At 35.7% G+C, this 144,179-nt stretch overlaps 10 protein-coding genes across 25 annotated transcripts; 5 read left to right on the top strand and 5 right to left on the bottom strand.

Moving 5' to 3' along the window:
• The first annotated feature begins 4,641 nt into the window (after positions 1 to 4,641).
• On the top strand, positions 4,642 to 7,768 carry LOC136233291 (glycerophosphodiester phosphodiesterase GDPD6). Its single transcript, XM_066022914.1, has 8 exons — positions 4,642 to 4,839; positions 5,073 to 5,251; positions 5,546 to 5,729; positions 5,885 to 5,959; positions 6,404 to 6,513; positions 6,796 to 7,014; positions 7,099 to 7,254; positions 7,340 to 7,768. Exons 1-8 carry the CDS (start codon positions 4,827 to 4,829, stop codon positions 7,577 to 7,579), a joined length of 1,176 nt encoding a protein of 391 aa, XP_065878986.1. The 5' UTR covers positions 4,642 to 4,826; the 3' UTR covers positions 7,580 to 7,768.
• A 1,321-nt stretch (positions 7,769 to 9,089) lies between these two features.
• LOC136233282 (replication protein A 70 kDa DNA-binding subunit B) lies at positions 9,090 to 12,634 on the bottom strand. The gene is made up of 12 exons (XM_066022903.1): positions 12,303 to 12,634; positions 11,798 to 11,944; positions 11,504 to 11,692; positions 11,214 to 11,391; positions 10,854 to 11,124; positions 10,665 to 10,767; positions 10,457 to 10,581; positions 10,277 to 10,355; positions 10,043 to 10,187; positions 9,796 to 9,956; positions 9,593 to 9,713; positions 9,090 to 9,515 (listed from the first exon to the last, which is right to left on the bottom strand). The coding sequence occupies exons 1-12, from the start codon at positions 12,437 to 12,439 to the stop codon at positions 9,321 to 9,323; spliced, it is 1,851 nt and encodes a 616-aa protein (XP_065878975.1). The 5' UTR covers positions 12,440 to 12,634; the 3' UTR covers positions 9,090 to 9,320.
• Positions 12,635 to 19,840: 7,206 nt separating this feature from the next.
• On the top strand, positions 19,841 to 22,877 carry LOC136233274 (exocyst complex component EXO70E2). Its single transcript, XM_066022892.1, has one exon. The coding sequence runs from the start codon at positions 20,806 to 20,808 to the stop codon at positions 22,693 to 22,695; it is 1,890 nt and encodes a 629-aa protein (XP_065878964.1). The 5' UTR covers positions 19,841 to 20,805; the 3' UTR covers positions 22,696 to 22,877.
• A 1,318-nt stretch (positions 22,878 to 24,195) lies between these two features.
• Positions 24,196 to 25,732, bottom strand: LOC136233267 (presenilin-like protein At2g29900). Its single transcript, XM_066022881.1, has one exon. It carries the CDS (start codon positions 25,646 to 25,648, stop codon positions 24,377 to 24,379), a length of 1,272 nt encoding a protein of 423 aa, XP_065878953.1. The 5' UTR covers positions 25,649 to 25,732; the 3' UTR covers positions 24,196 to 24,376.
• Positions 25,733 to 36,153: 10,421 nt separating this feature from the next.
• On the top strand, positions 36,154 to 39,949 carry LOC136233258 (glycine-rich RNA-binding protein 2, mitochondrial-like). The gene is made up of 5 exons (XM_066022873.1): positions 36,154 to 36,272; positions 37,295 to 37,439; positions 37,534 to 37,602; positions 37,736 to 37,842; positions 39,194 to 39,949. Exons 2-5 carry the CDS (start codon positions 37,304 to 37,306, stop codon positions 39,680 to 39,682), a joined length of 801 nt encoding a protein of 266 aa, XP_065878945.1. The 5' UTR covers positions 36,154 to 36,272; positions 37,295 to 37,303; the 3' UTR covers positions 39,683 to 39,949.
• Positions 39,950 to 41,293: 1,344 nt separating this feature from the next.
• On the bottom strand, positions 41,294 to 46,166 carry LOC136233247 (uncharacterized). The gene is made up of 3 exons (XM_066022864.1): positions 44,480 to 46,166; positions 43,300 to 43,685; positions 41,294 to 42,152 (listed from the first exon to the last, which is right to left on the bottom strand). The coding sequence occupies exons 1-3, from the start codon at positions 45,324 to 45,326 to the stop codon at positions 41,457 to 41,459; spliced, it is 1,929 nt and encodes a 642-aa protein (XP_065878936.1). The 5' UTR covers positions 45,327 to 46,166; the 3' UTR covers positions 41,294 to 41,456.
• A 21,402-nt stretch (positions 46,167 to 67,568) lies between these two features.
• On the top strand, positions 67,569 to 71,515 carry LOC136233204 (uncharacterized). 8 transcript variants are annotated; one of them, XM_066022837.1, is made up of 9 exons: positions 67,569 to 67,785; positions 68,088 to 68,279; positions 68,387 to 68,709; positions 68,780 to 68,864; positions 68,943 to 69,066; positions 69,237 to 69,532; positions 69,683 to 69,737; positions 69,887 to 69,994; positions 70,710 to 71,514. In XM_066022837.1, the coding sequence occupies exons 6-9, from the start codon at positions 69,510 to 69,512 to the stop codon at positions 70,893 to 70,895; spliced, it is 372 nt and encodes a 123-aa protein (XP_065878909.1). In that variant the 5' UTR covers positions 67,569 to 67,785; positions 68,088 to 68,279; positions 68,387 to 68,709; positions 68,780 to 68,864; positions 68,943 to 69,066; positions 69,237 to 69,509; the 3' UTR covers positions 70,896 to 71,514. The 8 variants fall into 8 exon arrangements, 6 of the variants coding, with proteins under 6 accessions (XP_065878909.1, XP_065878903.1, XP_065878924.1 ...); XM_066022831.1 differs by having other exon boundaries at positions 68,088 to 68,321; XR_010690738.1 differs by having other exon boundaries at positions 68,088 to 68,709; positions 70,653 to 70,767.
• A 9,020-nt stretch (positions 71,516 to 80,535) lies between these two features.
• LOC136233162 (phosphoserine phosphatase, chloroplastic) lies at positions 80,536 to 90,439 on the bottom strand. 7 transcript variants are annotated; one of them, XM_066022799.1, is made up of 9 exons: positions 90,200 to 90,439; positions 88,930 to 89,040; positions 84,874 to 85,106; positions 83,903 to 84,038; positions 83,659 to 83,766; positions 82,452 to 82,545; positions 81,755 to 81,904; positions 81,627 to 81,680; positions 80,536 to 80,897 (listed from the first exon to the last, which is right to left on the bottom strand). In XM_066022799.1, exons 3-9 carry the CDS (start codon positions 85,094 to 85,096, stop codon positions 80,772 to 80,774), a joined length of 891 nt encoding a protein of 296 aa, XP_065878871.1. In that variant the 5' UTR covers positions 85,097 to 85,106; positions 88,930 to 89,040; positions 90,200 to 90,439; the 3' UTR covers positions 80,536 to 80,771. The 7 variants fall into 7 exon arrangements, with proteins under 7 accessions (XP_065878871.1, XP_065878877.1, XP_065878838.1 ...); XM_066022805.1 differs by having other exon boundaries at positions 84,874 to 85,103; XM_066022766.1 differs by lacking the exon at positions 90,200 to 90,439 and adding an exon at positions 89,132 to 89,193.
• Positions 90,440 to 95,519: 5,080 nt separating this feature from the next.
• Positions 95,520 to 99,185, top strand: LOC136233152 (DNAJ protein JJJ1 homolog). The gene is made up of 3 exons (XM_066022754.1): positions 95,520 to 97,399; positions 98,631 to 98,689; positions 98,767 to 99,185. Exons 1-3 carry the CDS (start codon positions 95,726 to 95,728, stop codon positions 98,822 to 98,824), a joined length of 1,791 nt encoding a protein of 596 aa, XP_065878826.1. The 5' UTR covers positions 95,520 to 95,725; the 3' UTR covers positions 98,825 to 99,185.
• Positions 99,186 to 112,511: 13,326 nt separating this feature from the next.
• LOC136233138 (histone deacetylase 5) lies at positions 112,512 to 139,993 on the bottom strand. 3 transcript variants are annotated; one of them, XM_066022733.1, is made up of 16 exons: positions 139,755 to 139,993; positions 139,196 to 139,549; positions 138,353 to 138,551; positions 137,666 to 137,812; positions 137,345 to 137,457; positions 125,227 to 125,438; positions 125,074 to 125,138; positions 124,604 to 124,780; positions 124,371 to 124,445; positions 124,100 to 124,174; positions 116,255 to 116,387; positions 116,062 to 116,183; positions 113,475 to 113,668; positions 113,213 to 113,342; positions 113,066 to 113,130; positions 112,512 to 112,974 (listed from the first exon to the last, which is right to left on the bottom strand). In XM_066022733.1, exons 2-16 carry the CDS (start codon positions 139,357 to 139,359, stop codon positions 112,809 to 112,811), a joined length of 2,037 nt encoding a protein of 678 aa, XP_065878805.1. In that variant the 5' UTR covers positions 139,360 to 139,549; positions 139,755 to 139,993; the 3' UTR covers positions 112,512 to 112,808. The 3 variants fall into 3 exon arrangements, with proteins under 3 accessions (XP_065878805.1, XP_065878797.1, XP_065878815.1); XM_066022725.1 differs by having other exon boundaries at positions 139,196 to 139,478; XM_066022743.1 differs by lacking the exon at positions 124,371 to 124,445 and having other exon boundaries at positions 139,196 to 139,478.
• Between the last annotated feature and the right edge of the window lie 4,186 nt (positions 139,994 to 144,179).

Below are 144,179 nucleotides of genomic sequence, written 5' to 3'. Positions count from 1 at the left end.
AGAAAGTATAATTTCATTGGAAGGTAGTGCTCGGTTGGGAATAAAATCACTCCATGTGCAAACACATACTTTTTATTTAGATTTTAACAAGTTTTATCCCCCCTCCAGCACATAAAATGTTTTTAAATATATTAAATCCGCTGCAATTCGACTGTGCGTTACATGTGCTTTACAGGCCGCACTCCATCTTTCTTCCCAAGGAGCCCATTTTTTCTTTTTGAGTAATAGTAATTTATAATATAAATAATTTTACTGTAATAATTCATAATAAATTGTTAAAACAAATTGAATTTGAGTAAGATTATTTATTTTGTTTTGGGATAAACTGTAAAAATACTTTTAACTTTTATATATAGGAGCAACCCTTAACATTTAAAATTATGTAATTTTACCCTTAGTATTGGCAACCAATAGCAACTTTACCTCTAGCATTGGCTACATCCGGTAAAGCGAAACACGACCCGATGACACGATACGAACACGACATGCTTTTTTAGTGTTAGGGTTTAGGGTTTTATGACACGACACGAAAGTTGACACGTTAATTTTCGTGTCATTTTCATGTCAATCTGAAAACACGAAACTGGCCCGAAATTTAATTAAAGAAATTAAAAAAATTAAAAATTATAATAAACTAGGTTAACAATAGACATGACTTTTCTTATTTATTAGAGTATAAATATAAAGAGTATAAAAAAAAACAGGTCAGGTCGTGTTGTGTTAGCATGTTAGGTCGTGTTAGCAGGTCAGGTCGTGTCAATTTAATTGGTTGTGTAAAAAATTTGTGTCGTGTCGTGTTTACCGTGTCAAGAGCAGGTCGTGTTCGTGTTCTGATTTTGTGATACGAAAAGTTTTCGTGTCGTGTTCGTGTTACAGGTTTTGACACGAACCCGAAACCTGATACGACACGAATACAGAAATTGCCAGGTCTAGCATTGGCACCTTGAATCAATTTCAGAAATTATTATAAAATACAGATATTTTATTCATTGTTTTTCACCAATTGCGCGTAAATTGATTCTAAAAAAATATTTTATATTTTTTGTGATTTAATAATAGAAATGGAGTTTTATATTTTTAAATTTAGTCAAATATTTGAATTTTTTTGTTCAACTTGTATAAAATACAATATCTTTTTTTAAAAAAATCACGTTTAATCATATATTTGAACTTCAGTGGCCAAAGAATGTTGCATTTATCGCGTTATATCATAATGTGACAAATTTTAGTAGCCAAAGGTTGTCGCGTTTGTCGCGTTATATCATAATGCGACAAACTCCAGTAACCAAAGGCTGTTGCATCAAATCAAACAAGACACAGAGTCTTACTTTTTCCTTTTCTTCATTTAATGTTCCCTCTTGCTTCAGTTCTTTCAAGCACCTTTCTACCAAAGATTTTGATGGATCCTCACTTTCATCCTGTAAATAACAAACAAATAACAACCAATGGCAACCAATGACAAACTAAAACCAACTACATACTGAAACAATAATGTTATCTTCCTCGTGCTTCTTCTTATTATTATCTTCCTTCTCCTCTTTTTCATCATCATGTTTCTTCTCTCTTTTTATCCTCTTCTTCCTTATGATTTTTCTCTTCCTTTTCCCCTTCTACTTCATGCTTCCTCTCTTCATCATCTTCTTTACTCTCCTCATTAACTTCGTCATGCTTATTCTCATCCTCATCTTTTTTATTTTCCTCATCATCTCCTTTCTTCTTCACATCTTCTTCATCTTCCTTCTCCTCCTTATCCTTTTTCTTCTCATCCTCATCATCTTCCTTCTCCTCATTATCCTCTTTCTTCTCATCCTCATCATCTTCCTTCTTATCCTCCTCATACTCTTCCTTCTCATCATGCTCCTCATCTTCCTTCTCTTTCTTCTCATCATCTTCCCCGCCCTTCTCCACTCCATCAACATTCTCACCTTTATCATCTCCCATCACAACATTCACAAAATCAAGTCTCTCCACATATCGGATTTGACCCTTTAAGCTCTTAACATAAACCTCTACCGAGGATAGCCAGTTCCCAAAAACATTCAGTTAGTCATTCATGCTTGAAAATTGCTCATTGCGCCACTCTTGGTGGGAGGTGAACATATTATTCACCTGAACCATGATTTCATCCACAATTCCTCTTCTCGCATCCACTCTTGGGTGGATTACAAACTCATTCACTTCATCTTCGTCTTCCTTTCCATCCTCTCACTCAACTTCTTCTTCCTATACATCTTCTTCTTTTTCTTCCTTTTCATCATCATCTTCTTCTTCCTCTTCATCGTCTTCTGCTTCCTCTTCCAGATGGTCCATTAGACCTTGATACCAAGCACATTCCTTCTCCTGATCTTCGGGTTCAATGGTTGTATTTTCTGAGGACTATCTCCCTACAAAATAATTTTTGAATGTAATAAGTGAAAAAAAGTCTTCCAAATAATGCAACTTATATAAATTGCCCATTTACCTTAAACAATGATTGGATTTCATATAGCGGCATGATACTTAATTGTTTCCATCGAAGCACGTTGGGAATGATAGGGTTATCACTTCTGATTCTTGTATAAAAGGTATTAGTTGCTTCCATACCTCCAAAATCCAAACCTGTCAAGCAAGCACGATCAGATATAGCGAATTTCAAATTCATTTTATAAGCAACAAGTATAGATAGATAGATAGATAGATAGATAGATAGATAGATGGATAGATAGATAGATAGATATACAAAAATTTCATACCTAGAATGCATGAGTAAAACCATATAGTTGATATGGAATGTGTTTCTTCCTTTTCCCCTTAGCCATCTCCTTGAAACTATTAGCTCTCTTACCTAAAGCACCCTTCAAAGTCCTCAAACTCTCATCAAATGCAACCACACCCCATGGAAACTTGTGGAACAACTCTGGAAAATCAATAAGCTCCATGATGTACTTACTCACATTTCGTTTAGGCTCATATTCCATAATATTGCCATATATGAAATACATCATGGCCATCAACACATCATCATCACCATCTTGCTTGGCCCAATCAATACCGGTGAACTTCGCTTCTATATCGTGTATTGGAGTGCTGGTACCAAAATACTTCTGCCTAAATCCTCCCTTATTCTTCATCTTTTTCATCCCTTTCAAAATTGTTTTTGTGTTTCCAAATGGTAACCCCGTAATTAACCCGAACTCCTTTTGAGTTTATCTCAACTCCACTCCCCTAACATTGAAACACATCTCCTTATCACTTAATTCAACCAGACTAATCTGCCTAGTTAACAATGTGTGGACAAACAAACCGGACAGAACAAGAAATGATTTATCTAAATAAGCTCTGAAACATGATTGCCTAAACATTTTGCTTTGTTTGGGGGTCAATTTGTCAATGATAACCTTATGTGGGATCATATTAAACATGTTAGATACTTGAGCGGTTGAATTTATGGCATATGGGTACTTGAAGTTTATATCAGTCTTTCTCCTTTTGTTCTTTTCTGATACCTTTTGATCATGTTACAGATATAATTGTCGTCACGTTTGTCGTGTTAACAATCAACAAGACAAAAAAAATAAGGAATAAAATCTGTCGCATTTTCAAATAACGCGATAGATAATATAAATTATACCATGTCGCATTTGTCGCGTTTTCAAATAACGCCATAGCAAACAGAAACTATACTACGTCTTGTTTGTCGTGTTTTCAAATAACGCGACAGAGAACAAAAACTATACTCTGCGATAGAGAAGTGAAACTATACTACATCGTGTTTGTCGCATTTTCAAATAACGCGACATAGTATAGAAAATAAAATTTGTCGTGTCGTTTTCAAACTACAGACGCCATTGTTGTTGCAGCAGCAGTAAACGCGACAAACGCTACATAGTATAGTTTACAGTAACAGCAAACACAACAATGTACTATATGAACGCAAATAGAAACAGCATACGCAACAATGTACTATATGAACATTGAAACGAAATGAGATTATTTACCTTTCGTTTGCTTCGGCCTTCGCTTTTCGCCTTATCCATGACAGCGACATTGTAATTTACTTGTTTCTGGTAGAACGAGGTTGACGAAAGTTCTAATCGCCTGCAAATCTCTTTTCTCCTCTCCGTGAACCTTCTGCTCTGTCGCGTTTTCAAAGATGATGAGGAATGGAAAATGTTAGGGTATTTTTGTTTAAATGAAGTGAAAATGTCTAGATTGATGAGAAGTGGAAAAACTAGTTTTAATATGTAAATGGACTTCCGAAAAGATCCAAATTTATAATTAACCCTATCTTAAAACTGGAACTCGTGTTTAATTTTAAAACAATTCAAACACTTAATCACTCACATCCATTCTAAATACTAGTAATATTTAATTGGATAACATATAGAAATTAAATTTGCATATATTGACATTGACTCATCTTTCGGCCGCGGCCCACATCAACTTTTTCCCATAAAAATCTGCCGTGAACCAAGTAACGGTGAACTGTCAGTTCTTCTTTTTTCTAAAATAGCAGCAGCAAAGTTGACCCAAATTAGATAATTAATCCAATTATATCCATCCACATCACCAATATTATTATTAATCACAATTACGCAGACCAATGTCATTAATTAGAGCAGAAACTATATCTACCAAATATAGTACAGTAATATGAATATCTTGAAACTTAGTCAGTATTATCCTAAAGGAATATTCTGGTTTTACTGTTTGATCCACGGCGAGAATTTCGTTTAAAGTTCAAACCATTAATAAGTCTAGAAGAAGACCTATAGCTTGGATACCTGAAAGTGGTGAAGAGCTAGCGGAGAAGGTCGGAGCTTTGAATCAGAAACAGTGCCCTTCCCATGGCTATATCATGTAAATTTCTGGATTTTCTTACTTTTTTTACAAGATCATCTTCTGTGTGGTTTATGATGCTTTTATTTATTGATTGGATGCTATTGCATTGAGGTGCTTATCTTAGCCTTCATATTGAATCAGAAATCTCTGCTTGCTATTAGGTTCAATTTTTAGTGGATTAGAGTGAAATGTAAACCTAAAAATGTCTTTAGGTCTTGGATCAATTACTAATTTAGTACAATTGAATGCAGGTTTGATTCCAATCCTATTTTTGTCACTCATATCTGTCTGCGTTGCGAGGCCATTATATCCTCTCCCTAGTAAAATAAGCCATGGAAATAGACAGCCTCTACAGACTTCTCGTCCATATAACCTTGCACATCGAGGATCAAATGGGGAGATTCCTGAGGAAACAGCTGCTTCTTACATGGTAATAATTATGCTTATTGTAAATAAATCATTTGTTTATGTTCACGTATTTGATTTTTGACTGCTCATACCCTTTCAGAAAAGGTTCTTCAAGCTTCAAAACTTTCAATTTTTCAAATTATTGAGTTTTCTAATGCCTACTGGTTACCCTTTAGTTTGCAGTACTAAGTGATGCATCTAGCAATAGCATCGAATACTAGATTGTTTTTAAGTTTCGCTTTGTTGAGTCTTCTTACTGGCATAGGATTGTAATTCTACTTCCTATGTATGTTTCTGATACAGTTGCTTTTTGTAGAGAGCCATTGAGGAAGGAGCAGACTTTATAGAAACAGATATCTTAGCCTCCAAAGATGGTTTTCTAATTTGCTTCCATGATGTTACCCTTGATGACACAACTGATGTTGCAGACCACAAGGAGTTTGCTGATCGTAAAAGGACCTATGACGTTCAAGGCATCAATACAACTGGTTTTTTCTCTGGTACTAAATCCTTGTTGATTTCCTGATGGATGACTTTTGTTGTGCATTGTACATAGGACTTAGCTTGATATGGACTTTCAATTTTTTAATGCATCTTCAAGAGTTTAGCTTTTACCTGGGAATCACAGTCTAAACTTATTTCCATTTACATACAGTTGATTTTACTCTCAAGGAACTTAAGACATTGAGAACGAAACAGCGATACCCATTCCGGGATCAACAATATAACGGTAAGTTACTAGTCAAATTAAATGCGTTCACTTATAGATTTACAATCCAACTTTTGCAAACTCTAGATTAGCTCTAAGCAGTCATACTTGCAACTGAAACTATTATTACACCACCTAAATGAACAAGATGCTTGTTATAACAATGAGAACTTTATCTATAATTATGTCTTGATTTCATGTGTAATTGATTTGGTTCCCTTCTGTAATATATATAGTTGTCTACTTGTGTTGCAGATGAAATTAAATAAGTAATGAATTGAATACGTTCATGTTCAAGTATGAGCTTTGCTCAGATCCTTTAACACAACAATATAATTTAATCCGCGGTGCTTACAATTTTATACACATGCTTAATTCTATAAGATAATTGTTGAAGGTATTGCAATTAGGCGCATCGACAATGATAGTTAACTTAACTGGAATTACCTGTTATGTATTTCTCAGGAAAATATCCTATTATAACATTTGAAGAGTTCATATCAATTGCATTGGATGCACCAAGAGTTGTTGGAATATACCCAGAGATGAAAAACCCTGTACTTATCAACCAGCATGTAAGAACTTCTTTTCCACAGAAAATTATTGCTCTAGGATGAATCAAATTGGAAGTATTTACCTTTTTCAAACAAACTACTTAACTTCCTGTCGTGATATTTTTCACTATAAAATTTATTGCTATTAAAGAATGATGATATGTTTTTGCCTTACTTTTTTCTGTTTACTGCCCTTGTCACAGGGGATATCAATTATCAAGTTCGGTTCAATTTGTATTTGTTGCAGAGTCTTGTATTCATTATTTATAAGTAATCTAATAATTGAAGTGTTACCAATTATAGGTAAAGTGGCCTGGCGGTAAACGATACGAGGACATTTTTGTTGAGACTCTTAAGAAATATGGATACAAAGGTTCATACCTGTCAAAAGATTGGCTGAAACAACCTGTATTTATCCAATCCTTTGCTCCGACTTCACTTGTGTATATATCAAATATGACCGAGTTACCCAAAATCTTCTTGATAGATGATATTACCATTCCTACTCAAGACACTAATCAGGTATGTGCATTTGGTTCTCTTTCATGCAGCTGGTTTATGCATAAAGAGAATAACAAGTAAGTTGTAATGACATTTTGCTTGCAGTCATATTGGGAAATCACTTCGGATAGCTATCTCGACTACATTAAGGATTACGTGGTAGGGATCGGACCCTGGAAAGACACAATAGTACCTGTAGTAAACAATTATTCGCAACAACCTACAGATCTTGTTGCCAGAGCACATTCTCATGATCTGCAGGTAACTTTGATTCAAGTTTCGGAATTCGACTTCCTTAAACATGTTGTATTAAGAAAGCATCTGAAAATTGTAATGATGAATTCAGGTGCATCCGTACACATACCGGAACGAGGCAAGTTTCCTACACTTCAACTTTCATCAAGATCCATATGAAGAATATGATTACTGGATAAACAAGATAGGAGTAGATGGATTGTTTACAGACTTTACAGGCAGCCTGCACAAATATCAGGAAATGAGTTCACCTCTTAACAAATATAGGGATGATGGAAGTGCATCCAAATTGTTGCAAGAAATATCATCTTTGATCTCTTCACATACATAATAATCATTGACATTTTCTTAGTTATTTATAGGCAAAATCGTATATTTCTAGATAGTTTCAGGCTTAGATGTAGTGAATTTTCTTTGTTATAATTTATTCAGTACCTCAGAGCTTCATGGAGGTCATTTTTTATATACTCACTTGGATTGTGTTCTACATGGTTAGTTTATTAGTTTTTGTGTTTTTGCATATTATCCAAGTCACTCCCCGTAATATTTTAATTTAAATAATAATGAATATGTATTCATATTGTAGTACTTGTAATTTATGTAATATTGAATTTTTAATATATTAATTGATGATCATTAAATAAAATAAAAGCTAACTAATTATAATGAATTGTTCCTTTAAGATATCGTAATACATGAATAGTTGCCTGTAAATGAACGAATTGATGTTGATGCATATATTGACTCAATTGTTGAGCAGTATATGTAATTTCTGGACATGCGAAACTTAAGTAAAGTAAAAGGTTCAACAAATCTTTTATAACTGTCCCGAGCTACTAAAATTGTTTCCAGTTTAGAAGAGTCAATTGATGTTAAATCTAAACCTAAACCATGAGATAACATGATCATTTATACAAACAGTAACAGTTTTAGCAACAGGACTAAAATTTTCATGATAATCAATTCCATATAATTGATTGTATCCTTTTACTACAAGACGTGCCTTGAACCTATCAACCTTACCATTGGGTTTAAATGTTATTCTGAAAATCAACAGAGCAACATTTTGGCAAAAAAAGGTTTGATTAGCTTCCAATGCCTGCAACTTCTACATTCGTAGCTTCAATACATCTTGGATCTTGACATGCTTCATTATAATTTTGGGCGACTTTAGAAGAGAAACTTTGGTAAGACTAGCAGCATGATGGGTAGAATGCATTTATCCGGTAATGAAATATGTATTGAAAGAAATATATTAAAGTATGATGTATTATTAGTGATATAATAAAACAAAAGTGTAATTTTCAAGTAATGTTTTTTTATATATGATTTTCTATCTTTATATTTTATTTGTATTTATTTATTAAGGTCATCATTTATTACTTCCTCACTAAACTTCTAAAATCTCAAGAGGTGTGAATGGACTAAGTTGTTGTTTAGCTAAGCAACAAATAGAACAATCAACAAAAGAAATTTCAAGTTTTATTAAAGGAATATGACATACTTGGGTCAGGTCAGGTAGATGTCCCAACATGTTTTGCCAAAGACTAGACTAAAAAGACATGTAGCAGTTGAGAAAGAAAATTGTAAAACTATCTTGTGAAGAATATCGTAATTAAAAGACTTCGGTGTTAACATAGATTGACAGAAATGCAGTTATTAAGCCAAAATAAGGCACTCTTTTAGACAGAAAATTCTTGAAAAGAGTATTTGGTTCTCTTTCATTAATTTTTTTTTTAATGTGCCAAAGAATTTTAGAATTCCTCAACTTATAAGAGCCATATTTAATTATATTCGCCTGAGATGGTAAACAGATTGATATTATAGTTACTCAATACATATATCTGCATAACAAATTCATTATTTTCCTGCATTTGCAATCGTTGAAATAGTTTGTTAGCATCTAACACTGGAAGCTGTAAAAATCATATCTGAACCATAAATAACACATGCTGCTGTTAACAACCTAAAACCATATACTACAAGCAGCTGTTTGCAAAATCAACGATCCTGTATTCCATTTACTCTACCCTTCTAAGAAAAAGCAAAAACCATTCTAGAAACAAGCTACCCTACGCAGAACCTTTCATCTTGGATATCTCTTCTAGTAAATATTTTGATTCAGTAGCAAAATCAACTGGAGCGGCAACCCTCGCTGTTATTCTTTGCCTCTTCTCATTATTGTACTCACTTTGAGCAACACTCACCCTAAAAACATGAGGTTTCCATGTGGCCTCTTTTAATTTCTCTTGGTAACTTACTTCTTCCTGAAAAATGTCAATATCAAAGTAAATTAGAAATTGATTTTGAAGTTGTAATTTCACTTTTCCTTCCAAAAATTTACCTCTGATCTCAGTTTATCTAGTTCATCTGCAGAACAACCTATGATTCTCTCCGCTTCATCATTAAATGCAGAAATCCAACCTTCACCGCTTGCATCAGAGGCTTTGACCACCATAATGTACCTACAAAATGGAGGTAAACTATATAAATCTACTCTCAATACACCTACTCTCCATACATCTTTCATGTTCAATTTTCTCTTACCTTAAGTTAGACTCAGAATCAGTCTTCTGGCATCCTTCACACCAATATCCACCTCCGATAGCTTCAGTCACTTTCTTATTGCAAGTCTTGCATGCCCGGTACCACATAGTCTGATCAGGCTTGATGAAACTTATATATGTCCTGATGCTGAAAAATACAGGCTGCACACCACACAAAATTTAACTCATTTCCCTATACAATAGCATCAAAAGATCCAACTTATCATGAAAATCAATCAAGTCTGTACCTTTTCACTGCCCAAATCTGGATTGCCTATTATGTGAGAGATTGAGACACGGTCAGAGTACAAAGACCTTCCTCCACTCTTAGTTGAAGGGCTTAAACCAGAACCAATAGAGGCCATTGACGTCTCTTTACCTTCAGAATCATACCTTATAAAGATAGAAACACATTTAATTAGAAGAACAAGAAAAAAATCTGCAATGGAAGCCTCAGCTGAGAAGTGAGGACAAAAACTTACCAGCTTCTCAGCTTCTTTGATTCAGGAGTATCCGGATTGATTTGTACAACGCTTCTACCCAAAGTGGACAAAGACACGCCTGAAGGACATTGAAAGTAACCATCACAAATTGGGACTAATTATCTCCTATTGAACACAGGGGAAAACAGCAATTTCTATGCTAATTTAATAGAGGGTTACCTTGAAAATCCCCAACCTTGAGAGATTTGATTGCAACTACAGGCGATTTATCAGCACAATCAAGTAATTCCTGCCCCAGATTAGTTGCAAGGTCATTCCACAGTGATACTACAACAGTCTTGTTCCTGTACCATATATGGGCAGGCTTCAGTTCTCAAAAGACCAAAGATTAATGAACATGATAAAACTGAAATTATACAATTCTTACGTATTATCTGCAATAGTTATGTCTCGCTTTGGTACCATCTCATTGTTGATCTTTCTCCGGATGCTCATTGTAGGAGAAACACTTTGAACAACACCAATAACATCTAAAATAAATTTCAAATGCACTAGTAAGCATATGGGATAAAGAATATATACGCATCTAAAAGGACTTCCAAAAAATTGTTCTTACCAACTAGCTCATTCGTAGAAACATATGGTCCCAGTTGATCAATTGGGACAAAGTTGAACTTCGTTTCAGGTATAAAAGCTGCTTCCTCAGTAGCCTCATCCACTACAGAGTTCTCATTTAAGTTCATTTCATAATCATTCTGCACAGTTCTGAACTGCTTGTTAGCAACTTTAAGACTTCCTTTAGATATGTAATAAACTTTCCCTAACTGAAACTTGTCAAAGAATTTCTTTGCAGCCTCATTGAACATTGTTGCTTGTATTTGTGTTCCCTGAAAATAGAAAACTACGTTATCACCCAAAAGATCCAATTAAATATAAACCATGAACTTGCCAATCAGGGAAAAAAATGCAAACTCACATCGTCATCTGTCAACTCAACATTGAAAACACATCCCTCTCCTCTTGCATTTTTGTAAGTGCGCATATTTCCTTTGCTTGTAACCCTGACCTTGATGGTCCAATTACCTTGATAAGGATTCAAGGAAACCAGAGGGTGAACCCTTCTAGTCATGGCCATTCGTGCAGGAGGAGCCATGCTGAAATTTGGCAAGATATAGGGTATAAATGCACAAGGCGCTTACCAAATGGAGAAGTTGAAGGATAAACAAACAACAATGGAAAACTTGGTAAAAGCTGAAGAAAACTTACTTTCTGTGCTGTTCCAGCACTATTTGAGCAGCTGATTTTGTAAAGGTTTCTTGTTTTGGCTTCAAAACAATGCCACTTACTTCTTGCTTTGGTTTCAGTATGATTCCTGCTTCTGCATTTACTGACTCATCCTTAATTTCCATTCCAAGAGCAGGAGAAACCATCTCACATTTTGTTATGATTAAATAACTGAAAAACGAAACAAGCATCAATTTAATAACAGATTCCAGAAAAACAATGGCGGCTGCTAAAAGGAAAAAAATATCTAATTACGCTGAAAGGTTTGATTAGTACTTCTCTGATTTGCTGGGAATCTCATTGATTGTATAATCAAGGATTCGAATGAGACCAAGGTTCTGAATATTTCCGGAAATTATCTCCGAAGTCAGACGTGAGTTGAAGATCGCTTTAATCTTCTTCCTTCCATCATTAGCATCAAACCTGGAAGCAAAAGTAAAAACGAAAATTAGATAATCATTAAAACTAATTACTTCTTTAGCTATAATATTTTGCGACAAAGAGCGTTAAGAAAGCTAGAAAAGAAAAAACTAAAACGCCATTCAACCTAAGCTTTTAATTAGCTCAGATAAAAGGCCAAAAAAATAAGTTGAAAATAATTTACATAGTAGATCAGAAAAATCAGAGTTATACTCAGACCTCCTCCGAAACGACTACCAAATTGAAAAAAGAAAAACAAGTAATCAGACACCCACAATATCCCAACGGAAATAGTTGGACGAGCATACAGAGAAATTCAACACAAGCCCAAATAACAAACGCCAAGTGATAGAAAACGTACCCATAAGATTTGCCTTTAGGCTCCAGATTGGTGATCTGGACTACGATCTCAGGAATATCTTTGATTGAATCTGGCTTAGGGTTTGAAAGCAGAGTAGAAATTGCATCTGGGGTCACACTTTTCCTCATCTCTCCCATAATCACAAAGACTCTGTCGCTTTCTTTCTCTCTCTGAATGTGGGTTTGGAAGATAGAAAAAGTAGAGGAACGGATCGGGTGTATGTATTGAAGGATTTAGGCGCGATAAGAGAGTATTTGGGCAAATTCATTTTTTAAATTTTGCGCGGTAAAGAGAGGCAAAGGAGCGCTCGCTGTGAATTGAAAAATGGAGGCTTTTTCGCGGGAACTTTGTAATGTTATGGATTTGGGTACCCCCCATTTTCTCGACCTGGCCGTAAAATAGATACAGATACAATTTTGCCCTCTTATTTTGGTGAATCTACCAATTCTCTAATATTCATTTTAATTATTATTATAATTACTTTTGAAGATATGAAATTATGGATTCCTTTTTATTTGGGATAAGGTGCAAATTTGCCCCCTAACGTTTTTAGGGAAGATCATATTTACCCCTTAAGTATAAAATAGTAAAATTTTAGATCTATTGTTTTCTTAAAGGTGCAATTTTAGATCTATTGGATGGAAAACTTAAACAGTGTCGGCTAACTTCTAATTCTCTCCATCCATTCATGTTTTTTTTTTCATCTTCACCATTAATCAGGAACAAATCCTTCCTTTAATTCATCAGCATAGCATGTTCAAATTGTAGCTTTTTCCTCCAAAACACTAGTCTCAATCCATATTCTTTTATCCCCAAAAGTGATAGTTTCATGATGCAATAGGAAAAAATTCCCAATAAGTCACTTCAATCACATGTAAAAGAAAGAAATCAAATTTTATAAACCCTTCTTCTTCTCAAGAACCAGAAGGTTCATTCTTCAAACAGAGGCTACAAATGTATTCTTGAAAAATTAAAATGTTTTTACCTTAATTTGAGTTGGGGGACACCCAGCTGAAGAAATAGAAATGAATGGTGGGAAGAAATATGAGTTGGAAGTGAAAATGATTTCAGGGTTGAAATTGCAGGAAATGATGCATATTTGCGATAAAGGAGAAGGATATAAGGGTCATGATTGAAGGAAGGAGAAGGAGAGCAGAATCAAAATTGCAATTCAAGGGAAGAAGAAGGTGAGCAGAATCGTAATTGAAGGGAAGGAGATGAATGAGAGCAAAATCAAAATCGCAATTGAAGAAGAATGATACTATAATCAAAATCTGCAGAATCGTGTGATTTGGGGGAAGAAGATGAAAATGTTGACACCGTTAAGTTTTCCATCCAATAAGTCCAAAATTGCACCTGTAGGAAAACCATAGACCTAAAATTTTGCTATTTCATACTTAAAGGGTAAATGTGATCTTCCCTAAAAACGTTAGGGGCAAATTTGCACTTTATCCCTTTTTATTTGAATAACTTGTACATTATTTTGTTGAGAGTAATTTAGGAAAATATTACCGAATTTAATATACATTGTAACCGCATCATTATCAAATCCAATAAAAATGGACAAGTTTTAGCGGATGGTGCCGCTACCGTTGGTGGCGAACTTGTCTTGAGGGAAAATGTATTAGTAGCTTACATGCTAGATAGTGTAAAATATCGTTTCCGAAGTTAGATCGCTGATTTGCAATCTGATCTTGATCTTGCCGATCGGTCTTTCGTCATATTCCATAGAATATTATAATTTTGAGGATGCAGTATTCATTAGCGAATGTCTGGCATATGAAGATATTTAGTCTTCTTTTCACATCACGTATGGAAATATGAAATTCAGACTCATGTGACAAATCAATGACCTAAAAGGATCACTAACAAAATATCTCATCTAAGAGCGTCGAAGATGAACGAGGCTAAACGATCTGTCGAACCCATAAAATAATATCAAATTTTAAATCCCCCCATAGAGTAACATAATGGATGATTAGCAGTGATAATAAATGGGTCTGGTTTTTAAGTCGATTTGGAGGCTCTTCATTCAATGTCGCACTCTTTGATTTGATAGAGAGCTTTTGTTGGTTATCTCCCGACGCAGGATGCCCTCCGCTCGTGGTCTGCCGATTGTATCCAATTGCGCATTTTGTCTGCTCTAGTATGAGACTTTGGATCACCGAATGGTTCGCTGTCCTTTCGTTCGTCAAGCCTGGTATAGTGTTTCTTCTTTATTCGACATACGTCTGCACATTGCTTTATCTCTGGCTGAAATGTTGTGCCACGCTTTTACACACTATTTTCGCTCTCAGATATCGTTGCTTTGGTGCAGCACGGTGGTCGACGCTATCTGGGTTATTTAGTTCTCATAGAATGATTGCATCTTCATAAACGTCACTCATAACATCCATGGCTCACTCTGATTGTTATAGGCTCGCATTTGGGACGCGGATTCCCTGCAATTTGGTACTATTTGGAATTATTCAATCGAGCTGCAGATCATTCAAACACTTTGACTTCACTCGTGACATTGTACAGCTCCTTGATTGCTTGATGTCCGCTGGAGTCTTCCATCTGAGGGGTGGATTAAAGCTAACACGGATGCTTCTGTAGCTTCGGAAGGTGTTGGTTGTGGAGTCATTTTTTGGGATCATGAGGGTCACACCTTGGGCTCGTTTGCCTTTCCACTGGATTGCTCCTTAGTCCATATGGCAGAATTTAAAGCAGTCATGTTTACGATTTCGGTGGCTTCTTCTCGGGGATGGCTTCGCCTTTGGATTGAAAGTGACTCGTCCTACGTCATTCACCTCATCCGCTCCCGGATAATGCTCGTTTATTGGAATTTTCAGGTTGATTGGCATGATTGCTTGAACTCCATGACCTCTATGCAGATTGTGTCCTCTCACATATTTCACGAGGGTAATCGAGTTGATGCTCTCGCCATTTTTGGATGCCTCGGCTCTGGCCTGCAATGGTTGCACTCCAATCCGAGCTCTTGTTTTATCTTTATTCGAGGCAATGCTATAGGACGTGATTTGTATCATTTTTCTTAATCCGTTGGTTGCACTTTTTGTTATATTTTTTAATTCTTTTTTAATAATATTTGGGCTTGGCTTTTGCTGCTGTCAGGGGTGCCAACCTGGTTGGGATGTCTGACTGTGGCTTATCCGTCTCCAGCTTCTAATTAAAAAAAATAAATGAGTGTTTTACTCTTGGTACACCCATAAAATAATGTTAGATCTAAAAGAGTGTATGATAAGTCTTAAAAGCTAATGAAAAAACCATAAAACATTAACACTTAATAGAGAAATTATACTATGGACCAGTACTAGTCCCTCAACTCAAATGATGCCATATTAGCAATTGAGTTACCGTGACATCATTTGAGTGATCGGTGTTGAAACACAATTTCCACACTAATTTTGATTATGACAAAAATATTTAAAAAAATTAATATTTCCATAATTAATAACACGTTGGAATTAAATGTTGATTTATTTGGACTAATGTGTTTCTTGAAGTGTGTGTTTAATTAAAGAGTACGTATGAAATAAATAATCAAAGGCCTTAAGGACTGATCAAAGGCCAAATGATCAACTTTAGCCTAATAAAAAAAGGATCCAGAAGCATAAAGTCATACCTAATTAAAGAATCATTCCGGAAGACAAATGATCAAGGCACAAGAGACCGGTTTAAATGCTGACTCTGTCTAACTGACAATGCATCACCAAATAAGGAATTAAGTAGAAGCTCCAGACGGCTTTTCCGCTGGTCAATTTGGAATCTTTGCCTCATTTGGTTAGACAATCAGACTACCTCTGTAACGATTCAGAAGTGTGCCATTTTGAAGACAAAATGGAAAAGAGAAGAACAGCCATTGGCTAAGGACACTGGCTATTGAGGATGAAAGGGACAGAAGAACCGTTTTCCTCTAATGGTTATTTTGAATTTTCAAAATAATCAGTCTCAAAGTGTCACTATAAAAGCTCCATCAATTGCTTCATTTGGACTAGATCATCAACCCTGAATTCAATAGAGAATCATTATTGAAGTTCCAAAAGCAAAGCAAACATCATATACACACTCATTGTATTCATTTGTGTGATAGTTCTAAGTTCATTCGTCGTGTTATGAGTTAGAACAAAAACTATTAATAGCTTAGAAAGTTCATAAGCTCTTCTGTTTGATTCGGTTATAAGTAGACAACAAGATAGGAAGATAGATAGCTGAGTGTTGAGTGTAAAGGAAGATACTTTACAAAGCCTCTGTGTCTATTATAAGGGTTTATGCTCTACCTGTTAGAAGGAGTTCACTAGTGGATTAAAACTCAGAGGAATGTACTCTGGAGACGGGATGTAAGCATGAGACCGAATCAGTATAAATCAATGCATAACAATTTCTCTAACCCTTTCATTCTGATATATTTATATTGATTGCTTTTGTGTTTAAACTTGTATAATTTGCGCTTTTGACTATTGTACTCAATAGTATATTTAATCAAGTCACACAGAGTCTACCCCCAGTTGTGTAGCCTAAGTGTTTAACGTTCAGAAGCAGAATCAAGCCTTGTTTCTGTTGAATACAACAAACAAAGTTGCCTCTGATTCCGAGAAGCTTTGTGCTATTGAATTAATTGTGAATTTTTTGTATAAAGGTTTAAATTTAAATATAGTTCCATTCACCCCTCTCTTTCGGAACTAGATTCTATCTCACAATGGTCCAACAATCGGGATTAGTACTAGTCCCATTCCATTATAAACAAATTCCATGTAATGATGAACATGTTTTTGTTTTTTAATTTGTATTTACTAGTCTGCGAAACTAACATGTTTATGCCCTAAGCCAAACTTATAGCAATTTCAAAAAACATTTTTCTCCAACAAAACTTATCCGAAATGAAAATAAACAATGTCGTATATTGGGTTGTTCTTTGGAAAATTTTGAAAACATTGTTTTGTCTTAAGAACGTTATAGGTGATTAAACAAAAAAATAAAAGGAATACATAAATGTGTATGAACAATAAATCCGAACTCAAAAGAACAGAGTTATATAAATCTTATGTTTGTACTAGCAGTCTCTTTAAGATATATTTCGTCGCTATTAACAATCGTCTCTCAAGATATAACATATTACGCAAAACAAACTCTTACTTGCGTAAATTCACTATCACCGAAGCAGGAAAACATGAACAATATAAATATACAGAGTATATAATTTTAGAGAGTATTTTTGTTTTTATGTCTATTAAATTTGACAGCTATATTTTATATAAATATAACTCGAATATACATATTTGTTCACGAATAAACATGATTGAGGTGTCTATTGGAATTTAAACTAATTTCATATATATATATATATATATATATATATATATATATATATATATATATATATATTCCAGCAATCATGTTAATTAAAAGAATTCTCTCCTAATTAGGTTTCTTCAAAGCGCGAAGATAGTATCACCCGATAAGGAATGTTGACTTTCTCGACATCCTTTCTTTATCGAATTACAGAGTCATGACTCATGTTTTATCTTATTCCGGCTAGGATTCCACACTCCTACATAAAGGGGTCCAACTCTATTCATAAGGTATTATTAATATCTCTCTAAAAGTAATGATTTGCTCACTTTATTACTTTATCCCTTCTTTAGATAAGAAACTGACCTGAGCGTCAAATTATCCCTCATTAGGAATCCGACCAAGCTTGGTTTATTTTACAAGATCTGGAATAAATAAGAGCTCGAATATTTGATCTCATTTAACCCTCAGTACTTTATCAGATGAAAAGGAAATGAATGAGCTAAAAGAAGGTAAGATCAAAACGATACCTTAACAAAAGAACTAACGAGTTGGATTGGGTTCTCTTAAGTAAAGGTCTACTTTAGCTTGCTCTCAGCATCTGGAAAGATGGCAAGTCTCTGGAGATTTGACAATACTTAGGGATTATGCAGACCATAAAAATCTTACTATATATCAGGCCGAATGTCGGAAGGTGTGAAATTCTTTAAAAGATACGTATTTTAAAGAATACAAAGTGTCATATATCCTAAAGTCCATACTGTGCCTCATCTTAACCATTTCATCATCAAAAGAGAGTGTCACGGTGGATATGTCAGATTTGCGATTCACATACTATGATGAGAAGTGACCTCGAACCTTAAAGCCATAAAAGAGCGCATATAGCATAATAATTCTCTAGTTTGGACATCTCGACCTCCAAATTTTCCTTGTCTTATCGACTCTAGCTTATAGTCGTATATTGCTCATACGATTCTTGCTTTATCTGAATCTACACCTCCCTACGGAGCTTCGACCTTAGTTACTTGAAGCTTCGCTTTTAAGGAGTAATTTTCCGCTATCAGAATTTGGATGTTGCTCAGACTACTCTCTATATCCTTCATTTGATTGTTCACGGAGGTCGTATATGTAAGCACGTGAAAAGGAAGGAAAGGATTAGCATGAGGCAAAAAGGGAAAATGAATGTTTGAGGTCGGAAAGTCATCACAATTCCTCTTAATCATGTAGAAACAATAGCTATTCATGAAAGCAGCTAATAATGTATTTGGATGTACATGAAAATCATGTAGTACATTATCATATAAAATTTTTTTTATCAACAATATATGAAAACAATGTACCGTTTGCATTAATGAAGTGAAAGAAAATTATATTAACTGATGCACAATAAAATATATTTCATCAAACTTCTTCTTTACTCATAATTTTATAAAAAATGGTGAAATCATTATTCAACAAATTCGATCTAAGTAACAACATAACATATTTATTCTCTAAGACATTATCTTCTACAAGTTTTAAAAAGTTCGTTTATAATATTGAAATGCGTCGTTTCAAATGTCTTGTAATACTATGAATGTTCTACTTTTCTCTTAAACAAAGAATCTATCCCATTGTATAAAATATAAATAAGTGTTACGCCATAGATATCCATCAACAACTATACATATATTAACGATGCATTAAGAGATAAATTTAGTTAAATTGATCTTCATTTTTTTTTTTTTTTTGAAGTAAAAATTGATCTTCATTTAATTAACTACTCCCTCCATTTTTATATATATGACGTTATGGAGAGTATCACACTAAACAAGGCAAATGTTTTTGAGACTAAAATGGACCAAATTGCCCATAATCAAATGGCTTAATTAGGCTGCTTTTTTTACACATAATCATGAGCTATAAATGCCTATTGGACTGCTCATTAAAGAAGGATGGCGGTATGATAACCTTCATTTTCATTTGTGGAATTTATCCTCTTTTGTAAAGAGACTCTCCATCTTCTTCCTTGGAGAATGAAACTCAAAATCATCTCTTTTGTTTTTCCCAAAATCATTCATTATTACGTTTACAGCAACAAAAAGCAAAATTGTCAAAGGCTATAAAAAAACTCCATAACGTCGTATATTTGTGACTTTTTTCCAACCTCCAAAACGTCATATATATAAAAATGGAGGGAGTATAACCATCTTGGAGAAAGTTGAAAAGTGCTAATTTCCATGGCCAAAACCCAAGCAACATCAGCTAATTCGTTATTTGTTGTTTGAATTGAAGGGTTTTGTTTTGTTTGGGTGTAGAAAGTCAAAAGCAGCGACTTTGACTTTATTGAACCTTGGAGAGAGGGAAACAAACCCCACCATTTTTCCAGCCAGAAATTGCAGGGAAGCAGCTCTCGCCTCTGCTTCCGTTTCGTTTTCTAGAAAAAAAGGGAGAAAACTTTGCCGTCCGAACATCCAATTTATTGATTTTTATTCTTCCTACTTCCGTTGCTTTCCATCTTCTGCTCCAGGAAAACTAAGTAATTTCACTTCTTTCCGATCTCTTACTTCAATTAGCAACCATCTTCTGCTGTTTATTTATCTATTCATTTATTTTTTCTTCTGCGTTGATCAACTTCTCTTGAATTCTCATATGACCTTATGGTTCTTGTCTGAGATGTTGAATTGAAAGTCAAATTTTTGTTTGTGGTCTCGTCATGTTTGTGTTCTTCAACTTTCGAGCATATTCTATTGTTACTTTTACTCTTTAGCTGGATAGTATTCAGTGATTAGTTCATGATAGATATGAGATTCAAGAAGGAAAATCTGTGAAGACCTAGAGAGATTTTTACTAGATATTTTGTAATTTTTCTTTTCAAATTTGTAAATCTGTGAAGACCTTCTTCCTTTTTTGTATGTCAGTAATCTTCATCCCTGGATCATATGTTAGATTGATCAAATTGGGTAATTGATTGTTGACTCTCTCTCTCTCTCTCTCTCTTCTTAAGATCAAATTGGGTCATAAGATTCCTCCCTCTTTCTCTCTCTCTTCCATATATATGATCTTCCTTAATTGGAAAAGATCCTTGTGCTTCTAGGGTTTTGGTTTTGGCTGTGGATTTCCATGGTTTAGGTGATTTTGCTGGATTGGTTAGTTAGAAATTCCATTTTTGGCAATCCTTTTATTGCCCTCTTCTTTGTTTTCTTGAGTGAATCTTGACAGTCAAACTATCATGCCAACCTATGAAGTAGAAGAACACATTGTTGCTGCAACTAAACATATTCTCAAGGCATTAGAGGCATGTGAGGACAGGATGAGTGATGATTTTAAAAGAGCAATTAAAGACATCGACTCTCATTTGTCAACCATGGAGATAATGACCAAAAGCAAGGGAAGAGAGTTTATGGACATTGAGGAGCAGCTGAAATGTGCAGAGCCAAAAATACTTCAGTGGAAATCTAATCCATCTCTGATATGGGACTCTGGCCCTATGGAAGCCAAAGAGTATTTGCAAGCTGTGAATCAGATTCTAATGGTGAGGGAAAGCTTGGAAGGTGTGCTCTTAAGCAAAAATGGAAAGGCCAGGGACATCAGTTTCCGAGCTCAGTGTCTGCTGCAGTTAGGAATGTCGAGGCTTGAGGAAGAGTTAGGCCACATTCTGGTTCAGCATAAGAAATACATTGACTCTGAGTATCTGCCATCTCATTCACCTTCAAGTGTTGTGATATATGATGAGTCATTTAGTTCTGTTGAAGATGCAATAGCCGAGGAAACTTTCCTGGGAGATAGAAATGACAGAGAATCAGTTGCATACACAGTAGATCTAATTGATCCACATGTAATTCCTCACATCAAGTCCATCGTTCATGTTATGTCTGCTTCTAATTACATCCGTGAATTTTGCGAGGTTTTTATCAGTAACCGGAGGGATGCATTATATGAGTACTTGTCCAATCTTGAAATAGAGAAATTCAGCATTGAGGATGTGCTGAAGCTGGAATGGGATTGCTTGAACAGTGAGATCAAGAAATGGATTTGGGCTATGAAGATCATTATCAGAGTGTATCTTACTAGCGAGAAACGACTTTGTGACCAGATATTGGGGGATTACGGTTCTGTCAATTCATTTTGCTTCGTCGAAATCTCAAAGGGTTCAATTTTGTGCCTTCTGAATTTTGGCCAAGCGGTAGCAATGGGGCCTCGGAAGCCAGAGAAGTTGGTTTGCTTGCTTAACATGTATGAGGCGGTAACAGATCTCCACTTAGAGATAGATGGTATTTTCTCAGAAGATGAAGGTTCTTTAATCAGAATCGAGTTCCATGAGCTTCTACAGAGACTGGTTGATACTTTGACGGGGACTTTCTTGAAATTCAGGAATGCAATCTCAAGTTATGCGTCGACACACCCTTTTCCTGGAGGAGGAATTCATCCCCTCACTAAGTATGTGATGAATTACATGACACTCCTCACAGAATATTGTGATACTCTCAATTTGCTTCTCAAAGATGAAGAAGTGGACGACTCGAATGCAGTTATTGAACTGGAAAACAGAGAGGAAGTTTCTTCTAGTTGTTGTCCATTGGCTCGTCATCTCCGCTCAATTACATCTACTTTAGAATCCAATCTTGTTGACAAGTCCAAATTATACAAGGATGATCCTCTGCAATACATTTTCTTGATGAACAACATGCATTACATGGTCCAGAAGGTTAAGAACTCCAAACTGAGGCTTCTCTTTGGAGATGAATGGATCCGCAGGCATAATGGGAAGTTTCAGCAGCATGCTACAAGCTATATGCGAACCACTTGGGGTTCTGTCGTGTCTACGCTTAGAGATGATGGTAGGACAAGTCTTAAAGAAAGATGCAGGAGATTCAGTAATGCTTTTGAGGAGGTATACAAAATCCAAACACGCTGGCTGATTCCTGATCAGCAGCTCCGCGAAGATCTGCAAATTTCAACCTCGCAAAAAGTAATCCCGGCTTATAGAAACTTTATTGGGAATAACAACAACAATGTCAGCGAGAGGCATGTTAAGTACACTGCAGATGATCTAGAAGAGCTGCTCTTGGATCTTTTTGTCGGATCACCTAGATCGCTGCGTAATTCCCGCAGGAGGTGAAGCCTCGAGGGCTTTGAGTTTTGTGTTTTCCCCCTTTTTCCATTACTCCGTTCTTTCAATTGTTTAATGATTGTAATAGATGTATATAAGATTATCATTGTCATATTGCCAAAATTTCTGAAGCAATAATGATTGTGATTATGTTTAAGGCACCACTTTAACTTGGTTCTGTTATTCTTCAATACCATAAATTGCAGAGTATTGTATATCTTTCTGTCTCTCTTGCACACTATACAGATGTATTACAGGGTTTTGCTTTTGAGATTAGTCTAGTACCACTGTTGAAAACTCGTTTTTAGATACCAACTTTTTATGATGTAAAGGTATGGCAGGATCAAATGGTTTGCTATATGTGCAGTTTTTTTTTTTTTTTTTGAAGAACTTTAACAAACACTCTACAACTGTTTCAGACAAATATAACAATTAGCGCGTATAATGACTGTGTATAATGACTTCTTACCGCCGTGTATTTGAGAATTGTGTTATGGTTAGAGATTAAACCAGTACTACATTAACTTCATAATAGAAATATCTCAGAGGCAGGCACCAGCTGGATGAAGGTCTCATTTAATTATGAAAAGTGAGTTAGAGGGTTAAATTCAAGTGCAGTGTCACTAATATTGGCCAAAAATAGGGACAAAACATCATCAAGAGTCTTTGCTCTTGTATTGAAGTATGTGGTTGGATATCACTTCACTTCATTTTGCCAAATGGCTGGAGCTGAGGTTTGTGATTTATAAAATAAAATGTAAAAGCAGTTGACTGAGAGAGCATGTGATTTTGATAACTTGACAAATTCAACACGCTTAAATAGATAGATTGGGTGATAATGATGTTTTTCTGTGTGTGTGTGTTTATATAATAGGAATGAATGTATACTTTTACGTTCCATTACTAACTTAATAAAGAGCATCTTTTGACTTGAACATAATTAGAAAGAGTTGGCTCCATCAATACTAGAAAGGTCATTTCTCTTAAATGCATACATCACTCAGTGACATGCACTTAATTTAATAGGGTTGCAATTCTTGTTTGCTTACTATTTTTGTCCTCAAGGATGCCTGTGATTGAGTGATTTCATTTAAGCATCTATTTTTCATCTCTTCCTTTTAGTTGATACCATTTTGTTCAAAGCTTTGACATGTTAAGGTGTTTCAGAGACTGCATTTTTAGGCATACCATAACTGTAAAAGCACAGAAAGGCTCCTCAACCACAACAAAAACCAGCATGTTCTTAAGTTACCAACATTTTTCATACCAAAAATAGATTTGTTGATAGTAAAATATACAAGTCTTCGTTCATTTTCCATTTCAGACAGAAACTTAATACACCTACTACGACATTAAGGTTGAAGAAGAAACAATTATCTTCAAGTAGCAGAAGTTAGGAGTAAGCCTCAACCAGGAGAGTAATATGAGAAATCTAATGAGCATTGACAAGAAAGAACATGATGTTGAATTCTCCAGTAAAAGCCGAAAAAGCAAATCAAAGAACACGCGAAATCTAATTTTCGTGTTTCTACAGTACTTACATAAATTCTCGCAGAAGAAAGGAAATCAAAGTACACAAATTTCATGCCAAAAGAATATAAGCTTCTTCAAGTTACAACAATATGTGCTGAATTTTGAACTCCCTATCTTATGTGACAAATTATTAAACTACATATAACTTAATACATTGCTAAAACATCAGAAGGTTCGAAGAATATTCAAGAACAAATTCTTCAAGTAAAACCCGAGTTAAGAAATAAAACAACACACCTAGTGCAATTGACACTGGAAGAGCAGGCAAAGCTTTCTGATAAAAGGCCAACAGCATCAGTGTAACTCCTAGTCCAGCTATAATAGCAAGATAGCAAGCATATACAGTCATAAAGTCGTACATTGCTGCCCTTCCAACTAACACGCTATAGAAGATGAAGTCCCCCAGCCCGAGCTTAATAGCACCAGTTGACCCCAACCCAATTCCTTCTAGCAGAAAATTTTCATTCGATGCATTATCTTGCTGTCCATGATATTGACCATTGCTTCTATGATCAATTAATGGTGCCGAAAGTTCAGCATTCCTTTCTCGAGATCGCCCCTCTTCAGCTCTCACCAATATTGGGGCTTCATGACTACTATCAACTGAATTAACTGTATTCATAGTCAAGTTTGGATCTGAAACCTCTTCAGAACCATTTCCTACATTTCTCCTCTCTCTCCATATCCTCCTCTGTGCCACAGAGTCCCGCGGGTTTGTGTCATTATTGTTAACAGGGCGAGCTTCGTAAACCAATGCAGGGATATCTTCATCCCTGGATATTGCAAGCTCAACCAAAAGCCTTAAGGGCCCAACAGGCAATAAAACAGCAGCAAGATCATACAATGCCATGGCTACCAATAGTGACCAAGTAGTCCATTCAGGCAAAAGAGTAAACCAGTAAGCAACTAAAACCCCAATTACAACCAAATACGCCTGTGTGACAAATATAGCCATTTTTGACATGAACACGGCCAATACACCCACAACCGCAAAGTTCATCAACATCAACAAAAATGTGATGCAATCAATGGGAACATCGAAATCCCTAATCAAGAACAATGCAATTTCACCACCCATGAATCCCAATACAATAAAAGAAGAGAAACCCATGTATAATTTCAGGAACTGAGTGCATCTAAGGTAAAAAAGCAGTACTAGTAGAAAAGTAACAGCAGTGACAACAACCACAAACACAAGAGAATTCAAAAGGGCACCTTCGAGTTTATCCCAGAACGAGTCAGAAGTTGTCTCCGTGTATGCGATAGTAGCTATGGAGTTTATTGTAGTTGATGCTGAAGAAGAATCAGTGTTGAGTATTGAAACCAGAATCACTACAATTAACATGCAGATTGAAACCGGTGTTATAATTCTGATTAGTTCTTCACCGAGAGAATCAATAATTGATTTGGGTCTTTGGATTTGGGTCATTGTATATCCAATTTCGTGATCAATTTGGGGTTTTTGAGGGTTCGTTCAGTTGTTTGATTGATTTTGTAATTTTATCAGGGTTACGCAGAATTTTATTAATGCGGCAGAGACTTTTAGGTCCCTTTGACCTTCGGGTGGGAGCTTCCTTACAATAGTAATAATGGACCTGAGCTATTAGCCGTGCATTCACATTCTCGTGATGTAGCCTTTTTACGATTTATTTGAGATATAATTAAACAGTTATTAAGTGACTATATAATATCTAAATTTATTAAAATCATACCGTAGAGATTTAAATTATTATAAGGTTTAAGGTGATTAATTCATTTAGTATTTCATTGAACAAGTGAAAACCACTATATAATTGAATTGATATATTTTCTTTCTTGATTAATTAGAGTATAATAGGGAGTATATAAATACAATATTCCTAACTAATTGATATACATAATATTAAAAATCAAATTTCATATATGAACTACTTAATTTGAATGAGTAATAGTTTAAAGGGACAAGTGAGATGTAATCATTTGATAAATAATTATTACTAACATCCCCCCACAAGCTGATGTCGACGTGGGAGACAGAGACGCTTGCAGAGTCGTTGAAAGTGAGACGTCGGAAGAGGCTTGGTTAAGATATCAGCCATTTTATCATCAGTGGAGATGAATCGTATGTCCAAATAACCAGATTGAACATATTAACGAACAAAGTGATAGCCAAGCTCAATGTGTTTTGTTCGAGCATGGAACACCAAATTAATCGCGAGGTAGTTGGCCCCCACATTGTCACACCAGAATGTGACTACGCGAGAAAGCGGATGTCCCAAGTCCTATAGGAGAGAGCAAAGCCATAATAATTCGACAATGGCATTTGAATGTGACTACGCGAGAAAGCGGATGTCCCAAGTCCTATAGGAGAGAGCAAAGCCATAATAATTCGACAATGGCATTTGCAACATCTTTGTATTCGCTATCAGTGGAAGAGCATGCAATAGTCGATTACTCTTTAGTATGTCGGGAGGTGATACTGCAACCGAGATAAATACAATAAGCACTAATGGAGCAACGATCATCCGGAGATCCACCCCAATCATTTGTCCGTATATTAATGCATTTTGTTAATTGGATCACGAAAGAATGTAAGGCTAGTGTCAAAGGTGCCTTAAACGTAACGTGGAACGTGTTTTAAAGCTTTCCAGTGTTCATCAATCGGACCATGAAAGAACTTACAGAGTTCTTTGACGAAGAATGAAAGATTTGGGCGAGTAACGGTGAGATACTGAAGGGCACCAACCACACTGCGGTATTCGATGGTTGAATTAAGGGGTTTTCCAAAATTGCGTGAAAGAAGCGGATCAATTTCCATAGGAGTAAGACATGGCTTATTGTCAATCATACGAACCCTTTCCAGTATATCATAAACATACTCCGCCTGACAAATATGGATGCCAATTTGAAAATAACGAATTTCAATCCCTAAAAAAATAAAAAGCGTGTCCGAGATTCCGAATTGGGAATTCAGATTCAATCTTTAAGATCGTGTCCTGAATAAGAGTTGGATGTGTTCTAATGACAAGTATGTCATCAATATAACAGAGGATGTAGATCTTCATAGCACCATCAATCTTGATAAATAAAGAGTTGTCGGATAAAGACATAACAAAGCCAATTTGAATGAGAAATTCTTTTACACGGGTAAAACCATTCATGTAGTGTCTGCTTGAAGCCGTATAAAGACTTTTTCAATCGGCACACAGAGGATGGATTATTAGTGTCGGTGAAGCCCTGTGGTTGTTCCATGAAAATCATTTTCGTTAAGTTACCATGAAGAAAGGTATTAGAGACATCAAGCTGGTTTATGAACTATCCCTTGGACGCAGCAAGAATAAGCACCGCGTGAATCCTTGTTGCCTTGACGATGGGTCTAAATTTTCCTTGTAGTCCATTCTAGACTGTTAGGAGAAACCATATGCAACCAGTCGAACCATGTAATGTTCAATGGTGCCATTAGGATGTCATTGGTTCAAAAAAGCCAACGACAAGTGACAATGTTATGATCAGTAGGGCGGGTAATAAGCTTCAATATATCATTGTCAAGCAATGCCTTGATCTCCTCGAACATGCATGATGCCATTCTAGAATTTTATTAGCGTTTGTGAAACACGTGGGATCTACCAGTCCGTGTTCATGAATCACGATTAGAGTAGCATATCGGCCTAAGGACTGATGAATGGATTGATGAAGACTCATGTTGTGAGTGCAACTAGATGGAGCAACTGGTTATGGAGCAGACACCGTGGGTGGTACAGGGAGTGGTTGCAAAACCTCTACTGCAATAATACTAGACGGGATAGTAGGTGACATAACTGATACGGGAGCTGGTGACTGAGTTAAAGTGAACACGGTCGGGGTGAAGCTGACAGGTTGGAAACTCGAGCTAATGTTGGGTTTGGAGAGTTTAGACATTTTGCCAAGGAGTCCAATGGAGCAGCGAAGGATGCAACCGATATTGATGTTATCGATCGTGAGAGGGGCGGGGGTAGACCTGAGGCAGTGATAGTGCGGGGTACGACAGGGGTAGCAGGTCGGGAGGAAGAGTTAGTAATAAAAAATATTAGAATGTGAAATGTTAGATTTCATTATCCGATCAAGAGGTCACGACGCAACAGTGTTGGAGCAAGCAGTCAGCTGTCCATATTGAGCATGAAAGTAAGGCACGAGAGGAAGAGTCACCTTTGTTGAGGTAGAAGAAGATGATGGTGTAGAGTGATTTTTAAGGTCTTGTGCCGAGAAAGATGTTTCACGAAAATCAACATGTTTGCATGTGTAAATACGTTCAAACACAGGATCCAAACATAAAGCACTCGAGTGAATAGGTGGTGGCCCTAGATAAATGCACAATTGAGAACAAAAGGCAAATTTATGTTTGCTGTAAGAACGTAAGAACGGAAAAATTGCACAACCAAAACTACGAAGTTTTGAATAATTAGGATGAACTCGAAACAAACAAAAAGACGGAGAATCATTCTTTAAATTTGGTGTAGGAAGAATGTTAATTAAACGAATATTGTGTAAAATGACATAGTTTTAAAATTTAAGCGATAAAGATGCATTAGTAAGTAAAGTGAGAGTAGTACCGACTATTTGACGAATTTTCCTTTCAACGATGTCATTTTGAGCATGTGTATGCGGGCATACAATTTTGTTATGCCTTTTTCTTTAAAGAATGATTGAAGCTTCTGAAATTCACCATTAAAGCCCGAATAGAAGTTTTTAATGCTAGCATTAAATTGATTAACAAGTATGACATAGAATTCATGGAAAACATCAAACACATCACTTTTAGATTTAAGGCAATAAACCTAAAAAAATTGGGTAAATTCATCAATTAACATAAGAAAGTAGTGATGACCAAAGAAAGATAAAACCGTGGGCCCTAAACATCAATATGAATATTTTGAAACGGAAAAGTACTATTTCTAGTAACAGATGCTAAAGGCTTTTGAGATGCCTTGCCTAAAGGATAAAAAAATACATGACTCAGGGGATCCAGAAACTGGTAATTTATTTTGACGGGCTATGCTACTAACTATGGAATTTTGACAGTGACCTAGTCCTGCATGCCAACGTGCAAATGGTACTTTACCACTAACCAGAGCATGTTTCAAAGATGGAGGTAACACATATATCTAGTCCTTACTCGGTCCACACAATTAAAGGTTGTAAAAGTACACATGACACGATTACGCGACACGAAATCGACACATAATTTTAGTATTTGAGTTTAGCTTAGTAGGTAATGTGTCATTTTTGGATGGACGCGAAATTGACACATAAATTTTTGGGTTGAGTTAGGGTTGATATGCTAACCCAAAAATGATACAAAATGACACGAATATTTAAAATTATTGTTATATCATCTCGTGTTTTTATATGTCAATTTATTAGTAAAGATAATAAAATTATAATTATTACTTGCAAATATGATTCGAACCTCGTAAATTATTGTAAATATATTACATGATTCTCTAACATGATATTATTGGACTTTTCGATGGTTAGTGTTAACATTTTTTTTTCCGAAAAGAATGCATTTAATAAGCCTCAACCGGGCAATCAATGTTAAGTACATTTAGCAAAAAAGACAGAACAACATTAAAAAAACATGGGACAATAATAAGAACGAGAGGACTTCGCTAAAGAGTGAGCCACCTCGTTTGCTTGTCACCTTGCAAAACAAATAGAATAATTGTTGTTAAGAAGAAGAGAACGACACCAGGACACTAACGAACCAAACTCCAAAACATCGTCAGCTTTGGAATTAATAGCATCGATCATATATTTCGCATCCGACTCAAAAACCACCTAGCTAAAACCCTCATCTGACACCCATTTCAACGCTGAAAGAAGTGCCAACGCCTCACACTCTTGCACCGACGGTAATCCAACCACAGTTGCGGTTTTTGCTGCAACAAACCTTCCATCCTTATCTCTTAAAACAACGCCCATTCTAACCTGCATGGTATTCCCAAAACAAGCAGCATCCACATTACATTTTAGACCCGAAGATGGCTTTCGCCACTGAACTTCAGACAGACCCCCCTACTGCCCCCAAAACACCACACCTTGCAGCAGCTCTCGCCTTTCTCCAATCCCTCAGAACCTCGGTAGCCACAGTAATAGCTTGGACTGAGCTTTCCACTACATTCTCTAACATGATATTAAGCTAAAAATGATATAAAGTATTTAAAACTAGTACCATATCCTCTTATATTTTTACAAGTTATCGTTAATATATATGCATAACAAAATTAGATGTAACCCAAAAACACGACATGAAATCGACACTAACTCGAACAGGTTAACACGATTATGACACGAAAGGTTTTGGATTGAGTTTGTGTTTACTCTTTTCAACACGAACTCGAAATGGCACGACACAGACACGACTCGAACACGGTAATTGCCAGGTCTACACGCAATAGGATTGCCCGCATGTGACGAATGAGGAAACATGAATACTAAGAATAAAATAACTAAAATAAAACTAAAAATCCTAATGACTAAATAAAATGACATTAAATGGCTAAAATACTTGAAAATATATGAAAATGGCTGAAAATGTAACTAAAATATAAGAACTCAACGCAAACTAACAAATTAAGATCAACACATCATTTCACTAAAAATACTAAGAAAAAATAGCTTCAAGTAAGCTAAAAACAACTATAAAACTATATAAAAGAATAAGAATTTAACATCCCTATCACCTCAGGCCGTATTTATTCTCCATTTCAAGCATCTTCATTATGTGGCCTTCTACACACTTCTGGCGTGTTCCTTTCTCTTCTTGGAGACCATCTAGCATGATTTCTTCTATTGAGTTTTTAACTGTTAGCGACGATGGGCTCCTCTCACCACATAGTCGCTTTTTGAGTGACACGATCAGTAACTCTACATCTTTTGTTGTTTTATCATCAAGTGCATTCCATTCATCCTCTATTATCTCTTATCATTGTTCCTTTACTCATAGGGATTTGTAGGACCAAATTCCTTATTAAAATCACTACCCCCGACTCATATAAGAACGACCTACCCTATTATGATATTGTATGTCACGAGCTTTCCCATTATAATGAATTCACAATCCCACTTCCAAGTTGCAATGTCTTATCCAAACTGACATTCCATAACTACATGGCTTTGTACTAGGGCCGAATGTCCTTTGAGGCCTACCAACAGTGCATGCATAGGCTCAATTATGCTCGAGTCTATTTGTAATCAAATGCACTATGAGTGATTATATTCATTAAGCTTCTCGTATCCACCAAGATACAACTGACTTGATATCCATTTATTACCTCCATGAGAACCAACACATTTACATGGGGTTGGATATAAGTGGTTAGTCAATGAGAAATAGTAGTTGAACACATTATTTTCTTGGTGTTAGGAGGTTCAAATATTTGAGGTTCTTTTGTGAGGAGGTTCAAAATTAGGCCTTCCCACTATGACATTGATTACTCCCTTCAACTTCCTATACTTAGGCCAATCTCTAATTCATCGAGAACCATCTATTCGGTATGTCCTCCCCACAAAGTGATCTAACTTTCTTTTATCATTCAACCTTTCAATTTCCTTATCGAGCTCTATGTAATGCTCTATATTGTGGCATTGACCCTGTGAATCAACAATAAGCCTTGGCAATTTTACTATAGTGATCTTGCTTTCTGAGCGGGGTACTTAATATCTCATTTTTTATGTTTTTCCTGATCCACAATGATACATCATGTTGGGTTTTAATTCGATGAAAAACATGGCGAGAACTTTTTCAAAACAACCCATAAACGATCCCAAAGATCCAAACATGTAATAAAGGGTAGAAAAACTTTTTACCTTTCTCCTTTAGATTGAGAACATAGAACAGAGGTGATCTATGGTGAGATGAGGAGTTGTGATACGAAATCCTTCTAATTACCACACACGCGAAATAGTGTGCGAGCACCTTCCAATTGAATCAATAATGTTTGTTTTTTGTTTGTTCAAAGTAAATTCTACGTAGCCCAAATTTAGATTCTAAAGCCTTTTTTTTATCTCATAAAACCCTAACTTCTCTCTTAAATACTAATCTTTATAAATGACATAATGCCCATACAACATTAGAGATATATAGGTGGGTTGCACAAGGTTAGGGGAGACTAAGTTTTGATTTATTTTAAAATAAAAATCTTATTTCTCAGTTGGTATTACCCATTCACTGGTACTATAGAAGAATCTGTACATTTATTATGAGTGACTTGTAATAGCAAGTTACCAACCTTACCACTTATTTCTCATTTGAATTACCGAATCTTCTTGACGAGATTAAAACCTTGAAATCTTCAGACTTCAGAAAAATGCAGATATGAACATATGTGCATCAAAGCATTTGTTGCTAAAACTAACATGTGAATTGATAATTCTAAATTTCCTAAGGCACATGAATCGAAGCTCTCTTCGTTTTTCTTCTTCAATGTTGAGTATTGAGACTGTTTTTTTTTTTTTGAATTTGATTATTTTAACTTGTGTTGAGTATTTAGATATTTTAGAGTTTTTATTTGAAAGACTCAAAACACATGCATGATATCGCATGTTGTTATTTGCAGTGTAAAAGTTAATAGTTTTTGCATTCCTTGGATTATCAATTTTTATACATTGGATTACACTGGTTTACTAATTGTTTATATTCACTAGATTTGGTATTTTTTTTAATATTTATAAATATGTCCTTATATTTATAATATTCACATGTTTTCCTCGCATTTTTGTTTCCTATGTTTTTTAGAAATTCCATATATACGTTTCCATTTCTGCATTAGCTTCAATTTTCGTACATCATAAAATACAAGTTTATGTTTCTATAAAAAAAATAAGAAATGAAATAGACATGTCAATACTAAAATGGGCACTTTAGTCATTCCATATCCTGAAATAATGTTTTAAAAATCGAACCAAATTGACAAGTAGGTCAGGAGTCAAACGGATCAACTGGTTGTTTTGAATTAGTTAAACTGGATGACGTCTTAAATAATATATATATATATATATATATATATATATAATAAAATTACATTTAATTAAACATAAAAATATATATGTAACTATAATATAATAGTATAAAATATATATTTTTAATTTAGTTTAAATTAGGAAATTACTAGAATTTTAAATTTTTGTCTGTGTATATTTAAAATTTAAATATAAATTTAAATACTAAGTAAATTTTGTTTATATTATAAAGATAAATTAACTTTTTAATAAATAATAAATAATATTTTAAAGTTTAAGTATTAGTATAATATATAAATTTATATTGTTGTTAATAGTTAGAAATGGAAAGCTAGCTTAGTGGTAAAATATGTCTAGTGATACTTAGTGATACTGAAACTCAAACTGTTTTGATCATCAGGTAGACTATCCTAAATGCCTGTAGGAGGCTCATCATAGCCCAAGGAAAGGGACCCTACATAATTCGCCAACCAGTCTACTGCTCTGTTATCTTCCCTGTAGGAATGAATGAAACAAATGCTCCAATCTGTTCCTTTAAACTCCCCACACTTATTAATCAACCACGAGAAAGAATGGGTAAGGGTAGTGTGGGTTCTCATAAACCCAACTACCACTTATGAGTCAAACTTCACAACAATCCGTATATACCCCTTATTCCAAACGAGCCTCAAATCATAAAAAAAAACCCCAAATTCTAGATAGAAGAGCTGACCAACCACATATCTTAGTCGTAAAACTGCCCTTTTAGACACCATGATGATCTATCATTAGACCCCAGCCAAAGCCACACCATTGCCTAACTTGTAGGAACCATTTGTGTTTAATTTCAGGCAACCGAAGCCCCGGAGGCTGCCACAAGATCAACGTTATAGTGGACATGCGGAGAAGAGCTGTTATTCCCTTGTTCAAGAGCCAACTGAAAATCATTTGCATTGGAACAAATATCAATACTGATGTCTTTTAGGCTGATAGACCCTTAATATGATAAATTTGGACTATAGCAAGTATACTAGGTCGTTTGTAGTTGGATAAAGCCAAATGTCATTTCCATAGGGATTGAGTTTTAAGTCTTAGAATAATTACCTTAAAAGCTAGAATCAATAACTTGAAGTGGGTTCACTGAACATGCATAAATGAACGAAAACATGGATATAAAAGGTTGAATATCAGATTTGAATAGATGCAGGTCTAGCACTACACCGAACTGGCAATTACAAGCATGACTATTCCATCAAATGAAGAATTAATAAGTTTCTTGGTTTGAGTATGTCCTTCTAGTCTCACTAAGGTCTGATGTCCCATTTCCAAAGATCCCAAGAATAGAACTTAACCAAGTATCCCTGTGCTAAGGTATTCCAGCATAAAGAACAAGGAGCATTCACAAGTGAAACCTCAATATATGGTTATATTCATGTCCGTCCATAATAACATACATTAAATGGCTATTTCCATAATTTTAGAGCACTGTCGTGTGATCCATTATTACCAATACATAGATTTGATCATTGTCTAAGCATTTAAGCACACCATTTAATAACCATTTAGAGATAAAAAAAACACTTCATTGATGAAAAAGAAATACTTACAATCACCATTTATGACTGGCTGGAACGGTAAAAAGAAAACTACTCACTCATGTCCATGAGTGAACAAACTGTTCTATCCAAAAAGTAACTAAAAACAGAAATTTTAAAGGTAATACTAAAAGGTGGCTGAAGGTAAAGAAGATCCCTCACCAACCACAAAATGAACTATTTATAGGACAAAAGGTTTAACCCTAAACAGTAAGGCTTAATAGTATTTAGGTACAAAACACTAAAACAAGTGAATCACAACCCTTCATCAACATCATGGTGGAAGAAAGCTGTCCCCCACGTTTCACTCTCTCATTGGTTCCTGCTTGAACCGCGTGTTTATCCGAAATCCATCTGTTTGACCCGTTTCTATTACTGATTTTGTTGTTCTGCACTTCTTCATGGTTGTTCGAGAGGAATCCTTCTTGAACTGTCATTTCTGGCTGTTTCTTCCAATTTTGGTAGAAAACTTGATATTTGAAGCTCTTTTCCATGAACGTTTTGCCTCGCAATCTTGTCTATCTTGCTCTTATCAACCCTTCAAAAATTAATTGATTCCTTCCCTTCCATAGAACCCAAGTGCAAGTCGCAAAAACCTTAGACCAAGGAATACACTCAATGCAAGTCGCAACATGCAGATTATCAAGTAATCAAGCACGAAAATCTATGGAAAAGAAACGAGCGTAGAGCTTTTGAGGAAGAAGTTTCAGCCACTTGTGACGAGCTCGGTTGCAATCCATGAGGAGATGAAGCTCAGTCTCTGGAAGGCTACAAACCATACAACTACCAGAGGCCGCAATATGTCGTTGTTTTCTATTAAAGTTGCACATCAACCTATCAATCCCCACAATCCATCCAGAAGAATAGGCAAATGCGCTCCGACACCTTCATATCCTAGATAAGACTCCACATCGTCACAACAGAAATCGAAGGGCATGGTGTTGGAGTCGATAGCATGAAGAGACCGTATACACACCCATATTTGATCCCATCCAGAACCAGTCTTCTTCATTCACATCATCCATAAACACACAATAAGTAGCAATTTGAAGGACCGATTCACGATTAACCCGATCGGTTTAATCCGATTTAATAAGCATATAAAAACCCAACATCAATCAAGTCGGATACCTGACTGGTTCATGATCAAACCGGTGAACCGAATGGTCGTGTTCGATCCGATTTTCAAAAGACACTCACGAAAATATTTAATTTCATTTAGTAAAAGGAAAGGTCTTACAAAATAACCTGTTATTCACATATATCAAAGACAATCCACTGAAAACATAACACGTACCAATCCTACTTAGCAGTGTAAACTGCCACAGCGCAAATCCAACGGTCAAACGCATCCCGAATCCAACGGCCCGTATTTTCTACTTTAGTCTACATATATCCCTCTTTTGCTTTACCTACATAAACCCCATTTCAATTATAGGGTTTTAGTCACTCGCAGCAGTGAAAGAGAAGAGAGAAACAGGCGTGCTTATTGATCCGCAGGCATACTTCGAATCATTCTTTGTTTGTTAATCCTACCTTTATCCGTTTTTTGGTTTTTATTTTCTTTGTTTTTGTTGAATTCTTTTTTTTTTTTTTTGTTTCCTCTGTTCAATCTGATTTTCGTATGGGATTTTTCTAGGGTTTGATTCAGGTGATGCTTGATATAGACCGAAGAATATTTTATTTGCTGGTTTTGTGTGTTTATTTTTAAGAGCTTGTTGTTGACTGCACTATTGTGTTTTGCTATATGATTCAGTCTTGCTCAGTCGACAGGAAAATGCAATAGAATAATAAATCCGGGGTTGCTTGGTATTTTCAGATTTGAATAAGGAAAAAAAAGTATCCAAACTCAAATCAGATACGCAAGTCTGAATCTTGATTTCTGATCTGCGCTAAACTTGTAGATTTTTACCCAGATGATATGTTGAGTTGGATGTCGTTATAAGAAAGAATATGGATGTCTTTAGGGTTCCTTTATCTGGAATGAACCTGAACTATTGCCTTTTACTTATTATATTCCGGTTTACATAGTTGTTTTGGTTGTTATTGAGAGTAGTTGTCAGTTTACCTGGTTAAAGTTCAAACAAGAGCTTGAAAATGATTTCTTTTTTGTTGAATTTTCTTAAGCATTGGTAGTTATTGTTAATTCTTTTTGTGGATCAACATGAAGAAAAAAGCTGCCTACTATTGTGTGGTTTTTATTTTTTGGGGAATGGCTTTCTTGAGCAAAGGTGAACATTTTCTCGTGGTCATTATATTTTGCTGGTACACAGGCTCGAAAAGGTTAAGCACTTTAATGTTGTCATTATATTTTTCTGGTACTCTCTCTAGACTTTTCCTCTTTTAACTTAAATGGCGTTGATTGCTGCTGTTGTACCTTGGTCATGAAACCTTTAAACAGCTGTAATGCAACTGTATCTGAAATTTGAATCCCTGTTCAGGATGTTTATGTTGAGCTGTTGCAGTTTTGGTCTTTGTTTGAAAGAATGATAACTCACAATATATCTTAATTTTTTTCTTAGGTTATTGCAATGGCTTTCCTTAGTAAAGTTGGAAACATCCTAAAACAGACAGCCAGCAGGCACATCAACAGTGAACTTTCTGTATCCAGGCCATCCATTTATCAAGCAATAAGATGCATGTCATCTTCAAAAGTTTTTATTGGAGGTATCCCTGAGTGTTTGTTTACTTGTCCTTATTGTACTGCTATCTTTGGCCACTTGCTCAGTGTTAATTTTTATCAAACTTATGCCTTTTGCAGGTATTTCTTATGCTACTGATGACACCAGTCTGAGAGAAGCTTTTAGCAAATACGGTGATGTCGTGGAAGGTATTTATTTATGTTTGACCATATTGTTTTTAGAAGTTCCATTAACGGGAATGGGGTTTCATTTCAAAAGTTGCAGGAGAAGTTATGTTTAGAGCATGACGTTTTGATGTTGTTTGATGCTCCCTCTTTGCAGCTAGAGTCATTGTGGATCGAGAAACTGGTCGTTCGAGAGGATTTGGATTCGTTACTTACAATTCGGGCGAGGAGGCTTCTAGTGCCATCCAGGCATTGGATGGACAGGTAATGTTGCTCTTGCTTGTCTCAGTGTCTGTGTCAGTGAGGGAGCAGGTGGTTGATGAAAGTGGAGAGCAGAAAGTAACTTAATGGAAGATGAATTGTACTTTCTCTGCAGTAGCTTTTATTGTTTCAATTTTTACCCTTTGTTTTGGTTTGAGGGTTAATAAAGTAAGGTAAGAGTGTACCAAAATGTGTTCGTTTTGAGTTGTAAATAGTAGGTATGGTTTTTGATGGTAAATTGATGGGTTACAATGTGCAAGAAGTTTTAACACTCTTAATTGGAGAGTTTCCATGGTAATGTATATTACTATGATTTACTTTACCTTAATTTAATAATACTCCATCCAAACAAAGGGTTAGTTGCAGATACTGGAAAGAAATATTGAAGTGATGCTAAAGTAATCTTTTTGTTCTTCTTTGTGATTAAATCGTTAAACATCTCTAAACCAAGAATAGACCTATCAACATAATTTGAGGGAGAAGATTTTACTTAGTTGTGTTTGTTGACTTGTTGCTTTGGTAATTGGACTGTGTGCACGTTGCAAGGGATTATTTTTTCCCTTCAGCTTGGCTTAGGAGCCTCTAGCTCTTCTCTCAGCACGTTATTCATATTCTCTTGTGCAGATTCTCTACTATCTGTATAAGCTGCCACTGCCAATCACTGATCTTGTCTCCTCTCCACTTTCCCTCTAGATTTATTGATGTGCTCCCAAATTCTTGTTTGGAGTTTCCTTAAGTAGGGCTATTTGATGGCGGAATAGGACTCTAATCTTTGAAATTCAAAGCCATAGTTGGCGTTGAGATTCCAGTTCAAGTGTATCAATCAAAATAATGGGATGATTAAACAGTATAGCTGCTTCTTGTTCATTGCTTTAGTGCTGCTGTCCATGCCTTGTATTAATGCAGCCATGTAAACATTTGTGTATGTTTCAGCTTTCCTCCAAACTCACACTAGGCTCACTATTCTTAACAAAGGTCATCAGTATTGACAACCAAAGGAGTCCAAGCCTTCTTGTGCTGTGGTTCTCTCTAATACTATAGTAAAAATCCGTTGGCATTTGCTTTTACATTACTTGATCAATGACACCTTTCCTGAGATTCGCTTTGCATATTATTAACACATTGGCTCATAATTTCTTTTTTTTTTCCTCTTAAAAAATACTCAGTTCATTAAATTCTTAAACATTAAAATTACTGTAACATCATTTAATTGGGTTTATCTTCTATGAGTAGCGCTGCGGTAATGGTATGGCACTGTTTATTACATGAACCCTAGATTTTGAGTTAAACAACCCCTCTAGCTAATGTTTTGAAGCCTTTTGTTCATGTGTTTGATTTATGCTTCTATTCACAGGATCTTCATGGTCGACGAGTAAGAGTGAACTTTGCAAATGAAAGAGCTCGTGGAGGAGGTGGTTTTGGTGGCGGCGGCGGCTATGGTGCTGGAGGCTATGGTGCTGGAGGTGGTGGCGGCTATGGTGGGGGCAGTAGCTATGGCTCTGGAGGTGGAGGCTATGGCGGGGGAAGCAACTATGGTTCTGGAGGTGGTGGTTACAGTGGAAGTGGAGGCTATGGTGGTGGTGGGAGTTATGGTGACACAGGTGGAAGTGCTGGATATGCCGGCGGTGACAGTACTAGTACTGGTGCTTATGGCAGTGGCTCTTGGAATCAAGGGAGTGGTGCTGGTAATGTTCCTGGTGGAAACATTGGCGGAGGTGGTGTTGGCAGTGATTTTGGTAGCAGTGCCAGTGGTAATGAATTTGGTGTCCCGGGAAATACCGGTTTTGATGATGTTCCTGGAAATTTCCAGGATGATGCTGATGACTTTGCCAAAAGGGCTTGAAAGAAATCCTTGATTATAGGAAGCAATGGAGGTTGCCTCCACCATATTATAAGAAGACTGCATTTTGTTTCAGCTATCTCTCTCCCTAACTTTTTCTTATCAATTCTGCAACATTTATCAATTTGGTTTTGTGAAGAGAACATTTTGTGTCGTTGCTTTTTTAGATTTTAGAAAAACAAAGGGTATCAGTAGAAATAATTTGAGTTGTAGATACTGTTTGGTATTTCCCCAGTTTCTCTCTTACGTCACATTTTTATCTTGGTCTTATTTTGCTGTGTTCCAAACGTCGCTGACTGTCATTATTGCGCTGGAAAAACATCAAGAAATTTTGTTTCAGAGATGTTTATGCCTTCAACATGGTAAGCTGAATCAGCCGTTCTTTTGTGTAGGTTGATTTGGTTAATTAGTTTGCAACTTCAGATGCCGTTAGGCAGTTCCTCTTTTTCTGAAATATTGAGGTTCTAATTTAAGATTTCTAGCTTAAAATTTTAACCATTTATTTGATTATTCAAGTCACACATCTCCTTCTATGGATTATCTCCAAATTAAAGTTTGTGTGTATACTCTAATTCGATTGGAGCCTTTATATGGATTATTATCTCCAAATTGAAGTTTTGAGGCTGAAGTTATTTGAAATTATAACCCATAATCATAAACAGCAAATCTTAATTTGTTAATCATTTAGTTGGATAACCAAATTGTACTCTTTAATTTGTAGGGGATAAGATGTTTTTGCTATGCTCTCCATTGGTGAAATCAATTGTACGTGTTTATATGATATATTTTGGGAGTTGGTAAGGACTATTTGCAAAAAGCTTGTTGATTTTGTAAGACTGGAGAGATAATTATTAAGGAGCCATAAATTATATTTTTGGTTGAATACCCTCAGATAATTATTTTTGTTAATTTTTAAATGAATAATCTTTGATTTTAACTATAATGTTACAATATTATAAATTTAATCCTAACATTTTCGATCAAAATCAATTTTAACTGTATGTTATTGAATATTATAAATTTAACACTAACATTTCTAATCAAGATCAATTTTAACCTTACGTTGTCGAAAATTTGAAAAGTTAGCTTGACTGTTATTTAACTTTTACATCAGACATTCCTAATAAGTTTATCGATAAACCGGAGCGGTTTTATACATTTTTTTGTTGGCTATTGTAACTATATTAATAAAATATTAAAGATTTTAGACACTTTGGACAAATTTTTTGTGATTTAATGTGGCAATTTTTTATGATTTCATATGTGGCAGACTTATTTATTAGCATTTTAATAGGTTTATTTTCATAACGATGTTAGTAACACATTAAATATTTTAAGTGAAATATTATAGTTAAATAATAGTTAATGTAGTTTTTTCAAATTTTCGGTAAAGTGAGACTAAAATTGATCCCTAGAAAATGGTTAAGTTTGAACTTTATCAAATCTGCACTTCACTAAGAGTGTTAGGGTCAAATTTGTTCTTTTTATTCGAAGAGAGTTTGTTTAATATGTTTCAATTCTAATGAAATGGAGAATCAAAATCACTGAATAAACGAGAAAGATATAATAATTAAAATCACGAAACAAGGAATTTAACTAACTATACATTTAACTAACTATACATTGCTACCTTTTTACAATTTCATGTGGGCTATGATAGTGATAATGAACAAGAAAGTAAGACTTGAGTTAGAAAAAGGAAAATGAGAGTGTCTGTGGGTAAAGAATCAATTGTTCTCTATTTCATGTATATGCTGCAAAACTTTCTGTTTTCAAGTTAATGTTCAATTTCATCCATGTAAAACAACATTCTCTGTGCATTTAACACTACAGGAGACCCCTTTCTGGTCTGCTCCACAATTTGCTTTATCAGTTGCTTCTCCAGCTCATCATTACCATCTTCTTCTTCACTTGTACCATCATAAACCAATTCCTCAACTCCTTCACCGTTCTCGGGATGGAACGAATCTATGTTCTGTTGGTAGTTGCTTCTATAAACCCCAGGTGGTGGTGAATCATCTTCTTCCGACTCATTTGTCTTCATTAGTTCCTCGTAAGCTTCGTTATAAGCATCAAGTGCTTTCCCTGATAAATTCATAACGAGTGGTTGGGCCATGGGATTGAAATCTTCTTCAGAAATTGGACTTTCTTCACCAGAAGAGTATCTAAGTCTAAGCTTACTGCCTGATAATTTCCTCTCAACACTCTTATGTTGAGATTCCATTTGTCGCACCTTCCTCTCGCTGTTTTGAAGGGCCTGCTCAAGCCTCTTCACATGCTCCTCAAGTCTCGATTCAATAACTTCATGCAGGCGTAGGCTCAGTTCTCGGGGCGAAACTGCATAATTCCCTTTGGGGGTTGTTGAAGTACAACTGGCATCTCGGTCCGATTCTGTTTGGGGAACAGCTACACCATTGACCATGTCAGCCCTTAGTTCACCTTGGGCGAAATCTACTACAAAGTCGGGATCAAGCTGCATCACATTCACCCTCCATCAGAAATGGAACAATCAAGTAATCATCAAAATAATGAAATGTCTGAATTCTTATTAAAAAAGAAGCCTAATAATAGCTTTAGTGACATGCGTCTAGCTAATAAATTGAATATTGTATATATCTGTAGATCGTAAGACGAGAACAATTTAATTTCAAAGGAGTCCACTATACACTAAAAAAAGGGCGGCCCGGTCGCATTACGCGTCCCCGCTGAGCGAGGGTCCGGGGAGGGGTCCCACCACAAGGGTGTATTGGGGGCAAGCCTTCCCTTGCCAATTTAATTGGCAAGAGGCCGCTCCTAAGACTCGAACCCGTGACCTCTGGTCACACGGCAACAACGTTTTTACCGTTGCGCCAAGGCTCGCCCTCTGAGTCCACTATACACTATAAGATAAAAACTAAGTGCTAGCTTAAACTGTATGATAGAGTACATTAGTTGTCAAAAAACTTGGTTTAAGAAATCAGTGCTATAAAAGGTCAATTGTTTGGCAGAAAGAATGAAAATTTATCTCATTGCCATTAGGTTGGCTAGATATACACGAATTCTTTAATGCATAATCTTAAAAAAAATGATTAAATTTCAACAATTATAATGTCCAGAGAACTTGAAGACGGTATTTTTGAACCTATAGGTCTGCAGTTGAAGACAATTATAATGCAAAATCATTTTGCCAACATTTTGTCCAAATAACATATCCTTCAATATCTTAGATTCAACACAAAAAACAAAGCAATTAAACGTTATAAATAATGGGTGCTTCTTGATAACAGGAACAGTTGAACAGTATGGGGAACTCTTGAAAAATGATAGCAGGCAGCAACTGAGCAATAGTGAGAAAAAATGAAGATTATATGGATATACCTAATGCAATTCAGAAAAAATACTTATTCAAGAAGATTATATGAAGATTGCCCATCAGATACCTAATGCAATTTTGTTAGGTAAGATTGGAATAAGAGCACTTGGATGGTGGTTGCTATATCAATGGTTTCTCAATAAACTTGTGGACAAAGAATTTCATAGTTATAAAAAAAAAGGCAGGAAGAAGGAAAGGTTAATCACAATCCAGTAAGAAATCAAATTTCTAGTTGACAAGGATCCCAAAGTAAATAAACATGCTTTACCTCAACGCGATCAGACAATCTTCCCTCCTGTCCAGATGTATTAATGCTTAGCCCCAACCTCTCAAGTTCAGCTTCAAGCTCTGCTTCAATCTTACTCATGTCTCCTGAAGTCTCTACAGCCTTTTCACATTGTGATTCTTTACCATCATAATTTGCTAAAGCATTCCTTTCCTCGCTTGTATCCTGTGATTCAGAGTTCTCATCTGCTAGCTCTTTTACTGTCAATGAATCTTTCATCTCGAGTTCTTCTTGTAGATCTTGAACCAAGTTCTCTGTCTGCTTCAACAAGTCTTTAAGTTTGTCTCTCTCTCTTCCACTAGATAGGAGAGATGATATTATTCCAACAGAGATGCCCAGGCAGAACAAAAAGGTTTGATCAGGTGATCCTGATGAGAGGACAAAGATAAGGTCAATAAGCTAATAATATATCACTGATAGATAAATAAATGAATAATAAGATACATGATCTTCACCAGTAACTGCAACAAATCCCAAGCCATGATGCACAAACTAGAGCAGAAGATTTATATACAGAAACTAACAAATTAGTGCTCAATATGGTCTTCCAGAAACCTCTTGTCATATGCAGACAGAGCTAGCAGACAGCTTTTACATAAACAAGAGCTTCACCATATTTATTATTTATCATTAACAGGAATTAAGTTGCTAATCCAAACAGAAAATAATTGCAACTAAAGTACAAAATGCTATATCAGTCTGAAATTTGGAAGGATAAAATTATATTTTTTGGGAATGCAACAAAAATCAGCGGTCCAAGGATTGTAATAGCTTATTTCACCTGTTGCTGAAACAAAGTGAATAAAGCATTTTTAGCTTAGCATTAGGTTTAGTGGTGGCAGCTAAATGAAACACAAAATCCATATAGATAGCAGAAGACATCCAGTTACAGTTTTTATTCATTTATTATCAATCTTTTAATGCTTGCATTTTTGTCCAAATTCTAATCAAAGAGTACATTTGCTAAAGTTCTATTTATTTAAAAATCAAACATGGAACTAACTTTAGTATTAAGATAATATTGAAATTAATTACTGGAATAGTGATAAAATTGCAAAAGGTGAAGAGGTTTGGATATATATTGTCATTCTATTACAATTGCCTTAACATTTTCAAACCACCTGGGCATCCTCTCTAATCCAAAAATGAAAGAGAAACATACCATGTTTAGAAACGAAGCGCTTTGCATTGCCTGCTTTATAGGAACTTCTCAATCTTTCGTTGTGTCCCTTCCGCATCTTAGATTTTATCTTATTGAGTGCATCCAATGTGCTAAGTTTTGGTAGAGGCAGAACCCCTCTAACATTTCCCTCCTTAAGCAGCTTATCATCCGCATTAATCTGTATACTAAATGAATCACGACTGCCCCTGCTAATTATCTGATTCCCATCAGTTACAAGCAGTGTCCTCGTAGTTGTGGACGGCGATGGGAAGACACTAAGCATGTATTCTTCCATTTTAGAGTGTTCCTGGTACAGCTGAGCCATTACACAACTTTCAAGGGAACTGAGAGGTTTAATGGAATGGCCATATTTGGTTCTAAGAGATCTTCTTTTCTTTGCAGAATCATGAAAAAAGTCCACTTTTCCAGAACAAATCCAACCAGAATCATCATCTACCGTGCTGGTCAATCCAATTTCATCTTCATTTTCTCCTATCATACCATTTGTTGAGAAGCCAAGTGGAAAGCTTGAGGGTATATCCGAGTGATTACAATTTCCCGACCTTTCAGGGTTCCCAACATAAACACTAGTACAAACCTCTGCTTCTGAAGCATTATCTAACTTGTATACATTTGAAATTTTCTCAACCATAGAAGTATTAGTATCTTCTGTTAGCTTCTTCTTTTTCCCACTGAATCTGCGGAGAATTGGACAGCTGGGAAGTTCATGCTTCTCATGATTAGAAGGTCCAGACTCTGATAAACTATCCCTATCCTTCTGAACATTTTGCCAATATTTAGCAATGTATCCAGCAGCAGCAGCAGCTCCAACAACCCATATATCCATATCTCCTTCAACAGAACGTAAAAAAGCACAAATAAAATTCTACAACACTAAATCCATATCTCCACTTGGTATCTATTTCCACCAAAAACAAGTCTCAAGGCAGCAAGTTCCATCAATTCAGACAAAAAAGGTGATCCTGTACAGCTGTGCTGGAGCATTCAAATCCCTGCTATGAATGAGCTTGAACTATCTTCCAGTAATGAAAACTTATATCAATCTCTTCTTCCTCTTTGTATCTATTATCAGGAAAAATTCTGATATCACCAACCAAAAATCCACACTGAATGATGTAATTCCCCTGAAGCAATCATCAATTGCTACAGGGACGCGCAAAAGAGAACAAGGAAGAGCTAAAATTATTCAAACCGAACCAATCCCAATCTGACAAACTAAAAGTCGCAGCAGAAGAAATCCACCCACTTCAGAGAAGATTACACTAATCTAAATTCTGAACTTCACTAATTGCAACCACACTCTGAACTCCTAGGACGACGCAAAACCACATTTCTCTTCGCATAAAAAAATACAGAAAAAATCCCCCAAAAGAAAAATGCAGTCGAGCTAAAGATATGAACAGAAATCCATACCCATTAGGAAACAGCCTCCGAACTGCAAAAACCACGAATGAAACGAGTATGAGCCATATCGATTTTTCACCGGAAACGGCAAAACAAATTGAAAGAAAATCAAAGGAGCAGTAGATATTGGTAAGAAGTAGCTGAATGGTTAAAAGGGGGGAAAAAGGGTGGGGTTTGGCAGTGGAATAAAAAAACCTACCAAACCCAACTTTTGAAGACGAAGGTTTTTCTTTTGGAGCTGCTTAGCTGAATAATCTGTGAACAGGGTGGATTCCCTTCGACAATAAGACCCTTTGTATTTAACGTTATCTTCACTTACATAATATTAATAATACTACCTCCATTCTTTTTTACACGTGGTTAAGGTTTTTCATCAAGACCAATACAATATTAATGAGACTATTAAAATGATTAATGTACCCTTAATACTTTTTTCCTGGATCTCTACTTTCTATGCAAATTTTTTCTCTCTTATTAATTTTTATGACTTAATTAAGATAATTTGTATTAATAATTATATCTCTCTCTTACAATAAATAGGGGCAAATTAGAGAAAGTATTGTAAAAAGTGCATTAGTAATACAAAACGACATATAAAAATGAACAAATTCAAAAGTCCAAAACGTCATATAATAAAAAACGGAGGGAGTAAGATTTATTATTATTATTATTATTATTATTAAAAGAAATTTTGTGGAACATAAACCAAAATTACACAGTATAAAAAAAACAACTAAAACCAGTAGCAAAAGCTACAAAGTATTGCAAGAATACTTATCTCTCTTCTTCAAAGCAAGACCCCTTAATCTAACATAGAAAACAATATTCTCCACTACATTATTATAATCAAAACAAACTCATTGAAAATAAGATTTACTCCTGCTAACCATATATGGTAAACAGATGCAGTAAAAGCAATTCTTCTAACTCCAGCAAGAACCGATTTTCCAGCAGCCTTTTTTCCCAACCAACTTACAATTCTTCTCCAACTTAGATTCTCAACTGACAACATACACCTATCAACAATATTTTTCCACACAGCATGAGTGACAGGACATTTGAAGAACACATTGTCAATAGTTTCAGCATTCCCCTTACACAGATCACAAGTAGAATTCTGAACTATACCCAAACAAAACAACCTAGCTTTAACATTGAGTCTCTTGTGTATAGCCAACAAAACAATAAAACTACCTGGACCCCAAAGTAGCTTAGACCAAGGAACAATTTCATTTTTAGGCCGAATAACATTCCAAGCAGAAGAGATGGAATAAAATCCATTTTTAGAATGAGGCCAAATAATATTATCTTGTAAATTAGGGATAGGCTTGAAACAGCGAACAAGGTTCCAAGCATCCTAAGTAATTTTGTTCATAGGATCAAGCAGAACCCAAGACCCTCTCCTCCAAACTTCATCAACCTTAGCACCAATAGGAATATCAGCATCAGTAATGTCTAAAGCAGGAAAAAGCTCATGCAAACTCTTACCATTTAACCAAGGATCAAACCAAAAAGAGAAGCAATGGCCATTCCCCAACTTGTACTGAAATTTTCCTTTGAAGATGTCTCTTAACTGGAGAATCTTCCTCCAACTCCAGCTGGCCTCAAGAGGTTTAGTTAAACCCCCAAAACTCAACCTTTTGAGCTTATTTTCAATTACCCAGCTGGCCCAAAGTGTCTGTTTAGCAGTGATAATCTCCCACAGTAAACGACCAATAGCAGCTTTATTCCAATGATTAAGATTCAGTATACCCAAACCACCTTCAGATTTTGGTTGACACACTGTCTTCCAAGCAACCAGAGCTCCTCTAGAGTTGGAACTAGAACCAGTCCATAAGAAGTTTTTACATTTCTGATCAATTGCACAAATAACAGAGGCAGGCAAAATAAAGATGGAGGCCCAATAAACATGGAGACTCCTAAGAACTGCACTATAATCAACTGAATTCTCCCTATATATGTTAGATGCTTTGCACCCCAAGAATCAATTCTTCTTGTAACCCTTTCCACTAACACTGAACACTCCTCCTTGCTTAGCTTTGTGGAGATTAAAGGTATCCCTAAATACCTGACAGGAAAAGTCCCTTCACTGAAACTAGTTGAGGTTAAAATACTATTTTTAACCATTGCAGGAACCCCAACACTTAAAAACACATTACTCTTATTATTGTTAACTTGCAGGCCTGAGGAGTCCTCAAAAACTTTCAAACAGTGCATTAACTCCATCATAGAAGTGAGGTCTCCTTTGTAGAAAAGGAAAAGATCATCTACAAAACACAAATGATTCAATTTAAGCCTAGCACATCCCTTGTGAAATTTGAAAGAAGAAGTAATTGAGGAAATGAACATCCTTGACAGATACTCCATACATAAGACAAATAGTAAAAGGGACATGGGGTCCCCTTGTCTAACCCCCCTTGCCCCAGGGAAAAAACCCTCAAGACCACCATTTAGAACAATAGAGTAACAAGAGCTCCTAATGCAAGTCATAATCCATCCAATAAACTGATTGGGAAAATTAAAGTGCAAGAGAACTCCTCAATAAAATCCCAGTCAATTGTGTCATAAGCCTTCCTGAGATCAATCTTCATAGCACAATTGCTTCCAGAGGCATTTCTGTGATAATTACGGATCAATTCATGTGCTAGAAGAATATTATCTGAAATCCTTCGTCTAGGGGATAAAAGAAGATTGGTTAGGCCTCACCAGCTTACCCACTACCAAATTGAGTCTTTGAGTAAGGATCTTTGTGATTGTTTTGTAAACCACTGTACAACAAGCAATTGGTCTATAATCCCCCAAACCCTGTGGCACTGAAGTTTTAGGGATCACCACCAAAGCAGTTACATTAACATGTTTCAGCATTTTTCCAGTAATGAAGAAGTCTTTGATAGATTTACAGAAGTCGGTCCCAATTATATCCCAGCAATGCTTAAAAAAGAAGCTACCATAACCATCTACCCCAGGGGCCTTAGAGTCATTAATGCTCCAGAGAGCAGCTTTGATCTCCTCATCAGAGACAGGGGCACACAAAATCTCAGCATCCAATATTTCAAGAACATGACCTTTCCTAACCACAATTGGATCAACATGTTCTCTACAAGGTCTAACAGTACCAATAAGAGCTTTGTAAAAATTCTACCATAGCACTACTGATATCATTTGGATCAGACACTGTTCTACCATCATCTAGCCTCAAATAAGAGATCTGATTAAAACTTTTCTTGGTTTTAAACTGCTTATGAAAGAAAGTAGTATTGCTATCTCCCTCTTTCATCTATGAAATCCTAGCCTTCTGCTTGTAAAAGCTTTCTTCCATTCTTAATAGTTTCATAAGGTAGGATGCCATTCCACTTTCCTCTTCCAACAACACCTGATTCAAAGGATCCTGCTAAAGATTCATTTGAAGTTGATCCACAAGGTGTCTTTGTTTTAAAACTCTATCAGAGATATCAGAAAATTCTCTCCTATTCAAAGCCTTCAATTCATGCTTTAAGCATTTCAACTTATTCCATAATTGAAACATTATGCAACCAGAGTAATGTTTGCTCCAAGAGGATTTAACAATATCCATAAAAGTTGGATGTGACACCCATATGTTATAAAATCTAAAAAGAGATTTGGACCGTTTAGGCTCCTTACTGAGGGAAACCAGAACTAGTGAGTGATCTGAGATTCCCGCAGGGAGAATAATAGCTTCTCCACCCCCAAACCCATCAAGCCAATACTCATTAACAAACACCCTATCAAGTCTGCACCAAATCCGAGCAGCACCTATCTGGTTATTTGTCCAGGTAAAGTGGACACCCAAACTTTTAAGTTGAAGCAAATCCAAGTTGATAATAGTTGCCTGTAAAGCAGAAGAAGCATCAACAGGAAGACCCCCAATCTTATCTTCTTGCCCAATTACCTCATTGAAATCCCCCTGCACAATCCAAGGAGCCCCATTAACCTTTATGCCCCCCAAACTCTTCCATAGGTCCTCTCTATCTTCTTTCTTATTCATGCCATAAGTAACTGTCCAGTAAAATGAAGTAGCCCCCCAATGAACAAGACAGTGTAAAAATTGAGAATGATAAAAAATAGTTGAGATATAAACTATAGACTCATAAAAAACAATCCAAATTCTACTGAAAGGGGAGACAATATTACAGTAGAGCTTCCAATTTGGTAACTGCAGACCTTTCCAAACCTTGTTCTTATTTTCCTCTCTAACTCTAGTTTCTAGAATGGCAATTGCAAACAACTTATTTTTATAAACCAAAGACTGAATCTCTTTCTGTTTAATGGGGTCATTTAGATCCCTAATATTCTAATATGCTAACATTTGTCAGGAGGCTCCCCATTCTTCCTTCCCCTCGACCCAGCACCAATAACCCCAAAACAATCACCAGTGTAAGAAACCCTTGCATTAGAACTACCAACATTACTGACAAGAGCCATAACTTTATCAGCTAAACTAGATTCCTAGCTTACAACATTTTTACCTTTTACTTTGGTAACCCAAACCTCTTCCTTTGGCTTAGGAGGAACAAGGATTGCAATAGGAGCATTAGTAGATTCCACTGCCTTAGCTTTCCATACTGTCTTTTTAGGGACATAAACACAATTTTTGGCATCATGCCCAATCAGAGTACAATGTGAGCATGTGATAGGTATCCAATCATATTCTACTGCTTGCTCAAGGGTAATACCAAATTCATCCACCAAAGACACAAATTGGGGGAAATCTCCTTTAACCTCCATTTCAATAAGAATTCCAGCAAAACTCAAGCGTGTTTTATTAGCAGTAAACTGATCGTAGAAAATAGGTTTGCCTAGAATACTACCAATTTTGCTCAGCATTGGTAGAGACTAAAACTCCCAAGGCAAAAGAGGAAACTTAACCCAAATAGGCATTTTAGGCATTTTATATATTATTATTATTGTTATTATTATTAGGGTAAATAATTTATTAGTCCTCTAGTTTTTACCTAACATATCGTTTAGTTTTTTTTATTTTGAAAAACACATTTTAAGGTCTCACTATGCCATTTTCCCTTTCACATGACACAAGATACATGACAGACATTTGTTTTCGTGTCGTCTGAATATTTTTTATGACAGTATTTTAACTATATGTCATCTGAAGGCGAAGTAAAAAATGCGCTCGATTCTCAGATGACGTTACGATTACAGAAGTCTGTCATCCAAAGAAAACGCGCGTTTTTGTTAAATTTCACTTACTCATCAGATGACACCTGAAATAAATGTCTGTCATTGTAAACGAAAAACAAAAAAAAAGCGGCAAACGAAATTTCACTTACGCGGCCATATACCAAATTTAGGCGCTGGATGGTTTGACTGAAATTTCAGCTCGTATAAAAAGCTTGTCTCTCACCCAAAACCCCATTTTCTAAGTTACGAAATCTTGATCCCCTCTCATCTCTCTCTATCTCCATGGTTGATTCATGCAATCAGTGAGCTCGAAAGACGGTACTGGTAAATATCTATTGATTTTCATTGTTCCTTACTCTCTCTTTTCCTCATCCGATTTACTTTTGTGTATGTCGATTTCAGCAGCTAGAATAAGGATCTATTGATTTTTAGACCTATGATTTAAAGGGTTAGATCTCTCGCTTAGATACTGATTTTATTGTATTCATTGTTAGATTCACCACTGAAAAGCTTGGGTCTTTATTTTTTTTAACCTAGGGCAATACAGTGCTGGTTGCTGAAGATGTTCTGATTTCTTTTTATTTGAACATAATATTTGCAGGGATAGTAAGAATGCTACATGCGAAGGCTGACTGAAGAGATTGTCAATCAGTTCTTGCATTTAGCATATGAGAAGACTTCTTTAACTTATTGAGTATATATTGTTGTTATGTTGGTTTGAACTGATTGGTTGCATGTATGATGTTGTTGTGGGTGGTGCTGATAAGATAGGTTTGCAATATATCTTCCACTTTGGCGTAAAGATCTCTATCTTTTGCCAATATTAACCATTCAGTCCTTTTGTCTAGTTTTTTTAGACTTGTAACCGTTATATTTTAGTATAAATAGACATATATAAAAATAACAGAGTAACATGGTTAACTTGTATTGTACTATGGTTATCGTAAAAGCTAAGATATGTTCAGTTAAAAATATAAAAAAATAGATAAAAGGACCACAGAGTTAATATTGGTAAAAGATAGGGACCTTAAAATATGTTTTTCAAAATAGGGGGACTAAACAGTGTGTTAGGTAAAAACTATGAGACTAATAAATTATTTACCCTTATTATTATTTTTTGAAACCTTATTATTATTATTATTAAAAAAACAATATGGCCAAATTATCTTAATTTAATAAAATATAGTTACCTTACAATAAAATGAAATACAGTTTTATCAAAAAAGAAAAAGAAAACTTATTAGATTTGTTTATAGTTTTGTTCCATTTTGATAGATATTTTTTTATAACATTTTAATAGATACTTATGAAATGATAAATAAATCACTTTTAATTGGATTAAGCTATGAACATTATTTTAATGAAAATAAACCGTGGCGGAGTTAGAAGTTAAAGGTTTGGAGGCTAATCTTGACTAGTGACAAACGATGGACGAAAATTAGAGAAGACAACTGTCAAGTATTGAATCTGATATAGAGAATTTAGGGTAGAGAGAAAATTAAGGGAGAGAGAAGAGAAGAGAATTAAGGAAAGGAATTCTTCATTAATTTCTAGATAAAAACTTACAAGGATAAAGATATCTCATATATAGCATTACAACTATGAGGTGGCTAATTCTGTTACACTAAAGGACAAATAATACAATACCTGTACTATAGGACAAGATAGTACCATAATTGTGATGACATCTATTTTTTTTAGGGAATAATAAAAATTACTAAATACTAGCAATAAGGCTAGTAAATAACAAACTTAAGAAGCCACATAATAAGCAAGGTAAAATAGTAATTATTCAATTCACATAGTTAATTTACGCATGTACGTAACAATGCCTCCCCCTTTAGCACATTCTTGTCCCCCAAGAATGGTAGAACTCTGGAAATTGGGCTGCAATCATTGAAGTATCTTCCCAAGTAGCATAAATGGTAGGCAGATCCAGCCATTGGATTAAAAGCTGAGGAATAGAAGTATCACCAATTATTGCATTACGAGTGTTGTGCACTTTTGCTTGCTATATGGTGAAGGTCTCATCTTGAACTGGAGGCAAGGTTGTTAAAACTGGAAGTGTGGGTGAAGGCCTCTTTTTTAGCAGAGAGATGTGGAACACAGGATGGACCCTACATGTAGGAGGCAACTTCAGCTTATAAGCCACTTTTCCAATTCTTTCCAGCACTTGAAATGACCCATAAAACTTACCTGATAGCTTAAGGGAGCTACGCGTAGCCACTGTAGATTGTCTATAAGGCTGAAGCTTTAGGAAAACCCAGTCACCAACTGAAAATCCTCTATCTGTCCTTCTTTTATCAGCTAATTGCTTCATCCTGTTCTGAGCAGCGGAGAGACATTCTTTCAGAGTTGAGTTCATTTTCCGTCTTGCTTCTAATAAGTGCCCAGTTGCAGCTACATGAGACTCTGTGGAAACTGGAATTGTACCAGTACTCTGCTAAGCTGAGCTAGGTGGACCACTTTTTGGGTGAGAGATAAGTCATACTCCTCAAGTAATTCTCTAAACACTGGTTCAATCTCTCAGATTGCCCATCTGTTTGAGGATGATATGCAGTGCTGTATAGTAAGCGAGTGTCCAAAAGCTTCATAAATTCTTTCTAAAAAATCCCAGTGAACACCCTATCTCGGTAAGAAACAATTGTCTTTTGCATGTCATGTAGTCTGAATTTATTGTCTAGGAAAGCCTTGGCCACCACAGCTGCATTGAAAGGGTGTGTTAGAGGTATAAAATGCCCTGTTTTTGTGAACCTGTCCATCACTACGAGGATAGTATTGAACCCACTAGACTTAGGCAACTTTTCTATAAAATCCATGGCAATATCTTACCATGCACCCTATGGAATTGGTAGTGGCTGCATCAACCCTGGGTAGGCACAGTGGTCTGATTTGCATCTTAGGCAAGTGTCACACGATGCGATCCAAGTGGTGACCTGAGTCAGCATCTTAGGCCAATAAAAAGCTTGTTGCAACCTCGAGAATGTTCCTCGAATGCCAGAATGGCCCCCCCAATGGGTGAATTACGACAAGCCTTTATAAGTTGAGACCTGAGTTGAGAGGAAGAACCAATATAAAGTCTATCCTTAAACTTGAGTACCCCTTGTTTGTAGGAATAATTAAGGTGTTGATGTGGGTTGACTGACATTTGTTGAATGAGTTGTAGTGCTTCTTGATCTTGTTGAAACGTAATTTCCACACTAATTTTGATATGACAAATATATAAATTAGAATTAAAATCCTTAGATAAAATTCTCAACACATTCATTTTAAAGATTTGATATTTTATATACTGATGTGTTTGTTGAGTGTTTGGATGAATTAAATGATAAGTGTAAAAGAAAGAAAAATAAATCCCAAAGCCCATGAGGTAAGTCAATGCCCAAAGAAGTAAAGAAGCAAGGCTTGTGGATTGACTCAGCCCAGCAGGAGGAAGGATCCAGAAGAGAGCCATTGCCTTCTTCACAAAGCTGTTGACTTTGAAGACCAAAGAAGGAAGCAGACAAGGCACAAGACGACTTCCTAACTTGTAGACAAAGGATAATTAATTGAGGAAAGATTCAGATGCAGCAGACGAGCTGTCGTTATGCTGTCCTGGAATCTTTGTCAAAAATGGAGAGAGAATATGAGGCGTTCTGAGTAAAGCATTGAAGCGCTACTAAACAAGACATAGAATGATAAAGAAGACATTGTTGTGATTGGCCGTGGCACTGGCTGCTAAGGACGAAAGGGACAGCAGAGCCGTTTCCCTCCAATGGTTATTTTGAAATTCGAAATGACTGATGCCTTGAAGTGTCACTATAAAAGGGAAGTCATTTGCTCCATTGGAACTTGATCTTCAACACCCGAAAGCTCTGAGCAAATTCATACTTAAAGTTCCAACTGAAAGCAAAGCAAAGCAATATTACACAAACTCTTATTCTTCTGTGTAAATAATAGATTAGATCATTCAAGTGTTCTTTTTTTAGAACAAAATATAATCAATCACTAAACTTAGTTAGGAGACTCTAAGTTGCTCGGTATTCAACAATTAGAGTTGGATAGTGCTGAGTGTAGGTATATAGAGGATGGTACTCTATAACTGCTCACTGACTATTGTAAAGGGTTTGTGCTCTACTTAAAAGAGCTCAGTAGTGGACTAAAGCTCGAAAAACGAATTCCGGGGACTGGATATAGGTAGGAGGCCGAACCGGGATAAAACTGCTGAGTAGTATTTTCTATACCTTATCTCCTATATCTGCTTGCTTTTATATTTGTTGTGAAATCATTTAACTTAAGCCTGCTGGGTTGCTAGATCTAGTGTTGTGTTCAGGAATAGACTTCTAAGAGCTATCTCCTGAATCAACATCAGAAACAACTTTAGTTGCTGACCAACTAAAGTTGTCTCTGACCTCACTCAGTATCTTTGTGATATTAATCTTTGTGAGAAAATATATTTCATAAGTAAGAACAAGTCAGCCTTAATACTTAAAATTTTAAATTGTTCCTTTAACCACCCCCCCTTAGGAACTTATTCTCATAACACAAGGGACTAATAAATCTCCCTTATAAGAATTGTGCACCTCTTCAAGCCAAGTTGGTAAAGCCATAGTAAGGGCTGCATTGTAAGAGTCAATGGCAGAAGGTTCTTTAAATCTCATTGATAAGGCATCCGCCACTTTATTCTCCATTCCCCATTTGTAGTGGATAATGTAGTTAAGCCCTAGTAACTTAGAGACCCCTTTAATTTGTAAGTAAGTGTGCAATTTTTTTTTCAAGCAAGTGCTTGATACTTTCATGATCAGTCCTGATGATAAAGGGTGCATTCTCCAAATAATGTCTCCATGTTGTGCAAGCCTGAATAATTGCTAGTAGCTCCCTTTCATAGGCCGACAAGCGCTGATTCCTTGGGCTCAGTGCTTTGGATAGATAACACAAGGGTCTGTTGTTTTGCATAAGGACAACCCCAATTCCTGTACCACTAGCATCACATTCCAGTGTGAATGGCTTGGAAAAATCAGGCATGTCTAGCACTGGTGCATTTGTCATCAGCAGCTTGAGATCTTCAAAAGCCTTGGTAGCCTCCTCAGTCTAATGAAACTGATCCTTCTTAAGAAGATCGGTAAGAGGCCTGCTGATTGTACCATAGTCCTTAATAAAACGCCTATAATATCTAGTAAGGCCTAAGAACCCCCTCAATCCTTTCAAGGAAGTTGGTTTTGGCCAATTCACCATTGCCTCTATTTTGGCTGGATCAATAAATACTCCTTCATTGGAAGTGATGTGCCCAAGATAAGACACCTGAAGTACCCCAAACTCACAATTTGAAGCCTTAACCATTAGTTGATGTTGAGTTAACAACTCAAAGATGAGCTGTAAATGGTGAAGGTGGGAAGACAGGGTAGGGCTATATATTAGGATGTCATCAAAGAAGACTAGAACAAATTTGCAGAGGTATGGCTTAAAAATGGAGTTCATGAGGGCTTGAAAGGTTGTTGGGGCATTTGTGAGCCCAAATGGCATTACCAAGAACTGAAAATGCCCTGAATAAGTTCTAAAAGTTGTCTTCTTAATATCCTGAACCATCATCCTTATCTGATGATAACCAACCCTTAAATAGTGAAGTAGGTGGCCCCTTTGAGTTCATCAATCAATTGCTGAATTACTGGAGTTAGAAACTTATCCTTAATTGTCACATTGTTCAACTCCCTATAGTCAATGCAAAACCTCCATAAGTCATCCTTCTTCTTAACTAGGAGAACATGAGAGGCCAAAGGACTAGTGCTTGGACGAATGATGCCGTTCTTAAGCATTTCCTTAATAAGTTTCTCTATTTCATCCTTTTGGAGGTGAGAGTACCTGTAAGGTCTCACTTTGACTGGCTGGGTTCCTGATTTTAGGGGTATTGAATGGTCGTGAGAACGACATGTAGGTAAGTTGTGAAGGAAATTAGGGCTAAGGTATAGCAACGGAAATATAAAATTTTTTTTAGCCTATTTCCTTTTAACCATAGGATCCGTTAATCGTTATTTCATATAAAGAGGGATAAGAAGGAATACCTTTCGATGAACAATCTACCGTTGTTAAAGAAGCGCCCACAATTCTTCTCTGAGGTTTCAACCGCAAAGTAGAATACAGCGAGGTTAAGATAAAATCAACCCTTATGAGATGCAACAAAATAGATTGCCTCTAATTAACCAACACAAGATCAAGAAGAAAGAGGGATGAATAAGATTAATCAATCGATGGAATGTCGTATGAATTCTTGTCCATGAACTTGGGGAATAGAATTCTTTTCTCTCTCTCTCTAAGAAATTTTGAAAATCACAAGTGGGGAGGCTTAGGGCTTGGTCGAAATTCACTATAGGAAGGGGTATATATATTAGCTTGTATCTAAACCCTAGTTAGATAGGAATAGGTTACTTAATAGGAATCTAATTCGGAAAAGGATTCCTAATTATTATCTCACTATATATCTAATATATTTAGGATAATAATAAATAACCTAATTGGATAATAATAGGAGAATATTAATCTAATTAAAACTCCTAATTAAATTATCTCTTAATTAATTTAATTCATAATCCTAATCAAATTAGGATTAATGGAATAAAATCAATCCCTTACTAATACATACAAATTTCGGCCCCCTCCTTGTATTTGGGCCTTACTCAATTGGGCTTCCATCTATTAATCATATCCATCTCTCTTTTGGTTCCAAGTCTTATGTGTGATCCATTAGGTCCTTACTACTTCTGGCCGTATGCAACCTATTAAATTAATTTCTTCAAGAATTATATTTAATCCCTTGCATAACGGAATGATGTACAGAGTATGTTATTGGCAAGTCTGTAATCATTCCCCCAGAGTCCGTTAAGAAGACAGGTTGATTCTGTCGTTAACCCTTCCGTATTAGTTACGGTATAATACGATCCTTTATCAACTACATCCTTGAACTGAATCTTATGACTATGGGTAATGTCAAGTCACATATAGTGAGACGTTCGTTTTACTTGTTATTGGCCGAGTCAACTCAAAAAGATAGGTTAAGTGAAATCTGTATTTATACTCTTAAGCTATCACCTTGCAAGGGTTTATAGTCAAGTCTTCCACAAGCGATCCTTGGATGTATCTCCCATTAATCGGGAGTGATGAATGCTCAATCCAATGTATAACTACCCTGAAATTACTTCCTGTGACACCCAACCTTTGCAGTTCACACCCCAGAGTCATCTCTGTTAAGGATCGTGGGACCACAGGATCAAAGTCTCACATTCAGTAATTCAGGATGACCAATTAACATTCCTTTGAGTTTGAGGATTAGTTATACCTATTAATACTAATGAGATGAACAGTTGACAAGGATGAATCTACCCATCCTGTTTTCTCAAATCGGATCCCCAATCCTAATGAACAACGTTTCATCGGATCTATGTAACTGTCCAGATATCTGTATATATGAAGCTTGTGAGATCAGCTTTCTGTCGGACAGAAGACATTGTTACATACAAGTCTCAACAGTGATATATCAATCCTAAACATATCACTCGATTTGGGGTGGTTTTAAGTTTATTAGTTTATTATAAAGTTTTGTCTCACTTCATGCTTGTATGAACACTTTATAATCACTTTAAACAAACTTACGGATTTCCTTTTATTAGACTTTATTTAGTGCTTAAAAGGGATTGCCTTTATATAGTTATAAAACATATATCTCATTAAAACAAATGATATAAAGAACAATTCATTTACAATAAGTTTGTATCCTGCAACAATTGACTATAGGACACAAAACCCTAACAAGTTGGTAGGTATTTGGAACAAATGGTTGTATTTGGTAAGTAATGGTTGTAATGGAGGGTTTGTTTGGTCATTGAGGTTTGGTGGATTGGATGTAGGTTTGTCATCAAGTTGGTTGAGGTTTGGTTCAGGTACACTGGTAAGAGACATTAGAAAAAGTCTAGCAGTGACGCCTTTCCACCCTTTAGTCACCATATTGTTGACTGATTTTAGTGTCATCAATCGCAAGGTTACCTCCTCAGTCATTCCATTAAGAGCCATATGCCTTTCATCTTTTTGTATGAGCAACTTGTTTTCTCCAAAGTCAAAAGTGACTGGTGAATGGCTTCTCATCCAGTCTACCCCCAATATCAAATGATACTCTCCCAGTTCTAACACTCTGACACTAAATCTAAACTTAGCACTCTGCATGGTCTATGTGCAATCACTGCATTTGGATGTCAAAGTCAATTGTCGTCCATCTGCAACTGAAACAGCTACAGGGTGAATTTGTTCTAAGGGTAACTTTGCCTCCTTAGCCAACCTTTGATCCACAAAACTATGGGTACTGCCACTGTCGATTAAAATCATAATGGTCTTCTTATTTTTGACTCCTTTCAACTTGAGGGTTCCATCCTTCATTCTGTAGGGCCCACGAGTTCACCAACAGCTCCACCATTAGTATGATATTGTCCACTTTGGGCCAAGCCCGCACGGATTTGTTTTTGGGCTCCTTCCCAAAAGGCCTCATACTAATGTAGTTGGTGAACTTCCTTATAAACTATGCAACTCCCTTGTATCTTTCCAATGTGGGACTTGGGATGTATACCCAACAATCCTCCCCTCAGACCAAGGACCACAAGCCTCCCCTTCAGCGATAATCTGTCTAATCATCTTGTACCGCCGCCAACCCGCGAAACACGCCGCCTGACCACCACAATATCAGGAAGACTTTCGACACAAGGCACCAAGCACAGATTTTCCGTCGCGAGGTCACACTGAGAGCCTCCCACATTTCTTTAGATCTCATGCACGTTCTCTCAGCCGAACCATCGGCTCTGATACCAATTGTAGGGCCCACGAGTTGACCAACAGCTTCACCATTAGTATGATATTGTCCGCTTTGGGCCAAGCCCGAACGGATTTGTTTTTGGGCTCCTTCCCAAAAGGCCTCATACTAATGTAGTTGGTGAACTTCCTTATAAACTATGCAACTCCCTTGTATCTCTCCTCCCAAGGCATTGAGAGAGAGCTCAATGTGCTCCACTTCCCATTGTGCAGGTTCCTCCATTATGTCCTGGTCTCCCATTTCAGGTTCCTCAATCAATTCTTGTTCCCCATCTTCCATTTGTAAGGCATTAAGAGGCCGTTTGTTTTGGGGGTTTCATGAAAGGGTAAGGGAAAGATGAGGTTTCATTCCTTTGGTTGTTGTTTGTTTTATCAATTCAATCATTCCCTTTATACTCTTTTAGTTTTGGGTTTACCCCTAACTCCGCTAATCCCGTTCCCCCAACCCCCTAAGGTTTTCTATTCCATTTTCCCATCTCTCTCACTAATTTGAACATCTACTCTCCTTATAAAATTTCATTTTAGACTCTATTTTGTTTTTAATTTAGTCCATATATTTATTTATTTATTCTCAAAAAATATTTTTGACTAATTTTTACCTTTTTATTTTTATTTTAATCCTTATATTTATTTATTTATTTATATATTTTATCCCCAGGCTAATCTAATTTTTGTTCCTTATACTTATTTATTTTTACTTTTTTATCCTCAAAAATAATTTTAACAAATATTTTTCTTTTATCATCTTATTGGGTTTTGGTATTTATTTTTAATTATTTTAAAATAATTATTTTCTTTTTAAAATATAATATTTATATATTTTCTTTGATTTATTTTATTTCAGTTTCTTCAGTTTCATCGTCTTTTGATTTTAATGGTTGAATAAATTGATTTTCATTTTACATGTGATTAATTTATTAATATAGACACATGTATGTATAGAAATTATTGTTAAAAACACAACTCTAGTTTATTACCTCATTTGAACCAAATAGCCACAAATGGAATCATGGGTATATCATTCCATTTGTGGAACTAAAACAAATAGAGAAGGGAATTCAAGGTCATTCCATTCCTTTCTCATTGTTTTTCTTTCTTGATTCAGTTTCGTTACCCCTGTGCGAACCAAACGCCCCCTAAGTTTCTTCTGGGTGCATTTGTGGCCTGGAAAATATATGCCATTGCATTTCCAGCATGCCCCAGGGGCCTTCTTAATGGGTACAGGTGTTGTGATAGGTTTGGTTTCAAAGGACTTTGGTGTCTGGGTTGTGTTTGAGAAAGGCTTTCTGTTGATAGTGGAGGATGTAGGGTTATATAGTGTATATGAAGGTTTACTGGTGTTAGGTGCATAAGTATAATAAGATTTAGTAGGTGCATGGGATCTAAAAGAGGGTTTAGGTTTCAGTAATTCTACCATGTCCTTGAGATGGATTTCAACTAACTTAGCTTGGTTAATGGCAACATATAAATTAGTGGGGTGTGAAGCTTTAATAACATATCTTATTTCGGGTTTTAACCCAGTAGTGAATGAAGATAGATAAAATGATTCAGAGTTTTCAGGATGTACCTTCTCCATTTTGAGCTTAATAGTCTCAAATTGATCCTGATAATCTACCACAGATCATGTTAGCCTTAGCATAGAGAGCTGCTCCATGACATCCACAGCCTCCGTCTCTTGGAACCTTTTTTCAACCTCTTCCACAAAGGCTTGCCAAGAAATTTGAGGGTGGTTTGGAATCCAGTTCCTGGACCATTTTTCTGCCATGTCGAGTAGATATAAGCCCACCAACTGGATCTTCCTTTCTTCTTCCACTTCGAAAAGTTGGAAGTATTTGCTGCACTTGCTCACCCATTGCTCAACATCTGTGCCATCAAAGGATGGTAAATCACATTTAGGAAGGAGTTTATTGTAAGGAACATTTTTCCGAAGGGAAATGTTTCCAACAGAAATTCTAGGGGAACTTCCTAGTATTCCCCTATTAGAATCATGTACAACGATGGCTTGAATGGGACTTGGAGATGAAGTGGAAGCTGGTGGAAGGTTTGGAGGGGTGTTTCCATGTTGCTTCTGAATCATTTGGGATAAAGAATGGATGGATTTCTCCAGGGACTGGTGTGAGTACAGTTGTGCCCTGCGCATAATATTTTGCTCAGCAAGGAGAGACTCATATCGTTGTTGTTGGGAGGCCTGTTGAGCCTTGATCCCTTCAAGTGTCTCGGCGATAGATTCTAATCGATCATGGAACTGAGTGGTAAGATCCTTGATTTGTCGTTGTAAATCGTCCATAGCTTTTTGTGGTATTTTAGTAGCTTCTCTAGTGTTTTTATAGGAGGTTTTTAACATTCATGAGGTGGCCAGAGGAAAGGCTGCTCTGATACCAATATCAGGTATTGAATCTGATATAGAGAATTTAGGGTAGAGAGATAATTGTGTGTGAGAGAGAGAGAGAGAGAGAGAAGAGAAGAGAATTAAGGAAAAGAATTCTTCATTAATTTCTGGATAAAAACTTACAATGGCAGAGATACCTCATATATAGCAGTACAACTATGAGGTGGCTAATTCTGTTACACTAAAGGACAGAAATAGTACAATAGTTGTACTAAAGGACATAATAGTACCATAGTTGTGATGACAACTATTCTTTTAGGGAATAATAGAAATTAATAAATACTAACAATAAGACTAGTAAATAACAAATTTAAGAAGCCACATAATAAGCAAGGTAAAACAATAATTATTCAATTCACATAGCTAATTTACACCTATACGTAAAAACAACGGTAGTGGAATAGACGACACTTATTTTATTTTTTATTTTTGAGAAAAGACACACTTACTTTCAGTGTATATATAAACTAGACGATATAAAATTTAAATTCTATTATGTTAGAAATTTTGCCGGGAACTGAAAAATTACTTATAAGCACGGAAACTTTTAAAAATTTGTTTCAAACATACAAAAGTCTACTAAAATTACTATTTACTTAACCACATAATAATAATAATAAAAAAAAGTAACATGTGCGTGTGTGTATATATATATATAGTAAAAAATGAATGTTTTAATATTAAGAAATTTGAAAGTATAATTGAATAGAAGAAAATTAAATAGCTAATAGAGAGAGTCTGTTAATATATACACACAATAAAAGTGAAAAAAAAGTATTAGAGAGAATTTATTTATTTATCTAAATAGTAAAAGGATTTAAGATTCAAAATCACATGTGTTTTATTAAGTATCCGACCACAATAAAATCTAATTGCACTACTTATTACTAAATAAGAAAATTAGGAATTGATAGTATGGAACATTACATCTTGCATACTTTATAGGGAAATAAATTGATAATGAATAGAGTCAAATTGAAAACTTAAATTAACAATTTCTCAAGTTATTTTTATATTCAACATAGTAATAAAAATCAGTTTTATCCTAATGAAAAAAGATTGATCATATAGAAAATTTTGATAAAATTATTTTACATGAGTATATTAGAAAACTAAAATAAATAAAATATAGTTTTTTATTCTAATTTCGTAGAAAACTAAAAAAAAGTAAATTTGTTTTACACTATCATTCTCGCATTTTTACATCGGCATATTAAAAAACTAAAAAAGTAAATTTGTTTTATATTTTTTGGTAAGAAATTTGTTTTACAATTTTTTAGGTAAGTACAGTAGAACCTCTATATAGGAATACTCTATATTAGAATAACCTTTCAATTGTTATATAAAAGTTTGGTCCCAAGTGCTGAGAGTCTTTGTTATACCAACCTCTATATAGGAATAACCTCCCAATTGTTATACAAATAGTTCGATCCCAAGTGTATTCCTATATAGAGGTTTTACTGTAGTTTGTTTTACACTATGACCCTTCCCATTTTCAAACTAAATTTGTTTTACACGGCCACTTCATATTTTCTTCATCTTTTCATAAAAAAATATTTTACCTCCCCTGTACAATCCCTTTCATTAATCCAACCATCTAAATTCTATTGTTTTACCAAATTTAAATCTACACCATTCATTCAAATACATAGACATCTTATTTTTTTTTTTATAGAACATCATCTTCTTTATCTTTCTGCATCTAAAAAAAACTCTTGCAATATCCATTTAAAGAACGCAGTCAGCTAAACCCTCATTGTTTTTCTTCTTCCTCGAAATGCTTTTGCTATGATTGGAGGGGCTCCCAACTGTAGCAGTCAAGGGACGATTACATAAGCATATTAGAACGATAAAAAAAAAGGGTAAAGTTCAAATAAAACCCTCGTGGTTTTACTAATTTTCAGATAAAAGACTGTGGTTTACTTTTTGTCAAAACGAGAACTGAAGTTTTCAAGTTTAGCAAAATAAGGACTTTTTCGATTGATTGCATTAAAACCACCCTTAACAACTTCAAAAATGACATATTTTAATAACTACTAATATTCTAAGCAACTTTAATTCTTCAACTTTTTTATTTCGAGATTATTTAGGTGATGTTTGGTAAAGAGAGAGAAAGTTAATGTTTAGAGAGATAAAGTTCCAAAAAAGATGATTTTCTAAAATCGAAAATGTAGTTCCATAGAAAATATGACATTGAACAACTTTAATTCTTGAAAATTTTCATTTTCAGGTCGTTAAAGATAGTTTTAATAGCATTATTAAAAATGTGAAACCTCAGTCCTTGTTTTGACAAAAAGTAAACCACAATCCTTTATCTGAAAATTAGTAAAACCACAAGGGTTTTATTTGAACTTTCTCCTAAAAAAAGGTAAATTCCAAAAAAATCCCCTGTGGTTTCATGTATTTCACAAAAAACTCATGTGGTTTGTTTTTACCAAAAAAAAGGAGCGTGATTTACGCCGTTATCCGAAAAACGAAAAATGACTTAACCGTGTTAAAATAGAGGGGTAAAATTGGAAATTCCTGATTTTTTTTATTTTTTTTTTTACCTTCTTCTTCTTCTTCTTCTTCTTCTTCTTCTTCTTCTTCTTCTTCTTCTTCTTCTTCTTCTTCTTCTTCTTCTTCTTCTTCTTCTTCTTCTTCTTCTTCTTCTTCTTCTTCTTCTTCTTCTTCCCCTTCCTCTCTTTCTTCTATTTTTTAAGTTCCGAAATCTGGAATTTCCATATTTCCGATTTAGGAAATCTCGAAATTTTCAGATTCCTGGAAATTTCCAGGAAGGAAATCTGGAAATTCCAGATTCCTGGAAATTTCCAGGAATCTGAAAATTTTCAGATTTCCAAATTTTCAGATTTCGAAAATCTGGAATCGAAACTAAAAAAAAAGAAGAAAAAATAGAAGAAGAGAGAGAGAGAGTGGAAGAAGAAGAAGAAGAATGAAAAAAGAAAAATAAAAAAATCGTTTTTCCAACTTTACCTCTTGTCACGTCAGCACTTTTAACGGTGTTAAGCCATTTTCCGGGTAACGGCGTAAACCACGCTCCTTTTTTTGGTAAAAACAAACCACAGGGGTTTTTTTTGTGAAATACATGAAATCACAGGGGATTTTTTTTAGAATTTACCCTAAAAAAAGTAAATACAGTTTTTGAACTCTAACTCTTAGAAAACTAAAAAAAAAAGTAAATTTGTTTTACACCGTGACTCTTCACATTTTTACATCAACACATTAGAAAACTAAAGAACGTAAATTTGTTTTACACTTTTTTTATAAGAAGTTTGTTTTACACTTTGACTCTTCACATTTTCATATTTTTACATGGGGATATTAGAAAACTAAAAAAAGTAAAGTTATTTTACACTCTTACTCTTCACATTTTCTTTCTCTTTTCACGAGAAAAATGTTTTATCTCCCCCATACAATCTCTCTCCTTAACCCAACCATCTAAATTCCAATGTTCTACTAAACATAAATCTCCACCGTCTATTAATATATATAAAAGGAGTAACAAAAAGGTACAATTGGCAAGCAATTAAAGAACTAACAATCTGATTGCCAAATCTTTGTGCGCTGATCTACAGTGGCTTAGGCTCTGTCTACTTTTTGTATGAGCACTTTTCTTCTTTCCAAATTGTTGTGCGATGATTTACAAAAGATGATGAATTCTTTTTGGCGGGGTACGAAAGGAGATGGAAAGAGGAATATCAATTAGTTTGATTAGGCGAAGTTGTGTACCAATAAAGACAAAGCTAAATAAGATGGAAGTTTATTAGTAATCCACACATCCTGGTGAGTCATTTATTCAAAGCTAAATACTATCATAACGAGTCTTTCCTTTCTTCCAAATTAGGCAATAATTGTAGTATGGTTTGGAGGAGTGTGTGGAGTTCTATTGAGGTCTTACATCAAGGTTTATGGTGGAAAATTGGAAGGGGAGGTAAGGTGTCTATTTGGAAGGATTTATGGCTTGTTAATAATGATAATCAGATGGTTACATCACATAGTACTGAGGCGAATTGTAATGATACCGTGAGTTCCCTTTTTATCCATATTACGAGATTATGGGATCAGGGCAAAGTCGATAGTTGGTTTAATCATTCGGAGGCGATTACCATTTGTAATATGGTGGTACCTTTCTAGGATAGGGATAACTGTCTCATTTGGCATTTCTCAAAGGATGGGTTATACTCATCAAAATTTGGGTATCAAATTGTGTCTGCTCGTAGCATGGTGTAAACTCGAAAGGGATGGATAAATCTATAGAGCTTAGTCCTTCCCTCTCTAAACTGAAGTTTTTCCTTTAGAGATTTGCTACTAAGATGCTGCCTACTCGAATTCACCTCATTGGGAAGCATGTTAGTATTCTGATTGGGTGCCTTCTTTGTATGAATGACATTGAACACAACTGGCATCTCTTTGTCGAATGTTTATATTGAAGCAATGGTGGGTAGCAGTTCAATTACCAGCTCTTGGAGCGGAATGAGAGCAAGTCGAAGATTGGCTTATTCATATGTGTGAAACAATGACTCCAGAATCTGTATGTGTTTCCACAGTGGTTCTCTAGTCGATCTGGACACAAAGGAATGCTCAACCTTGGTCGAAGTCGTGCTAGAATCTCAATGATGGTGTAATAATAATAAGTTCAATGACGTTTTTACATGATTGGTAGCAAGGGCAGAGGACCAATATTGAATTTGGGCTAGATGGGGACCGGAACATTGAGCAAAGGCAGAATTTCTGAAGAAAACCAGTAGAAAGAAGGATGAAATGCAATGTAGACGCATATTTTTTCCAGACCTCCTCTCGTTTTGGTATGTATATTGTTCTCCGTAATCACGAGGGCCCGTTCTAGCTTATTATATCTCAGCCTCGAATGACTTGATATCGCTAAAGCTGGCTGAAGCATTGGCATTACGAGATGATATAGCTTGGAAGTCTTCCTTCACTACAAGAAAAAACATGATCACTTACACAATGCACTGACCCAACGTTTTTGTGTCGGTATTTTTGACACACCACCGACACAAATTACGTGTCGGTAGGCACATACATAGTCACCTACACAAACACATGATATGTAGGGGATATTTGGCGGGATTTTTCCCGCCCACGTGACCTACACATTATGTAGATAAATTTTAGTGTTGGTGATGACACCAACACATATCGGTTTGGGCCGACCCAATTTTAGTGTAGGAATCTAAATAAAAAAATTAATAATAAGTAAAAGATTTTATAAAATAAATAAAAAAATTGGGCAAAATATAAATACTCATCAAATATCTCTTTAACCTAATTTCCTAATTCCTCTACTTCCTCACACAATCACCGCCGCCCTCTCCAAAACACCTCCTCACATCCACCAACACTGGTGCCGGTCTCCACTAATACTGGCACCGTTACGCCACCAGTTCCGGCGCTGTGACGCCACCACCGATCTTTGCTCCCCTATTGTGTTTTCTCCGGTCCACATTTGTTGCTCACCTTTCGTGTTCTGCTCGATCTCTCCTTTCAGGTACTTTGATTTCTTTTAATTTTGTGTTTTTCTTGTGTGTAGCAGAGTCATCCTTTGCTCTGGTTTGCTTTTTTACGTTTAGATCTTTTATTTTGCTCTTTGTATTATATAACCTTATAATTAATTTTACGTTTGGACTGAAATTGTGAACTGGTCCAATTATCAAACTAGTCATTTGTGTGTTTTGCTCGGTCTCTTCGTTTATGGTTGTTGAATTTTATGCGCCTTGATGTAGGTATTGTGATGAATCTAATGAGAGTTTGAATTTTTTAATCTAATGAGAGTTTGACTTTTTAATACAGAATTGAAGTTGTTTTGATATGTCAGACCCTGGTGATTCTGAATATGATAATCCTAATCAAGATGGCGGATAATCACGTCGTTCACGGATACCTTCTTCACGGGTTTTCATACCTCATTGGATGACTAGGCGACCAACTGCTCCATCAGTAGATTCATCAGTTCTGAATAGTCCCCAAGCAACTTCGCCTGGGGTACAAGATCCATTGTTGCCTACATCACCCATACCATATAAAGTATCGATTTTATTTCATTTTTCTTTCATTTATTAGTTGTTCTAACATTGAAAGTGGTTACATAGATTAGCTCAAATCCCATCTCCAGTTGGTGGTCAACCTTCCGTACCCGTTGGAATGTATTTTGTACCTAATGGAACTTCATCTGGACATGTTGCTGCTTTATCTAGACATGATACCCCTTCATCTAGAGTTGATGGCCCTCCATCAAGACTTTCTCCATCGTCTGTTAGACCTGCTGGCTTGTCCAGCAGACATGTTGCATCCTCTGGAAGACCCACTACATCCTCAGTTAGACCTGATTCAACACATGTCCTGACTTCTGCCATTCCTTCTATTCCATCTCTGAGGTCTACTGCTCCAACATCCGAATCTGCTTCTCTAAATGGTATACAATGCTTTTGCAATAGTTTTGTTGATAAAAACCTTTTATTCTTATACATATAACTGCGTTATAGGTACATCTACTAGATTTGGCAGCCCAAACTAGGAACAAATAGCAAGTGATGGGAGGATTTGTATAGCTCTTACTGCGAATGACAGGTAACGGTTAACAAATATTTCAAGTTTTGCTTATTTTTTCGTAATGCTGCTGAAGTAATGTATTGTTTCTAATTTCAGTTTGGATAGTCAAAAGGTTTCTGGAATATGTCGGTGTTGCTTTCAGTCACACCCTCATGGATTAGGATATACTTGGTCAAGAGTTCCTCGAGATATCCAAAATGTCTACTAGAAGGAATTTCAGGTTACATGGAATATTCATCCCTTTTGTTTGTTTTTTATGTTTTGAAATTCCAACTCTGTTATGGTATTATATTGCTGTTTCTATTCCAACACTTTTATGTCTTGAAACTCCAACACTGTTATATTCCAATAATTGTTTCTAAAATTCTTATATCTTAGTTTGTTTTTCAGAAAAAATGCTATTGGGACACCAACAAATATAGTAACAATCAAGTTTACCGTGCTTATAAGAAGAAGATATCATTACGATATTCGGACTACATGAGTGATCTTCGAAATATCGGTCAACGTCCTGGGTACGTGAGTGAGGCTATATGGAAGGAGTGGCTTGATGCTTGGAATAGTCCTGAATATAAGAGAAAACGTGAGCAAGCTAAAAACATAGACAAAAAGTGAAAGAAAGTGAACTAGCTGGAGCTACGCACACAAGTGGATCGATATCTCATGGGGAAACTTTTGAGCGACTTGTAAGTATACAACCTTTTATTCTACGTTTTTTTTGTTCATCGTAAATACTCATATATGAAACAGATTGTTGATTATGAGTTTTCTTTTGATTCACATACTATATTTAATCGCTCATTGGAATAAATTCTTTTTAAAACTTTTATTTGTAGACTGCAAACCTTGGCCGAGCACCGGATATCTCATGGGGAAACTTTTGAGCGACTTGTAAGTATACAACCTTTTATTCTACGTTTTTTTGTTCATCGTAAATACTCATATATGAAAAAGATTGTTGATTATGAGTTTTCTTTTGATTCACATACTATATTTAATCGCTCATTGGAATAAATTCTTTTTAAAACTTTTATTTGTAGACTGCAAACCTTGGCCGAGCACCGGATCCACATGAACTGTTTATGTATACGCACACACGTCAACATGATGGCAATTCTTGGATTAATCAGCATGTCCAAGATGTTGAGGTAATCAAATAATACTTGCTTTGTTATTAGACTCAAAGAGGAAACTTGAAACTCTTATGATCGTATGAATGCATTAAAACATTTCTGGTGTGATACTAAACAGTAGAATGGGAAAAGAATTTGGTAGATGTGCATGGATGTTGTATGTGCTAGGAGTAGCAAATGCTAGAGATTAATTTTTTTTTCCGCTTCAAACTAATTCAGCCAGAACAATTCAAGCTCAAATGCAGATATATGTCATCTACACTTGGTCTGTTTTGAACTCTGAACTAAGAAAAGAAGGATTCTTTATTGCAAGTCAATTTTGGCTTTTAGTCATTGTAATAACAAGTTTTTCATTATTACTTGTTGTGTCGTTAGAGATGTGCTGGACTGCATTTTATATTGCACATAGAATGATTAACTATGGCAGTAGGATGAGGGCTGTTTTGAACTCTGAACTAGGCAAAAAAGGATTCTTTTACTGGTTCTTTCCTTAACATAATGTGGCAAATGATAGACAAAAAAAAATTGCAGGTCAAGTTTTGCTTTTAGTCATTGTAATAACAAATTTTTTATTCTTGCTTGTTGGGTTTATTGTCAAGCATGCATGAAATGAAATATATGTTTACTTGTTGTTTCTTGATATGCTAATTACAAGAGGAATATGCATTCATAGTTGCTGAGATAGAAAGCCAGCAAAATCGTGTAGATGAATTGCAAGCCTTTTTTCCAGGAGGAGGTGCAAATAACACAAATAGGATTTATGGGTTGGGTGCTGCAGGAGCTTGATATTTCAATGCAGCCTCTTCATCTTCTTCAGGAACACATGGAGCATCTTCATCAACCGCATCATCTGATCCACGTTTGTATATGCAGTCTCAGCTTGATCGATTGCAATCAACAGTTGATGGCCTTATAGCTGATTTGTAGCAGCGATATGGAGGGGCATAATCATACTGATAGGCTGAATCTTAGCACCTCTGCATCTCAAGTTCATGAAGTTCAACAAAGGTTTCAAGAGTTTTAGATTCAAATGAGAGATCAGATTGGATCTTTACAAGATTTCATTGTTAGGATGCAACAACAAATTGGCAAGTTGGAACTTGGTGATACAAATGAAGGGTAATTCTACTAGTGTGTATCTATTAAATTGAGTGCTTGAAAACTCATCTTTTTTCTTACAAACTCATTAAGTGAATGAGATGTGGGAGGTTAGAATATTTTGGTGGCAAATGTAAGGTGGAAGCTGGTAGTTTATTGGTTAAATATGGCAAAGATCTTTTTGTTTATGCCCTATTAGTAGGTTGCAGTTATAGTGATGTTCTTTTTTTTTTGTATACCCTATTAGGAGATAACATTTTGTATCTAAGGGGTAGGTTGCGGTTAGGGTGATGTTCTTTTTGTGTATACCCTATTAGGAGATAGAATTTTGTATCTAAGGGGTAGGTTGCAGTTAGGGTGATGTTCTTTTTGTTTATACTTTATTAGGAGATAACTTTTTGTATTTAAGGGATCAATGACTTTAGCTTTAATATAAATTAGTTCTTATGTGTTTGTTTGATATATATATATATATATATATATAATTGTAATATAATACCAACGTCATTTCCTACATATTACTGGTCGGTATAATAAGTTATTTTATTATACGAAAATTGTAATACCGACACATTATAGTAGGTGTTTGGGTTGGTATGTCCTACACATAGTGTGTCGGTGATGGTGTAGGTATGACCTACACATTTCACCAACACAGAAAAGTGTAGGACATACCTACACTTCCCCCCGACACTTCATGTGTCGTTGATATCTCCGACACCGAAAAAATCGTGTCGCAGCGGCCTCCCTACAAGGTGTATGCCGACACATAGCTTTCTGTCGGTGTTCTGTCGGTGATGTCATATACCGACACAAATTAGTGATTTACCGACAGAAACATGTGTCTGAGATATGGTTTTTTCTTGTAGTGCTTAGTCTATAACAATATCGATTTTGAAGTTGATGTAAAAGGAGTGTTGAGTAGTTAGTGCTCGAGCCACAAGGATCTTACGGAGTATGATGGAGTAGTTCAAGACATTAATTTTTTTTCCAAAATCGCATGATTTGTTCGGTGACGTTTGTTGATGAGCGAATGAGGTTGCTCACGAGTTAACTTGTCATTCTTGTTCTAATGCTAATTTTTTTATTGCTTTTTGCATTCCTAGTTTTTTTAGAAAATGTTTTACCTAAAGACATATGTGTTTAATTTATATATTAAAGGAACTTCTCAGAAACTCAAAAAAAAAAAAAAAAACCAGTACTTAAAGATCATATTGACTTTTCAAAAAAAAAAAGATATTGAAAGAATCCAAAACGTTATCAAGGTTATCAAATTCGGACCGGACCGGCCGGTTCAGCCGGGTTGAACCGGACCCGGTAGGTATTCCGGTCCGAAAGTGGCCATTTTATTACATCTTAGAAAACCGTTAAAAAACCGGTGACCCGGCCGGTTGAACCAGCGACCCGGAAATCCGGTTACGGTTTTTACGGTCCAAACGGTTCAATGTTTGTACTGTAACTTTTTAAAAAATAAATAAAAAATTTAGAGTTCAATTAAAATTAACTAATCCAATTAAGAAAAAATTAACTTAAATTTCATTTAAAAAAATAATTTTCAAATTAGTATTAACGTAGTACTAAAATATTTGTTAATGGTTTGATATTCATGCTTTCATTTGATTATCAATAAGTCTCTGTCGATGATTGATTTTTGTTTGTTCACAAAGAATAAACCATTAAATTAAATCATGCTTGATGGATATGTAGTAAAAAAATATTAATAATATATGTACTGAAATCAAGTTATATTACTATTTAATTTTATATTATATGTCATAATATAAAATTTATAATCAATCAAGTTAAGTTTTTGTTACATTTAGAATATGCAAGTTATAATTCGTCATGATAATTAAGTTATATATTAGGATATAAAATTCAAATTAACATTTTTATTGTGTTTGAAGGTGTAAATAAAATTAAAATTATTATTTTTTAAGATTATTTGAACCTCGGTTCAACCCCGATTAAACCCTGGTTAAACCTTAAACCCTTCACCCTTTAACTCTTCCGGTTCTTTGATCGGTCCGGTTTTGATAACCATGGTTATAATTATGAGGGCATATGAAGATAAATAGGTCTAATAATTTGACATTAATTATTTTTGTAAAAAGAAAAGAAAAAGAAAAAGATAAGAAGTTAATTGATGAATATGACTTTTTATGTTTGTCATTTAAGAGGATGGGATTTGTGATTGCTTTTTATTGATTGAAACCATTGATATAATCGTCCCTTTACCTCTCATCCTATATATGTATACAATAACAAACATACAAATACTATCACAATGTTTTTGTACCATTTTTTGGTTGGGAAAAATAATATAGCAATATATTTATAAATTACAAATCAATAACAGTAAAAAAAATATAATATATAATATATTAATTTAATTATATTATTGAGATAAGGTCACAGGTTCGAGTCTTAGGAGCGGCCTCTTGCCAAATAAATTGGCAGGGGAAGGCTTGCCCCTAGTACACCCTTGTAGTGGGACCCCTCCCCGAACCCTCGCTCAGCGGGGACGCGTAGTGCGACCGGGCCGCCCTTTTTTTTTTTTTATTGAGATAAGGTATAAAAATCTACATAAGGTAACTTTGGTAGTTGGATATAATAATACCCCTAACATAAAAACAAATGATATAATTGTTAGATGTGATTAACTAAAAAACAAAACGAACACAGGAAAAATATATGAACAGTAAATATAAATCAAAAGAACAGAGTTAGACAAATCTGAAGCTTGTATTAGCAGTCTTCTTAAGACAGATTTCGCAGCTATTGACGATCGTCTCCCAGGATACAACAGATTACGCAAACTAACTCTTACCGTGTGTAGATTTATTATAATCGGAGCATGACAACAAGTACAACATGAACAGATATATAAAAATTTCAAAAGAATATTTTTTCCAACAGTCTACTAGACTTTGAATTTTAACAATTTCATTCTATATTAATAGAATTCAAAATGACACGTCTGTTCACGAATGTTGATAGATAGACACAACTATTCATGAACGAACACGATTGTTCACGATGGACACGACTGTTCACGAACAAACACGACTATTCATGAAAGGAGGTGTTTGTTGGTATTTAAATTAATTATATAATTTTATTTAATTTTATCCAACAATCTCCCACATGAATAAAATTGGAAACGAGACGATTACGACGTGGTGATAACTTTCTATAGTTGCTATCTGCGTAGGATAAGTAACTAATGTGCCTTGAACATTCCCTTATGAAAGTATATTTACTTTGTTGGCTGACTAGTAGACGCGATGCCTTTCAACTATTCTGTCGTTTGTGCAAACGATGATATACTCCACACAGATATCAACATAACACGGTATTGGTTCTCATAGTTATGTTCGTTATGGTCATGAACATTGCTTAGTTCTGCGAGATTTTTAGAGAACTAGGCCCCACTAGTCTTATTTGAAGCAGCCCCACTTCACTCTTACATATGTGATTTATTTGTGCACAATGTATCATTAAAAGCATATAGCTTAACCTTTTCTCGTTTTTAATCTAGGAATGGACTTGATTTTTACCCCCACAATGATCACACAAGATTCATGCAATTAGGTTGTCCCTTTGAACCTAGATCTTGGGATCTCCAGTCAATAAGGTAGGGTTTTCCTTCACATGACGCCTTAAATTTAATGGGATTGAGTCTCATTTCTTTCGATGTCTTTTCAATTTGATCTCGGTTTAACCTTTAGGTTAGCAGATCCGTTGTGTTATCCTTTGATTCTACAAAATCAATTAGGATGACACTCGTTGAGATCAATTGACTAACAGTGTTATCACACAGAAGCTTTTCTTCTCGAGTTCATCATTTGGAAGCTTTTTATACCGCATATTCACCAATTGATATGATATTTTTGTTTCACTCTCATAATTGTGACGTACTCGTTTTTAGGCGATTTGATTTGACTTTCACAAATTAAATCCAGCCAACTGATATTCATCTACCAACGTCTAGCTCGACTACATAACATCACTGCTCAGATTTTTCAATTTGTGGCATTTCACATTTTTAATGTAAATCAACCCCTACGCGCGAGAATGTCAAAATATGGAATTTTTTCATTTTATCATCATCATCTCTAAAGAAAAGACATTTTCTTCTATGACAAAGTCTTAAAATTCAGACTAATGAATTTTTCTAGACTTTCATTATAGCTTACATGTTGCCACTGGTACAAGTAGGCCTAAAGCCTTTGAAGTGACCGTGTTTCTTATTTCCTGCAATTCTAAATAAATAAAGTCAGAATCAGAAAATTATAGTCTATTTAAACAAAACACAACCAAAATTTGTCTCAATATAATTTTTCAATTATAATCTTTTCGTGAAGACAATTCATCAATATATTCATCTACGCATGTATCTTTGAAAGAGAAAACCAATGTAATTACAAAAATGTAAAATTACAACCTTTATGTGTTTTAAATTAAATATATGATATTGGTTTATAAGTTTTTACAAGTATAATAATATATATATATATATATATTTTTTTTTTTTTTATGAAACAAGTATAATAATTTGATCTGTGTAAAAGCACAGGTTTGAAGCTAATCAATATAAATAATCAATAAAATCGGCACTAGTAATTTCAGATAGTTTTTTTTTCTTTCTTAATACATTATTTAACAAAAAAAAAAAAAAATTGATTATTGAACTTTCAAAGTGTTTCAATAGTGTCCTTAATTTACATAAAATGTTCAGTTAGCTCTCTAAACTTGCATAAAATGTAATCAATTAATCAATTAATCACTTGGTTGCAAAAAAGTAAATTAAATGCGGAAAATGTATTTCATGCATATTAGAATGTTATTACATAATTCAAAAATAGATTAAAAAGGAAGTTATTATTTGCTCAACTATAAAACTTGTGTTCTCTAATATTAGAACCACATATCCTGATCTTGGTCGTTTTACTTTTTTTAAGAGGCATACAATATATATTCAGCATTTTTACTTTTTTTTTTGCAACCGAGTGATCAATTGATTATATTTTGTGTAAATTTATAAAACTAATTGAATATTTTTATGTAAGTTAAGGAGCTATCGGAATACTTTAAAAGTTTAGAAGACCAATAAACCTTTTTGGACAAATTCAGAACTAAAATGATGTATTAATTTTATGTTTGGTCATAAGTTTAAAAAATTATTCCCAATATAAAAAATAACAGATTTACAAAGAGTCGTTCCCTTAGAAAATTAGAAAGTTCCCAAAATATCCACCAATTTTTAGATACCTTATCAATCTTTAGATATCATACCATGACCACCATCCTCCAATTAAAGCAACCTTTGGATTTTTTTTAAATGGCTTGAATTTTTCATCTTTAATTAATAATATTATTGTACTTGTTTGTTCATTTATTAAAGTGGTAAACGTTTCTATTAAAAAAAAAAACAAATGCCTTTTGATATAGTATATATAATTATCAACAACCTAGACATGATTTTTTTTCTCAACTTTTATTTAAAAAAAAGAGTAAAAAATAAAATAAAACCATTATTTTTGAAAAACTTTAAATCTTAAATCTCATTATTTTTAGGGTAATTAATTTATTAGTCCCTATATTTTGACAAAACAAACTGTTTAGTACATGTATTTTAAAAAACATACGGTAAAGTCCCTAACTGTTAACTTATCTAGAAAATCTTTAGAATCTAACTGTTTAAGAGTTGTAAGGGTCTAATTTTTTTTTATTGTTTTATAATATCTAATTAAATTATTTTTATTATGTCAAAAATCAAGTACAATATGAATTTAGTTGATAATTTTGCTTAAAAAACGTTAGAAGAATATCATTTTTTAAGTAAAAAAATTACATTGATTTGAAATTATATTGAGATGTTATTATCAATATAATTAAAGGATACGAATATATATATATATATATATATATATATATATATATATATATTCAATAATTAATAATTCATGTTCAATAGTTGAATACGGATGGCTCCTGCCTTAGTAATGACAGAATTGCTGCTGGTGGAGTTCTTCAGGATGCTGGTGGCGCCTGGTTGGTTGGGTTTACCCATAACTTAGGTACGGGCTCCTCCTTTACTGCGGAGCTCTGGGGGATCTTGTCTGGCATTAAACTCGCCATTCGCATGGGTGTTAAAAGACTTTCGGTGGAGTCTGACAATTTGGAGGCTATCAACAGGATTTCGGATAGACAGGCTGTTTGTCTTAAGAGTCAGAATCTCATTAAAGCCATCTTGAGGCTTCGTTCTGCCTTCGATTCTCTTACCTTCTCCCATATTTATAGGGAGCAAAACCGCGTGGCGGATCGCTTGGCAGCTGCTGGGCATGGGGAGATGTTAGGTGTTTCTACCCTTTCCGTTCCTCCTTCTTTTCTGTTACCTTCTCTTCTTGAGGATAAGATTGGGGTCAGTCTTCCTAGACTGATCCCGGGTTAGGTTTTTGTTTGTTTGTTTTTTTTCTTCCCTTCTTACCAAAAAAATAATAATTAATGTTCAATTTTTTCATTTAATACAAGGTCCTAAAAATGTTTAGGATGACCAAACATATGATTTAACTATAAATTCAGATTGATGTCACGTTGGATTCTTACAAGATGGATAATAATTTGGTACAATTAAGAATTAAGAAAAAGTCATTATCCTTCTTTTGTCAACAATAATAATTTTAAGAATATATTATATTCAATATAAAGCAATGTGTTTTTTTTTCTTTCAAGTGTTATTTTTGTTTTAAAAATCAGAAAAATGAACTTTTATATGCATATTATATTATTATTATTATATAATTGTTTGGCATGAATAAGAATAAGAAAAAGAAAGAGTATCCTTTTAAAAAGAATTTCCTTTTTTCACTTTTGGTTACAAAATAAGAACTGAGAAAAAAACAGCTTAGTTTCCTGATTTATCGGAAAAAGACAAAAAAGAAAGTCCATAAATAAAGTGGGGCCCAATTTGACACTAACAATAGAGGCCCACTTGAGAAAGGCTTTTCAATTGGCACATGATCTGATCTGGTAAGATGAGGTGGAAACTTCAACTGCCTTTATTTATTATTTTTAAGGGTCAATTTTAGTTATAATTTAGCTCTTCATATTAACATTTAATTATTTTTATGAATAATGTCTAAATTAAAATCATAGTTTTTCTATTTAATATATGAAAATAATATAAATTTATTTTTAAATAAGACCTTTAAAAAAATCTATCTAGAAAGTTTGAACGCATTAGATTGACATTTATTTGACTGTTATATTAAATTTTTTAAATTAGTTTATCGATAAATAAAAGTAAAGGAAAAGACAAAAAAAAAAGAAGCTTGTGGTTTGTTTCCTTTTACAAATACAGATGTGGTTTAAAAATTTACAAATACAAATAGAGGTATGTGATATGTTTTATTTATAAATCAAAGTATTTAATTACACGGTTAAATTGCGATTACAATCAAAAGTATTTTCATCTTAAAAAAATAAATTATATTCACATATTGACAAATCACAACTCCTAAATTCAAACCATAAGTCATATGGTGTATATTTTCAATTTTTTTTACCAATTTGACAGTTTATGAACTATTGATTCATTTTACATAGCTACAATTCGATTTGAAGTATGTGTTTTGTCAATATGTAAATTTTTTTAAAAGAAAAAAATTCTTTTGAATGCCATTAGAACTTAACAGTGTAATTTAAAATATTTATTTTATTAAAAAATATGCAACATACCTCTATTTGCAAACTTTTAAATCACATGCATGTGTTTGTAAAAAGGGCAAATCACAAACATTTTTTTTTACTTTGCCCTTAAAATATTTTTGTGTATTTTGGTAGATAATTTGTAATTGTGTTAGTAACACATTAAATATTTTAGAAACTTTGATTGTTTGTTTGTGATTAACTTATATGTGACAGACTTAATTTTTAACAATTTGACAAGTTGCTTGTAACTGTGTTAATGGAAAAGTTAATATTTTAGACATAACTAATATTTGGAACATTCAATTTGACAAATAAATAACAGTTGAACTAGCCCATTCAAATATTTCGTTACTTAAATATTAAATTGATTTTGATTGAAAATATTATAGAGTTAAATTTGTACAATGGGCAAATCTATAATTTCTTAAAAATGATAAAAAAAAAGATTTAAATGTTACCCCTCATAATTGATACTTAGAATTCAATTTCATTTTTCTTAAATTTTCTCTCCTCTTTTTTACTAAAAATAGTTCTAGCCCCTCTCTATTTAAGGAGGAAGAAGAAACATTGTCTTACTTCTTCCTCCTCTTATCTATTTCTCTACCCGTACTTTTAGTGTATTGGTGATTTTATTTTAATTGGAAATCTATACATTTTTTTTGTTTAATTTGCATCTATTATTTATAATTCTTTCATCTGTATATTTTTTGAGTGTGTACGAGCGAAAACATTTTATATTATGCATAGATCACTAAATCTACATTGCAATAAAAAAGACTTGGAATCCAATTTCCAGAATAACTTAAATAATGAATATTGGATCAGCGGATTTGAGTTTATAAAGAAAAATGTGATTTATAATTTTTTTTCTTATAGATGTTTCTTTTATGATTTTAATGGACTTTTGTAGTTTTTTTTTCTTTCATTTATGGATTATAACCTAGTATATTTTTTTGATGTATCTTTTCATTTAATTGAATGATACAAGCGTCTTTTTTTTAATTAAAAATAAATAGAAAAAACCATTTATATTTTTCTTTTATTTATTTTGTATAAACTTGGGACACGTTATTCAACATACAACCCTGCATTTTTTTAGTGTAATATTATTTATTTATTATCTAAGCTGAAATTTTGATTGCGACCCTTAGGTGTCTTCAATAATGAACTAATTACATCAATGGAATAATATCCAGATTGGTCAAAATAATTGCTTGATTACATCATTATACATTACATCAAATCAAATGAAATGAAATAATTAATTTTTCCTTTATTACTTTTGGTCTATTATGGGTCCAAACAGGCAGGTAAACTTTATTAAATTAGATTGCTTGTTAAAAGCTAGAATGGCAACATGGGAGAACTAGTGGACCATGTACACTGAGCTGTTTTGGGCCCAAAATTCAACCATGTACCCTCAGTAAAAGCAAACACTAATCAAGGTATGAAATTTACAGTTTGTTCATGTAAACAAAAAGTACCCAATTACCATCGTTCAGTTGTGGGTTCAAACTCATCCTCTTAATAATATATATATATATATATATAAAAGTTTAAGTATCCAATTAATGTTCTCATTATAGAGGGTACTTCAATGGAATTTTCGGCTGACCACTTGACTACCCCCCGCCAGACCCCGATTATAATTGTAATACTGCTCTAATTTCAGGAGAAACTATTCCAGTTTATGCAGTGTAAGGTAATGTATAAGAATGAAGAATTCAGAAACAAATCTGAGATAACTCAATGCAACCCATTCATCATTTTAATCAATGAATATTCAAATTCGAAATGACAATCTTAAAAGAATCGGAAAAAACAAGCTAAGCTAGTTTACACTGATATTGTCAAATAATGCGATCACCTACTTAATAAGCCAAGAAATGTGAAAACTCATCAGAGTAAATAATAATTATTGAATGATTGAAAGAAAATAAAAGAAATGTGGCACAAGTTTTATTCAGAATACTAGTACCTATTCCAAGGAATTTATTAGATCTTTAAAATTAAAGACCAACCAATCAGCTTTTGCTGCTACAGCCTCTCGAAGTTGAACGCCTGCGTAGCAAATAAACAAGTCGGAACCTCCTGGTTTACGTGCCTGGATAAGGAAAAAAGATATATTGGATGAGACACTCTTGTATTGATGCATACCCAAAAGGACAGATAAAAGGAAGGTTATATTTCCTTTGTAAGCATTATATATTTGAGTCCCTTAGTTCGCAAAGTATTCAAGCAAACTTGACAAAAGGTGGGTACAATACATATATTACTTCTGAACTATAGCACTACTAATGTTATGGTCCATAAACTTCATTTGTGACGTAAAGTCCTCGTACTTTACATTATACTAACATTAAAGTCCAATTCAAAGAAAATCCATTTAGAAAAAATAACAAAATGATAACCTGGACAAGTTTGACTGCATCATTGACTCTTTTTATCCATGTCAATTTTCAACATAAATTATGGTTAAATAACTATTTCCACATAATCATTTCGTTAGTTTTTTAACGGAATTTCTTTGATTTGGACTTTAATGTTAGTATATTGTAAAGTTCAAGGACTTTATAATGTTTAGAGACCAAATGTTAGTAGCGCTATAGTTCAAGGGGTCATAGATGTACTTTACCCAATAAAAGGCAGTCTATATTTCTGTCATAACTTTGTGACTTGAAATTAACAAAATTTTAGCCTATGCCAATCCTTTCTTTTGCAATATATATGCAGATACATTGCCATAGGGAAAAAGAGCACAAAATTGAAGCATCAGAGTATCCCACAATTTGATAGCTTTTCACAATTTGAAAATTCAAGCGAAACAGTTTACCTCAAGATCAGTTGCACCATCCCCAATCATTACCATTGCCTTGTAGCCTTTAATCTGGTTTATCATTGGAAAATACTTAAGATGCACTCTTAGAAACCATATACAAAACACTAGCTATATGACCAAACCTTTCTTATTTGTTGTACTGCAGTTGCTTTTCCTCCACTCCTTGAAGTGGGCTCATTTGCATCAAAACCTATAAATTCTCCTGAACTTCCAAAGAGCAATTGGTTGGCAAATATATTTTCATTTGGAATCCCAAGGATTGATGCAACAGGCTGCAAAGAATTTGTTTGATTAATAATAACTACAGAAGGTCTATTTGTCAATACATAGAGAACTAAAGCAGAATCCACACTTCTGAGTTCAAAATTCAAATAATAAGGTAACAACTTCACTTGAATTACAACAAGCTTTTACCATTTGAAGGATGAATCACCAAGAGTTGTATGCTTCTTTTTTTAAATAAATAAAAATCTGTGAAGGCCGTTGAACAAAATTTTTCTTTCACTCTTCTATTATAAGCCTTAGGCAGCAAATATGAGATAATTCAGTTACAAATTTGTCTGAAAACTGTAACTACTAAATACCAAATTCTTCCTATTATACGGATCCCTAAATATTACACGATATCGTCATGTCAAGCTGAAATGATAGTATCAAACTATTTAACAAGACATGAACTAGTTTTAGATTGTCAATGTAAATCATGATTCATGTATGATCAACAAGTTACTATGAGCATTTCATTCTAAGTAAAAATGTTCCAACATGAGAAAAAAAAGAAATAGCACAGCTAAGCAATAATAAAAATGCAGAGCATACATTGATCATTTGACGAAAGCCTCCTGAGATCAAATAAACATTGGAATTCTTTGCTTTCAGCTTCTTGACTAGCTCGTCTATGCCAGGAGAAATCCTACATGATGAAAATAGAAAAAAAAGAAGACCCTTCAAACTTAGATTTAACTTAAATATGAGGTAATCAAATGCGTTCTCACATAATGTGGCCAAACAAAATGAAATAAATAACAGAATAAACTTCAATCATAGTTGGAATTAGGACATATGAACTTAGAGAGTATCTGCATACAATTAAACAAAACTTTGCAACTTCATCCAAATATGGTGCTGTATGAAGAGAATGGTTGATATCAGCAAGTATAATAACCATAACAAAGACGTGCAATGCAACAGATAGAGTATTCTAAGGTAGATATTGCATCATGAACTATTTTTTATCTTAACAAGACATCCGTAAAAAAAATATTGTATATTGCCTTTTCAATCAGACGTAACACAGAATTTTCCACAAACAAAACTAATGGAGAAGAGCACAAAATTCCCTGAAACTTGTATTCAGGAGAATTTTAGTCAAAATTGTTCTCGTCCGCTTGAACCATGAAACTGCATTTTCGGAGAATTTTCCCTAATTGGAACAGATATTGATGTCATCATGTCTTATTGGCTAAATGTGCATGTTATGCTTTGAACAACTGGAGCAAAATGTCCATAAATACAAGGTAACAGTTCAATTGGCTAGAAAAGTTAATTTTGATTAATTTGTCACCTGATACAAGTTTAGGGACAAACTGTACATGTGTCCAGAAATCTTACTGTTTATCCATGACCAGTGAAAATTCCCCAATATCAAGCCATAATTCCAAAATGACAAAGCATATTCAACTAAAAGGAAACATTTTGATTTTAACCACATGGAAATTTAAGAAGCAGAGCTCGTGTTTTTATTGATAAAAATGAGAGGGAAGCAGGGTAAAGGATTCAAGGAGTTGGTTTGTGTCAATCTGTTATTTTATTTTTTTACAGAAAAATATCCTCAATTATGAACAAGTGGTAGAAGGAAAGGACTAAGATTCTATTGTACTGTGATAATAAAAGATTTAGACAAGCAATTTTTTATCTCGAAATATAGCAAAAATGAATGTTCAAGTATTAATAAAACCCTTGCAACATTAAAACAAAAAAAATAAAGAAAGAAAAACTTAAGGCATTCTTAAAATTTTTAACGTACTTTGGAGGTCTCTTCTCAAGAAAATCTTGGACCTGAGAAAGAGAAGGTTTGAACAGAGAGAGTCTGGCTGCCAAGGCCTCTTCAAAAGGAACAGAACCACCCATTGCTCTGCGGTAAAAAAGGAAGAAAGAAAGAAAAACAACCAACAGTAAGATCAAATCTAATATGAGAAATAATGTAGGTCAAATCTAATATGAGAAATATTGCAGTCTTAACATTTTAATAAATGGCAAGGAAAACCAACTTAGCAGTCCATTCAGCAACAGCCTTTCCAGCTCCACAAAAGTCCGCAAGTTCATCAATGCCCTCATCTAGGCAGACTGTGCTATCCACATCAAAACATACAGCATCGGCACCTCTCCAAAGTTCAAGAACCTCTGCTGATTTAAAAAACCGATCAACAATTGCAGAGAATGGATATTAATTTGAGAATGTCAAGTTAAAAGTGTCTTAAGACAAAAGCTGAAAAACAATGCAGGTTGGCAAAATAGTGTCTCAAATATAGCTGTCTGCAACAAGTTTCATATGCCAATATATTTTGTAAACATTGGTCAGTTATAACTTATAAGTTATAACTAATTTTGTAATCTATAATTCCCCAGTCTTCAGTACTGTACTTGATTGCTCTATGGAAAATTTTCACTCTTTAGTCTTTAGATAATTTACATTTTACATTAATTTCAGTTACACCTAGTTTTTAGCCGCAACCTCGTTTTCTGCTTTTGTGTTCTACACTTCCAATTCCCTATGGCAGGTTTTCACCATCATAGTAGTCAAACATGATTTTCTTTGTTTATGTTTGTAGGAAAAGACCTACAGAGGATTGTCAACCTTCATTATTGCGTGCATTGGAAAAAAAAAAACAGAATTAAATTACAGAATGTAACTATACCACTTTCAGTATATAACAACAACAACAACAACAAAGCCTTAGTCCCGAAATGATTCGGGGTCGGCTAACATGAACCATATGATAATCCAGAGCTAATGTACACCGTACAGTGCTCAGAGTATGACATAATATTTCAACACTAAAGTTCACCCAATTCTTTCAGGACGGTCCAACACTTGCATTAATTCTCACATCAAGCTTTAGACCAAAAAATATTTAGCTGCACCCATTCAACACAAAAAAAGAGACCACTCTAGATTGATAATCCCTCAAGTTATGCAAAATGTTTAAGTGAAATTAGAATACCTGACAGTGAGCCTAACCTTTTGATGGAAATGTATTGTTAAAGTGACCTGATGTGGATGCTTCTAGAGGTTGTACAGAAGCAGTAACTGAGTTAAATAATCGTGGATGCTCCATGGATAGAATTGGTGATTTAGTCCAATTCCTTTTCAACGGCAGGGAAAATGCTGGAACAAAAAAAGAGCTGTATCTCCTATGAGTAGCATAAATTGGGTTAATTCGTGAATGCACCAATCCTTCCATCACAAATCTGCTGCCAATAAATGAACACAAAAAAAGTGTCAGCTTAAACTTGTAAAACAATTATCCTTCACTACTGCTGCAAATGCTTCATACAATCATTACAGTACCCCATTCTTATAGTCAGGCAATCAAGAGAATAAGCCCAGAAGAAAGGACATGAATGTCAGAAACATAGCCATTAGCTACAAAATTGAAATTATAAAAGCAGATCCTTTAAAAGCAACAGCATCCTGAACTAATTAGCAAAAACAAAGAGTAGCAGATCCAAAAGGAAAGAATTGCATAATCACTAAACAGAAACAGGTACCATCTGCTATGTAGGTGAAGCAAGACCGAAAATATTAAAAAGAAAACGAAGCCACATTACTTCAACATGGGGGTAAGCAGTTGGTCAGTTAAGTTCTTTTCAACCAAACTGATTAAGGATATGGTTTAGTTTAAATCAAACCAAATGTAGTCGGTTCGACTTGGTTCCGTTTGGGTAAAACTGGATGTACATCCCTTTGTTTTTGAAAATTGTGGTGAATTTGTAAGCAAGTGGGTTGGAGCCAAGGCTAGAGAGATAGCTCCTTGGGGTTATAAGCTTTGGTACTCAGGAAAGGATAAGGGTAGAAATGGAGTAGGTATTCTTATTGATAGGGAGTATATTGATGAGGTAGTAGCGGTGTCTAGGAAGAGCGATAGAATTATGAGTGTTAAGCTAGTGATAGGGGATGAGGTTGTGAATGTCATTAGTGCATATGCGCCACAAATAGGATTAGATGTGTCTATAAGACAAGCTTTTTGGGATGACTTAGAGGAAGTGGTGCAACAGGTTCCTAGGGATGAAAAAATGGTACTAGGGGGTGATCTCAATGGACACGTGGGTTCTAGGCGAGATGGGTTTGAGAGTGTTCATGGAGGGTATGGTTTTGGAGATAAGAATGAAGCAGGAAATGATATTTTGGATTTCGCATCAGCCTATGACTTGAGTATCATGAACACATGGTTTATGAAGAGAACATCCCACTTAGTGACTTATCGGAGTGGCGGTAATGCGAGCCAAATTGACTTCTTCTTAGTAAGGAGTGCTTGGAGAAAGAGTTATATTGATTGTAAGGTGATCCCTGGTGAGAGTACGACAACCCAACATAGAGTAGTGGTGCTAGATTTTCGAAGTAGGAAATGTATAAGAAAACAAACACCTCAAGTAGAGACTAAGATTAAGTGGTGGAAATTGCAAGGGGAGAATCAACAAAAATTTGTGGATGAGATGACCAAAAAAGATATTTGGACTTGCAATATGGATTCAGATATAGATTCAATATGGAATAAGATGGAGCATAGTATAAGGGAAGTAGCGAAGGAAGTTCTAGGGGAATCTAAAGGTAGCATGCCACCGAGTAAGGACACATCTTGGTGGACAGAAGAAGTACGACAAGCAGTAAAGAGTAAGAGAGAATCCTATAAACTATTGGGGAAATGTAGGAGTGACGAGAACTACGAAAAATACAAAGAGGCTAAAAGGGAAGTAAAGAAGGTCATACGAGATGCTAGAGCAAAGGTGAATCGGGATCTGTATACAAGATTGGATACGAAAGAAGGGGAAAGAGACATATATAGAATTGCTCGGATGAGAGATAGGAAGACGCGAGATCTCGGAAAAGTTAAATGTGTGAAGGATGTGGACCAGAAAGTCCTAGTTGGAGATAAGGATATCAAGGAACGATGGAGGTCCTATTTTGATGACTTATTTAATGGAGATCGCCAACAAGATGTTGGAGATATAAGTATCCATCACGATATGATAAATCATGAATGCCTGCGGAGAATTCAAAAGGGTGAAGTCAAAATGGCATTAAGTAAGATGAAGTTGAAGAAAGCAGTAGGACCTGATGGCATCCCTATTGAGATTTGGAGATGTTTGGGAGAAAGAGGAATCGAATGGTTGACGACGTTCTTCAACAAAATTTGGAGAAACAATAAGATGCCATCAGAATGGAGGAAAAGTACCTTAATCCCTTTGTATAAGAACAAAGGCGATGTCCAAGATTGTGCCAACTATCGGGGAATCAAATTAATGAGTCACACTATGAAACTTTGGGAGCGAGTGATTGAACAAAGGCTAAGGAGGACGGTGAAGATCTCGGAAAACCAGTTTGGCTTTATGCCGGGAAGATCAACTATGGAAGCCATCCATCTAATGAGACAATTAATGGAGCACTATCGAAATAAGAAGAAAGACTTGCATATGGTTTTCATTGACTTGGAGAAAGCATATGATAAGGTACCAAGGGAAGTACTTTGGTGGGCCTTGATAAGGAAAGGCATTTCGCGGAAATATATTGACATCATAAAGGACATGTATGAGGGAGTATGCACGAGTGTACGTACTAGTGTTGGGAAAACTGAAGAGTTTCCTATTACGATTGGAGTGCATCAAGGTTCCGCACTAAGCCCATTTCTTTTTGCCATCGTTATGGATGAACTAACAAGTTCACTTCAAGATGGTATACCATGGTGCATGCTGTTTGCAGATGATATTGTGTTGGTTGATGAGACGAAAGAAGGAGTGGAGATGAAGTTGGAACTATGGAGGCAAACTCTAGAATCTAGAGGCTTTAAGTTGAGTCGAAGTAAGACAGAATATTTGGAGTGTAAGTTTAGCGGCCGTAGGAGTAGGGAGGCAGGGACAATCACCCTAGATGGGAGAGTTGTTCAGGCCTCGGATTGCTTCCGGTATTTAGGATCTATTATCCAAACGGATGGAGAAGTAGATGGAGATGTTGCCCATAGGATTAAAGCTGGTTGGTCGAAGTGGAAGAGTGCTACGGGTTTCCTTTGTGATCCCGGCATGCCTAATAGATTGAAGGGAAAATTCTACCGGACGGCAATTAGACCAGCATTGTTATATGGTACGGAGTGTTGGGCAGTGAAACACTGCCACATCCATAAGATGTCGGTGGCGGAGATGCGTATGTTGAGATGGATGTGTGGTCACACGAGAAAGGACCGGGTGCGTAATGAAATAATTAGGACAAAAGTAGGGGTTACATCTATTGAGAATAAAATGAGAGAAAACCGACTAAGGTGGTTTGGCCATGTGAGACGTAGAGCGCTTGATGCGCCGGTTAGGAGAACCGAAGAGTGGCAAAGGGATGTAGTGGTGAGGGGTAGGGGAAGACCTAAGCAAACTTGGAGGAGGGTGATCGAGAGTGATATGAGTTTATTGGGAATTGAGGAAAATATGGTAGTGGATAGGACGGAGTGGAGGGAGCGAATCTGTGTCGCTGACACGACTTGATTTTCACGGTTTTATATGATGGTTCATGTTAGCCGACCCCGAATCATTTCGGAACTAAGGCTTTGTTGTTGTTGTTGTTGGTGAATTTGTAAGCAATCATGGTCAGATATATACCAACGTATCAGTATTTGATGGATTAACAAATTTGTAGAGTGAAGAGATTTGTCCTACAGACACCTATAAAATTGAAGCCTAGAATCAACACACTCTCATTTATGGGCACATTAGTTTGACTCACCAAAAGTGATAAAATGAAAATTGTGTTTCATACTATCAGAATTCAGAAGCTAACACTATCCACACCAAAATTTTATGAACAATGACGGTATCTCCAACCAACCACAATCTATTCTTTTCTTTTTTCAATCAAAATCTTTGCAAAATCATCAATGCATGAACCCACAGTACAGTAGTTAATTTCATGTTCATCAGTTCATGCACATCAACAAAATCACCACAAAAACTTCACAGACCAGATATAGCAGCTTAGTTCATCTACATCAACATAAATCATCATAAAAATTTCATCAATCACGACTCAGAAACTCACAAGATTGAAAGGCTCAGTAGGTCTCGATGGTGACAATGATAGGAGGAAGTTGGGGAAGGGGACGATGTAGTTTGAGGGAAAATAAATAGGCCAGAACTCAGATCTTCAAAACTGGGAACAATAGGAGATTTTACAAGGGATTAAAACGACAGTTCTACCTACATAAATGAGCAAATAAACAATCCACCGAAACACAACATACCTTGTTTTTTTCCAGAATTTCCAGTAAACCAAGCCATTATATTCCATAAAGAAATGCACCAAAGTAATTACAAAAATAATGAAAACAAGGAATGGAGGAAGCATATTTGACATATAAGAAACATGAACTCGTACACAGTGGCGGAACCAGGATCCCAGATGAACCAGGGCTCAAATATTTAATAACAAAATTTTCGTAACATCAATAAGAAAAATAACTATATCCAAAACTAATATCCAAAAGAAATAGGCATGCCGGAACTTGTACTAGCCTTGCTTGAATAACTAATATCCATAATACAATCTTAACTCAACTACATTTAGCAATTAGCATTAACATAAAAGTACTGAGTTATGGAAATGCACATCTAATTCGTTCCTTCTAGCTAGTACTAGTAATAATAATAAAAAAAAGTGAGTGATTCATTAATTTAATCAATTAGTGGAAATTATCATGAAGATTTTGATTGAGTTGAGCTGGTTTTGGAGTTTACTATCAAATCATGAGGAAAATTGCAAGTGAAAGGACGAGCTTGAAGATTATTGTACTTCGTGTGCTAGCCATGTGGGGTTTCAGCTTATGATCCTAACTTCTTTAATTGATCGCTTCTTTCTAATGCTTTTGGATTAGAGTTGTTATTGGAGCATATGAGCTGATTGTTAAATGATAAATTCATTAATCAAATGGGCCTGTAAGCAAATGGTTAAGAAAATAAAGCTGTTGTGGAAGATCTAAAAAGGCATGATGTATTCTCATAAATTCAAAGCAATGCATATGCTTCTGTTTTCTAATTTACTTTTCTGTTTCTCTTTTGTGTTCTGTATTGCATTATAGACTTATAGTTGAGTTTGGTTTAGGATTTTCTAACATTGAACAACAACCAATTAACAAATGCATTAAATTACTCCATGAAATTTAAGGAAAGTATTTAATCCCTCTTCCTCTAACTTCTATCATAAAACTATCAGAAAAATAGAGATTATATTTCATGTAATCTTCAGATCAGATCAGTCAATCAGATGATAGCATTGACGTTACCATCACCTGCAGAATTCAGAATCGCCTTACCTCAGTCGAAGGTGAGGAGCAGCGGCAGAGGTGACCGACCGACCGGTGAGGGCTGGGTCCTGGGAGCAGCGAGGAACGACAGTCTCCGATTTGAGATTTCTGAATTAGCGAAATCGAGGGAGATGGGATTGGGACCAAATTGGGTTGGTGAATATTTGTTCATCACTTGCCTTGCCGTTGGGTTGGTAGGATTTGAAAGTTGGAGCACTTGAAGTGAACCCAAGGAAGACCCGACCAAATGTTCCCGGGCGGGTTTGAATTCAGACTCGCATGCCTGTGCTTCTAATCCATCATGGTTTGGGCCTTTTGGCTTATTATTATTATTTTTTTTTGGGTAGGAAAGGAAAAGAAAAAAGAAAAAACACAACAAACGCTCAATCCGGGATCAGCCTAGGGAAACTGACTCCCACCATATCCTCCAAAATCAAAGAAGAGATGAAGCCCGGAGGAGAAGAAAAAGTAGAAAGACCCAACAACACAGAGTGCCCTTCCAACGCCAGACGATCCGCAACGCGGTTTTGCTCTCTAAAGATATGAGCAAACTCAATAAACTCAAAAGAAGACCATATCCTTATAATACTTCTAATGATGTTCAGATTATTTCGGCAAATAGCATTGCCTTCCGAAATCATTCTAACCGCTTCTTGGTTGTCCGATTCGACAAGAATCTTTTTCACCCCTAGATTCTTAGCAAGCTTTAGACCTGAAAAAATACCCCAAAGTTCTGCCGAAAAGGAAGAACCAATGCCCAAGTTCTGGGAGAAGCCAGAAACTCATCTACTACCATCATCTCTAAGGATACCTCCTGCGGCAATTCTCCCATCACTAAAACAAGACCCATCCGTGTTGAGCTTAACCACCCCTTCCCTTGGCCTACGCCAGCCTAAAAGACTAACCTCCTTCCTCTGAACAGCACTAACCAATGGGTCATCAGCAAAACTATCAACCATTTGGCTTATAATTCTAGAGGAAATTACATTAAAAATCAAGTTTGAATTTAATTCCACAGTTAACTCATCTCTCTATTTTTATTTTATCATTACTTAAAGTTTTTTAATAAATGTATCAGAAATTCATCTTTTTATTTTAATTTTGTCAAGTAGCAGTTACCGATTTTAAAACTAATGGGAAAATCGTATGGATTTATCATTTGTAATTAATACTATTTTACGCCAATAAATTGATGAATTTGATAAAGTTGGAAATTTTTTTCTATGCAAGAGACACTTGTAATACTTTCGCTAATATTTAATACTTATGTAACTAACCCATAATTCTATCCATGGGCAGAAAAATATTAAATAAAAAAAATTGTTGAAAAACATAATATTGTTTGGTATTTAATTACGATATCAAAAAAAAATTTGCGATAAATTTTAGCCAAGACGGACGGAGTTCAAGAACTATTTGGGTCTCTTTCTAATGAGAGCTTTTCTTTTTCCGAGATTTTTGAAAATCTCATGATCTTGTTTTTTGAAGGACTTCTGCAACCGCCATCCTCACTTGAAGATCATGAATCTCCAAGATTGTAGCACAGAACCTTTTTACATAATCCTTTAAGCTTTTTCTCTCCTTTTGTTTTATGGTCAAGAGATATGTTGCATCCTTCATTTTCCTAGTGTTAATAATGTAAGCATTTATGAATTTTTTTTCTAGCTGATGAAAGCTAGAGATTGAACCTTCTTTCAAACTGTTGAATCATATACAAGCATGATCTGCCAAAGTGAGTGAAAATGTTTGACACATTATGGCGTCTTCCCATCCATGTAATAACGTCGTAACTTCATAATTCTACATGTGGTCATATAAATCACCTTTCCCTGAATAAGTGGCTAGCACAGACATCTTGAACTTCTTGGGGAGAGGCTTATTCATGATTTCTTTGGTGAAAGGAACCTTTCTTACGGCTTGTTCTTCATTAGTGAAAACCAACTTTTTTTGTTCTAAGACTTCTTCAATCATTTTCTTTAAATCTACTGTCTCTATTGCATTGAACATCGATCCCTCTCCATTCATTCCCAGCTCTCGAATTTCCTTATGAGTACTTTCCATGAATTCATGGTATCTCACATTATTTATTTTCCCTTCTGCCATCCGTCGGGCTAGACATAGTTTACTATTGGCGGTTGTAAAAACTTCATATCTTTTTATGGTTTTGGCCCTTAGGACGCTCCAAATTATTACGATGAGGATATGACATTTCATTTTCCCTATCTTAGAAATTCAAACGAAACCAATGGTTAGAAAGTGCTTGTTGAATAAAGAGCATCAATTCTTCTAACTTGTTATTATTTTCGTCGAACTTCTTTTTTAAAGTTTCATATTTAGCTAGTGGAACGATAGGTAGAATAGTTCCTGATGTTCCATATTGGTTCTTAACTTGTTTTTCTTGATTCTCATGGTGTACGTTCCTTTTATCTAGATTACGAGATGCCTCAGAAGGTAGAACTTGAGATTATTTGGAGGCATTTTTTATCAAGAAAAGAAAACATGAAGAATGATGGCTTTTCGATTGCTTTTCCATAGACGACGCCAACTATTATAGCCTGAACTAAGCAATGAAATTTGTTAAAAGAAATTTGATCGTTGGAACCTTACAAATTCGGTGACGATTGAAATTCCTTAAGATTGGCGGTTGATGTTTTTGGATGTTCTTGATATATCTGTTACAGTGTGGGAAAACCCTTTGATGCTAAACTTAGTGGACGTAATAATTGCCTTACGTTTATATCTGAAAAACCAAATCTTGTAGCATTAAATGAACATCTATTTACAGAGGAGTAGGAGAAGGGTGTGCAAAGTGTGCTACAGCACAGGGCCCCCAAATTTAAAGGGGCCTAATCTTTTTATTATACAACTGTTAGCGTTATTTTGCGAATATGCTAATTTCAACCTTGTCACGTGTGGTTAGGGTGCGGGCGTGCCAGAGAAGATTACTTCTCAATTGAAATGGTTAAGTTTATGGAATTTGCGCGCCAAAACTTGAATTTTAAACGAAACGATTGGCGAGGGACGCAAGGATTGAAAAAGTCCCTCTTGGGTCTCTAGCGCCGTTATAGAAACTTTGCTAGATAAATTGTTTTATTTAAGCTAATGCGGGTAAATTGAAGACGAGCAAATAAAGGAATTTAAAGTGCGAAATTGACACGAAATTTGGTGAAAAATCGGTATTTTATTGATGTAAATCAAGGTTTGAATACATGTGTTTGAGGTAAGCATAAAATTAAAAATGAATTACAATGGAAGAACTTCTATACTAAACATATAGCTAATTCAATTGAAATGGAAGAACAAATCAAATACAATGAATTGAAATGCAATTAAAATAAATTGGAATTCAACAACAAACTCGGAGCCACAATAGCTATCTCGGATTGATGTTGAATTTTGGTGTCGGCCGGAAGTTCTTGGAGAGCTGCAACCGGTCGGGCCCGTACGGTATATGATCTTGGCAATAGCAAACGTTGGTAGGCAAATGGGGCAGATTTAAACTTTGACTTTGGGGAGCTTGGTTGGAGTGCTTAAGAACACGGAATTGGGCAAGTAAATAGTGTAAATTGAACTTCGGGAAGTCATGAACAACTTTCTATAAGGGATCGAAGGCTAAAACGAATTCTAAATGGACGGAATCTGGCCTTGAAAACAACTAGTCGAATCTGGGAAATTTTGGACAAAATGTCTAAAATGATTTGAGGTGCAAAGATCAGCTTGTAGATAGAGTTTCTGGGTACGGAATTGGGAAAGTAAATACACTAGATCGAACTTCAGAACGTTAGGAACAACTTTGTCGAAGGGATTGAAAGCAAAAAATGACTTTAAATGGACAGAATTGAGCTTTAAAAAAGGATGGACGAATCTGGAAAATTACTTTAGAAAGGAAATTCTAATTGAAAACTCGAACAGAGTAACGACTTAAAAACACTAATTTGAGTCGAGAAACTTGAAAAGAGGCTTTGGAACTTGAATTCAAGCTAAAGGAAGCTAAAAGAGGAATCGAAACTAAGAAAAACGAAGAACGAAAGGAAGAACTTTGAAGAACTTGAAAAACTAGGAGCTAAGAACTAAGAACTAAAAAGAGAGCATTGAGAGTAACCTTTTGAGAGGGGTTTGTATGTGTGTTGAGTGTGTCTTTTAGTGTAGGGGAGGGGGTCTATTTATAGTTTTTTTAAGTGGCGTTTTGGTAATTATTTAGTGGTATTAGGGTATTTTGGTCTTTTCACCATCAACTAACTCAACTAACTCCAACTAACTCTAACCAACTAACTTAACTTCCTCAACTGTCGTTGACTGCTTCCGGAAGAGACGATACGCTCCGCGTATATCCTACTACGCCCTGCGTGTTGTGGCTCCTGGGCCTTGTGCGTTTCATTGATGATTTTTACGCGTGGCGTCTCTGGTGTCACATCCCGCGTAAAGGAGTACGCCCTGCGTATCCGTGCTTCTGATCTTGGAACACTCTGCGGATGCGTCTTACGCATGACGTATTGGCAAGTACGTCCCGCGTAAGGAAGTACGCCCCACGTAAAGTGAAGGACGCGCTGCGTATTTGAGTTTCTGACGTTTGATTTCTCCGGACGCCTTGTTTACGCGCTGCGTATGGAGGACACGCCCCGCGTGGTGCCGGACTCTCTCATGGGTTGAAGATTAGTTTACACGTGTATTATTTCCTAGAAAATATAAACTATATCCTAAAAACATAACCCAAGCATCAAAATAATTATTTTATTTTTTGGGCCAACAACAACATTTAAGTAATTTTATTATTATTTATTATGTTCAAAATTAAGTGAACGTTACTTATTCAGGAAATATCTAAAGCCTAATAGTTTAAGAGTTTTAATGGGGTCTAATTATTATTATTATTATTATTATTATTATACAATATCTAATTAAATTATTTTTGTTATATTTATTATGTCAAACCATAAAGTTAAAGTATTTTTGTGTTTTATTTTGTAGAAACAGTATTGTTATGTGTGAATGTATTAATTTTTTCTAATTAATAAGGTCCAATTTTTTTCATTTAGCACAGAGCCCCGTAAATGTTTAAGACGGCCCTGTCTATTTATAACATTAGAAATATAATTAATTATCTTGATACGGGAAGTTACTAAGAATGAGGGTGGATGATTAATTACATATATAAATATTACAAGAGAATATAAATTATAGAGTTACAATGTTAAACGAATGAAGAGTTAGGATAGTTACATTTATGTAGGGTTCATTCCTGACACAATAATCTTTCTTAAAACAAACTTAATTTTCAGTGAACATTAGTAAAATTAACTGGAAAAATAAAAAGTATTTCCGTGCAAAATGTTTTGCTCAAACAAATGTACCTCAGTTTCCTAATTGCACAACTGAGGTCACCGTATAAAAGGCGCCTTGTTTAACTGACTTCGTGTTCGTTGATGTTCTGTTCTTATTCTCGTATCCAAACACGCTTTCTTCGTCCAGCTTCGTCTTCTTCAACCCTAACGATTTGAGGCATCCACCACACAAACCACCCTACCATATTCTTCAATGGCATCGGAAAAGCGATGCCACTACGAGGTGCTGGGCCTCTCTCAGGATTGTACACCTGATGAAATCCGCTCTGCTTATAAGAAATTAGCTCTCCAGCGCCATCCTGATAAGCTCATGCGATCCGGTTTAAGTCAAGCTGAAGCCACCGCTCAGTTCCAGGAACTTTCTCAAGCTTATGAGGTTCTCTCCGATTCTAAGGAGCGCGCCTGGTATGATTCTCACCGCTCGCAAATCCTCTTCTCTGATCCTAATTCTACCAATTCCGTCCCCGGCTCTGGTATTCCAAATTTGTTTTCTTTCTTCTCTAACACGGTCTATTCCGGTTATACGGATACCGGAAAGGGTTTCTATAAGGTGTTTTCTGATGTTTTTAATAAAATTTACGCCAATGAGATAAGTTTTTGTAAGAAATTAGGGTTACGGCTGGATAGCGTCAGGGAGGCTCCGGTTATGGGCAATTTGGACTGTCCATATGCCCAGGTCACGGCATTTTATAATTATTGGTTAAGTTTTTGTACGGTAATGGATTTTTGTTGGGTGGATCAGTATGATGTTATGGCTGGGCCGAATAGGAAATCCAGGAGGGTTATGGAGGATGAGAACATCAAATTGAGAAAGAAGGCTAAAAGGGAGTATAATGAAACGGTGAGGGGATTGGCAGATTTTGTGAAGAAGAGGGATAAGAGAGTGATTGATATGATGATTAAGAAGAATGCAGAGATAGAGAAGAAGAAGATAGAAGAGAGGGAGAGGAAGAAGAAGTTGGAAAGAGAGAGAATGGAGAGAGCCAGGGCTTATGAAGAGCCTGAGTGGGCAAGAGTAGATGAACAGGAAGTGGAGGAGATGGAGGAATTTGAGGAGGAAGAGAAGGACAAGAAGGAAAATGGAGGTAAAGAGTTGTATTGTGTTGTGTGTGGGAAAAAGTTTAAAAGTGAGAAGCAGTGGAAGAATCATGAGCAGTCAAAGAAGCACAAAGAGAAGGTGGCCGAGTTGAAGCAGTCCTTTGTGCACGAAGAAAAAGAGAGGAAAGAAGACACTGAGGGTGATGAAGAACAAATTGATGAAGAAATGGTCCACAATGTGAATGAGATGGAAGGGAGATTTAGAGAGGGTTGTACAATGACTGAGGAAGAGAATGATGTTGATAATCCATTAGACAATGAGGAAAATGGGTTCTTTGATGCTGAGGAAAGTGATGAGGTCAAAGAATTTGGTGTCGGAGATCAAAATGGCGATGAGGACGAAGATGGGGAAACTAGTGTGCTTGAAGCAATGTTAAGTGGGCACAAGGGTCGGAAAAGTCAGGGACCAAGGGATTCAAGTGATGACATTTCAATGGAAGCTCCTATTGAAAATGTGGAGAATGAGGTAGAAGTTATGGAATATAATAATAGGAAGAGTAGGAGGAGGAAAGGCAAGAAAGACAGGGGTAAGAATGATGGAGTCCCCACGAAGAGTGACTTTGATGAAAGGAGTCCAGATGATGAAACTAATGGGCATGATGAGCAACAAAGAGATGAGTCCCCTTCTCATCCTGTTTTAGATGGCAACGACAATGATCATTTAAGGAAGAATCAGAAGAACTCTTATCAACAAGTAGACAATAAAGGAGCTAAAAAGAAGGAATTGAATGTTAAATCAAAGAACTTGTCCAAAGGAAAGAAGGGAAAGGTATAGAACTTTATTCATTAACCTCTGCTCGCTCTTATCTACAAGTTTTTATGTGTATTAGTGAAGATATTGTCAAGATTTTAAAGTTATGACTGGATGCTGTACTAATGGTAATGATTTCTAATCCCAGCATCCCACTATTGTTTAACTTCAAACATTTGAATTCCAAATTGCTACTCGTATATGGATTTATGATTTATTTCTTTGGTTTAATTTTGGTCCAATATCTGATTCAAAGCTAATGTGCAAATGGAATTAAAATCTGGAGTAGGGTTATACTGTATTTATAGTTCTCTTAATTTCTATATGATGCATTATTATAGGGTTTTGCTTTTAGCATAAATTTGTTTGAAGTAAATATCTTGCACATCATTCTAAAGAGAGTTAGCTAGCTTTCTTCCATGTCAGCATGCTTATGAAAATGTATTTGAACAGGATGAATTTCCTTATTTTCTTTCCCCTTATTATGCGTGACACCAATCCTTAGAGTCACCCAACTGGACTAGGATATGTGGCTAGCGATGGATAATGCACTTTTATCTGGAATTTTATCCATCCAGTTTAAGTTAAAAGTGTTGAGGATGCAGCTTGAACCTAGCTAGATTAGTTGCATAAACATGACAGAGAATTGCCTTTCTGCTCAAAATAGTTATAAACTGCATTGATTGTGTTTATGTCAATGATGCCTTGTACTCTGTTGATAACTGTGGAAGGAAGAAGATAGGGGATAGGTTAGCCTGGTAAAGTTCTATTTTCTGTAGAAAATAGATAATATTGATAAGTATGACATCTTAAAAGTTGATTCAAGGAAGTAAAATGCTGTTACTCAACGTGTTTTCTGTGATTTCGAACTGTCAGCAGCTCCTCACGAGCTTTAAGAACTCTGCCTAGTTTTTGGTAGGCGCACTGAGAATGGCATGCACGTTCTTTGGCAAAGTTAGCTTTACTGATTCAGCTGGAGGAATGTTTTGTCCCTTCTTTATTGTTTGATGCTTGTAATCGGCTTTTGCCTGTTCCGTTTTAATGCAAAGTTTGTTTTCCTGAAAGAAATTAATATTGTGACCTTTGTTTAGCTTTCAAGATATCTATCACATATTGTTAATTATAGTTCCTTTTGCTTTCAAGATATTGCATATTGTTAAATTATCTTTTTCAGATGTCTATCTCCTGAACCATACTGCTAATTTTGTTCTTTTGTCTAATTACATGAGCTATCTATCTCCTGAACCAGGCAGCTTCAAAGAATTCTGGCAATCTGTGTGAGAGCTGTGGAGAAGAATTTGAATCTAGGTAATTTACAGCTTACCTCCGAATTTCATTTTCCTTCCTTTTTAAAAAATATCATCTTAGTCCTTCCATATTTGCAGGAACAAATTACATAAACATTTGAGTGACACTGGTCATGCTTCATTGAAACACAGATAAGGATATTTTTCTTGGATGAGCTATTAATACATTATTCATTATTGAAAAGCAAAATAAGAAGATTTATGGATACTGGCAGTATATACTACTGCCAATCAAGAGCAAGATACAGGTTCTGTTTCGGCACGGTGTTTGCGAGTATTAGAGGGTGAGATGGTAGAATTCTTGTTGCAAATTGCAACATTAGAAAATTTTGGAAGAGCAACTAAATTCTTTTTAGATGTTGTGGAAGTTGTGCGGGGGAGCTTATGCTATGCCTTGTAGATTATTAGATGATGTGCAGGGGCAAGCAGTTCATATTGTTAAAAGATATTTGCTTGGAAGCTTAATTATTTATATATTTACTGAGTAATTCGTCTGATTCAGTATGTATCTGTATGTAGGCAGGACTTGAGTTAGTCTGTGTTTCATCCTCTAAAAAGATTCACCATTTTCTTGTTGAGTTTGTGGGAAGAGATATAAGGTTCTAATTCTACTCAATATATTCAGAGGGAGGAGTGAGAAACTTTAACTGTGGTTACGTCTCGATCAAGATTGAAAAAAGCTTTTCCTTTTCTTGAGTATCTTCAATGAGGACTAAGGTTGGAGGTGGTAAAAGTACGCACGATCTTATTACACGATACGAAATCGAAATGCAATTTTAGTGTTGGGTTTAACTTAGTAGGTAATGTGTCATTTTTGGGATGACACGCAACTGATACACGATTTTTTGGATTGGGTTAGGGTTAATACGCTAACCCGAAAATGACACGAATATTTAAAATTATTGTTATATTCTTTCCTGTTTTTATATGTCACTTTATTAATAACAACAACAACAACAAAACCTTAGTCCCGAAATGATTCGGGGTCGGTTAACATGAACCATCATGTAAAACCGTGAAATCAAGTCGTGTCAGCGACACAAATTCGCTTCCTCCATTAATAAAAATAATAAAATTATAATTATTACTTGCAAATATGGTTCGAACCTCTTAAATTATTATAAATATGTTACATGACCCTTAACATGATATTAGTGGATTTTTTTATGGTAAGTATTGACACTTGACATAACTAATCTAAAAATGACATAATAAAATATTTAACAATTATATTTTTATCATTAATATATACGCATAATGAAATTGCATGTAACCCGAAAACACGATACGAAATCGATACTAACCTGAACAGATTAACACGATTGTGACACAAAAGGTTTTGGGTTGAGTTTGGATTTACTGTTTTTAATATGAACCCGAAATGACACGATACGAACACGACTCGAACACAATAACTAACGTTGGGTTACTTAATAAGGCCAGAGTTCTAATGACCCAATAGTTTACGAGAATTTACCTACTTAGAAATTTTAATACGAAAAAAAGTAGGAGAATTTACTCTAAAATGTCAGATTTAGAGTAGACATTTCAGTGTTTACTGCCTTTCCTTAAAACTTTCTATTTTTAAGTACTTTTTTTTCTTTCTTTTTACATCTTTATCTTACTATTAGTTTATCTCTTTTTTATCTAGTTAACCTCACATTTCTTTTCCTTATTATATTTAGATGTGACAAAAGTACACATAGCCCGATTACACGACATGAAATCGACACGAAATTTTAATGTTTGGATTTAGCTTAGTAGGTAATGTGTTATTTTTGGGTTGACACGAAATTAACACGCAAATTTTTGGGTTGAGTTAGGTTAGAGTTGATATGCTAACCCGAAAACGATACGAAATAACACGAATATTTAAAATTATTATTATATTTTCTTGTATTTTTATACGTCATTTTATTAATAAATATAATAAAATTATAGTTATTATTTGCAAATATGCTTCAAACCTTCTAAATTGTTATAAACACATTATATGACCCATTAACATGATATTAACAGACTTTTTGATAGTTAGTGTTAACATACTAATATAAAAATGACATAAAGTATTTAAAAATAGTATCATATCTTCTTATTTTTTTAAAAGTTATATTATTATATATGCATAACAAAAGTACACGTAACCTGAAAACAGGCTACTAACCTGAACAAATTAACACGACCGTGACATAAAAGTTTTTGGATTGGGTTTATGTTTACTCTTTTTAATACGAACCTGAAAATGACACAACACTTACATGATTCAAACACGAAATTGCAAGGTCTAATTATATTCATCATCATTATTGTCACATTCCTCTTCTTCATCTTCATTATCATTTTTTCTTGAAATAATTTTAAGGCCGAATACATTGTTTGTTCCTTGAATTTGTCCAAAAAACTTGATTGGCTCCGTAACTTTTAAAATGTCCTAATAGCCCTCTCAACTTGCATAAAATGTTCAGTTAGCTTATGCACTTGCATAAAATGTAGTCAATTAATTACGCAGTTGTAAAAAAAGTAAGTTAAATACGAAAAATCTATTTCACACGTTTTAAAAAATAGTAAAACGACCAGATCAAGATATGCGGTTCTAATAATAGAGAAGATAAGTTTTGCAATTGAGTAAGTAAGAACTTCATTTTTAATCTATTTTATAAATTATGTAAGAACATTTTGAGACGCGTGCAACATATTTTTTGTATGTATTTTTTTTTTTTTGCAACTATATGAATAATTGATTACATTTTGCGCAAACATATACAAATTGAAGTGAATCAAGTTTTTAGATAAATTCTGGTTAAACCTAAACTAAATTAAAAAATTATTAATTTTTTAATAAGTCAACTCTTGTATAAATTATCAATATTTTTTTTTTTGTTTTTTAAAAACCATATAAAATTATGGCAAAAAGCATCCTGAGACCCCTGATCTTTCATTGTTTGATGTATTAAGCCCTCGATCTTTCATTTAGACACATTGAGCTCATGATCTTTTATTATTTGGTACATTAAGCCCTCGATCTTTTATTTAAATACATTGAGCCCTTGATCTTTCATATATGGGTGTTTTAGGCCCTTCCATAAATCAATTCAATATGGGTATATTAAGGGTCTGTTTGGTTCAACTAGGAGTGTTCAACGATCAGTTGGGTCTAAAAATCGAACCGAACTGAAATAACCGAATACCGAATAACACTTAAAATAAAAACGAACCTAGCCGATAATTGTAACGTATTAATTGATTACTGTAAGTAATTAATTTAAAAAACATAGTGTAAGTAATTACCTTTAAATGTTTAATAATATTCATGAATTTAGTTAGTAGTACGGGTGGTTATTTAAGTTTAGGATCATGAAATTTTAATGTACATATTTTAAATATAATATAAACTAATAATTAATTAATAATTTATTTTATAAATGATGAAACCGAATACCAAACTGAACCGAACCGAAATAATATGTTCGGTTTGTTAATATAAATCGGTTAGGTTCATTTTTATTTTAGGTGTTATTCGATATTCGGTTGTTTCGGTTCGGTTCGGTTTTCAGACCGAACCGATCGTTGAACACTTCTAGTTGAACCAAACAGGCCCTTAATATACTCATATGTGAATTGATTTATGGAATGACCTAATATACCCATATATGAAAGATCAAGGGCTCAATGTGTCTAAATGAAAGATCGAGGGCTTAATGCACTAAATAATGAAAGATCAATGGCTCAATGTATCTAAATTAAAGATCGAGGGCTTAATACACCAAACAATGAAAGATCAGGGGGCTCAGAATGCTTTTTGCCTAAAATTATATATATTAAATAACAACATATAGGGTTCATGAACCATAACAATTGTATCAATCAATTCTTTTTATTCAAACCTATAGAAATAGAATTATAAATAGATATATATAGTTAAATTATTAAGAAAATTTTAATATTAAATTAATTATTCTAGTCATTATAGTGAAATTAGAAATCATTAATTATTAAATTCAATTAATATTTTAATTTAATAGAATTGACATGATGAAAGAAAAATGAAAGAGCTTGTTATTTTTTGTTTTATTCCTAGATAGAATAAAAAGACAAGACAAGTGAAGGTCGAATGGTTTGTGAATGGTTTGTAGAGGAATCCTATTTTCTCTAATCCATTTGATTCTTGCAATTTCTTTTCGGTGACGTCTTGCAATACTTGAATTCCTTTTATATCTGTCTCTTCAGATAATTCAATAGCTTTTTTCATTGTTTTATAAAAAGAAATTCTATTATTTAATTGTCCAACTACAAGTTCTGCAAGAATATTAGGATTTTCATAAGGGTTTGAATCTTTTTGTTGACTGTGATTGTATCATTAACCGATTTTTTTTAATATGAGGAACTTATCATGAATGCATTAATTTGTGTTGCTTCTATTATTGCTGTTCGGTTGGCTGTTGGACTTGCTTCTATTGGACTTGGAGTTGGTCAAGGTATTATCACGAGGCAAGTTGTAGAAGGTATCACAAGATAACCCGAGGCACAGAAGAAAATATGAGGTACTTTATTGCTTAGTCTGACTTTTATGGAAGTTTTAACAATTTATGGATTAAATGTAGCCTTAGCATTTTTATTTGTGAATCCTTGTACACACTGCTTATTTTTTTCAAACTATATCAAGGTTTCATTCCTACAATTATTTATTTATTTTTATTTGACAATAACCTACAATGGGAAAGACACATTTGAGGATGATGAGTTACTATACTAATTCATGTTAATCACTTTTGAGGATAATAAATGTTTTATGGAACTCAAATATGTAATGCTAAAATGTTTTACTAATTAATTCAAGAAAATAGTGTTATAGTCATGTACTAATTAATTCTGTTTTATTAATTTTATAGACTTATTAGAATTATAAGCAACAAGTAAAAAATAATCTCAGTTGACAATGATATTTATATATATAATGATATCTATACAGATAATATAAAACAGTAATTTTTTTAATAATAAAAAATATAATATAATATATTAATTTTAATTATATTATTATATTTATCTATAAAGGATTATTTAAATACAAAAATAAAATAATAAAATATAATTTAGATAACATATTTATGTCATTAATTTTAATTATTAATTACATTTTTTTTTAATATTTATATGTCGAGATGAATCATGCATCGCACGAGCCAAAAACTAGTTTATAGTTATATATATAATTCATTCGGATATTGAATATATATTTTTAATATTAATTGTTTAATACCTACAAAAAAAATTATTCAACAAATCGAATTTCATCCAATTTTACTTTTTTTTTTTTACTTAGACCAATTTCAACCCATTTCAGTCAATTTCTCCAGTCCATTTGACCCGGCCACCATTGTTGTCTTTTCAACTTCTTTCTTCATTTTTCTTATTTTTTCTTTCATTTAGTCATATCAAATGGCTCTATGTAGGCTTTTCCCCCTTCCAATTCTAGTAAATTTAACCTAATTCCAGTCACTTTTTTCCTTCATGTAATAATTGTATTAAGTTGCTCCTATGTTGTCTCTTTTTCTATGTTTTTTTATATATATATTTTCAGTCACGTTTACTTAATTCAGTCACTTTCATACCAAAATGGTCTCGCATTGCATACTTTTTAATCCTAACTAACTTGTGCATGAAATGTGTATTATAGAGATAATAATAATATAAATATTATTATTTGTAGCAATTTTCACTTGGTGAGTAACTAACTAAGTGAATTTGATTAGATTTGGACTTATTATAATTTTTCGGTAGAGATTAAATAATAGTATGGTTTAGATTTAAGGTAAAAACTATAATATTATTAGATATTACCTATGACTTTCAATGCATTTTTTTATATATATAATTCTATTTAATCGGTTTTGAAATTTGTGAAATACCCTACATGTGACTTTCTACTAATTAAAACATAATGTATGTACTAGGACCCAAATCCTATTAAAGTAAAATTGAAGTCTATTCCACTCAAATTGATTAATTAAGCTTAAATTGTTTGCTCAAATGGTTGATTGCACAACACCAATCTAATGATTTTATAAGAAAAAAGTTATTTTTATCATTTTGGCATTTAAATTAAAATTCGTAGTAATATTTAATGTAGTATAAAGCAACAAAATAAGTTGAAAAGACGAGGAACAAAGAAATCATATACATGTATTAATCAATTGGTGTTGCATATATGTAACGTATCCACAAATATTAGCAAGGAATTTGGGAGAGCATTAATGGAGTTATCATGAAGAGAAAAGAACGGGTGGATGTTTGATAGGAGAGAAAATAGTTTATTATTTTAGAAATATGAAAAAGTAATATTTTAAAAATGTTAGGTTTCATTTTATGTTATTTAGTATGTTATCCCATCTTTCTTCTCTAATATTAGAACCGTATACCCCGATTTTGGTCGTTTTACTTTTTTCAAGACGCGTATAATACATATTTCGCATTTAACTTTTTTTTTTTTTTTTGCAACCGAGTGATCAATTGATTACATTTATGCAAGTTCATGGGTTAAATGAACATTTTATGTAAATTCAGGAAGCTATCAGCACACTTTGAAAATTCAAAAGACTAATCAAGTTTTTTGAACAAGTTCAGACAACAAATGATGTATAAACCTTAAATTAACATCCAGTAACTTTATCCTGTGGAAGGCACAAATGATGTCTGTACTCAAGACGTGGCTTGCCCCATCACATTGATTCGTCACATATTGCTCCAATACAATTTCTCTCTAATGTCATCATTCTGATGTCTTTTCATTATTGAGATCGTCAGAATGACCTAATTAAAATAAAACTTAAAGTTTAATGATTTTATTGAGACAAATTGAAGTTGAGTAACCATTTTGAGATAACTATGTAAATTCAGTGACCCATGAGGCATTTAACCCCAATTGCATTTACATGTCATAATTTTCATGGTCTTGGTCACATTGCCGCAGATGTTCACCACCAAAATTACATAGAGAATCCTTTCACTATCCGCCATAATCTCACATTGCCACAAGCTCCTCGATCAATCAACCTTGGGTCGTCGATTCTGGTGCATCTCACCATCCCACTTCAGATTTAGGGAGCCTTAACATTCATTTTGAATATATTAGCTCAGATGAAATACAAATTGGTAACAATTCTAAACTTTCTATTGCTCGTGTTGATAACTCTAATGTCTCTTTTGGTCCTCGTTCATTTAATTCTAAACTTTCTATTTATTCCTAAATCCGCTACCAATCTTTTATCTGTATACGCTCTTACTAATTGTAACCTTTTTAAATTCTTTTCTGATTGTTTTTATATAAAGGATTTGACAACGGTAAGATCAAGTTAAGAGGCCAAAGTAATAATGGATTGTATTCCATGTATCTTTCTGCTTCAAATAATTGCTAGGTAAATTTAACTAGCTTGTTTAGCATGATCACATAGGATACACTTGTTAGAGATAATGTTCCTATTATCTCTGTAAATAGATTCTTATCTAGTTAGAGTTTCAATTTGTCTATAACCCTAGCTAGGTAGAGTTCTAATACGATTATACTTGTGTATTGTATTCCTATACAAACTACTATTGGCTCACTATAAATACAATGCCTCTGAGCCATAATCACTAAGGTGATTCAAACCATTAACTGTGCTATTACTTATCTCTCTCTATCTCCATAATCCTCTCTATATCAAACTATACATTCAACATGGTATCAGTAGTATCAACTTCGCATCTTCTGAATCCTCTGATCATCCCCAATCCCCAACCTATTCTCAATACAAAGCTTCCGTCGCCGCCACCACCGCTGCAAATGCCGCTGCGTCCGCCGCCGCCGCCGCCGCCGCCGGTGTGGCTGCCGTCACCATCGCACCGAACGCGGCTTCAGCTTCCGCGGCTGCTCAGAACACGGACGATGCCCTCGGAGGCTCGTTTGCATCGTCAGGATGGCGATTCATCTCACCATTCGTCACCGGAGAATCCGAATTCCTAGCCGCCGCCGCCAAACCTGCCGCAACAGTTCCACCGCAAGAGAAGACGGTGGGCGACTACTTTCCTTCGGACGTCCGCGCCGCACTCCACGCGTACCTGGCGGCCAGCGCCCGTGCGCCCACTACGACACCTCCGACGACTGTTGCTGCTGGTTCGTCTGTGCAGGTTGCGCAAAATCCTATCGCGACAGCCGCTGTGACCTCGCTGCCTCCGGAAGTGCAAGCTGCGCCTCTCGCATTCCAAGAGGCCAGCGCCCGCACGCCTACCACCGATGCTCCGACGACCGCAGCCGCTGCCCCATCTGCGCACATTGCGCAAAATCCAACAATGGCAGCCGGTGTGGACTCGTTGTCGCCAGAGGTCCAAGCCGCACTCCACGCGTATCAAATGGACAGCGCCCGCGCGCCGTCTGCACGCCCAACGGCAGCCGCGGCTCCTGTCCAACCCGCGAGCCATCTCCCTTCCGCGGCTCCTGTGCAAAATGCAAAGCTACCAACACCGACAACGTCCGCCGCTGACGCTGCGGTGCTAGCCGCCATTGCGACATATCAGGCGGTTGTTCCGCCTTCACGGACTCAACAATCCTCGACTCCTCCAACTCTATTTTCTCCATCAGTTCTTGCTGCCCTAGCAGCATATCAGGCGGCTGAAGCCAGTAACACACATCAGGTTATTTCTGAATCCCATACTTCACCATTTTGTTACAATACTCAATTATCCCATGATCCCTCACCATCTTTCTTCTCAAATTCGTTTCACAACACGGTTGATGCACCGTCAAACAATGTTAGACGCAATTTTATTTCCTCATCCATCCCTCATAATACAAACAATCCTGTCCATCCAGAACCTATCTCCACTCATGTTGAACAACCAAGACAACCACCCACAAATATCAACATTAACATCAAATTAACCCCGAACAACTACAAAGCATGGAGAATGTCCATGGAATCCACCCTTCAAACCTATCATCTTCTTCCTCACATTCTTAGTTCAACACAACCTCCACCCAAATTTATTCCCAGAACAGGTTTTGTGACATCAGCTGCGGATTTAATCATAAATCCATCTTTTATTCAATGGGATGATGTAGAAAATGTGGTTAGGACTTTGCTCCTAAATTCAATCACCGAAGAGGTGTTTTCTGAGATTGCATATCTCAATACTCACATGATATTTGGCTAGAATTAGAGGATGCCTACGGGCTTATTACAGGCAGCAAGCAGTTTCAGATGGGATTCGAACTGCATGAACTTGAGCAAGGGGGAATGTCTGTCACTGCGTATATGCAAAAAGTGAAGTCCATCCTTGATGATCTGGCTGCCTCAGGGAATCCTTATCCTTGACATCTACTACCGTCAGTTCTTTACAAAGGTTTAGCAGAAGAGTATCGCTCCACTGTCTAGAATCTTGTAACTCAGCGCGGTACAAACATCAACTATCAAGAGATTTTGCACAGCTTGAAGATAGTTGAGGGCATGATTCAATCAATCAGAAAGACAACTCTGCTTCAGCCCGAGGGTGTATCAGCACATCGGGAGGCCAATGTATCCACCATGGAAACAAATCAATCAAAGAAGCAGAATCCAAAGAAGAGAAGAAGTGGCAAGTGCTACAATTGTGGTGATCCAAGCCACTGGGCTGACAAGTGCAAAAGACCAAAGAACAATTCAAGAGCACAATACAATCCTGGACCACAAGCGCACATGGCATGGAAACAACCATCAAATCCATATGGGTCCTAATCAGCCGTGGTATCCAGACACAGGAGCCACCAATCACATGACGGCAAATCCGACTCAACTTCATCAAATGCAGCCATATCCAGGATATGATACAGTTCAGCTTGGCAATGGTCAAGGTTTGCAAATTTCTCACTTTGGAAATTCAAATATCAATAATTTGAAAATTAATGATGCCCTACTTGTTCCCAAGCTTACAAAATCTTTATTATCTGTTCAAAAATTTACCCGTGACAACTCATGTTTCTTTGAATTTTGGCCTAACCATTTTCTTGTGAAGGACCAAACAACTGGGGAAATCCTGTTACGGGGCCCGAGTAAAGATGGGCTTTATGTGCTTACACCCACCCTGAAGGAGGCGCTAGTTGGAGAGAAGGTGTCTTTTGAAAGGTGGCATGCATGGCTTGGACATTGTCAGAATCAGACAGTCAGCTCAGTTCTCAAAGGAAACAATCTATCCTCTTCAAAACCAGTTAGCAATTGTTATTTTTGTCCATTAGGCAAGGTTGCTAGAAGCTCTTTACCCTCTATTAGTCGCTCTAGCACATTTACTTTTGAGAACTTACATCTGGATGTTTGGGGGCCAGCTCCAGTTGTTTCTTGTCTTGGTCACCGTTATTTTTTAATAATCATTGATGAATTCACTAGATTTGGATGGGTTTTCTGTTTAAAGAATAAGAGTGATGTTTTTTCAACCTTCTGTGATTTTTATGTCATGATCTCTAATCAGTATAGTGCAAGGGTTAAGAATATTTACTCTGATCTTGGGGGAGAGTTTCAAAAACTACAACCTTTTTTCAAACGACATGGCATTATACACAAAATTTTATGCCCTCACACTCATGCACAAAACGGTATAGTTGAGAGAAAAATTAGACATGTCGTTGACACCTGCCTTACTTTACTAGCGAATGCATCTTTACCTTTAAAATTCTGGAACTATGCCATGATACACAGCATTAGGCTAATCAACTACTTACCCACCAAAATCCTAAACAACAATTCACCCTATTTCTTGTTCTACAAGAAACAGCCTGCCTCTAAGGCCTTACGCATTTTGGCAGTGGTATCTATCCTCTTCTTCGTCCATACAATCAGCACAAATTTGACTTTCGCTCCAAGTTATGTGTCTACCTTGGTCCATCAGAAAATCATTCTGGGATATATGTCTTGAATATGCCACCGGACGCATATACATCTGCAAATTTGTGCAGCATAATGAAGAAGTATTTCCTGCATCAGCAGTCACTGCATCATCACCTTCATCTAGCAACTCGGGGGTAAGCACATCGTGTCAACTACCATCTTTACTCGGCCCGTATCCAGGTAATTTCTCTAATCCCAATCCTATAGTATCTACTTCTAACTTAGTTCCTTGCTCCCAACCCATCACACCTGTCCACTCTGGACCTCATCCTGGAACCCCAATTACTCCCCCTGACTCCGAAGCCACAAACACTGCTCCTTTAGCTCCACGTCAATGTCTGTCGCCAGTGGTCACTGCTGCATCAACACCTGTTCCTCAGAATGATCCTAGCACACCAGTTGATGCTGTGAACATCACCACACCGGAAATACAGAATGCAGTACCTCATGAAGAGAACATCATGCCACAAATAGATTCTCCTCCTCCTGAAACTGCACCACATGCTCCTATTCCAGCTGAAAGGCCCAGACCTCACAATGCACCGCTGATTGGTCCACGACAACATTATATGCAACTTCGACAGTCGTCTCTTCAGTCAAGAGGAAGGTTTGAGGGACTTTTAGCCACACATGGCAACTTGTACCAAAACCACATGATCAGCATGTCATCACCTCCAGGTGGCTCTTTCGTACAAAGAAGAAGTCTGATGGAACCATTGATCGTCACAAAGCCCGCTTGGTGGCACGGGGATTCACTCAAAAAGCTGGGATTGACTACAAAGAAACATTCAGTCCAGTAATCAAAGCTACAACCATTAGGTCTGTATTTGCCATTGCAGTAGCAAACAACTGGTTCATCAATCAGTTGGATGTCTCTAATGCATTTCTTCATGGAAACTTATCAGAGACAATATATATGGAACAACCGCAGGGTTTTCGGGACAGTGACCGACCAGATCATGTTTGTCTTCTCAAAAAGAGTCTTTATGGATTAAAGCAAGCACCGCGAGAATGGTTCACTCGCCTTCGAACATTCCTCCTTTCCCTTGGGTACAAAATGTCACAGGCTGACAACTCTCTGTTCATCAGATGCACCGACACTGAAAAGACTTACATTCTGTGCTATGTTGATGATATACTCATAACAGGTAACCACCCTGCACACATCACCAACACTATTGCAGCCATCGAACATGAGTTTCCCATTCGCAATCTTGGCAAGGCAGAATACTTTCTTGGAATTGAGATCAGATATGAGAAGGATGGCATTCACATGTGTCAGGCCAAGTATGTGGCTGACATCCTAGACAGAGTGAAGATGATTGACTCCAAGCCCACACTAACGCCCATGGCCACCACGCCAACACTTTCAAAGGAGCTAGGCACCAGCTTAACCTCTGGAGATGAATACAGAAGCATTGTGGGGGCACTTCAATACTTAACATTCACTCGTCCTGACATTGCATTTGCAGTTAATAAATTATGTCAGTTTCTACACTGTCCAACTGATGAGCACTGGAAAGGAGTTAAGAGGGTCTTACGCTATATTCAGGGCACATCAGACTTTGGCATAGTCATGTCCATCAAACCAATACAGCACATCCATTGTTACTCAGATAGTGATTGGGGAGGATGTCCTGATGATCGACGATCCACGGGAGCCTTCTGTGTTTACCTTGGATCCAGCATTGTATCGTGGCAGACCCGCAAGCAACCCACAATAGCCAGATCCTCAACAGAAAGTGAATACAAGGCAGAGGCAAATGCCACAGCAGAACTCCTATGGTTCAAATCTCTTCTCTCGGATCTCGGATTTCCCTTACCCACCCCGGTTCAGCTATGGTGTGATAATGTTGGAGCAATTTATCTCACCTCAAATCCAGTGTTCCATGCCCGTACGAAGCACATTGAGCTAGATTATCATTTTGTTCGTGAACAAGTTCACAGAGGTTTTCTCAGTGTCAGATTTATTCCCACCGATGATCAGGTGGCAGACATACTCACCAAGCCGCTAGCTCCGGCTCGCTTCACGATGCTACGCTCTCGCCTCTTTGTTCGTGCCCGCCATCGGCTTGAGGGGGGTGTTAGAGATAATGTTCCTATTATCTCTGTAAATAGATTCTTATCTAGTTAGAGTTTCAATTTGTCTATAACCCTAGCTAGGTAGAGTTCTAATACGATTATACTTGTGTATTGTATTCCTATACAAACTACTATTGGCTCACTATAAATACAAGACCTCTGAGTCATAATCACTAAGGTGATTCAAACCATTAACTGTGTTATTACTTATCTCTCTCTATCTCCATAATCCTCTTTATATCAAACTATACATTCAACAACACTTCCTTTCTAATTATTAAACTTTTGCTTGATTCGAATGAATAACATTAATGTTTCAAATAATAAACATTCATTATGTTCTTGTTTGAACAAAAATCATAAATTTTCGTTTGTTCATTTGTTGCTCCCCTTGATTTGATGCGTGGATGTCTAGAGTCCTACTCATGTTGCCTCTACAGATGGTTACCCTTATTATGTTCTGTTTCTTGATCATCATACTAAATACAATTGAGTTTACTTTCTGAAGCAAAAATCATGTGTATGATATCTTTATTCAGTTTAAACCTCTTGTTTAACTTTTATTTATTTATTTTGGCACTTCTATTAAAGCCTTTCAATTTGAGAAGGGCGATGAATTTATCAAATTAATTGACTTTTTCTACTCATATGGCATTTCACATAGAATTTCCTGTCCTTGTACTCCTGAACCAAATGGTACTGCTAAAAGGCAACGCCTCCACATATATGTAAAATTTCACATATATAGGTTAACATGGTTTAGCACTTCTTACTCGTGCACAACTTCCACATATATAGTTGAACATGGTTTAGCCTTTTCAATCTGTAGGTTAAAGCAGTATTAGCACATTCACCAATTTAAATCTGTAGGTTAAATCAGTATTTGCACATTCACCTATTTAAAATGTTGACCTTTGCATCCTAACTCTGTTATTGATAACAAAAACTATTGTGGCTTTAACACTTCCTATACAGTTTGCAAACAGCTATTTGCTCATTTCCTTCTAAAGTGTACATTAAGAACAAAATAGCTTTGGAGGCTCTCTAATGAGCAAGAATGGCGTTTTGACTACAATTGAAGCTACCATTCAGAAACATATATATACATGGAAAGAGAAAAAGCAAAAGCAAGACAGTGGCCATCAATCATATTAGTCTGATAGAAGCTTCTTTTATGTAAGCAATGGCTTCATCTTCTGAGAGCTGCCCTCCTTCCACCAGGCCTTTTACCAAGACATTAGCATATTCTTTAGATGGAGCACACAGAGGAAGCTTCCCTGTTATAAAGCCTTCAACATTCGAAAGAGGGCAGCTAAATAATTACAGAAAAAACAAAACAGGTTAGGCAGAAGAAGAGCACAAGAAAAAAAGAGACGAGGAAATACAGTGTTATCGTTGCGTACGTCATTGTCAGAATTGGAATATCTTGTTCCTGTCCCAAGTAAACTACATTATGGTACCATCCCCTCTGCATCAAAACAAAATATCACATGTTCAAATGCTTGAAATGATTAGCAATAGATCAGTAGAATGGACTGGACCATTCATACCTTAAAAACCTCCAGAGAGATAGACCCTTGGCTTGAGATGGAATCCAGAGCAGCCAAGTCGAAGACTGGGGCATTCATGTCATAATTTGAAACATTTTCCTGAAGCAAAACATCATTGAACTGCTCTAGCCTGTTTAAGGGGGAGAAAGAAAAGGAAGCAAAGAGTTTGGAGAATAGTATTTGAAAAAATAATTTATAAAGTGCGATTAAATAGTGTCTCGATGTGTCCAGAAACTTCTTTTGCTAAAGTCATGGAACCTACGTGATTCTGTACAAGCACAGGTAAGTTTTCTCATGAATGCTACTTTCAGGATGAAGGAAAGCAACACCCCCAAGACCCCATGTACGTGTAAATTCTCGACCAAAAAATAATCTGTGAGGCAAAACTTTCCATAAGGTCTCCTTTGGAGGGGTTCTATCCATTGAACCAGCGCAAGGTTTCTGCATACCATCTACCTGAAATCCATTTACAAGTATCAAACATAAGTTCCAATAAGCATTGGAACATGCTATGAGAGAAACACAATATTGGCTGCATACTGCATGTATGAGGGTGAGGGCCAGGTGACAAATGATATTTGCTAAAGCAGTTCAAATTTAAATGCTAAGAGCACCTCCAAGAGACTACTTTATTAGGCTCTAAGTTAAATTTTGAGGAGTTTATGGCAAAATCCAACTTCAAAAGCCTCTTAGCTCCTCCTCAAATCACTAAAATCTTCCTTTCCTCTTTATTATTGAGGAACCTCTCTCCCCTTCCTATTACAGTAAAACCTCTATATAGGAATACTCTATATAGGAATAACCTCTACTTTGTCATAAAAAAAAACTCCGTCCCAACTTGGGCCAGTTATAAATAGGAATAACCTCCCAAACGTTATTTGTTATACACTTTTCAAGTCCCACCTTTAGAAACTATGCCTCTATATAGTAATAATTATATATATATGGCCTAATACACAAATAACCCCTGAACTTGTCCAAATGTTGCAACTGCCCCCCTCAACTTTCAATTGTAACAACTTACCCCTTAAACTTGTCCAATTGTAAAACATAACCCCAAATTGGGAATTTTTTTACCCCGTATTTGAAGCAACCGTAAAAAAAATTTCCCGGATTCGTATCACGCCAAAGATCTGATTATCATACTCCACGAGCGTTGTAGATTTTGTATTTCACGTGTTTCTTCAATTGCAGTCCATGTCAGCCATTTGGGGTTGTGTTTTACAATTGGACAAGTTTAAGGGGTAAGTTGTTACAATTAGACAAGTTTGAGGGGTAAATTGTTACAATTGAAAGTTGGAGGGGGCAGTTGCAACATTTGGACAAGTTCAGAGGGTTATTTGTGTATTAGGCCTATATATATATATATATATATATTACGAATTCAAACTAAATGATAAAATATTAAAAAAACTATTGAAATTATCTATGAGTTGGAAACACAAACTACAACTTGAAATTATAAATATTTAGTATTCTCATTGATGTTTACATTTTTTCCATAAAACTCTTTCAATTATCTATATATAGAAAACCTAAACTCTAAATTGAAATCTTAAATATTTAATTTGTTCCATTAATGTCTATTGTTATACATTATATATAAACCATGCATGCCTATGATAAAAAATTTAAAAGTTTATGTGTTGAGAAATTTTATTATACCAAACTCTATTTAGTAATAACCTCCCAATTGTTATACAAATAGGCCGGTCCCAAGTGTATTCTTATATAGAGGTTTTACTGTATTGAGGAGTCTCTTTCCTCTCACTATTGGTAAATATAACAATAGAGAATCATTTTAGCAATAAATAAATAAGAAATGAGTATTATTGGAGATGACATGTAGTTTAATGTCTTCAGTGGCTAAGAGCCAAGTTGTTTATATTATTTTTAGAGGAACTAAGGGCCTTTTAGAGATGTTCTAAGATAAAAATCAGTATCTTCTGTTAAAATTTATAAAAAGCCAAAAAAAAAAAAAAAACCTACTACCTATTAGACAGTGTAATTGGTCTCATATAATGAGATAAACGGAACCGTTTCACTAATATGATCAGAGCTGTTCACCACTATTATTATAATTTGCCTTCAATTTGTAGTGAAAGGTTTATTAATAGCCTAATACATCACCAGCTCCCTGAACTTGTCCACAATAGTAGATTAGCTCTTTAAACTTTGCAAGTGTTTCACCAGCTCCTTAAACTTGATTATTCCGTATCACCAACTCCCTGAACTTGTCCATAAAAGTATATTAGCTCCCTAAACTTTATAAATGTCTCAGCAACTCCCTAAACTTGCTTATTCGGTAACAACTAAATACAAAATCATAATGCTAACTCTCAATCCTCATTCATTTGATCTCTCAGACCTGTAACATTAACTCTTATAATAGGTTGAAAAATAGGAGAAAAGAAAAAATTACTACTCGAATAGATGAAGATGTATTTTTAGAATTTAGGTTTAATAGGTTTCTGTATTTACTTGTTATAGAATAAGCAAGTTCAGGGAGTTGGTGAGACACTTGTAAAGTTCAAGGAGCTAATCTACTTTTGTGGACAAGTTCAGGGAGTTCGTGATGCGAAATAATCAAGTTTAAGGAGCTATTGGGACACTTGTAAAGTTTAGGGAGCCAATCTACTATTATGGACAAGTTCAGGGAGCTGGTGATGTATTAGGCCTTTATTAATCGTCTTAGTAACCAGAAATAATAATAATAATAATAATAATTGAGAATAAGAAAGAAAGAGAGAGAGATCCTAGATTGGTCATACATGTTAGAATGCGATGTAATGCTGCCATTAAGCATAACATATTAGAATCTAGAAATGATATTTGATCAAGTATATTACCTGACCACCTTCAATATAGCAAAGAAATCTTGATTTCCACATATTTGACCCAAATGTAGCATACCAAATGTCCACCTTTGAAAGCTCTGATCTCCAGGTAATGGATTTTCCTTCCACTTGATCTGCGTTCACCGTGTAGTCATAAGCATGAAGCAAGATTGAAGTGTATTTGTAATTCAATCTCTTTCATTACCATTACTATCTTCAACTTTCAGCTTTGAAAGAGGTTCGATAATCCCCTCAATAACTGCCTCCAGATTTTCTGACACTGCATTTGGAGTTCTTTCATCCTCGCCTTCAGAATCAGAGCTTGAGATCAAAAGATGCTGGAATGCGAATCTTAAATCTTAGAATTGTATTTACAAAGAAAATGGCATCCGCATCATACATGAAAAACAGAAATACTGTTTTACATAGAGCAAAATGAAAGTAGCTAAGGTAAAATAAAGTTCAGAACTGGTTTCATTCAGAAACTGGATTTACTTGGTCAGCCCAAGCCCAGGACTTAGAAGAGTTCATGAGAGTTTAAGCTGACTATACAACCTATTAGGAAAACTATGAACAAATTATCTGTATAGTGCTTAATGATAAAAAAAAAAGAACAAAAAAAAAACCTTGCTTCTTTTTTCAACTATATATATATTTCATTATTTTGATTTACTTCCAACACTGAACAAATGATGTTATTACTTTTATTGATCAATCACTAGAAAAAAGCATACAAATATTTTTTGAAAAAAAAAGGCAAGTATTTCGGCTTTGTAATTGGCCGAGGAACTGATATAAGAGTTGTGAAACCAATAGGAGAGATAAAGGACCCTATTTTTGGATAAGAAATGCCTATTCATGAAGTGAAAAATCTTCAACCAAGAAAGTACTTAGGAAAATTTTAAAGCCTTTGCAAGGAAGCCGAAGATATAGGAGTCTAGCCATAAGTAGATATGCCTCTGCCTTATAATGTCATTTTGGAAAGGTCTTTGACTCTGTTAGTTTTGCAAATACTCTAAGGCTGCTGCAATAGCAAAAGGCAGCCAAAATGCAGCACATGAAACTCATCTAGCTCATTTTTTCAAAAAAAAAAAAAAGTCCATTAAACACAAAAGCCAATAACATCACCTAGGGCTGTGAGGATACAACCCGTTTAACAAGGTTATGGGCACTCATATTTACATTTCTCCTAGAAAATACAACTGAGACATTGAAAGGTTGTGACAACACAATCGAAAATCAAAGCGTGAAAAAGGGGGGAATAGCCTAAGCTATTAACCTGAAGAGCATGAAATACAATTGGACAATCAATCTCTACCGAGACACTACCCCTACCGTTGTTCAAAAGCCAAGTGAAGCCCTCTTTATGACCTAGACACTCAGGAAAGAGAGGATTAGTAATTCGACACGGAATGCTGCATGACTCGAAAGCTATGAAGCACGGACTCTTCCCCGGGGTCGCCATGGCCGTGTCGGACTCGCCGGACTCGGGGAATCGCCGGGGACACGGCGGTGACATGGGACACGGATGGGACTCGGCAGGGACACAGATGGGACTCGGCAGTGACACGGTAGGGACACGGTAGGGACTCGGCGGGACACGGCCGGGACTCGGCGGGACACGGTGGGGACTCGGCGGGGACTCGGCTAATGGTGAAAATATGTACAAGTTTAGGGTTTTTTTTAAATCTTTTAAAACCTATGGTTCAATTACAAAATTTGACAAAAAAAAACCTAAACTACATCTAATTCTCACCTGTGTATCGCGATTATAAACGCTTAGAGCTTCTTTCTCTTCCTTCTTCGATTTGTTTTGTGATTTAGCAAGTTTTTTTTATATATTTTATATCTAATATATATAGAATTAATTATATAGAATTTGCCGTGTCCCGCCGCACCCGTGTCTCATATTTTCTAAAAATGCCGTTTGTCGTGTCCGCACCCGTGTCCGCATCCGTGTCGGTGCTTCATAGCTCGAAAGCAAAGAGCCGTCGTGTTAAAACACAACCAGAAGTGGTGAAACCTTAAGCACTGAAAACCACTGCATCTATGCTACATTTAAGCTGAGAAACAGGCACCGGTGTCCAAGAGGAAACTAAAGAAGAAGTGCATGAAGGACCATCAGCATTATTAGGTAGACCAGGTGCGAAATCAATGTGGACAGCAGCAGATGAAGATTGCAAAGGAGATGAAATTCGAGATGATAACCACTGTGAAAGGAAATTGGTGGAACCATGTAAGAGCTGCACTGCATTCTTAGATAAATTGGACCAAACCTTGACATTCCTAGCAGATGACAAACTCGAAATCAAAGTCGTAGCTTCTTGTTTACAAGAATATGGGAGAGGCAAGAAGAAACCGTTCCACCATTCATGAATACTCTAATAGTAGCCCAATTGCACACAGAAAAATGGTCAAGCTCCAAACTGAAGTCGTAATTGGGCATTGAGAGAACAGGTTAACTGAATCTTCATGAGCAGGGTTAAACATTGGACAAATTCGAATGTTATCATTTGGGCTCCATGAGAAGTCTGGGCCGGATGCTCCATAACTGTATGTCTGGCTGGATCGTGGCTAGAAGACGGAGGTTGTAGTACATGCGCCTAGGAGAGTCCAGTATGGACAAATCCTTAAAAAAGGTGATGCACGTGGTAGCTTCCTATTGGGACATAGGTCCACCAATAGGAGATGAAATCCTAACCTAATTAGGACTATGAGGGGTCTATAAAAGGAAGGGTAAGAGAGCCTTTAAGGTACGTGCTAAAACCCAAGCCTCCATTACTTCCTTTTTTCTTAAGAAGGTAACTAACTTAGGCATCAAAGTGTCCCCAGTCGAACCATTGACGCATCTCTTGTTTTGTAGGAAGTAATCAGAGAAGGTATAAAATCCAAGTATCCAATCATTGGAAATATCTTCGAAACATCATTGGTGTGGTGAGCGTAGAGCTATGATTTCATCATGACTTCATCAATTCTAGTGACCACAAATATCATAGTTTAGTTTTCTAAATTACTAGGTTGTAATGAAAAAAAAATCAAGTTCAGGTTAGTTGATAACCCATCCAATGTATATCTTTTTAACTTCAATAGTTTTTTAATATAGTTTTCCAACTTCCAAAAAAAAATTGAAGTCCTACTACCGTTGCTTTGTCATGTTTGATCTCACATTATATTTTATCATTTTCATGAACACCAACATGCACAAATCACTAGAATTCAGAGACAGTTCTACAAGTTCAAACTCAACTGAAAAGATAAATTCTATCAAGACCAAATAAATGATGTTAATTTGTTTTTGGACCTTTTGAGATAGTGGATTACCACTATGAAGAACTACATATCTAAAAGATGCGGATGCTAACTGTTATATCATTGTTGGACGGGAGATGAATGTACCATTGGGTTTCCAGGCACAAACAGCTCTCAACTCCTAACACAAAAGTAAGAGCAGTCTATTATTGGAGATTTAACAAATATTCAGCTCAAGTTTTATGACCTATTTTGTAAATTGTCTGTCCATGTTCCTCAATTTTGTCTGCATCTTCATTTCTTCTTTTTGGTGGTTACACTCTAATGTTGTATTTTAGTATCCTTATAAGGAACTTATGCATCATGTTGTTGCACTGAAGTATTTGTATTCTAATTATCATATCTTTTGTTTGTATATGATAAATCTTTTAATGGTATTGGTTTGCTTTATTATTTTATTTGTCTATTCATGTGTAAAGTAAATCTAATGTATCTTTTCAGGGTTGGTTAAGTGCGTTAGGGGTGCCAACCTAGTTGGGATGTCTAACCTCTTAATCGCGTCCCAATCTTTCATTAAAAAAAAAAAATCTAATGTATCTTTTAGCATGTTCATATACCGTTAATATCTTTTACAATGTTCACATAGTCTAATACACTGCCATATATAGTAAGTGTCTAATCAGTTTTGCAAATGTTAGTTTAAATTTTAAAAATACACGGAAATTATGTTTTATAATCTAATTTTCTAAAAAATTTGCATGTTTGCAAAATTATGTCCAGTTTTACGGTTTACTAAAATTATATATACGATTGATAGAAATTGAATATGGTTTTCATCAAGCTGTCGTTATTGTAGTTAAAATCAAAATATTATGATAGGAGAACAATATTGACACAAATTATTAGATATGAAATGAGTATTGACATTCATAGATCGACATTCATCTGTATAAGGTTTTTAATGTAGTTCATTTAATTTATTACTTTTGTCTTTATATTATTAAGAACATTGATAAAATGTGGTATGGAGTTTGCAAAAAAATCAGATGTAAAAATGGCAAAAATCGGATGTGCAGTTAATAAATATTAACTGATACAACTAATTAGCTCTATTGGTCATATTTGGTTTTTGAGATAATTATCGTAGGGGAATAACAGTCATAGTTTAGTTTTCTAAATTACTAGGTTGTAATGAAAAAAAATCAAGTTCAGGTTAGTTGATAACGCATCTAATGTATATCTTTTTAACTTTAATAGTTTTTTAATATAGTTTTCCAACTTCCAAAAAAAAAAATTGAAGTCCTACTACCGTTGCTTTGTCATGTTTGATATCACATTGTATTTTATCATTTTCATGAACACCAACATGCACAAATCACTAGAATTCAGAGACAGTTCTACAAGTTCAAACTCAACTGAAAAGATAAATTCTATCAAGACCAAATAAATGATGTTAATTTGTTTTTGGATCTTTTGAGATAGTGGATTACCACTATGAAGAACTACATATCTAAAAGATGCGGATGCTAACTGTTATATCATTGTTGGACGGGAGATGAATGTACCATTGGGTTTCCAGGCACAAACAACTCTCAACTCCTAACACAAAAGTAAGAGCAGTCTATTATTGGAGATTTAACAAATATTCAGCTCAAGTTTTATGACCTATTTTGAAAATTGTCTGTCCATGTTCCTCAATTTTGTCTGTATCTTCATTTCTTCTTTTTGGTGGTTACACTCTAATGTTGTATTTTAGTATCCTTATAAGGAACTTATGCATCATGTTGTTGCACTGAAGTATTTGTATTCTAATTATCATATCTTTTGTTTGTATATGATAAATCTTTTAATGGTATTGGTTTGCTTTATTATTTTATTTGTCTATTCATGTGTAAAGTAAATCTAATGTATCTTTTAGCATGTTCATATACCGTTAATATCTTTTACAATGTTCATATAGTCTAATACACTGCCATATATAGTAAGTGTCTAATCAGTTTTGCAAATGTTAGTTTATATTTTAAAAATACAAGGAAATTATGTTTTATAATCTAATTTTCTAAAAAATTTGCATGTTTGCAAAATTATGTCCAGTTTTACGGTTTACTAAAATTATATATACGATTGATAGAAATTGAATATGGTTTTCATCAAGCTGTCGTTATTGTAGTTAAAATCAAAATATTATGATAGGAGAACAATATTGACACAAATTATTAGATATGAAATGAGTATTGACATTCATAGATCGACATTCATCTGTATAAGGTTTTTTATATAGTTCATTTAATTTATTACTTTTGTCTTTATATTATTAAGAACATTGATAAAATGTGGTATGGAGTTTGCAAAAAAATCAGATGTAAAAATGGCAAAAATCGGATGTGCAGTTAATAAATATTAACTGATACAACTAATTAGCTCTATTGATCATATTTGGTTTTTGAGATAATTATCGTAGGGGAATAACAGTCATAGTTTAGTTTTCTAAATTACTAGGTTGTAATGAAAAAAAATCAAGTTGAGGTTAGTTGATAACCCATCCAATATCTTTTTAACTTCAATAGTTTTTTAATATAGTTTTCCAACTTCCAAAAAAAAAATTGAAGTCCTACTACCGCTGCTTTGTCATGTTTGATCTCACATTGTATTTTATCATTTTCATGAACACCAACATGCACAAATCACTAGAATTCAGAGAGAGCTCTACAAGTTCAAACTCAACTGAAAAGATAAATTCTATCAAGACCAAATAAATGAATCAAATCAGGTAACAGGATCTGAAAACGCACGTTCAAATAAAAAAAATACTGTTTAAAATAAATTTTTTTTAATATAATTTATTATTTTCATTGATCTTTTAATAAAAATAGTAGAAAATTATTCTAGGTGCTCAATTTTTTTTATTTGTTCATTTACAGTTATGAAATATCTCGCTTTTCTCATGCTGATCGTCATAAAATTCAAGTGGATGCATTGTATAAAAAGGTACTATTTTATATCTATATATTTTTCTTTAAAAAGATGATGCTTTTTTTTTTTTGGTTCGTAAGTGTATCCACCGCTGACAGCAGTGGCTATTCACTTTCGCAGATGGTTTGCACCTCTATGGGTTAATTTGTTATATTTCATTGAATGAACAAAGTTTCGTATTATTTATTTTTATTTTTATGTTCTAACTCATTAATTAATTTATAATATTATTTTAAAGTTACAATTTTCATAAGTTAAAATGTTGATTTATTTTTATTTTTTCCCGAAGCGTAGCGAGGGTATCTCCTAGTTATATTTTAAAAAGAAATTAGTCATTTTAAAATAATTAAAAATAAATATTAAACCGAATAATATGATAAAAGAAAAAAAAAATGGTCAAAATTATTTTTACAAAAAAGTAAAAATAAATAAGTACAATGATCAAAAGTGAAATTAGAAAGTGAAATTAGTTTAGAGTTAAAAAGGTATAAATAAATAAGTATAAAGATCAAAACGAAAAGTAAAATTTGGTCAAAAACAGCAAGTTAAGTGTTGACAAAAAAGACCAAGATACTAGAATTGCAGGAGACTTGTGCTGGTTTCTTGAGTCGCACTGAAGAAGGAGCTCCTCTCCTTTAAGTCTCTTACTCTTCTTCCCTGCCTTCGATTTTTACGTCTCTTCTTATTCTTTTCTACTTAGATCAACGGTTCAGATTTAAGTTTACTAAATAGCACAAGTGGTTGAGATTAATCAACCTTTTATTTTAATGAGTGCAGTAAAAAAATTTAAAACCTAATCAGTAATCAAAACGCAAAACGCAGAAGAGGCGCGCCTTTAACAACTATAGGTACCACTCAATGTCTTTGTTCTCTAGGTTGAATTCTTGATTTGTTGTGATCTTCATATTGGTCGACATCGGCCATATTCGAATCTTTCTTGTAAAAAAACGGACTTAGGCCCTGTTCTTTTTTACTTAATTTCAGCATAAGAAAGTTCAGTTTAGTTCAGCAGCATTCAGTTCAGTTAATTTAATTTCAGTAATTATCATTATTTATTATAATTATAAATATTTATATATAATTTATAATTTAGTATTATTTATATATAATTCATCATTATTTATTATAATTATAACTACTTATATTCAATTTATTATTATTATTATTATTTATAATTTAATATTATTTATATTTATGATTATTTGTTATAATTATAAGTATTTATATAAAATTTATAATTTAGTATTATTTATATATATTTCATCATTATTTATAAATAATGTATTACTATTTATTATAATTTTTTATATAATTCATCATTATTTATTATAATTATAATTACTTATATATAATTTATAATTTATTTTATATATATATATAATTTTTTATTTTTTATTATAATTATAATTTTTTATATATAATTTATCATTATTTATTGTAATTATAATTATTTATATATAAAATATATCATTATATATAATTTATTGTAATTATAATTATTTGGTACTGTCAAGTTAAGTTAAGTTAAGTAGCATTCAGTTCAGTTAAGTTAATTTCAGTTAAGTTAATTTAATTTAATTTCAGTCAAAAAGAACAGGGTCTTGCACTCCAAGGAAATAGAAATGATGTTTTATGCATTATCTAAGAGCTTGAACATGCATTCTTTCAGAGGTATCTAACTAGCTTGTAAGGAATTTCAACCTACAAATTTCATAAGTCTATGTGTCTGTATCTACCGCCTATAACAAACATTCCATGAGTCATGTGATGAAGACATGAACATATATGTTTATAAAGGAAAAGAAGTGCCGCATAGAAGAGGACTTACTCTAGTTTTACTAGTAAGCTCCAAGGGCAATTCATCAGTGAGAACAGGCCAGTAATCACTTAATTTCTTGCGGACCTATGAGATAGAGAGTACAGAACATGCATTCTTTCAGAGGTATCTAACTAGCTTCTAAGGAATTTCAACCTACAAATTTCATAAGTCTATGTGTCTGTATCTACCGCCTATAACAAACATTCCATGAGTCATGTGATGAAGACATGAACATATATGTTTATAAAGGAAAAGAAGTGCCGCATAGAAGAGGACTTACTCTAGTTTTACTAGTAAGCTCCAAGGGCAATTCATCAGTGAGAACAGGCCAGTAATCACTTAATTTCTTGCGGACCTATGAGATAGAGAGTACAGAACTTAGCAAAAGAAATTATCATGATAATATATTGCTTATCATTAATTAAGTAATGCAAAAATGCCAACCAAAAAAGCAGTATTCATACAAAGGGAAAAGTGAATAAGCCGGAGGAAGTAATAAAAAATGTCTACTACCTCTTTTATCACACGCCATGTGGACTCATATGGATAGGCCGAAGATCCATCAATTTGAATAGGCCTACTACCTTCAAGCAAAACTTGCATGCAAGCAAGGAATGAATTTGCTATAGATTCAAGATTGTAGCCTCCTTCCAACGCCAATACAACCTTTCCATTGGCAAGATCCATCAACTGCAAGAAATAGTAATAGTTAATAATAGTAATAGTAATAATAATTACTATGCGAGAAATGTGAAAAATGTGGAAACAGGATGGTAAGTTTTCCTTGACCAACTACAGAGGGCAATTTTACAAGAAAGAGGAATAACAACTTGAGAAATGTGAACTCTCAAATTATGCTCGTCATTCAAGTTGCAAGATGAACACCTGCTTGTTTATTGTACAAAACAAACAACTTTCTATCCTGCAGTTAAGGCAACAACATGAAAATATTGTAGAATACTAAGAAAAAACTGAACGCTTACCTTTTGCAACAGCAATGAATATCCACAAGGAGTAAGACAACAACCACCAAGCGGATCATTAACAGCTGTATCAGGAATTGCAACGTACATTGAATTAATGAAAAACAAGGGCATTTATCACATATGATGAAGAGAGTATTTACAAGATAGAACCTGCATCATATCCTGCAGACACTATAACCATGTCAGGATCAAATTTCTTAGCAACAGGGATCAAGATATGGTCCCAAACAGCAAGATAGTCAGAATCTGCACATCCTCCATTTTCCCAAGGAACATTTATGTTATATCCTGCCCCTGGCCCTTCTCCAATCATTGTATAATGGCCATCATCGTTACCAGGGTAAAAGCTCCCAAAATCATGCCTGCATAGTATTACAGTTCTTGCAATCATTATAAATAGATAGCATCATATATTTAAATTTGACAAAGCACTAAGCAAGAAGAACTTTGAACTCAAATGTCACATAGACGCTGAATTAAGTAGAAGGACCTAATTAGTAATTTTACTTTTGTTAGTTAATTCTGTTATGTGAGCATTGCTCTGTTATTGTTATTGCTTTCCCTAAAAAGGCTCGCTTAGGAGCTGTGCGTGTAGCAGGGTAGGACAAGGAAGTTGTTAGCCAGCTGTCCTTTAGTGGTCCTGCTTTTGTAACCGTTGTTGTCTTATTCTCTATTTGAAGAGAGTATCTGTACTAGCTGCTTGTGCAATGAATTATGAAAACATTCTCCTCCTAAATCTCTCTTCTTTCTTCCTCACCTCACCTCTATTTTTTTCTACCTATTCTAATTCTGGAATTCTTCTGTCAGAACTTTCCTTAAATTTGGTATCAGAGATAGTTTTTCCTCCCGCTCTCTTTACCTTATATGGTAAGCAAGGTCGCTGAGAGAACTCAAGCTTCGAAAAGAGCACAAGCCATGGAAGCACTCGAGCAATCAAGGCAATGAATGCCAAGATCCAGGAGCAAAATGAAATTACAGCTATGAACATGGAGGTGATTAAAAACCAGCTCAATGATGTGTAATCTGTACAGCAGCAGAGGTTTGATTCTATTCTTAAGGAACAATCCAAATCCCAATTCTCCATTGAGGAGGTTATCAAAAACTTATCTAGCCTAACCCAGATCGTTAAAAACAACTCTAAACCATCCCAAATTTCTCCTTCATCTTTCACCAAGGATAAGGGTAGTTCATCCTTGTTTGGCCAGCATGACAAGGAAATCTTACAGACTCCGGGGGCATTTCTGAGTTCTGAGATCCCTGAAAGGGCACCTTATTTCAATAAGATGCTGCCTAAGTGCAACCTGCCTCCATTTGAGGGTACAGAAGTTGAGATGCGAGAAGTATTTTCAATTGTTAGAAGTAGCGGAAGGAAGAAAGTTGGATCTAGTGGATTTATTTCTGCAGGGAAAGGCTGGGAAATGGTTCAAGAATTGGATCAAAAGCCAAGTTGTGGTTAACTAGGAGATTTTCGTTGAGGAAGTCACAAAACGATTCCAGGAAGTGGAAACCATAGATGGTCGAGCAGTTTTCCTGGTTGCAGCAAATGACTACTGTCCTAGATTATCAAGATCAGTTCAAAGAGCTTAAGCCAAAATGGAGAAGGTTCAACCCTTTAACTCTGAACAGTTTTATGTTTCAAGTTTCGTAGCTGGCCTGAAAGCTGAATTAAGATCTTTTATACGCTCCCATGAGCCTAGTAACATATACTCAGCCATTAAACGAGCTAAGTATCAAGAGGCACACCTCAAAGAAGTAATGGAGGTAATGAAACCCAAATCAACCTACAAACCAAACACTACATCCTAACCATGGCAACCAACACCCATTTCGACTTATAAACCACCATATCAACCTCACCCAAAAACCTTCACAATCTGAACACTTAACCTATAACCAACCCTTCAAAAGAGTACATGGAGCTTGCTGTAAGTGTGGGGATAGATATGTTCCAGGACAACAATGTGCTCCTAAGAAGTTCAACATGATAGCGCTGGAGACGTAATTCCAGAAGTTGGAGAAACCTCGTGTGGAAGACGGAATAGAACCTGTGGTTGAAGGAAGTACTTGACAGGAGAAACATCAGCAGCACCCATAGCTTTTGGATGCTTTTGGATGCCAATTTAGTAGAGAGACTTCTTTTGGTTCAAATCCATCCAGTTGTAGCAGATGGCAGCAGATGGCAGGTAGCTATTAGTGAATACCAGATGTGAAGAGTGTCAATGCACAATGCAAGGGGAGAAATTCAACTTTCCATTACGGACTTTGGCATTAAGGGCCTATGACATAATTTTGGGCGCTGATTGAATGAGGCAACATACACCGGTCACATTTTATTTCGAATTCAATAGACTTCGCATTCATAAAGGCAAGAGAGAGATTGCACTTAAGGGAATAGCAGAAGGATCTAAGTTAAAAGAGCACGACTCTATCCATTAACCAAATGGTCTCCAAAGGATGGAAGGGAGTGACATCAATGTTATTCCTAATGGATGTAACACCAGTTAACAAGGCAGCAAATGCAGTGAGTCATCTTCCTAAGTATCACCCTTATGCCAACCCTTAATTGCTGAATATCATACTATATTTCTTCCACCTACTAAATTATCCCCTCATAGATCCCATGACACTCAATTCCCCTTAAAAATGTCACTGACCTCAATATTAGGCCCCAACGATATTCACATCAGCAAAAAAAAAAAAAAATGAAATAGAAAACCTAGTTGCAGAAATGTTAGACTCGGGAGTTATCAACCCAGTCAAAGCACTTATGCCTCCTTTGTTTTAGTAGTTAAGAAGTGTAATGTATGTAATTGTAAATATATATTAGTTTAGGGACCCATTAGCATATTAGTTCGGGGACCTATTAGCATCTATACCTATTTGTGTATAAATGCTATTGTTCTATTCTCAAACTACATGGTATCAGAGTCTGCCCTACTGTGCAGCGTTTTTCTTTGGTATTTGCCCTATTGTGCAAACTGATTTAGGGTTCCACCTACTTCCGATTTTCGTTTTTCCGACCATCAACTAGTCTCACCCTCTGAAGCACGGGCACGCCATAGACCCAACGTATCGCGTGTCGGATACGTATCTGATACGGAAACGGCCGGAAACGCCTAGGACACGGTGTCGGGGTCGTTTCCGTAATATCGGAAAGTTGGACACGCGTATCAGTGAAGGATACGCGTGTCCCAGAAAAAAAAAACAAGCGATTCTTCAAATGTGAAAAAACAGCCGTTCAACTTCAACCATCGATCGTCGTTATTCCAAATAGATTTGGAGAGCCAGAAACTCCAAAGGACAGGGGAATTAATGCCAGAAACTCCTAATTAATACAAAAACTTTCAAACTTCTCCATCCATCTATATAAATAGGGCTGATAACAATCTTTCACAATTCATTCACATTCGTTTATATGTATTTATTTAGTTATATTACAAAAAATCATATATAAAAATATATTTTTAATATTTATAAATGTGCCCCAATATTTTTAATATTTACACGTGTCCCCCACGTATCTGTGTCCTGTGTTTTATAGAAATGACGTTTTCCGTATCCGTGTCCGTGTCGGATACCGTATCCGTATCCGGGCAACATAGGTCTCACCGCCCGGCCCAGCCTTCTACCCACCCTCAGACCGGCCTTCTCGCGGTGGTCCGACAACATTCCAACTGGCGAGTGCACCACATGCGCCATCTTCTTCCGACGATCATCTCCACACGCCAGCGCGTCCGACCACCTTCGACCACCGCTTCGACTTCGACCACCACCATTGGCTTCGTCTCCCTCCAATCGGCCGCCCTGTCAACTTTGTTTCGTGTTCCAGCGACTTTTGTTTTCTCACCTTGTGGAGGTTGGTCCGACAGCATTCTGACCGGCGAGTGCACCGCACGCGCCACCTTCTTCCGGCGATCACCTCCACACGCCGGCGCGTCCGGTCACCTTCGACCCCCGCTTCGACTTCGACCACTACTGTTGGCTTCGTCTCCTTCCAATCGGCCGCCCTGTCAACTTTGTTTCGTGTTCCAGTGACTGTTGTTTTCTCACCTTGTGGAGGTTGGTCCCTGTTTGTGTTTCTTTTTTGCTGAAACTTGTTGGGTTGTGTTTTTCTTTGCTAAAATCGCTCAGGAAAAGGATAAGAAGGTTGAATCTAGCAAAATTGTGGTTAGAAGCATTATGGCGGTTTCCCCTAAGATTACTGATCATAAACTGACGGGTTCCAACTATTTAGACTGATCTAAAACAATTAAGATTTATTTGCGTAGCATCAGAAAGACCCGTCATTTGACTGATAATCCGAAGACAGATGATGAGGATTGGATGGCAGATGATGCCTGTTTATTTTTGGGTATCAAGAACTCTATTGATACGTCTATTGTTGGATTGGTTCGTCATTGTGAGTATGTCAAACTTATGGACTACTTGCAAAATCTGTATGCTGGGAAGGATAATTTGTCTCGCTTATACAATACGTATAAGTCTTTATATACTACTGATCATCAAGGTCACTCTGCTCAGGATTAGTATATGCAGTTGAGGGAAATTTTTCAGCAGTTGAATAAATTGCTGCATTTGAGTACTGATATAAGAGTGTTGCAAGCTCAAAGGGAACAAATGTTTGTTCTTCACTATCTGTGTGGACTTGGTTCTTATTTTGAGGGTGTTACTTCTCAAATTCTCTCTAGTGCCACCATTCCTAATGTTGAAGAAGCTCTTAGCCGTGTTTTGCGAAGTGGACTGGTTCTGTCATCCACTCTTGTTGCTCCTGCTTCCAGTGCTCTAGTCAGTCACAAGCCTTCATTTGACCGCTCTTATAAGGGTCCGACTAAGGGTGGTACTCAGGACACCAGATATCCAACTGAAGGGAACAGAGTCTTTGAGTGTTATTACTGTCATGAGCAAGGTCATACCAAGCGTACTTGTCCGCTCCTTAAGGCAAATGGGCAACACAGGCACCGGGTCTGCTCGGGTTGTCACTAGTGATGCTACATCCTTTGGGCCGACCTACACCCTTACTGTAGATGAATATGCTAAGTATCAAGAATCATTAGCTCCCCGACATTCTGCTTCACCTATCACTGCTATTGTTGATTCAGGTAATTCTAATAAGTCCCTCATTTCTTCGTCTTCAAAGTGGGTCATTGATTCTGGTGCGACAGACCATATGACAGGTAATTCTAAATTGTTCACTTCTCATAATAAAACTTTTCCTTCACATGTCGCGGTGGCTGATGGTACATATTCCTCTGTTGGTTCTGGCGCTATTAACCCAACTTCTTCCCTTTCCCTCTTCTTTGTTCTTAATGTGCCTAGATTTACATTCAATTTAATTTCTGTGAGTCAACTTACCCGTTCATTTAATTGTTCTATCTCATTTTTCCCTAATCATTGCTTATTTCAAGATCTTATGACAAAGCAGATTATTGGTAGTGGACGGGAATCTGGCAGTCTCTACATCTAGGATACAACTGTTAGAAGACCGGTTGCCCTCTCTAGTGTATCCACACCTTTTGATGAACATTGTCGGTTGGGACATCCTTCTCTACCACTGTTGAAGAAATTATGTCATCAGTTTCAGAATTTGTCTAGTTTAGATTGTCAGTTTACAAAACATCACCGTTTGTCTTCCCCTCCCCAAGTCAATAAATGCAATGTTATCAGGCTCGGACCGGACCGGCCGGTCCGACCGGTCGAACCAGGAACCGACGAGGAAGCCGGTCCGAGCCTATGCGGTTTTCTGAATATGCAAAAAACCGGCGAGACCCGGGATCGGACCGGGACCCGACGGTCCGGCCGGGAACCGGTATGACCCCGGGTCTGTAACAACCAAGAGAAAAATTGTTGGGCGAGATGATTTTTTTGGCTGGGCGGGATATGTTCTGTTGGGGCGGGATGAATTTGAATTTTGGGCTGGGCTGTTTTTTTAGGTGGTATGAATGAAAAAAATTGTTTGTTTTATGCAATGAATTAAGAGGAAAAAATTTAGCAAAAGGAGGGTGGGCTAAGAGAGCTCATTTCGGTGCGGCATTCGCGTCGCCCATGTCGTGCGGGTGCGCCCCTAACCCGATGGTGGAACGACTGCACCCCCCCTGCGCGTGAGAGAGTCTTTTCTCTTAGTAATTACTTAAAGGCTTGTGAAGACCATTTACTTATAAACTAGTTAGCATTCTTATTTCTTTCCTATGTGGGATAATAATGCTTAGTTTATTATAAAGCATTTCAAGTAGTTCACTTAAGCGTTAATTTCTCATTCATCACTTATCCGTTTTGAATTTATAATATACCGTTAAAAAGATCGCATATCATAGAATACATTTATATATTTCAAGTTATTCTAAATTCTATTTATCCGTTATATATTTAAGTCTCAAGTTGACAAAAAATAACAAATCAAAAGTTGTTTATAATTTGTTTTGGATATATATAATTTACAAAAATAATTTTAAATTAATTATATATATTTAATATATATATAAATATTATTTAGGTCTAAACCATATGCAACCCCCTAAACTTGTCAATTTTGGTCATTTTGCCCCCTAAACTTACGGGACAACCTATTTGCCCCCTTATTGAGATTTGGAGATGTTTGGGAGAAAGAGGAATCGAATGGTTGACGACGTTCTTCAACAAAATTTGGAGAAACAATAAGATGCCATCAGAATGGAGGAAAAGTACCTTAATCCCTTTGTATAAGAACAAAGGCGATGTCCAAGATTGTGCCAACTATCGGGGAATCAAATTAATGAGTCACACTATGAAACTTTGGGAGCGAGTGATTGAACAAAGGCTAAGGAGGACGGTGAAGATCTCGGAAAACCAGTTTGGCTTTATGCCGGGAAGATCAACTATGGAAGCCATCCATCTAATGAGACAATTAATGGAGCACTATCGAAATAAGAAGAAAGACTTGCATATGGTTTTCATTGACTTGGAGAAAGCATATGATAAGGTACCAAGGGAAGTACTTTGGTGGGCCTTGATAAGGAAAGGCATTTCGCGGAAATATATTGACATCATAAAGGACATGTATGAGGGAGTATGCACGAGTGTACGTACTAGTGTTGGGAAAACTGAAGAGTTTCCTATTACGATTGGAGTGCATCAAGGTTCCGCACTAAGCCCATTTCTTTTTGCCATCGTTATGGATGAACTAACAAGTTCACTTCAAGATGGTATACCATGGTGCATGCTGTTTGCAGATGATATTATGTTGGTTGATGAGACGAAAGAAGGAGTGGAGATGAAGTTGGAACTATGGAGGCAAACTCTAGAATCTAGAGGCTTTAAGTTGAGTCGAAGTAAGACAGAATATTTGGAGTGTAAGTTTAGCGGCCGTAGGAGTAGGGAGGCAGGGACAATCACCCTAGATGGGAGAGTTGTTCAGGCCTCGGATTGCTTCCGGTATTTAGGATCTATTATCCAAACGGATGGAGAAGTAGATGGAGATGTTGCCCATAGGATTAAAGCTGGTTGGTCGAAGTGGAAGAGTGCTACGGGTTTCCTTTGTGATCCCGGCATGCCTAATAGATTGAAGGGAAAATTCTACCGGACGGCAATTAGACCAGCATTGTTATATGGTACGGAGTGTTGGGCAGTGAAACACTGCCACATCCATAAGATGGCGGTGGCGGAGATGCGTATGTTGAGATGGATGTGTGGTCACACGAGAAAGGACCGGGTGCGTAATGAAATAATTAGGACAAAAGTAGGGGTCACATCTATTGAGAATAAAATGAGAGAAAACCGACTAAGGTGGTTTGGCCATGTGAGACGTAGAGCGCTTGATGCGCCGGTTAGGAGAACCGAAGAGTGGCAAAGGGATGTAGTGGTGAGGGGTAGGGGAAGACCTAAGCAAACTTGGAGGAAGGTGATCGAGAGTGATATGAGTTTACTGGGAATTGAGGAAAATATGGTAGTGGATAGGACGGAGTGGAGGGAGCGAATCTGTGTCGCTGACACGACTTGATTTTCACGGTTTTATATGATGGTTCATGTTAGCCGACCCCGAATCATTTCGGGACTAAGGCTTTGTTGTTGTTGTTGTTGTTGTATTAGCAACCCCCTATTTTCATTATAACGGAAACAAAATGAAATTTCAACATTAGTACAAGTGTTCATGGAAGTATTGAAACTAGTCTGCATATATATAACCTCATTTGGAGCTTGTTTTAGTAGTGCATAACCATATATGCAATTTTTACAAGAGAACTTGTGTATTGTCTATACTAACCTGATTTGCAGCTTATTTTAGTAGTGCACAACCCTTTTTTATTATGACCTTGGTGCTTGCAATGAAAAATGTCATAATTGTTTCCGTTATAATGAAAATAGGGGGTTGCTAATACCACTTTTAAATAGTTGAAGGGGTAAATGGGTCGTCCCGTAAGTTCAGGGGGCAAAATGACTAAAAGTGACAAGTTCATGGGGCTGCGTATGGTTTAGGCCTATTATTTATTTATTTATTACGTCATCCGGTTCGACCAATCCGGTCCGACCAAGTGACCCGTGACTCAGTCACCAATCCGGTTTGATGTCCGGTCCGGTTCTGATAACATTGATAAAATGTAACTTTTCCATTTGAATTAGTTCATTCTGATGTTTGGGGTCCTTGTTCGGTTGTGTCGAAACCGGGTTTCAGATATTTTGTTACTTTTGTGGATGATTATTCTCGAATTACTTGGTTATATTTAATGAAAAGTCGTTCTGAATTATTTACTCATTTTACTACTTTTCGTGTTGAGATTAAAACACAATTTAACGTTTCGGTTCATATAATCCGAAGTGACAATGCTAAAGAATATTTTTCTGGACAATTTCAGTCTTTCATGATCCAGAATGGTATCCTTCATCAATCTTCCTGTGTTGATACACCATCCCAAAATGGTATTGCTGAACGCAAGAATCGTCATCTTCTTGAAACTAACAGAGCTCTTCTGTTTCAATCACGTGTTCCTAAACATTTTTGGGCTAATGTTGTCTCTAGAGCATGTTTTCTGATCAATCGCATGTCTTCTTCCGTGTTACAAGGTGAGACTCCGAATGATACTCTCTTTCCTCATAAACCCATATTTCCAGTGTCACCTCGTATTTTTGGGTATACTTGCTTTGTTAGGGATGTTCGTCCACAAGTCACTTAACTTGACCCCAAAGCCCTTAAATGTGCCTTCCTTGGATACTCCCGTGTTCAAAAAGGGTATCGTTGTTTTTCTCTTTCTCTTGATAAATATCTTATGTCTTCTGATGTCACGTTTATGGAACATCTTCGTTCTTTCCCATGTCTTCTTATATCTCCATAGGCGATACTGATATTGATGATGTGTTGGTCTATCAAGTTCACCAGGTCTTGGATCCATGTCCCTCTAAGCCACCTATTACTCAGGTATATTCGCGACGTGAGAGACCTCCTGATTCTGATACAGTACCAATTTCTGCTTCGCCTTCAGATATTTTACAGTGACTAGACCAGATATTGCATATTCTGTTAGTGTTGTTAGCCAGTTTATGTCATCTCCCGCTGTTGATAATTGGACTGCACTGGAACAGATCTTATGCTACTTAAAGGGAACTCCTGGCCGAGGCTTACTTTACAAGAATTATGGCATACCCAAATTGAGTGTTTCTCCTATGCAGATTGGGCAGGAGACAAAGATGATAGGAGATCCACTACCGGTTATTGTGTCTTTGTTGGAGGTAATTTAATTTCTTGGAAAAGCAAGAAGCAACATGTTGTTACTCGCTCCAGTGCCGAATCTGAATATCGAGCGATGTCTCAATCAGTGTGTGAGATTTATGTGGATTCGTCATCTCCTCTCCGAACTCATTTTCGACATCACCATTTCGGCAAAGTTAAGGTGTGATAATCAAGCAGCTCTTCATATTGCTTTTAATCTTGTGTTCCATGAACGTACTAAGCACATTGAAGTAGACTGTCACTTTGTTCGTGAAAAGCTTGAAGAAAACATCATTGCCACAGCCTACATTGGCACCAATGAACAGCTTGGGGACATTTTTACCAAAGCCTTAAATGGGATTCGGGTAAATTACATTTGTAACAAGCTGAGCATGTCAAATATCTATGCTCCAGCATGAGAGGGAGTGTAATGTGTGTAATTTTAAATATAAATTAGCTTAGGGACCTATTAGCATATTAGTTCAAGGACCTATTAGCATCTATACCTATTTGTATATAAATATCTATTTTTCTAATAATACATTATTGAGTTTTCTCAAACTACAAGAAGAAAGAAGGAACCTGACGATTTTTTGTTGATTATAGAGAGTTAAACAAAGCTACCATTAAGGATAAATTTCCCATTCTTGTCATTCAAGAATTAATAGATGAACTCCAGGGTGCTAAGGTGTTGTTTAAAATAGACCTTAGGGCTAGATATCTCAAATCAAAATGAACCCCAACGGTAACACAAGACAACATTTCGTACTCATACTTGTCACTATGAGTTTAAGGTTATGCCATTTGGTTTAACAAATACCCCAGCTACCTTTCAATCACTAATGAACTCTATTTTCGATCCATACTTAAGGAAGTTTATACTGGTGTTTTTTTATGACATTTTAATTTATAGTGCCACAGAAGCTGATGAGCACCATCAAGTGTTTGCTAAAGCTTCCAAGAGCAAGACTACAAATCCTATCGAAGTTTCTGCAATGGTTGATTTGCCATCACCAACAACTCTTAAAGGACTCAGAGGATTCTTGGGGCTCACTGAATATTATCGAAGGTTCATAAAGGGATATGGTGAGCTGAATAGACCATTGACCAGCCTTTTTAAAAAAGATGAGTTCTGCTAGTCACAACCGAAAGCTTTCAACAATCTGAAGAGCATCATGACCAAGGCACTAGTATTGGCTCTGCCTAACTTCAAACAACCTTCTGTTTTGGAATGTGATGCAAGTGGAATTGGGATAGGGGCAGTTTTAATGCAAGGAGGAAAGCCACTTTGTTCCTTGTCTAAGAGTGTGAGCCCAAGCAATCAAAGGCTCTTAGCTTATGAGAGAGAGTTATTGGCAATATTGCAAACTTGTACTGCTTGGAGACACTACTTAAAGAACTCTACTTTTGTCATCAAGATTAACCAAGAGAGTATCAAACATCTATTAGAACAGAAGCTTCATACTTATCTACAACACAAAGGAGTGTCTAAACTCTTAGGACTGGACTATGTGATTCAATATAAAAAAGGGGTAGATAATAAAGTCATTGATGCATTATGAAGGCAACAAGAGGAGGTAATTAAATCTTCTACTCAACTTTTTTTGCCATTTCCATGACCATTTCTACATGGATGCATGATATACAACATACATATATTAGCGATGAGATAGCTCAAAACCTTATCCAACAACTTGTGATCCAACCTTCCTCCCACCCTCCTTACTCATTTTGTAATAATCTGTTGAGATATAAAGGCAAATTATACATTGGCAATCAATCAAACCTAAAAAACCAAATTATTGAAGCTTGCCATAGTTCACCTATTGGAGGTCACACAGTAATTGAAGGCACCCTCACTCGTTTGCAGCTACATATCCATTGCCCAAACATACCCCATTCTGTGACCAAGTGGATTGCAGCCTGTGAAACTTACTTGTCAGATATGTAAAGCTGGTCATTCAACCTATCCTGGACTCCTTCAACCACATATTCTAGAGGGTGCTTGGCAAGACATTGCCATGGATTTCATTGAGAAATTGCCTAAATCAAATGGGTTTGACACTTGTGGTGGTGATTGACAAGTTCTAAAAAGGGGTGCATTTGCATTATCTCACCCTTTACGGATTAAATTGTATTCCTAGACAATATTTTTCTTCTACATGGAATTCCAAAACAATTATCTACATGGAAAGAACTTATAAAGCTCCTTGGGACCAAACTGCACTTCACTAGTGCCTATCACCCCAAATTTGATGGCCAATCAGAATGCTTGAATCAATGCCTAAAAATTATTTTCGTCAATCTACAGACTTGGAAGGGAGTGACATCAAGACATCAAGGTTATTCCTAATTCTGGAATTCTTCTGTCAGAACTTAGAACTCAAACCCTCCCTCAAATGAAGAACAACCAAAGCTAGCACAAGTTATATAAATACAAAATCCTTGACAAGTAAAATGATCCATTAATTTGGTGTAAATAAATGCTGAAGTTTTTTAACAAAAACAAAAACAAATCATTCAATGTAATATAATCATGCAGTCTGAGATCATTAATTATGAGACATGCAAGTAGTAAAACTCATACCATACCTATGAACAGAGAAGAACAAAACACGAGGATCCTTCCAGAACTTCTTTTGAGTGCCATTACCATGATGAACATCCCAGTCAACAATCAAAATTTTCCTAATACCTAATTGTGGCTGTACCATAAAAATGAAATAGCAGGTAATCAGGTGACACCTTACTAAAAACTGAAACAAAATCAAATTCAATAAGTCATTTTGCTAAATTTCATATAGAGGGTCTACAAAAATCAACACATAACAACATAGAAACACAAAGTATGCACGTGTATATTGCACATAAGACCACATGCTGAAAGAGATCTTAGTAAAAACAAGCACTCACTCTTTTATCCAATATAAAACTGGTTGCAATAGCCACATTATTGAACAGACAAAAGCCCATCGCCTTATCATGTTCTGCATGGTGCCCAGGAGGCCTAACAATAGCAGCTGCAGAATTCAATTTGCCCCTAGCTACTCTCTCAGCAACCTGATTGAGAAAATGTCCACAATTAGATTTATGAATATGAAACTTAATTTTCAGCAAATTGTTTGCCTTAGTTACAATAACAGTATTCCTGTTATGACGATATTGAAGCCCCCACCAAATTTCCCTTCACCAACTAAATTGAAAAATAACGAAATATCACTACCAGAACCATCATTGATGTGGATCATTTTAATTTAGAATTCATGAGGGCATAAAATCTAAACATGAAATATGATTTATCTTCTACCATTTATACCAAGGAAGATTTAAATTTAAAATTTCATGGCTCCAAAACCCTTCAACTTGAATAATGCATGATCATCGAATACGCTTCAGCCGAGATTACAATTGACTTCCACATTCTTAATATGTTTATGGAAACCCTGTAATCATGAGATCATATACATGCGGAACATCTAAAGGAAAGAAGACAGAAATACTAGACAGTAGGACAAGTGTCTAGAATAATGTGAGTTATGGAGCTTACTAGCCCATTCAAATACCTCTATGACAGTCTATAAAAAAAAATAATAATAATACCTCTATGACAGAACCAGCAGCAATATAAGCAGCCTCTGACGATCCTTGATTAAAGTAAATGGAATTTAATTTTGAAGCATTCCTTCTCTTTGAACTAAATTGTTTGGAGCTTATATTTTTAATGAATTCAATATGTTCCTTGGAGTGAACCAGTTGAAGATATTTATCTTCAGCTGCTTTGGCGTCCAAAACCACACATCTGAAAGAGTAAAAGCATCATCTACTAATTAAAGATAGAATATAAATGAAACCTAAAAAAGAAAAAGCACTTTAAGCACAACCAAGATAACATGTGGGCATTACATCTGCATCACAACAAAAACAATAAGTAAATTAGGTCGCTCAATAATCATATATAAATAAAGAAAAGTAACAAATCAAAGTGAATTGAAGTTTAAAATCCAACTTGATGTGATCACATGAAAAAAAAGTTGAACATATACAGCTAACAAGTTTACTGTCAATAAATGATCTTCTAATTAAAGAGCTCTCAATTAATAATAATTTCAATGTGCAAAAAGCATGTAATTATCTGTATATGTAAATATCAAACCACACAAGATAACTGAGGCAGAAAACGAAAAAGGATAAGCTCCACAGTTCCAGTCTCAAACCTTGAAAGAGTAGTCCAAGAATTAAGGAAAAACCGCAAATTCAATAAATTCCCATTTCAGGACAATGCAGGAAACAGAAAATGTTATAAGGATGGAGAATGGAGATTCTCAATTTTACGACACCAATTCAAAAGAATAAAATGAAAAGCCAGAGACACTGAAGTCTGAAGCAAATACAAAATTCCACTTAACGATGTATAGGAAGAAAACAAAGATGGAAATACAGAACCTCTGAGGAATGTTATGCTCAAGGAGCTTGTTCCAGATTCTTCTAATGCGCTCGGGGTTCTCAGGATGAGAAGCACCATTAGGAGTACGATGTTTGCACATCCTTTCATCGTAGATAATACCGACGCGCGGTTGACTGCTATCACCAGAGTTTGCCTCCTCCATGATTCCGATCTCCAGTTGCAGTGCTGGAGGCAGCGCGAAATTTCAACTTGAGAGTGAGGAAGTAATCCCTATTCGTTCGGAGGCTAATAATTTGCCGGGGGAGAGACGTTCCGTATAACCTGTGACACGTATGCACCCTTTTTTAGTTTCTTTGGTCAAACTTCAGCTTGACTGCTTTGTGGTGGGTATACTGTTAAATAATTAATTAAATAAATAATATAAATTATTCATCATAATTTGAAATAAACATATGTAGTATGATAGAGAGATCTAAATGCTTTCAGCACTAAAGCTTTCTCTCCATTTGAGTGTTCACTTTCCAGCAAAACCAGCAAAAAAAAAAAGGCAAGCAATTCTTCAAAAAAGAAAAAAGAATTAAGCAAAAGAATTGCAACCTGAAATTAATTTGCAAGTGGAAGTCGATGCAAGCAGAAAAAGGAGAAGAGGACGGCGAGGGCTGCACTGCAAGCCGATAAATTTCAGTTGAAATCGCAAGAACAAAAAGGATGAGAGGGCGAAATGAGAAGAGTGCCAAATTAGGATCCTTCGAAATTACTAGGGGCTGCACTTTCCATTTCTTCCATTTTTCTTTTTGGCAGTTTCTGGTCTGATTATTTACTTTCTACCGCTAAAAAAATGAAACAAAAATTTGTTTAGGTCTGATAAAAATAAATGAAACTTTTTTTTTTTTAAATGATTAAAGACCAGGGTCACACAGGTTTTTTTAGAATGCAAAAACCTACTTTCACCTAGACTGAAAATCTGATTTTCAGTTCAACGCATCAAATTGGTCGGTTGGGTCCGATTTTTTCGAATGAAAAAACAGTGTGAATTACTATATCCAGCCTCAATTTCCCACCTTCAGTCCCGGGAAAAGACAAAAATACCCTTTAGTCAAATTTCAAAATTCTCAAATTCTCTTTAATCTAATCCGGACTAATTTATCAACGAAAACATAGATCGACAGAGGGGCGGCAAAGGAAAGGGACATATGCTACATATTTCCGTTTGATTTTGATGTTTTTTGGACTTTTTTGCATCGGAGTTTGATGTTTTTTAAAATCTGAATCGGGACATGGGGCGCGTCGCGATCACGCTGTCACCACTGGTGCAGCGTATGAACATCACGTCGCACCACAGGTGACGGCGTGATAGCCTTACGCCCTCACAATGGTGAGGGCGTGATGCCCATACGCCCGTGTGGCGTGTGGGCAATTATTATTATTTTTTAATTTAGTTTAATTTAATTAGATTTTTGTTATTTTTTTACTTCCCGACACACGGGTGTGTGGCTATCACGCCCCACCGTGCTGTCGGACGTGTGGCTATCACGCCCCACCTTGCCCCGTGAAAATATTAAGTGAAAATACTGCACCCGGGCTACATACCAATCTAGCTTCTCAGAAATCTGAGTTGGGGAAGTAGCGTGCTTCAAATAGTTGGGATACAAGCATATTTGGCATTGTAAGAAACTTCCAGGCTTGTTTTCCCAATAAAGCAGTATTAAATTCTTTGAAATGTCTGAAATTTAGGCCTCCCGAAGCCTTTCTGACACTAAGATATTTCCATGCTTTCCACTTTACTCCTCTGCCCCACCAGTACTCATTCAGTAGAACTTCAATTCTATCACAGATATATTTAGGGAGGGAGAATACCTGCATAGCATATGATGGTATAGACTGTGCCACTGCTTTAATCAGCACATCTTTCTCTCCTTGTGACATTCTTTTCCCTTGCCAACCTTTTAGCTTCCTGCTTAATCGGGTTATTATATATGAAAAAGTTGTTATGCGACTTCTTCCCACTGCTGAGGGTAGTCCCAAGTACGTGCCCTGACTGCCAACAATCTGAACCCCCAATGCTTGTGCCAGTTTCATTTTTCGCATATAAGGGACTTTTGCACTGAAAATGGTTTTCGATTTATTGAAAATTATCTTATGTCCATATGCTTTTTTTGTATTAATGGAATGTTTGCTAAATTGAATTTGCGTAGCCCGAAAAGTAAATGTCGTTTGCAAACAAGAGATGGGAAATCATGGGGGCTCCTCTACAAATTTGACAGCCATACATACTCCCTGTCTCCTCCGCCCTGCATAAGAGAGGCGTTAAGATTTCAATATAGAGAATAAACAAGTAGGGAGATAGTGGGTTGCCCTGGTAGAGTCCTCTAGATGGCTTGAATGTAGAGAATGAGACATTCTAATTGGTGATTTGATACTCTACCGGTGTTACACATGTCATTATCAGGTCCACAAACCTTATGGGAAAACCCATTCGAATAAGCACTGCGCAGAGAAAGTTGTTGAAACACAATTTTTCAAGAGTTTTTTATTCTGAAAAAATAATTTAGTCAGAACCCCAAAATAAGATTAAACAATAAAATCTTAAGTTTAAATTAATTGTTATTCACTAACATGTTTGTTGAGTGTATTAATGAACTTGAGTGCAAGAAAATTAAATGGGCTTGAGTACTAAAAAAGCTTGAACAGCCTTAGAGGCCTCAACAAATTGAGAAGCCTACAAAGCAAAATGGATGGACAGCTGGCAATTTATGCGTGTTTCCAAGACCTGATATAAAGTATAACACTACAAAAGGAGTGTCCCCTTACTGTACCTCTGTTACAGTCATAGACGAAAAGGTTGCAGAAAACCATAGCTCAATAACAGAAGAGCCTCTAGGTATGCAATAGAACTTTTCGCCTAAAGGACAAAAGGTGCCAGAAAATAGTGTGACAGGCTCCATTTGATCAGAACGATTGTTTCAAATTCAAATGGATCTTTTGCCAGTCTCTCCTGTAAATACCATGTTATACGCTCCACTTGAAGTTGATGCAATTCATAAGCTATCAAGAGAGATCAAATTCTTCAAAAGAGCTAGAGCAACATTCAAATACACAAGTCATTATTCATATTTGTGTTCGTCCAAAAATATTGTTTAGATCTTCATAGTGTTCTTCAAAGGAACTTTCTTTGTTCATAATATTCTTTTAGAAGCTCTGTTGTTTGCTTCGATCATAGACAAGCAATAGAAATTGATAACATTGGGATATTATCCAAAGGATCAAAAGAGATATTTACCTCAAAACGGCCGTGTATTGATCACTCGATGTCGAAACGCTAAGGCGAATCAAACGAAGAGATCCGATGGGCGGATCAACGAGACTACGCCATCTGAGATCCGTAGGCAAACCTACGTAGAGATCCGCCATAATCCCTCGATCCGCCAGTTGAAACAGCTGGGCCGATTCCTTCATAAAAGCTATTAACGAACTATTAATGAGCTAACGGGTGTGCTTAAAGGAAACTAGTAGCCGCCATTAATGGAGCATTAATGGAGACTTTCTAGTTACTAAAGGTTACAACTTCATCAATTATATATAGCTTGTATCTCGAGCTATCAATGTACATTTTACACATTCACTTACCTTTTGTCAATTCAGTTTACTCTCTTGTTCCTCAATATTGACTTTGGCATCGGAGCTTCCCCCCGTCGAACCCAACGACACCCCCACAGGGACGGAAGCTAATCGGAAATTCTCCACAAGTCATCAATTGGTGCGGTGAACGTGGATCCTTAATCAAATAAAGGGTTTTCGTTCACGTTAAAAGATATGACAAATGGAGAACAGAACCCCTCCTCGGGGGTCGAAACGCCATTGGTAACACCATCAAGTCAACCTGTCACCAGTGTTGGTCGCACTGACTCAAGTGCTCCAATGACGCAGGCTGAAGGGAGTATGGCGCCGGATGCATTCATCGACATGTGTGCGGGAGCAATAGGAAGAGAGTTTGGACCTGAGATGGGTAACCGCCTACGGTCATTCATGATCATTCCTCCGCTTTTGAGCATGGCACCCACTTCTACTATATCTCAATGGCCACAGGCGGCTATAGGATCGAATGCCCATAACTCTTCGTTTTTCCAAGCTCAAACTACAAATTCCTTGGTAACCACCACATTACCGCCTGGCGAACGACCGATCAATCGGGAATTATTTCCTGACGGAGCAGAAGGAAGTCAGAGGAATGCTACAGCTTTTCCTGGCGGATCAGCAAACCCTAGAGTTTCTCTCGGCGGATCCGGTGCACCCGGTCACTCACGACCAAATATTCCAGACGGTGGATCGGAGGGCCAAAGGCACAAAAAAAGAAGAAAGGGGAAAAGCAGGCGATCAAAGTCACCTTCGCCTAGACGGAGATCCTCCCGACGAGGCAGATCACCCCCATCCTCCGAACGGAGACAAAGTAAGCGACCAATAGAGACACCTCATTCAGATAGGCATCCACCATCGTCGAACCAGGGGGAAGATAGGCAAGCATCTCCTGGAAGACATGGAGGGGACGATGGACAAGCTCCTCCTGGAGGACATGGAAGTGGAGGTGGACGTTCGCCATCAGACCCGTCGTTCGGCTCTAGCTCCTCATCTTCACCAAGTCGATCCCCGCGTCGGGGATGCCCCAGGGCGGGTCCAGAAAATTTTGACGATCGAGTTAGAGCTGCGGTGCTCCGCATAAATGTAGAGAATGTCAGGCATAACCCATTCGCCAATCGTGATTCGCCATTTACGGCATGGATCGAAGCTGAGGAAACAGATAGGCATTTCAAAATACCTAATATCCCGGTTTACATGGGTGCAGACAACCTAGAGGCCCATGCTAGAAAGTATCGAATGTTGCTCAGCCTTAACCGTGCAAGTGAGGCGGTCTTATGCCGGATGTTTATCACCACATTAGGAGGCCCTGCTTATGATTGGTTCCAATCTTTACCTCCCGGATCAATAGACAGCTGGGATCAGTTGAGTAGGGAATTTTGTGCTAAA

This window comes from Euphorbia lathyris, chromosome 1, assembly GCF_963576675.1.
Source record: "Euphorbia lathyris chromosome 1, ddEupLath1.1, whole genome shotgun sequence".
Taxonomy (NCBI): Eukaryota; Viridiplantae; Streptophyta; class Magnoliopsida; order Malpighiales; family Euphorbiaceae; genus Euphorbia; species Euphorbia lathyris.
Note: the sequence above shows the minus strand (reverse complement) of the source record. Positions and strands in the feature narration are given on the sequence as shown.

Bases quoted from the DNA above. Each gene is read 5' to 3' on its own strand.
- LOC136233291 (XM_066022914.1), top strand. The intron at 5,730-5,884 runs GTACTAAATCCT...ATTTACATACAG, and splicing joins TACAACTGGTTTTTTCTCTG to TTGATTTTACTCTCAAGGAA. The intron at 6,514-6,795 runs GTAAGAACTTCT...TACCAATTATAG, and splicing joins CTGTACTTATCAACCAGCAT to GTAAAGTGGCCTGGCGGTAA.
- LOC136233274 (XM_066022892.1), top strand. From the start codon at position 20,806: ATGCCAACCTATGAAGTAGAAGAACACATTGTTGCTGCAACTAAACAT.
- LOC136233152 (XM_066022754.1), top strand. From the start codon at position 95,726: ATGGCATCGGAAAAGCGATGCCACTACGAGGTGCTGGGCCTCTCTCAG. The intron at 97,400-98,630 runs GTATAGAACTTT...CTCCTGAACCAG, and splicing joins CCAAAGGAAAGAAGGGAAAG to GCAGCTTCAAAGAATTCTGG. The intron at 98,690-98,766 runs GTAATTTACAGC...CCATATTTGCAG, and splicing joins GGAGAAGAATTTGAATCTAG to GAACAAATTACATAAACATT.
- LOC136233282 (XM_066022903.1), bottom strand. From the start codon at position 12,439: ATGGGAGAGATGAGGAAAAGTGTGACCCCAGATGCAATTTCTACTCTG. The intron at 10,582-10,664 runs GTAAGAATTGTA...TATATGGTACAG, and splicing joins ATAACTATTGCAGATAATAC to GAACAAGACTGTTGTAGTAT. The intron at 9,714-9,795 runs GTAAGAGAAAAT...TCCATTTTGTAG, and splicing joins GATTCTGAGTCTAACTTAAG to GTACATTATGGTGGTCAAAG.
- LOC136233162 (XM_066022766.1), bottom strand. From the start codon at position 89,178: ATGGAATATAATGGCTTGGTTTACTGGAAATTCTGGAAAAAAACAAG. The intron at 83,767-83,902 runs GTTGGTTTTCCT...TTTTTACCGCAG, and splicing joins GTTGCTGAATGGACTGCTAA to AGCAATGGGTGGTTCTGTTC. The intron at 80,898-81,626 runs GTAAACTGTTTC...TTCCTTATCCAG, and splicing joins ATGGTGCAACTGATCTTGAG to GCACGTAAACCAGGAGGTTC.
- LOC136233258 (XM_066022873.1), top strand. From the start codon at position 37,304: ATGGCTTTCCTTAGTAAAGTTGGAAACATCCTAAAACAGACAGCCAGC. The intron at 37,440-37,533 runs GTATCCCTGAGT...TGCCTTTTGCAG, and splicing joins TTCAAAAGTTTTTATTGGAG to GTATTTCTTATGCTACTGAT. The intron at 37,843-39,193 runs GTAATGTTGCTC...TTCTATTCACAG, and splicing joins TCCAGGCATTGGATGGACAG to GATCTTCATGGTCGACGAGT.
- LOC136233267 (XM_066022881.1), bottom strand. From the start codon at position 25,648: ATGACCCAAATCCAAAGACCCAAATCAATTATTGATTCTCTCGGTGAA.
- LOC136233204 (XM_066022845.1), top strand. From the start codon at position 69,510: ATGGGGAAACTTTTGAGCGACTT. The intron at 69,738-69,886 runs GTAAGTATACAA...TTTTATTTGTAG, and splicing joins GGGAAACTTTTGAGCGACTT to ACTGCAAACCTTGGCCGAGC. The intron at 69,995-70,709 runs GTAATCAAATAA...CCTTTTTTCCAG, and splicing joins AGCATGTCCAAGATGTTGAG to GAGGAGGTGCAAATAACACA.
- LOC136233247 (XM_066022864.1), bottom strand. From the start codon at position 45,326: ATGGATATATGGGTTGTTGGAGCTGCTGCTGCTGCTGGATACATTGCT. The intron at 43,686-44,479 runs GTATGTTTCTCT...TCCTCTCATCAG, and splicing joins GCGCTTCGTTTCTAAACATG to GATCACCTGATCAAACCTTT. The intron at 42,153-43,299 runs GTAAAGCATGTT...AATGTGATGCAG, and splicing joins GATTGTCTGATCGCGTTGAG to CTTGATCCCGACTTTGTAGT.
- LOC136233138 (XM_066022733.1), bottom strand. From the start codon at position 139,359: ATGGAGGAGGCAAACTCTGGTGATAGCAGTCAACCGCGCGTCGGTATT. The intron at 116,184-116,254 runs GTAATGAAAGAG...CGGTGAACGCAG, and splicing joins GAAAGTTGAAGATAGTAATG to ATCAAGTGGAAGGAAAATCC. The intron at 113,343-113,474 runs GTAGGTTCCATG...CCCCTTAAACAG, and splicing joins CTGTGCTTGTACAGAATCAC to GCTAGAGCAGTTCAATGATG.